Source organism: Gorilla gorilla, chromosome 13, assembly GCF_029281585.2.
Source record: "Gorilla gorilla gorilla isolate KB3781 chromosome 13, NHGRI_mGorGor1-v2.1_pri, whole genome shotgun sequence".
Classification (NCBI taxonomy): domain Eukaryota; kingdom Metazoa; phylum Chordata; class Mammalia; order Primates; family Hominidae; genus Gorilla; species Gorilla gorilla.
Genome location: NC_073237.2, coordinates 13302672 through 13446850, shown reverse-complemented (window position 1 = coordinate 13446850; position 144179 = coordinate 13302672). Strand labels below are relative to the sequence as shown.

Genomic DNA, 144179 nt, shown 5'->3' with positions numbered 1-144179 from the left:
ATATTTGTAGTATTTTCATAATTTATGTAAGTACATAATATACATTTATTGTACTTTGATATTTTATCTACAGTATATAATATATATTTGGCGTACTTTGATATTTTATGTGCAGTATATAATATATATTTGGTGTAATTTGATATATTATGTGGAGTATATATTTGGTGTACTTTGATATTTTATGTACAGTATATAATATATATTTGGTGTACTTTGATACTTTATGTGCAGTATATAATATATATTTTGTGTACTGTGATATTTTATGTACACTATATAATATTTCCTTGGTGTAATTTGATATATTATTTGCAACATATAATACACATTTGGTCTAATGTGATATTTTATGTACAGTATATAATATATATTTGGTGTACGCTGATATTTTATATAGAGTATATAACATATATTTGGTATTCTTTGATATTTTATGTACAGCATAAAATATATTTGGTACACTTTGATAATTCATGAACATTATATAATATGTATTTTGTGTACTTTGGTATTTTATGTACAGTATATAATATATATTTAGTGTGCTGTGATATTTTAAGTACAGCATACACTATATATTTGGTGTACTTTGGTATTTTATGTACCGTATATAATATATATTTATTCTACTTTGATGATTTATGTACAGTATATAATATATACTTGGTGAACTTTTACATTTTATGTACAGTATATTATATATATTTGGTGTACTGTGATATATTACGTACAGTATATAATATATATTTGTTGTACTTCGATATTTTATGTTCAGTCTATAATATATATTAGGTGTGCTTTCATATTTTATGAACAGTATATAGTATTCATTTGGTGTATTTTGATATTTTATCTACAGTCTTTAATATATATTTGGAGTATTTTGATATTTTATGTAAGTATATAATATATATTTGGTGTACTTTGATATTTTATCTACAGTATATATTTGTTGGACTTTGATATTTTATGTGGAGTATATAATATATATTTTGTGTACTGTGATATTTCACGCAGAGCATATGTCTTTGGTGTACTTTGATATTTTATGTACAGTATACTATATATATTTGGTGTAGTTTGATATTTTATGTACAGTGTATAATAAATTTGGTGTACTTTGATATTTCATGTGCAGTATATCATATATATTTGATTAACTTTTATATTTTATGTACAGTATATAATATATATTTTGTCTACTTTTATATTTTATCTACAGTATGCAATATATATTTGTTGTACTTTGACATTTTATGTGCAGTATATAATATATATTTTGTGTACTGTGGTATTTTATGTACAGTATATAATACACATTTGGTGTACTTTTATATTTTATGTACATAATATATATTTAGTGTACTTTGATATTTTATGTACAGTATATAATACATATTTATTGTGCTTGGATATTTCATGTACAGTATATAATATATATTTGGTGTACTTTGATATTTTATGTACAGTATATTATATATGTTTGGTATACTGTGATATTTTATGTACTGTATATAATATATATTTGGCGTACTTTGATATTTTCTGTACTGTATATTGTATATATTTGATGTATTTTGATTTTTTAACAGTACATGATATATATTTTGTGTACTTTGGTATTTTAAGCACAGTATATAATATATATTTGTTGTACTTTGATGTTTTATGTACAGTGTATAATATATATTTGGTGTAATTTGATATTTTATGTACAGTAGGAAATATATATTTATAATACTTTGATATTTTATGTATGGGATATGATATACATTTGGAGTACTTTGAAATTTTAAGTAGAGTATATTATATATTGGGTGTACTGTTACATTTTATGTACAGTACATAATTCATATTGTGTGTAATTTGATATTTCATGTACTGTACATATTATACATTTGGAGTACTTTTATATTTTAGGTAAATTATATAATATATATTTGGTGTACCTTGATATTTTATGTACAGTATATAATATATATTTGGTGTACTGTGATATTTTATGTACAGTATATAATATATATATGGTTTGTTTTGATATTTTATATAGAGTATATAATATATTTTTGGTGTACTTTGATATTTTATGTACAGTATAATATATATATTAGATGTACTTTGATATTTTATAAACAGTATATAGTATTCATTTGGTGTACTATGATATTTTATGTACAGTCTTTAATATGTATTTGTAGCACTTTGATATTTTTTGTAAGTATATTATATACATTTGGGTAATTTGATATTTTATCTACACTATATAATATATATTTGGTGTACTTTGATATTTTCTATGCAGTATATATTTGTTGTACTGTGATATTTTATGTACAGTGTATAATACATATTTGTTGTACTTTGATATTTTATATACAGTATATAATATAAATTAGGTGTACTTTGATATTTTGTGAACTGTATATAATATTCATTTGGTGAACTTTGATATTTTATGTACAGTTTTTAATACATATTTGGGGTATTTTGATGTTTTATGTAAGTATATAATATAAAATTTGTGTACTTTTACATTTTAATTACAGTATGTAATATATAATAGCTGTACTTTGATATTTTCTGGGCAGTATATAATATATATTTGGTGTACTGTGATATTTTATGTACAGTATATAATATATGTTTGGTTAACTTTTATATTTTATGTACAGTATATAATGTTCATTTGGTGTAATTTGATATTTCATGTACAGTATATAATATATATTTGGTGTACTTTGATATTTTATGTACAGTATATAATATATATTTGGTATACTTTGATATTTTATGTACAGTATAAAACTTTTATTTGGTGTACTTTGATATTTTTTGTACACTATATAAGATATATTTGGTGTACTTTGATATTCTATGTGTAGTAGATAATATATATTTTGGGTACCTTGGTATTTTATGTGCAGTACGTTAAATATATTTGGTGTACTGTGATATTTTATGTGCAGTATATAATATTTATTTGGAGTACTGTGATATTTTATGTACAGTATGTAATATACATTTGGTGTGCTTTTATATTTTATGTACAGTATGCAATATATATTTGGTGTACTTTGATATTTTAGGTACAGTACGTAATATACATCTGGTGTACCTTTATATTTCATATACAGTATATGGTATATATTTTGTGTACTTTCATATTTTATCTACAGTATAAAGCATATTTGGTGTACTTTGATATTTTATGTACCGTATATAATATATATTTGATGTACTTTTTATTTTATGTACAGTATATTACATATATTTGCTGTAGTATATTTTATGTACAGTATATAATATATATTTATTGCACTTTGCTATTTTATGTACAGTATATAATATGTATTTGGTGTACATTGATATTTTTTGTACTGTATATTATATATATTTGGTGTACTGTGATATTTTACGTACAGTGTATGATAAATATTTGTTGTACTTTGATATTTTATTTACAGTATATAATATACATTTGGTGTACCTTTAAATTTTATGTACTGTATATAATATATATTTGGTATAGTTTCATATTTTATGTACAGTATATATTATATATTTGGTGTAATTTGATATTTTATATATTATATAATATATATTTGGTGTACTTTGTTATTTCATGTACAGTATAAAATATATTGGGTGTATTTTGATATTTTATGTACATTATTTAATTTATACTTTGTGTAATTTGATATTTTATGTACAGTATATAATATATATTTCACAGACTTCTATATTTTATAAACAGTATATAATATATATTTGGTGTACTTTGATAGTTTGTGTACAGTTTATAATATATATTTGACATATATTGATATTTTATATACAGTATATATGTTTGCTGTACTTTGATATTTTTTGCACAGTATACAATATATATTCTGTGTACTTTGATGTTTTATGAACAGTATATAATTTTCATTTGGTGTTCTTTGATATTTTATGTACAGTCTTTAATATATATTTGGAGTACTTTTATATTTTATGTAAGTACATAATATACATTTGGTGTACTTTGATATTTTATCTACAGTATATATTTGGTGTACTTTGGTATTTTATGTGCTGTATAAAAAATATATTTGGTGTACTGTGATATTTTATGTACAGTATATAATATATATTTGGTGAAATTTGATACTTTATGCATGGTATATATTAAATTGGTGTACTTTGATATTTTATGTACAGTAGATAATATATATTAGTTGTATTTTGATATTTTATGTACAGTATATGATATATATTCTGTGAAAATTGATAATATATGTTCACTATATAATATATATTTAGTGTACTTTGATATTTTAGGTGCAACATATATTTGTGGTACTTTGATATTTTATGTACAGTATATAATACATGTTTGTTGTACTTTGATATTTTATGCACTGTATATAATATATATTTATTGTAGTTTGATATTTTAAGTATAGAATACAATATATATTTGGTGTATTTTGATATTTTATGTACAGTATATTATATATATTTGGTGTACTGTGATATTTTCTGTACAGTATATAATATGTATTTGATGTACTTTTATATTTTATGTACAGTATGTAATATATATTTGGTGTAGTTTGATATTTTATGTTCAGTATGAAATATTAATTGTAATTTGATATTTTATGTACTGTATACTATATATGTTTGGTGTACTTTGATATTTTACGTACAGTATATTATATATATTTGGTGTACTTTGATATTTTATGTCCGGTACATAATATACATTTGTGCTACTTTTATATTTTAGGTACTGTGTATAATATATATTTGGTATACGTTGATATTTTATGTACAGTATATAATATACATTTGGTTTACTTTGATATTTTATCTACAGTGTATAATATATATTTGGTGTACTTTGATATTTTATGTACATTATAGAAAATATATTTGGTGAAATTTGATATTTTATGTACAGTATATAATATTTATTTGGTGTAGTTTGATATTGTATGTACAGTCTTTAATATATATTTGGAGTACTTTGATATTTTATGTACTGTATAAAATATTCATTTGGTGTAATTTGATATTTTATGTGCAGTATATAATATATATTTCATGTTCTTTGATATTTTATGTACAATATATAATATGTATTTGCTGTATTTTGATATTTTATGTAAAGTATATAACATATATTTGGTGAATTTTGATATTTTACGTGCAGTATATAATATATATTTAGTGTATTTTGATATTTTATGTACAGTATATAATATATTTGGTGTCCTTTGTTTTTTGTACAGTGTAAAATACATGTTTGGTGTACTTAGACATTTTATGTACATTAAGTAATATATATTTGGTGTACTTTGATATTTTATTTTCAGTACATACTGTATATTTGCTGTTCTGTGATATGTGTACAGTATATAATACATATTTGGTGTTCTTTGATATTTTATATAGAGTATGTAATATATATTTGGTGTACTTTGAGATTTTATGTACAGTCTTTAACATATATTTGGAGTACTTTGATATTTTATGTAAGTATATACATTTGGTGTAATTTGATATTTTATCTACAGTATATAATATATATTTGGTGTACTTTGATATATGATGTGCAGTGTATATTATATATTTGGTGTACTGTGATATTATATGTACAGTATATATCTTTGGTGTAGTCTGATATTTTATGTGCAGTATATTGTATGCATTTGGTGTAGTTTGATAATTTATGTAAAGTATATAATATATATTTGGTGTACTTTGATATTTTATGTACAGTATATAAATTTGGTGTACTTTGATATTTTATGTACCGTATATTATATATATTTGTTGTACTGTTATATTTTAAGTACATTACATAATATATATTTGGTGTACTTTGATATTTTATGTACCGTATATTATATATATTTGGTGTACTGTTATATTTTAAGTACATTACAAAATATATATTTGGTGTACTTTGATATTTCATGTACAGTATATAATATACATTTGGGGTACTTTTTTTTTAGGTAGTGTATATAATATATATTTGGTATACTTAGATATTTTATGTACAGTATAAAATATACATTTGGTGTAATTTGATATTTTATATACAGAGTATAATATATATTTGGTGTTGATATTTTATGTATAGTATATAATATATATTAATTGTACTTTGATATTTTACAAACAGTATATAGTATTCATTTGGTGTGCTTTGATATTTCATGTACAGTCTTAAATATATATTTGGAGTGCTTTGATATTTTATGTCAGTATATAATATTCATTTGGTGTACTTTGATATTTTATCTACAGTATTTAATATATATTTGGTGTACTGTGATATTTTATGTGCAGTATATAATATATATTTGGTGTACTTTGTTATTTTAAGTACAGTGTATAATACATGTTTTTTGTACTTTCATATTTTATGAACAGTATATAATATATATTTTGTATACTTTGATATTTTATGTACAGTATATAATGCATATTTGGTGTATTTTGTTATTATAAGTTCAGTATATAATATATATTTGTTGTACTTTCATATTTTATGTACAGTATTTAATATATATTTCGTGTATTTTGATATTTTATGTAGCGTATTTAATATTCATTTGGTGTACTATGACATTTTGTGTACAGCATACAATATATATTTGGTGAAGTTTGATATTTTATGTGGAATATTTAATATATATCGTGTATTTTTATATTTTATGCAAAGTATATAATATATATTTGTGTACTTTGATATTTTATGAACAATACATAAAATATAATTTGTGTATTTTTAAATTTTAAATACTATATGTAATATATATTTTGTGAAATTTCATATTTTATGTAAAATATATAATATATATTGTGTGTATTTTGATATTTTATGTACAATATATAATACATATTTTGTGAACTTTTTGATATTTTATGTAAAATACATAATATATATTTTGTGTATTTTGATAGTTTATGTACAATATATAATATATATTTCGGGTAATTTTTGATTCTTTATGTAAACTATATAATACTTTGTGTATTTTCATATTTTAAGTTCAATATATAATATATATTTTGTGTACTTTCATATTTTTTCTACAATATATAACTTAATTTGTGTTCTTTAATATTTTATGTACAATATATAATATATATTTTGTGTACTTTGATATTTTATGTACAATATATAATATACATTTTGTGTACTTTCATATTTTATGTACAATATATAATATATATTTTGTGTATTTGATATTTTATGTACAATATATAACATATATTTTTTGTTCTTTGATATTTTATGTAGAATACATAATATATATTTTGTGTACTTTGATATTTTATGTACAATATTTAACAAGTATTTCGTGTGCTTTGATATTTTATATACAATATACAATATCTCTTTTGTGTACTTTGATATTTTATGTAAAATATAAAATATATATTTTGTCTACTTTGATATTTTATGTACCATATATAATCTATATTTAGTGTACTTTGATATTTTGTGTACAGTATATAAAACATATTTTGTGTACTTTGATATTTTGTGTACAATATATAATATATATTTTGTGTACTTTGATATTTTATGAACAATATATATTTTTTGTGTACATTCATATTTTATGTACAATATAAAATATACATATTGAGTAGTCTGATATTTTGTGTACAATATATAATATATATTTTGTGTACTTTGATATTTTATGTACAATATATATGTTTTCTGTACTTTTATATATCTACAATATATAAAAATATTGTGTATCTTGATATTTTATGTATGATATGCTATCATATATTACATAATAATATGTATCATATATTACATATATCATACATTTTATGTTATACATATTATATATTATGGCTTATATATCATAAGTATATATTATATGTTATATATCATATATATCATATATAGTGTACTTTGATATTTTATGTACAATATATAAGATACATTTTGTGTAGTTTGATATTTTATGTACAATATGTAAGATATAATTTGCGTACTTTGGTATTTAAGTAGAATATATAAGATATATATTGTGTACTTTGATATTTTATGTACAATATATAAGATGTATTTTGTGTACTTTTTTATTTTATGGACAATATATAAGATATATTTTGTGTACTTTTATATTTTATGTACAGCATATAAAATATAGTTTGTGTACTTTGATGTTTTATGTACAATATAGTAGATATAGTTTGTGTACTTTGATATGTTATGTACAATATATAAGTTATAGCTTGTGTACTTTGATATTTTATGTACAACTAATTAGATATAGTTTGTGTACTGTCATATTTTATGTACACTATATAACATATAGTTTCTTTACTTTGATATTTTATGTACAATATAGACGATATAATTTGTGTACTTTGATATTTTATTTACAATATATGAGATATGGTTTGTGTACTTTCATATTTTACGTACAATATATAAGAAATATTGTGTGTACTTCCGTAATTTATGTACTATATATAAGATATAGTTTGTGTACTTTGATATTTTATGTAAAATATATAAGATATAGTTTGTGTACTTTGATATTTTATGTAAAATATGTAACCTATAGTTTGTGTACTTTCATATTTTATGCACAACATATATATTTTTTATTTGATATTTTATGTACAATATAATACCTATTTTGTGTACTTTGATATTTTATGTACACTATATAACATATATTTTGTGTAATTTGATAAGTTATGTACAATATATATGTTTTGTGTACATTGATATTTTATTTATGATATATAAATATCATGTTATATGTAATATGTATCATATATTACATATATCTTACATTTTTTGTAATATCTATGATATACTATATATTATATATCATATAGTATCAATAATATATATGATATGTTCAAGGTAATATATATCATACATTATATAATATATAGCTTATGTTATAAAATATATATTATATAGCATATATTACATAATATATATTATATATCATATTATATACCACATGTCATATAATAGACATCATATATTAAATTATATATATCTTATGTAATATAATATAGGTCATATATTATATTATAGCCAGTATATATTACCTATAATATATTATTTACTTATCATATAATGTATAATTTAAATATTATATATTATATATTTTGTTTAACATATAATATATAAAGAGTATATTTTATTTTTTTATATGATATATTGAATATATCATATATACAATATATGATATATATGTAAAATATATATAATATATATCTTATATACATAATATATATTATATCATATATAATATAATATATATAAAAATATACATGTCATAAAATATATTTTATAGATTATATTATACACATTATATATTAGTTAAAATATATAACATATATTCTATATATTATATATAATATAAATAATATATATTATATGTGATATATGTCATACAATATATATTATACATTATATGTTATATATAAGATATATAATATATAATATAGATAATATGACATGATATTTTTTATGTATATTGTGACATATTATATATTATATATTACAGATGTAATATATTATATAATATATAATGCATATATATTATATATATTATATATATAACTGTTTTTATACAGAGTCTTGTTCTGTTGCACAGACTGGGGTGCATTGGCACCATCTTGGCTGACTGCAACCTCTGCCTCATGGGTTCAAGCGATTGTCCTGCCTCAGCCTCCCAGGTAGCTGGGACTACACCATACTGGGACTACTCCAGCTGCCACCATGCCTGGCTGATTTTTTGTAGTTTTAGTAGAGACAGGATTTCACTGTATTGGCCAGGATGGTCTTGATCTCCTCACTTTGTGATCCTCTTGCCTTGGCCCCCCAAAGTGCTGGGATTAGAGGCCTGAGCCAAGATACATATTTTTTAAATGAAGAAAAATTTCAACGGTACTCTGCTTGGTACAACAATCAAACATATAAATAGAGGAATAAAAAGTTAACCTTGAAACATATTGATAACTGCATATGGAAAATACAGAAGATAATGTTTTAAATAACATATTTGGAAACCTCTAATAATTTGTAGAGTTTGCATTTGACAGGCCAGCTTGAACATACCTTGAATTCAGCAACACAGGTTCCACATGAGAAAAATCAAAATCAGGGAAAATGAAACCAAAAAAGGTTCTATCTGCTCTGAGCTTTGAAAAACTCAGCACAGACAGAGGCACTTAGGACTAAGGGCAGGAGATCCCTAATCCCATTACCATGGTGATAGGGCGCAAACATTCCAGGGTGAAGGCACAGTCCACATTATGAGGTCCAACTGCTGCCAGGCAGTCAGGAGTGCTTTTACATGTACAGGAAGGTCATTGAAGGCTCAGTGTTTTGTTTAAAAACTGAATCCCAAGCCCACACATTACTAGGCTGTACTTCTTCAAATAAGTTATGAGGTGGGAAATAGGGCACCCCCAAATGTATATATATATGTGTGTGTATATATATACATTATTTACATAATGTAATATATATAACTTATATAATATGTGTAACATATATATAATTATATTTTACATCCTGCATCCTTATATATAATATGTGTAATATAATATATAATGACATGTTATTATTATATACTATATAATGCATGTAATAATACATAATTATTACATATAATATAATACATAATTATATATAATTTTACAATTATATATATAATTATATATACCATAATAATATATAATATATAATATATTATATAATGAAAAATATCATATGTATAACATATTATATAATATAAAATCTTTATAATATATATAATGTATTATATATTACATATAATATGTAATATATTATACATAATATATAATATATTATATATTATATAATATATAATATACTATATATTAGATTTTATACATTATATAACGTATTATATATTATATATCACAGTATTATATATTATAATAATATACATGACATATATTAGATAAAATATTATATAATATAATACATTATGTTTAATAATATAATATAATGTATAATACATTCTATGTTATATGTAATATATTATAATATATATCATTTATTAAGTTATTTTATATATAACATATAATATAATCTTATATAATAGAATATTATATATAATATATAACATATATATTTCATAAATCATATATAATATGTATCATGTATTATGTATCATATATTATATATAAAAAGTATCATATATTACATATATCTTACATTTCATGTAATATATATCATATATTATGTTATATATCATATATTATATTTTACATATCATTTATTATCAATAATATATATCATATGTTCAATGTAATATATATCATACATTATATAGTATATAGCATATGTTATAAAATGTATATAGTATATCATATAATATATTGCATATACTTTATAATGTATATCATATATATTATATACCTTGTATCATACAATATACATCATGCATTATATTATATATATAATATGTTATATAATATATGTCATATATTATATTTATTAAAGATGGTATATATTACCTCTAATACATTATTTACATATCATATAATTTATAATTTAAATATTATATGACATATCACATATTTTAACATATAATATATACTATGTATATACTATATATTTTATATATGATAAATTTAATATAATATATAATCTATTATATATTATATATAATATACTATATATAATATATACATGTCATAAAATATAATATATATTATAGATCATTATATAATTCACCTATTATATATTAGATTATATATAATACATATAATATATATCTTATATATAAAACATATATTATATATTATAATGTGAATAATATATGTTATGTGTTATATACAAGTCATATATATTATATATTATATGTAATATATAATGTATATAATATGTATTATAAATAATATGACATATTTTTTATGTATATTATGTGATATTATATATTATATACTATATATTACACTTATAACATATTATATAATATATAATGCATATATATAATACATATTATATATGTAATTGTTTTTAGACAGAGTCTTCTTCTGTTGCACAGACTGGGGTGCAATGGCACCATGTTGGCTCACTGCAACCTCTGCCCCACGGGTTCAAGCGATTGTCCTGCCTCAGCCTCCAGGTAGCGGGGACTACACCATACTGGGACTTCTCCAGCTGTCACCATGCCTGGCTGAATTTTTTGAGTTTTAGTAGAGACAGGATTTCACTGTACTGGCCAGGAAGGTCTTGATCTCCTCACCTTGTGATCCTCTTGCCTTGGCCTCCCAAAGTGCTGGGATTAGAGGCCTGAGCCAAGATACATATTTTTTCAATGAAGAAAAATTTCAAAGCTACTCTGCTTGGTACGATAATCAAACATATAAATTGAGGGATAAAACATAACCATGAAAGATATCGATAACTGCATATGGAAAATACAGAGGATAATGTTTTAAATAACATATTTGGAAAGCACTAACTAATAATTTGAAGAGTTTGCATTTGACAGGCCAGTATGAACATACCTTGAATGCAGCAACACAGGTTCCACATGAGAAAAATCGAAATCAGGGAAAATGAAACCACAAAGGTTCAATCTGCTCTGAGCTTTGAAAAACTCAGCACAGACAGTGGCACTTAAGACCAAGGGCAGGAGATCCCTAATCCCATCACAACGGCGATAGGGCATAAACATTCCAGGGTGAAGGCACAATCCACATTGTGAGGTCCAACTGCTGCCAGGCAGTCAGGAATGCTTTCACATGTACAGGACGGTCATTGAAGGCTCAGTGTTTTGTTTCAAAAACTGAATCCCAAGCCCACACATTACCATGCTGCACTTCTTAAAGTAAGTTATGAGATGGGAAATGGGGCACAACCAAATATATGTATATGTGTGTATATATATATAATTATATATTATGTAATATATATAAAATATACAATATGTATAACATATATATAATTTCCTTTTACATCCTGCACACTTATATTATTTATAATATATTATGTATAATATAATATATAATGATACATATTTATTATTCTCATTATAAAACATAAAAATATGTAATTTTTATATATAATATAATATATAATTATATATATTATATAATTAGATGTATAAATATATTTAACATAATTATGTATATTATAAATATTATAATTATATGTAATATATATAATATATAATATCTATTATATAACATATTTTATAATGTAGAATATCATATGTATAACATATGATAAATTATATGATATTTAATATATAATATAATATAAGATGTATTATATATTACATATAATATGTAATATATTATACATAATATTTAATATATTAGATATTATAAATTATTCAATGTATTACATATTATATATTATGAATGGTATAACATATCATATTATATAATAATATAATATATATTATAATATATACGTGACATATTGGATTAAATATTATATAATATATTACATTATGTACAGTAATAATATAATAAAATATATAATATATTATGATATATATATAATATATTATGATATATTACATATTATATATTAAGTTATATTACATATAATATACAATAAAATCATTTATGATAGAATATTATATAATTATATATAATATATAACATATGTAATATATATCATATATAATACATATTTTATTTAAGTATAGAATATATATTTTCTGTACATTGACATTTTAAGTACAGTATAGAATATGTATTTCCTGTACTTTGATATTTTATGTATAGTATAGAACATATATTTTGGGTACTTTGATATTTTCTGTGCAGTATAGAATATATATTTGGTGTACTTTGATATTTTATGTACAGTGTAGAATATATATTTGACATACATTGATATTTTAAGTACAGTGTAGAATATATATTTGGGGTACTTTGATATTTAATGTACAGAATAAAATATATATTTGGGGTACTGTGACATTTTAGGTACAGGACAGAATACATATTTTGTGAACTTTTATATTTTATGTCCAGTACAAAATATATATTTGGTGTACTTTCATATTTTATGTACAGTATACAATATATATTTGGTGTATTTTGATATATTATGTAGAGTATGGAATATATATTTGGAATACTTTGATATTTTATGTACAGTATAGAATATATATGTGGTGTACTTTGATATTTTATGTACAGTATACAATATATATTTGGTGTAGTTTGATATTTTATGTACAGTATTGAATATATATTTGGTGTACTTTGATATTTTATGTACAGTATATTATATATATGGTGTTCTTTGATATTTTATGTACAGTATAGAATATATGTTTTGTGTAGTTTGATATTTTATGTACACTGTGGAATGTATATTTGTTATACTATGATATTTTATGTATAGTATATAATATATATTTGGTGTGCTTTGATATTGTATGCACAGTAAAGAATATATATTTTGGGTACTTTGATATTTTATGCACAGTATAGATAACATAATTTGGGTACTTTGAAATTTTATGTCCAGTATAGAATACATATTTTGGGTATTTTGATATTTTCTGTAGAGTATAGAATATAGATTGTGTACTTTGATATTTTATGTACAGTACATAATATATAGTTTGGGTACTTTGATATTTTATGTACAGTATGGAATATATATTTTGGGTAGTTTGTTATTTTATGTACAGTATTGAATATATATTTTGGGTACTTTGATATTTTATTATTATATATATAATTGTTTTTAGACAGGGTCTTGTTCTGTTGCACAGACTGTTGTGCAATGGCACCGTCTTGACTCACTGCAATCTCTGCCTCACGGGTTCAAGCGATTGTCCTGCCTCAGCATCCCAGGCTGGGACTATTAGGACTACTGGGACATACTGGGACTACTCCAGCTGCCACCATGCCTGGCTAATTTTTTTAGTGTTAGTAGAGACAGGATTTCACTGTATTGGCCAGGATGGTCTTGATCTCCTCACGTTGTGATCCTCTTGCCTTGGCCTTCCAAAGTGCTTGGATTAGAGGCCTGAGCCAAGATACATATTTTTTAAATGAAGAAAAATTTCAAAGGTACTCTGCTTGGTACAATAATCAAATATATAAATTGAGGAATAAAACATAACCATGAAACATATTGATAACTGCATATGGAAAATACAGAGGATAATGTTTTAAAAAACATATTTGGAAAGCACTAACTAATAATTTGAAGAGTTTGCATTTGACAGGCCAGTATGAACGTACCTTGAATGCAGCAACACAGATTCCGCATGAGAAAAATCAAAATCAGGGAAAATGAAACCACAAAGGTTCTATCTGCTCTGAGCTTTGAAAAACTCAGCACAGACAGTGGCACTTAGGACCAAGGGCGGGAGATCCCTAATCCCATCACCACGGCGATAGGGCATAAACATTCCAGGGTGAAGGCACAATCCACATTGTGAGGTCCCACTGCTGCCAGGCAGTCAGGAGTGCTTTCACATGTACAGGAAGGTCATTGAAGGCTCAGTGTTTTGTTTCAAAAACTGAATCCCAAGCCCACATTTTACTATGCCGTACTTCTTAAAATAAGTTATGAGATGGGAAATAGGGCACCCCAAAAACATATATATATATGTCTGTATATATATATATAATTAATATAATGTAATATATATAACTTATGTAATATGTATAACATATATATAATTTTCTTTTACATCCTGCATCCTTATATTATATACGATGTCTTATGTATAATATAAAATATAATGATGTGTTATTATTATATACAATATAATACATGTAATAATATCTAATTTTTACATATAACAAAATATATAATTAGATACATATACAGTTATATATAATTATATAGAATATAATAATATACAGTATATATAATATATATCTAATATATCATGTTATATAATATAGCATATCATATGTATAACACAGTATATATTTATGATATGATATAATATATAATGTATTATATATTACATATAATATGTAACTTATTATACATTATATGTAATATATAAGATATTATATAACATATAATGTATTATGTATTAGATGTTATATATTATATAACATTATATATTATATCGTGGAAATAGGAAACAAATATATATACGTGTGTGAATATATATAAATATATATAATGTAATATATATAACTTATATAATATGTATAACATATATATAATTTCCTTTTACATCCTGCATCCTTATATTATATACAATATATTACGTATAATATAATCTATAATGATACATTTTTATTATACAGAATATAATTCATGTAAAATATACAATTATTATATAGAACAGAATATGTAATTATATATTGCATATAATTATATATATAATTACATATCATATATTTATACATATTATATAATATACATTATATAATATATATTATATAACATATATAATATAGAATATCATATGTGTAACATATGATATATTATGTAATATTTAATATATAATATAATATACAATGTATTATATATTACATATAATATATAATGTATTATGTATTACATATAATATATAATGTATTATGTATTACATATAATATATAATATTCATAATAGATACTATATTAGACATAAATTATACAGTATATTGTACATTATATATTATGTGTTATATAACATATCATATATTCTATAGGAATATATCATACATTATATTATATACATGACATATATTACATAAAATATTATATAATATATTACATTATGTACAGTAATATAATAAAATATATAATATATTATGATATGTTATATATAATATATCGTGATATATTATATATTATATTATATATTATACTATATATTATATATAATATATTATGATATAATATATATTAGATATTAAGACATATTATACATAATGTACAGTGTAATCATATATAATAGATTATATAATTATATATAATATATAACATATGTAATATGTCATATAACATATATATTTTATGTACAGTATAGAATATATATTTTCTCTATATTGATATTTTATGTACAGTGTAGAATATATATTTCGTGTACTTGGATATTTTATGTACATTATAGAACATATATTTGGTGTACACTTGTATTTTATGAACAGTATAGAATATATATTTGGTGGACTTTGATATTTTCTGTACAGTATAGGATATATATTTGGTGTAATTTGATATTTTATGTACAGCATACAGAATATATTTGTTGTACTTTGATATTTTATGTACAGTATAGAATATATATTTGGGGTATTTTAATATTTATTGTACAGTATAGAATACATATTTGTGGTACCGTGATATTTTATGTACAGGATAGAATATATATTTTGTGTGCTTTTATATTTTATGTATAGTATAGTATATTTGGTGTAATTTGATATTTTATGTACAGTATAGAATATATATTTGGAGTACATTGATATTTTATGCACAGTATAGAATATATATGTGGTGTATATTGATATTTTATGTACAGTATAGAATATATATTTGTTGTACTTTGACATTTTATGTACAGTATAGAATACATATTTGGTGTACTTTGATATTTTATGTACAGTATAAAATATATATTTGATGTACTTTGATACTTTATGTACAGTATAGAATATATATTAGGTATAGTTTGATATTTTATGTACAGTATTGAATATATAGTTTGGGTAATTTGATGTTTTATGTACAGTTCATAACATATAGTTTGGGTACTTTGATATTTTATATACAGTACAAAATATATACATTGTGTACTTTGAAATTTTATGTACAGTACATAATATATATTTTGGGTACTTTGATATTTATGTACAGTACATAATATATAGTTTGGGAACTTTGATTTTTTATGTACAGTAGATAATATATAGGATGGGTACTTTGATATTTTATGTGCAGTATAGTATATATATTTTGTGTACTTTGATATTTTATGTACAGTATAGTATGTATATTTTGGGTACTTTGACATTTTATGAACAGTATAGAATATATACTTTGCATAATTTGATATATGTACAGTATATAGTATACATGTGGTGTACTTTGATATTTTATGTACAGCATAGACTATATATTTGATGTAGTTTGATATATTATGTACAGTATAGAATATATATTTGGTGTACTTTGATATTTTATGTGCAGTATTTGATACACATTTGGTGTAGTTTGATATTTTGTGTACAGTATATGATACATGTTTGCTGTACTTTGATATTTTATGTACAGTATATGATACATATGTGGTGTATTTTGATATTTCATCTACAGTATGTGATACATATTTGGTGTATTTTGATATTTTATGTACAGTATATGATACATATTTGTTGTACTTTGATATTTTATGTACAGTATATGATACATATTTGCTGTACTTTGATATTTTATGTAAAGTATATGATACATATTTGGTGTATTTTGATATTTTATCTACAGTATGTGATACATATTTGGTGTATTTTGATATTTTACGTACCGTATATAATATATATTTGGTGTAATTTGACATTTTAATTACAGTATATAATATATATTTGGTTTACTTTGATATTTTATATACAGTATATAATATATGTATTGTGTACTTTGATACTTTATGTTCTGTGTATAATATATATACAGTGTAGTTTGATATTTTATGTACGGTATATGGTGCGTGTTTGGTGAAATTTGGTATTTTATGTATAGTATATATCTTTGGTGTACTTTGATATTTTATATACAGTATACGATACATATTTGGTGTAATTTGACATTTTAGGTACAATATATTGTACGTATTTTGTGTATTTTGTTATTTTCTGTACGGTATATGATACATATTTGGTGTACTTTGATATTTTATGTACAGTATATGATACATATTTGGCATACTTTGTTATTTTATGTACAGTATACGATACATATTTTGGGTACTTTGATAGTTTATGTACAGTATATGATACATATTTGGTGTACTTTGACATTTTATGCGCACTCTATGATATTTGATGTACTTTGATATTTTATGTACAGAGTATAATATAAATATTGTGTAGTTTGATATTTTATGTACTGTATATATTAGGAGTACTTTGATATTTTCTGTACAGTATATGACATATATTTGGTGTACATTGATATTTTATGTACAGAGAATAATATATATGTGGTGTACTTTGATATTTTATGTACAGTATATAATACATATTTTGTGTACTTTGATATTTTATGTACAGTATATGATACATATTTGGTGTACTTTGATATTTTATGTCCAGTATATGATTCATATTTGGTGTATCTTTGTATTTTATGTACACTACATGATTCCTTTTTGGTGTAGTTTGATATTTTTTCTACAGTATATGATACATATTTGCTGTACTTTGATATTTTATGTACAGTACATGATACATATTTGGTGAAATTTGATATTTTATGTACGGTATATGATACATATTTGGTGCACTTTGATATTTTATGTACAGTATAGGATATATATTTGGTGTAATTTGATATTTTATGTACAGCATACAGAATATATTTGTTGTACTTTGATATTTTATGTACAGTATAGAATATATATTTGGGGTATTTTAATATTTATTGTACAGTATAGAATACATATTTGTGGTACCGTGATATTTTATGTACAGGATAGAATATATATTTTGTGTGCTTTTATATTTTATGTATAGTATAGTATATTTGGTGTAATTTGATATTTTATGTACAGTATAGAATATATATTTGGAGTACATTGATATTTTATGCACAGTATAGAATATATATGTGGTGTATATTGATATTTTATGTACAGTATAGAATATATATTTGTTGTACTTTGACATTTTATGTACAGTATAGAATACATATTTGGTGTACTTTGATATTTTATGTACAGTATAAAATATATATTTGATGTACTTTGATACTTTATGTACAGTATAGAATATATATTAGGTATAGTTTGATATTTTATGTACAGTATTGAATATATAGTTTGGGTAATTTGATGTTTTATGTACAGTTCATAACATATAGTTTGGGTACTTTGATATTTTATATACAGTACAAAATATATACATTGTGTACTTTGAAATTTTATGTACAGTACATAATATATATTTTGGGTACTTTGATATTTATGTACAGTACATAATATATAGTTTGGGAACTTTGATTTTTTATGTACAGTAGATAATATATAGGATGGGTACTTTGATATTTTATGTGCAGTATAGTATATATATTTTGTGTACTTTGATATTTTATGTACAGTATAGTATGTATATTTTGGGTACTTTGACATTTTATGAACAGTATAGAATATATACTTTGCATAATTTGATATATGTACAGTATATAGTATACATGTGGTGTACTTTGATATTTTATGTACAGCATAGACTATATATTTGATGTAGTTTGATATATTATGTACAGTATAGAATATATATTTGGTGTACTTTGATATTTTATGTGCAGTATTTGATACACATTTGGTGTAGTTTGATATTTTGTGTACAGTATATGATACATGTTTGCTGTACTTTGATATTTTATGTACAGTATATGATACATATGTGGTGTATTTTGATATTTCATCTACAGTATGTGATACATATTTGGTGTATTTTGATATTTTATGTACAGTATATGATACATATTTGTTGTACTTTGATATTTTATGTACAGTATATGATACATATTTGCTGTACTTTGATATTTTATGTAAAGTATATGATACATATTTGGTGTATTTTGATATTTTATCTACAGTATGTGATACATATTTGGTGTATTTTGATATTTTACGTACCGTATATAATATATATTTGGTGTAATTTGACATTTTAATTACAGTATATAATATATATTTGGTTTACTTTGATATTTTATATACAGTATATAATATATGTATTGTGTACTTTGATACTTTATGTTCTGTGTATAATATATATACAGTGTAGTTTGATATTTTATGTACGGTATATGGTGCGTGTTTGGTGAAATTTGGTATTTTATGTATAGTATATATCTTTGGTGTACTTTGATATTTTATATACAGTATACGATACATATTTGGTGTAATTTGACATTTTAGGTACAATATATTGTACGTATTTTGTGTATTTTGTTATTTTCTGTACGGTATATGATACATATTTGGTGTACTTTGATATTTTATGTACAGTATATGATACATATTTGGCATACTTTGTTATTTTATGTACAGTATATGATACATATTTTGGGTACTTTGATAGTTTATGTACAGTATATGATACATATTTGGTGTACTTTGACATTTTATGCGCACTCTATGATATTTGATGTACTTTGATATTTTATGTACAGAGTATAATATAAATATTGTGTAGTTTGATATTTTATGTACTGTATATATTAGGAGTACTTTGATATTTTCTGTACAGTATATGACATATATTTGGTGTACATTGATATTTTATGTACAGAGAATAATATATATGTGGTGTACTTTGATATTTTATGAACAGTATATAATACATATTTTGTGTACTTTGATATTTTATGTACAGTATATGATACATATTTGGTGTACTTTGATATTTTATATCCAGTATATGATTCATATTTGGTGTATCTTTGTATTTTGTGTACACTACATGATTCCTTTTTGGTGTAGTCTGATATTTTTTCTACAGTATATGATACATATTTGCTGTACTTTGATATTTTATGTACAGTACATGATACATATTTGGTGAAATTTGATATTTTATGTACGGTATATGATACATATTTGGTGCACTTTGATATTTTATGTACAGTATAGGATATATATTTGGTGTAATTTGATATTTTATGTACAGCATACAGAATATATTTGTTGTACTTTGATATTTTATGTACAGTATAGAATATATATTTGGGGTATTTTAATATTTATTGTACAGTATAGAATACATATTTGTGGTACCGTGATATTTTATGTACAGGATAGAATATATATTTTGTGTGCTTTTATATTTTATGTATAGTATAGAATATATATTTGGTGTAATTTGATATTTTATGTACAGTATAAAATATATATTTGGAGTACATTGATATTTTATGCACAGTATAGAATATATATGTGGTGTATATTGATATTTTATGTACAGTATAGAATATATATTTGTTGTACTTTGACATTTTATGTACAGTATAGAATACATATTTGGTGTACTTTGATATTTTATGTACAGTATAAAATATATATTTGATGTACTTTGATACTTTATGTACAGTATAGAATATATATTAGGTATAGTTTGATATTTTATGTACAGTATTGAATATATAGTTTGGGTAATTTGATGTTTTATGTACAGTTCATAACATATAGTTTGGGTACTTTGATATTTTATATACAGTACAAAATATATACATTGTGTACTTTGAAATTTTATGTACAGTACATAATATATATTTTGGGTACTTTGATATTTATGTACAGTACATAATATATAGTTTGGGAACTTTGATTTTTTATGTACAGTAGATAATATATAGGATGGGTACTTTGATATTTTATGTGCAGTATAGTATATATATTTTGTGTACTTTGATATTTTATGTACAGTATAGTATGTATATTTTGGGTACTTTGACATTTTATGAACAGTATAGAATATATACTTTGCATAATTTGATATATGTACAGTATATAGTATACATGTGGTGTACTTTGATATTTTATGTACAGCATAGACTATATATTTGATGTAGTTTGATATATTATGTACAGTATAGAATATATATTTGGTGTACTTTGATATTTTATGTGCAGTATTTGATACACATTTGGTGTAGTTTGATATTTTGTGTACAGTATATGATACATGTTTGCTGTACTTTGATATTTTATGTACAGTATATGATACATATGTGGTGTATTTTGATATTTCATCTACAGTATGTGATACATATTTGGTGTATTTTGATATTTTATGTACAGTATATGATACATATTTGTTGTACTTTGATATTTTATGTACAGTATATGATACATATTTGCTGTACTTTGATATTTTATGTAAAGTATATGATACATATTTGGTGTATTTTGATATTTTATCTACAGTATGTGATACATATTTGGTGTATTTTGATATTTTACGTACCGTATATAATATATATTTGGTGTAATTTGACATTTTAATTACAGTATATAATATATATTTGGTTTACTTTGATATTTTATATACAGTATATAATATATGTATTGTGTACTTTGATACTTTATGTTCTGTGTATAATATATATACAGTGTAGTTTGATATTTTATGTACGGTATATGGTGCGTGTTTGGTGAAATTTGGTATTTTATGTATAGTATATATCTTTGGTGTACTTTGATATTTTATATACAGTATACGATACATATTTGGTGTAATTTGACATTTTAGGTACAATATATTGTACGTATTTTGTGTATTTTGTTATTTTCTGTACGGTATATGATACATATTTGGTGTACTTTGATATTTTATGTACAGTATATGATACATATTTGGCATACTTTGTTATTTTATGTACAGTATATGATACATATTTTGGGTACTTTGATAGTTTATGTACAGTATATGATACATATTTGGTGTACTTTGACATTTTATGCGCACTCTATGATATTTGATGTACTTTGATATTTTATGTACAGAGTATAATATAAATATTGTGTAGTTTGATATTTTATGTACTGTATATATTAGGAGTACTTTGATATTTTCTGTACAGTATATGACATATATTTGGTGTACATTGATATTTTATGTACAGAGAATAATATATATGTGGTGTACTTTGATATTTTATGAACAGTATATAATACATATTTTGTGTACTTTGATATTTTATGTACAGTATATGATACATATTTGGTGTACTTTGATATTTTATATCCAGTATATGATTCATATTTGGTGTATCTGTATTTTATCTACACTACATGATTCCTTTTTGGTGTAGTTTGATATTTTTTCTACAGTATATGATACATATTTGCTGTACTTTGATATTTTATGTACAGTACATGATACATATTTGGTGAAATTTGATATTTTATGTACGGTATATGATACATATTTGGTGCACTTTGATATTTTATGTACAGTATAGGATATATATTTGGTGTAATTTGATATTTTATGTACAGCATACAGAATATATTTGTTGTACTTTGATATTTTATGTACAGTATAGAATATATATTTGGGGTATTTTAATATTTATTGTACAGTATAGAATACATATTTCTGGTACCGTGATATTTTATGTACAGGATAGAATATATATTTTGTGTGCTTTTATATTTTATGTATAGTATAGAATATATATTTGGTGTAATTTGTTATTTTATGTACAGTATAGAATATATATTTGGAGTACATTGATATTTTATGCACAGTATAGAATATATATGTGGTGTATATTGATATTTTATGTACAGTATAGAATATATATTTGTTGTACTTTGACATTTTATGTACAGTATAGAATACATATTTGGTGTACTTTGATATTTTATGTACAGTATAAAATATATATTTGATGTACTTTGATACTTTATGTACAGTATAGAATATATATTAGGTATAGTTTGATATTTTATGTACAGTATTGAATATATAGTTTGGGTAATTTGATGTTTTATGTACAGTTCATAACATATAGTTTGGGTACTTTGATATTTTATATACAGTACAAAATATATACATTATGTACTTTGAAATTTTATGTACAGTACATAATATATATTTTGGGTACTTTGATATTTATGTACAGTACATAATATATAGTTTGGGAACTTTGATTTTTTATGTACAGTAGATAATATATAGGATGGGTACTTTGATATTTTATGTGCAGTATAGTATATATATTTTGTGTACTTTGATATTTTATGTACAGTATAGTATGTATATTTTGGGTACTTTGACATTTTATGAACAGTATAGAATATATACTTTGCATAATTTGATATATGTACAGTATATAGTATACATGTGGTGTACTTTGATATTTTATGTACAGCATAGACTATATATTTGATGTAGTTTGATATATTATGTACAGTATAGAATATATATTTGGTGTACTTTGATATTTTATGTGCAGTATTTGATACACATTTGGTGTAGTTTGATATTTTGTGTACAGTATATGATACATGTTTGCTGTACTTTGATATTTTATGTACAGTATATGATACATATGTGGTGTATTTTGATATTTCATCTACAGTATGTGATACATATTTGGTGTATTTTGATATTTTATGTACAGTATATGATACATATTTGTTGTACTTTGATATTTTATGTACAGTATATGATACATATTTGCTGTACTTTGATATTTTATGTAAAGTATATGATACATATTTGGTGTATTTTGATATTTTATCTACAGTATGTGATACATATTTGGTGTATTTTGATATTTTACGTACCGTATATAATATATATTTGGTGTAATTTGACATTTTAATTACAGTATATAATATATATTTGGTTTACTTTGATATTTTATATACAGTATATAATATATGTATTGTGTACTTTGATACTTTATGTTCTGTGTATAATATATATACAGTGTAGTTTGATATTTTATGTACGGTATATGGTGCGTGTTTGGTGAAATTTGGTATTTTATGTATAGTATATATCTTTGGTGTACTTTGATATTTTATATACAGTATACGATACATATTTGGTGTAATTTGACATTTTAGGTACAATATATTGTACGTATTTTGTGTATTTTGTTATTTTCTGTACGGTATATGATACATATTTGGTGTACTTTGATATTTTATGTACAGTATATGATACATATTTGGCATACTTTGTTATTTTATGTACAGTATATGATACATATTTTGGGTACTTTGATAGTTTATGTACAGTATATGATACATATTTGGTGTACTTTGACATTTTATGCGCACTCTATGATATTTGATGTACTTTGATATTTTATGTACAGAGTATAATATAAATATTGTGTAGTTTGATATTTTATGTACTGTATATATTAGGAGTACTTTGATATTTTCTGTACAGTATATGACATATATTTGGTGTACATTGATATTTTATGTACAGAGAATAATATATATGTGGTGTACTTTGATATTTTATGAACAGTATATAATACATATTTTGTGTACTTTGATATTTTATGTACAGTATATGATACATATTTGGTGTACTTTGATATTTTATATCCAGTATATGATTCATATTTGGTGTATCTTTGTATTTTGTGTACACTACATGATTCCTTTTTGGTGTAGTCTGATATTTTTTCTACAGTATATGATACATATTTGCTGTACTTTGATATTTTATGTACAGTACATGATACATATTTGGTGAAATTTGATATTTTATGTACGGTATATGATACATATTTGGTGCACTTTGATATTTTATGTACAGTATAGGATATATATTTGGTGTAATTTGATATTTTATGTACAGCATACAGAATATATTTGTTGTACTTTGATATTTTATGTACAGTATAGAATATATATTTGGGGTATTTTAATATTTATTGTACAGTATAGAATACATATTTGTGGTACCGTGATATTTTATGTACAGGATAGAATATATATTTTGTGTGCTTTTATATTTTATGTATAGTATAGAATATATATTTGGTGTAATTTGATATTTTATGTACAGTATAAAATATATATTTGGAGTACATTGATATTTTATGCACAGTATAGAATATATATGTGGTGTATATTGATATTTTATGTACAGTATAGAATATATATTTGTTGTACTTTGACATTTTATGTACAGTATAGAATACATATTTGGTGTACTTTGATATTTTATGTACAGTATAAAATATATATTTGATGTACTTTGATACTTTATGTACAGTATAGAATATATATTAGGTATAGTTTGATATTTTATGTACAGTATTGAATATATAGTTTGGGTAATTTGATGTTTTATGTACAGTTCATAACATATAGTTTGGGTACTTTGATATTTTATATACAGTACAAAATATATACATTGTGTACTTTGAAATTTTATGTACAGTACATAATATATATTTTGGGTACTTTGATATTTATGTACAGTACATAATATATAGTTTGGGAACTTTGATTTTTTATGTACAGTAGATAATATATAGGATGGGTACTTTGATATTTTATGTGCAGTATAGTATATATATTTTGTGTACTTTGATATTTTATGTACAGTATAGTATGTATATTTTGGGTACTTTGACATTTTATGAACAGTATAGAATATATACTTTGCATAATTTGATATATGTACAGTATATAGTATACATGTGGTGTACTTTGATATTTTATGTACAGCATAGACTATATATTTGATGTAGTTTGATATATTATGTACAGTATAGAATATATATTTGGTGTACTTTGATATTTTATGTGCAGTATTTGATACACATTTGGTGTAGTTTGATATTTTGTGTACAGTATATGATACATGTTTGCTGTACTTTGATATTTTATGTACAGTATATGATACATATGTGGTGTATTTTGATATTTCATCTACAGTATGTGATACATATTTGGTGTATTTTGATATTTTATGTACAGTATATGATACATATTTGTTGTACTTTGATATTTTATGTACAGTATATGATACATATTTGCTGTACTTTGATATTTTATGTAAAGTATATGATACATATTTGGTGTATTTTGATATTTTATCTACAGTATGTGATACATATTTGGTGTATTTTGATATTTTACGTACCGTATATAATATATATTTGGTGTAATTTGACATTTTAATTACAGTATATAATATATATTTGGTTTACTTTGATATTTTATATACAGTATATAATATATGTATTGTGTACTTTGATACTTTATGTTCTGTGTATAATATATATACAGTGTAGTTTGATATTTTATGTACGGTATATGGTGCGTGTTTGGTGAAATTTGGTATTTTATGTATAGTATATATCTTTGGTGTACTTTGATATTTTATATACAGTATACGATACATATTTGGTGTAATTTGACATTTTAGGTACAATATATTGTACGTATTTTGTGTATTTTGTTATTTTCTGTACGGTATATGATACATATTTGGTGTACTTTGATATTTTATGTACAGTATATGATACATATTTGGCATACTTTGTTATTTTATGTACAGTATATGATACATATTTTGGGTACTTTGATAGTTTATGTACAGTATATGATACATATTTGGTGTACTTTGACATTTTATGCGCACTCTATGATATTTGATGTACTTTGATATTTTATGTACAGAGTATAATATAAATATTGTGTAGTTTGATATTTTATGTACTGTATATATTAGGAGTACTTTGATATTTTCTGTACAGTATATGACATATATTTGGTGTACATTGATATTTTATGTACAGAGAATAATATATATGTGGTGTACTTTGATATTTTATGAACAGTATATAATACATATTTTGTGTACTTTGATATTTTATGTACAGTATATGATACATATTTGGTGTACTTTGATATTTTATATCCAGTATATGATTCATATTTGGTGTATCTGTATTTTATCTACACTACATGATTCCTTTTTGGTGTAGTTTGATATTTTTTCTACAGTATATGATACATATTTGCTGTACTTTGATATTTTATGTACAGTACATGATACATATTTGGTGAAATTTGATATTTTATGTACGGTATATGATACATATTTGGTGCACTTTGATATTTTATGTACAGTATAGGATATATATTTGGTGTAATTTGATATTTTATGTACAGCATACAGAATATATTTGTTGTACTTTGATATTTTATGTACAGTATAGAATATATATTTGGGGTATTTTAATATTTATTGTACAGTATAGAATACATATTTCTGGTACCGTGATATTTTATGTACAGGATAGAATATATATTTTGTGTGCTTTTATATTTTATGTATAGTATAGAATATATATTTGGTGTAATTTGTTATTTTATGTACAGTATAGAATATATATTTGGAGTACATTGATATTTTATGCACAGTATAGAATATATATGTGGTGTATATTGATATTTTATGTACAGTATAGAATATATATTTGTTGTACTTTGACATTTTATGTACAGTATAGAATACATATTTGGTGTACTTTGATATTTTATGTACAGTATAAAATATATATTTGATGTACTTTGATACTTTATGTACAGTATAGAATATATATTAGGTATAGTTTGATATTTTATGTACAGTATTGAATATATAGTTTGGGTAATTTGATGTTTTATGTACAGTTCATAACATATAGTTTGGGTACTTTGATATTTTATATACAGTACAAAATATATACATTATGTACTTTGAAATTTTATGTACAGTACATAATATATATTTTGGGTACTTTGATATTTATGTACAGTACATAATATATAGTTTGGGAACTTTGATTTTTTATGTACAGTAGATAATATATAGGATGGGTACTTTGATATTTTATGTGCAGTATAGTATATATATTTTGTGTACTTTGATATTTTATGTACAGTATAGTATGTATATTTTGGGTACTTTGACATTTTATGAACAGTATAGAATATATACTTTGCATAATTTGATATATGTACAGTATATAGTATACATGTGGTGTACTTTGATATTTTATGTACAGCATAGACTATATATTTGATGTAGTTTGATATATTATGTACAGTATAGAATATATATTTGGTGTACTTTGATATTTTATGTGCAGTATTTGATACACATTTGGTGTAGTTTGATATTTTGTGTACAGTATATGATACATGTTTGCTGTACTTTGATATTTTATGTACAGTATATGATACATATGTGGTGTATTTTGATATTTCATCTACAGTATGTGATACATATTTGGTGTATTTTGATATTTTATGTACAGTATATGATACATATTTGTTGTACTTTGATATTTTATGTACAGTATATGATACATATTTGCTGTACTTTGATATTTTATGTAAAGTATATGATACATATTTGGTGTATTTTGATATTTTATCTACAGTATGTGATACATATTTGGTGTATTTTGATATTTTACGTACCGTATATAATATATATTTGGTGTAATTTGACATTTTAATTACAGTATATAATATATATTTGGTTTACTTTGATATTTTATATACAGTATATAATATATGTATTGTGTACTTTGATACTTTATGTTCTGTGTATAATATATATACAGTGTAGTTTGATATTTTATGTACGGTATATGGTGCGTGTTTGGTGAAATTTGGTATTTTATGTATAGTATATATCTTTGGTGTACTTTGATATTTTATATACAGTATACGATACATATTTGGTGTAATTTGACATTTTAGGTACAATATATTGTACGTATTTTGTGTATTTTGTTATTTTCTGTACGGTATATGATACATATTTGGTGTACTTTGATATTTTATGTACAGTATATGATACATATTTGGCATACTTTGTTATTTTATGTACAGTATATGATACATATTTTGGGTACTTTGATAGTTTATGTACAGTATATGATACATATTTGGTGTACTTTGACATTTTATGTGCACTCTATGATATTTGATGTACTTTGATATTTTATGTACAGAGTATAATATAAATATTGTGTAGTTTGATATTTTATGTACTGTATATATTAGGAGTACTTTGATATTTTCTGTACAGTATATGACATATATTTGGTGTACATTGATATTTTATGTACAGAGAATAATATATATGTGGTGTACTTTGATATTTTATGTACAGTATATAATACATATTTTGTGTACTTTGATATTTTATGTACAGTATATGATACATATTTGGTGTACTTTGATATTTTATATCCAGTATATGATTCATATTTGGTGTATCTTTGTATTTTGTGTACACTACATGATTCCTTTTTGGTGTAGTTTGATATTTTTTCTACAGTATATGATACATATTTGCTGTACTTTGATATTTTATGTACAGTACATGATACATATTTGGTGAAATTTGATATTTTATGTACGGTATATGATACATATTTGGTGCACTTTGATATTTTATGTACAGTATAGGATATATATTTGGTGTAATTTGATATTTTATGTACAGCATACAGAATATATTTGTTGTACTTTGATATTTTATGTACAGTATAGAATATATATTTGGGGTATTTTAATATTTATTGTACAGTATAGAATACATATTTGTGGTACCGTGATATTTTATGTACAGGATAGAATATATATTTTGTGTGCTTTTATATTTTATGTATAGTATAGAATATATATTTGGTGTAATTTGATATTTTATGTACAGTATAGTATATTTGGAGTACATTGATATTTTATGCACAGTATAGAATATATATGTGGTGTATATTGATATTTTATGTACAGTATAGAATATATATTTGTTGTACTTTGACATTTTATGTACAGTATAGAATACATATTTGGTGTACTTTGATATTTTATGTACAGTATAAAATATATATTTGATGTACTTTGATACTTTATGTACAGTATAGAATATATATTAGGTATAGTTTGATATTTTATGTACAGTATTGAATATATAGTTTGGGTAATTTGATGTTTTATGTACAGTTCATAACATATAGTTTGGGTACTTTGATATTTTATATACAGTACAAAATATATACATTGTGTACTTTGAAATTTTATGTACAGTACATAATATATATTTTGGGTACTTTGATATTTATGTACAGTACATAATATATAGTTTGGGAACTTTGATTTTTTATGTACAGTAGATAATGTATAGGATGGGTACTTTGATATTTTATGTGCAGTATAGTATATATATTTTGTGTACTTTGATATTTTATGTACAGTATAGTATGTATATTTTGGGTACTTTGACATTTTATGAACAGTATAGAATATATACTTTGCATAATTTGATATATGTACAGTATATAGTATACATGTGGTGTACTTTGATATTTTATGTGCAGTATTTGATACACATTTGGTGTAGTTTGATATTTTGTGTACAGTATATGATACATGTTTGCTGTACTTTGATATTTTATGTACAGTATATGATACATATGTGGTGTATTTTGATATTTCATCTACAGTATGTGATACATATTTGGTGTATTTTGATATTTTATGTACAGTATATGATACATATTTGTTGTACTTTGATATTTTATGTACAGTATATGATACATATTTGCTGTACTTTGATATTTTATGTAAAGTATATGATACATATTTGGTGTATTTTGATATTTTATCTACAGTATGTGATACATATTTGGTGTATTTTGATATTTTACGTACCGTATATAATATATATTTGGTGTAATTTGACATTTTAATTACAGTATATAATATATATTTGGTTTACTTTGATATTTTATATACAGTATATAATATATGTATTGTGTACTTTGATACTTTATGTTCTGTGTATAATATATATACAGTGTAGTTTGATATTTTATGTACGGTATATGGTGCGTGTTTGGTGAAATTTGGTATTTTATGTATAGTATATATCTTTGGTGTACTTTGATATTTTATATACAGTATACGATACATATTTGGTGTAATTTGACATTTTAGGTACAATATATTGTACGTATTTTGTGTATTTTGTTATTTTCTGTACGGTATATGATACATATTTGGTGTACTTTGATATTTTATGTACAGTATATGATACATATTTGGCATACTTTGTTATTTTATGTACAGTATATGATACATATTTTGGGTACTTTGATAGTTTATGTATAGTATATGATACATATTTGGTGTACTTTGACATTTTATGTGCACTCTATGATATTTGATGTACTTTGATATTTTATGTACAGAGTATAATATAAATATTGTGTAGTTTGATATTTTATGTACTGTATATATTAGGAGTACTTTGATATTTTCTGTACAGTATATGACATATATTTGGTGTACATTGATATTTTATGTACAGAGAATAATATATATGTGGTGTACTTTGATATTTTATGTACAGTATATAATACATATTTTGTGTACTTTGATATTTTATGTACAGTATATGATACATATTTGGTGTACTTTGATATTTTATATCCAGTATATGATTCATATTTGGTGTATCTTTGTATTTTGTGTACACTACATGATTCCTTTTTGGTGTAGTTTGATATTTTTTCTACAGTATATGATACATATTTGCTGTACTTTGATATTTTATGTACAGTACATGATACATATTTGGTGAAATTTGATATTTTATGTACGGTATATGATACATATTTGGTGCACTTTGATATTTTATGTACAGTATAGGATATATATTTGGTGTAATTTGATATTTTATGTACAGCATACAGAATATATTTGTTGTACTTTGATATTTTATGTACAGTATAGAATATATATTTGGGGTATTTTAATATTTATTGTACAGTATAGAATACATATTTGTGGTACCGTGATATTTTATGTACAGGATAGAATATATATTTTGTGTGCTTTTATATTTTATGTATAGTATAGAATATATATTTGGTGTAATTTGATATTTTATGTACAGTATAGAATATATATTTGGAGTACATTGATATTTTATGCACAGTATAGAATATATATGTGGTGTATATTGATATTTTATGTACAGTATAGAATATATATTTGTTGTACTTTGACATTTTATGTACAGTATAGAATACATATTTGGTGTACTTTGATATTTTATGTACAGTATAAAATATATATTTGATGTACTTTGATACTTTATGTACAGTATAGAATATATATTAGGTATAGTTTGATATTTTATGTACAGTATTGAATATATAGTTTGGGTAATTTGATGTTTTATGTACAGTTCATAACATATAGTTTGGGTACTTTGATATTTTATATACAGTACAAAATATATACATTGTGTACTTTGAAATTTTATGTACAGTACATAATATATATTTTGGGTACTTTGATATTTATGTACAGTACATAATATATAGTTTGGGAACTTTGATTTTTTATGTACAGTAGATAATATATAGGATGGGTACTTTGATATTTTATGTGCAGTATAGTATATATATTTTGTGTACTTTGATATTTTATGTACAGTATAGTATGTATATTTTGGGTACTTTGACATTTTATGAACAGTATAGAATATATACTTTGCATAATTTGATATATGTACAGTATATAGTATACATGTGGTGTACTTTGATATTTTATGTACAGCATAGACTATATATTTGATGTAGTTTGATATATTATGTACAGTATAGAATATATATTTGGTGTACTTTGATATTTTATGTGCAGTATTTGATACACATTTGGTGTAGTTTGATATTTTGTGTACAGTATATGATACATGTTTGCTGTACTTTGATATTTTATGTACAGTATATGATACATATGTGGTGTATTTTGATATTTCATCTACAGTATGTGATACATATTTGGTGTATTTTGATATTTTATGTACAGTATATGATACATATTTGTTGTACTTTGATATTTTATGTACAGTATATGATACATATTTGCTGTACTTTGATATTTTATGTAAAGTATATGATACATATTTGGTGTATTTTGATATTTTATCTACAGTATGTGATACATATTTGGTGTATTTTGATATTTTACGTACCGTATATAATATATATTTGGTGTAATTTGACATTTTAATTACAGTATATAATACATATTTGGTTTACTTTGATATTTTATATACGGTATATAATATATGTATTGTGTACTTTGATACTTTATGTTCTGTGTATAATATATATACAGTGTAGTTTGATACTTTATGTACGGTATATGGTGCGTGTTTGGTGAAATTTGGTATTTTATGTATAGTATATATCTTTGGTGTACTTTGATATTTTATATACAGTATACGATACATATTTGGTGTAATTTGACATTTTAGGTACAATATATTGTACGTATTTTGTGTATTTTGTTATTTTCTGTACGGTATATGATACATATTTGGTGTACTTTGATATTTTATGTACAGTATATGATACATATTTGGCATACTTTGTTATTTTATGTACAGTATATGATACATATTTTGGGTACTTTGATAGTTTATGTACAGTATATGATACATATTTGGTGTACTTTGACATTTTATGCGCACTCTATGATATTTGATGTACTTTGATATTTTATGTACAGAGTATAATATAAATATTGTGTAGTTTGATATTTTATGTACTGTATATATTAGGAGTACTTTGATATTTTCTGTACAGTATATGACATATATTTGGTGTACATTGATATTTTATGTACAGAGAATAATATATATGTGGTGTACTTTGATATTTTATGTACAGTATATAATACATATTTTGTGTACTTTGATATTTTATGTACAGTATATGATACATATTTGGTGTACTTTGATATTTTATATCCAGTATATGATTCATATTTGGTGTATCTTTGTATTTTATGTACACTACATGATTCCTTTTTGGTGTAGTTTGATATTTTTTCTACAGTATATGATACATATTTGCTGTACTTTGATATTTTATGTACAGTACATGATACATATTTGGTGAAATTTGATATTTTATGTACGGTATATGATACATATTTGGTGCACTTTGATATTTTATGTACAGTATGACACATATGTGGTGTACTTTCAGAGTTTAGGTACAGTGTATAATACATATTTGGTGTGCTTTGATATTTTATGTAGAGAATATGATACATATTTGGTGTACTTTGATATTTTATGTACAATATATGATTCATGTTTGGTGTAGTTTGATATTTTATGTATAATATATGATACAAATTTCGTGTACTTTGATATTTTATGTACAGTATATAAAATATATTTGTTGCACTTTGATATTTTATGTTCAGTATAAAATATATGGTGTTATTTGATATTTTATGTATAGCATATAATATGTGTTTGGTGTACTTTGATATTTTATGTATAGTATACATGTTTGGTGTACTTTGATATTTTATGTACAGTCTATGATACATATTTGGTGTACTGTGATATTTTATGTACAGTATATAAAATATATTTGGTGTATTTTGATATTTTATGTACAGTATATAATATATATTTTGTTTACTTTGATATTTTATGTACAGTATATAATATATATTTGGTGTTCTTTGATATTTCATGTAAAGTATATAATACATGTTTGTTGTGCTTTGATATTTTATGTATGGTATATTATATATATTTGGTGTGATTTGATATTTTATATACAGTATATAATCTATTTTTGGTGTGCTTTGATATTTTATATTCAGTATATAATATATATTTGGTGTGCTTTGATTTTTTTTACAGTTTATATGTTTGGTGTGCTTTGATATTTTATGTACAGTATATTATATATATTTGGTGTTCCTTGATATTTTAGGAACAGTATATGATAAACATTTGGTGTGCTTTGGTATTTTACATACAGTAAATGATTCATATATGCTGTGCATTGATATTTTATGTACAGAGTATGATACACATTTGGTGTACTTTTATATTTTACATACAGTATATGATACATATTTGGTGTAATTTGATATTTCTTATGCAGTTTATAATACATATTTTGTATACTTTGATATTTTATGTACAGTACATGATACATATTTGGTGTAGGTTGATATTACCTGTAAAATATATGATGCATATTTGGTGTACTTTGATATTTTATGTACAGTGTATAATATATATTTTGTGTACTTTTTTATTTTATGTACAGTATATGATACATATTTTGTGTACTTTGATATTTTATGTACATTATATAATATATATTTTATGTACTGTGATATGTGTACAGTATACAATTTATATTTGGTGTACTTTGATATTTTATGTACAGTATATATGTTTGGTGTACTTTGACCTTTTATGTACAGTGTATAATATACATTTGGTGTACTTTGATATTTTATGTACAGTATTTAATATATGTTTGGTGTACTTTGACCTTTTATGTACAGTGTATAATATACATTTGGTGTACTTTGATATTTTATGTACAGTATATCATATATATTTGGTGTACTTTGATATTTTATATACAGTATATGATACATATTTGGTGTAATTTGATATTTTATGTACAGTATAGGATACATGTTTGTTACACTTTGATATTTTATGTATAGTATATGATACATATTCGGTGTACTCTGATGTGTTTTGTACAGTTTATGATGCATATTTGGTGTACTTTGATATTTTATGTACAGTATGTGATACATATTTTGTGTAATTTCATATTTTATATAGAGTGTATGATACATATTTAATGTACTTTGATAGTCTGTGTACAGTATATATCTTTGGTTACTTTGATATTTTATGTACAGTATATAATACATATTTGGAGTACTTTGAGATTTTATGTACACTGTAGAATATATGTTGGGTTTACTTTGTTATTTTATGTACAGTATATAATACAGATTTGGTATACTTCGATATTTTATGTACCATATATTATATATATGGGGTGAATTTTGATATTTTATATACATTATAGAATACATATCTGGTGTACTTTGATATTTTATGTAGAGTATATGATTAATATCTGGTGTAATTTGATATTTTATGTACAGTGTGTGATACATATTTTGTGTACTTTGATATTTTATGTACAGTACATATTTTGTGTACTTAGACATTTTATGTACATCATATAATATATATTTGGTGTACTTTGATATTTTATGTACAGTATATCATATATATTTGATGTGCTTTGATATTTTATGTATAGTATATAATATGTATTTGGTGTAATTTGATATTTTATGTAAAGTATATGATACATATTTGGTGTACTTTGATAATTTATGTACAGTATATGGTACATGTTTGGTGTACTTTGATATGTTATATACACTGTATGACACATATTTGGTGTACTTTGATATTTTATGTACAGTATATGATACATATTTGGTGTATTTTGATATTTTATGTTCAGTGTATGATACATATTTGGTGTAATTTTATAATTTATGTACAGTATATGATACATATTTGGTGTACTTTGTTATTTTATGTATAGTATATGATACATATTTGGTGTAATTTAATATTTTGTGTACAGTATATATTTTTGGTGTATTTTAATATTTTATGTACAGCATATGATACAAATTTGGCATACTTTGATATTTTATGTACAATATACAATACATATCTGGTGTATTTTGATATTTTATGTATAGTATAAGATACATATTTGCTGTAGTTTGATATTTTATATACAGCCTATAAATTTGGTGTACTTTGATATTTCATGTACAGTATATAGTATATATTTGGTGTACTTTGATATTTTATGTACAGTATATAATATACATTTGGTGTACTTTGATATTTTATGTACAGTATATAATATATATTTGGTGTACTTTGACATTTTACATACAGTGTATAATATATATTTGTTGTACTTTGAAATTTTATGTACAGTATATATTTGCTATACTTTGATATTTTATGTACAATATATATTATATATGGTGTACTTTGATATTTTATGTACAGTATATATGTTTGCTGTATTTTGATATTTTATGTACAGTGCATAATATATATTTGGTGTACTTTGATACTTTATGTACACTATATATTATAGATTTGTTGTACTTTGATATTTTATGTACAGTAATATAATATATATTATGTATACTTTGATATTTTATGTACAGTATATAATATATATTTGTTCTACTTTGATATCTTCTATGCAGTATAAAATATATATTATTTTGTATTTTGCTATTTTCTGTACACTATATAAGATATATTTGGTGTACACACACACACACACACTCACTCCTTCATTCTGCTGGTTAGGAACTTAGTAGGGGTCTCTGGGAGCTGCAGGTTTCCTAATCATGTCTGCACCTAAGAACATAAGGTCTTGTCTGGCTCTTCTTATGAACGGTCCCCCAGCCCGGACTCCGTAAGATCCATGCTAGCCTTACCCAGCTTCTCCCATCTTCCCTCTCAGAAACTCAGACTTAAGTGCAAGCTCCTCACCAGGGATCCGGAGCTACCATTCACCATCCCCTAGGGCTCCACCACACTCACCTCTGTCATCGCCCGTATCCCACAATCTCCCATTTCCCTGTCCTCTCCGTGATGGGCAATCAATGAAGCCATTGGTCTCTCCCGTGTCCTCCTCTGAGGATTCTTCAGAGTCACCACGTTCATCAGTAATATACCACATGTTCCTACTGCCATCACCCAGCAGCTCACCCCCAGCTCTCGGGGAGTCTCCTGGGTCTCCCAGCTACTCTCCAAACAACCCCAGATTTCAGCTGGAGTCAGCCCCCCACACCCAGGAGTCACCTACAAACTCACGAGCCTCACGGTGCTCCTCCCCTGTGTCTTTCATCTCTTCACCCCCAGGCCTCAGGGACTCTCCTGTGGCTCCCAGTTACTCTCAAGCCATCCCCAGGTTCCTGCGGGAATCAGCAACATGCACCTAGGAGTCCCCCAGAGACTCACAGGTTTCGGGAGCATATGAGCGGTCCCCCAGCCCTGACTCCTCAAGATCCATGCCTGCCTCACCCAGCATCTACCTCTCCCCTCCCAGGATCTCAGACCCAAGGGGAAGCTCCTCACAAGGGATGTGGAAGTACTCTACATCATCCCGCAGGGCTTCACCACTCTCACATCCGTCATTGACAGAATTCCGCAACTTTACATTTCCCTTTCCTAACCAAGAAGGACAATCACTCATGTCATTGTGTTCTCCCGTGTCCTCCTCAGGAGATTCCTCACAGTCACCTCATTCATCAATAATATACCATATGTTCTTACTGCCATCATCCAGCAGCTCACCCCAGCCACCAATGACTCTTCTGTCTGTCCCAGCTACTCTCCAACTACGCCAAGATTTCAGCGGGCATCGGTATCCCACACCCAAGAAACACCTACAAACTCACAGACCTCAGTGAGATCCTTGCCAGTCTCTCTCACGTCTTCACCCCCAGCCCTTACGGACCCTCCAGTCTCTACCAGCTACTCTCCAACCACCCCCACATTTCAGCTGGAGTCAGTTCCTGGCACCCCGGAGTCACCACCAAACTCACCAGTTTCACTGAGTTACTCCCCGGTCTGTCTCATGTCTTCACTTCCAACCCTCAGGGATTCTCCTGTCTGTCCCAGCTACTCTCCAACCACGCCCACATTTCAGCGGGAGTCCGTTGCAGGCACCCAGAAATCACCACCAAACTCACCAATTTCACTGCGTTACTCCCCAGTCTCTCTCATGTCTTCACCAGCCCTCAGGGACTCTCCTGTCTGTCCCAGCTACTCTCCAACAACGCCCAGATTTCAGCTGGAAGCAGTTCCTTGCACCCCGGAATCAACACCAAACTCACCAATTTCACTCAATTACTCTCCAGTCTCTCTCATGTCTTCAGCAGCCCTCAGGGACTCTCCTGTCTGTCCCAGCTACTCTCCAACCACCCCCACATTTCAGCTGGAGTCAGTTCCAGGCACCCCGGAGTCACCACCAAACTCACCAGTTTCACTGAGTTACTCCCCGGTCTGTCTCATGTCTTCACCTCCAGCCCTCAGGGACTCTAGTGTGTGTCCCAGCTACTCTCCAACCACGCCCACAGTTCAGCAGGAGTCCGTTCCAGGCACCCAGGAATTACATACAAACTCAGCAGTTTCACTGCGTTACTCCCCAGTCTCTCTCATGTCTTCATCCCCAGCCCCCTGGGACTCTCATGTCTGTCCCAGCTACTCTACCACCACGCCCAGATTTCAGAGGGAGTCAGCCTCCCACACTCTGGAATCACCTACAGACTCACAGACTTCACGGAGGTCCTCCCTGGTCTCTCTCAGGTCTTTGCCCTCAGCCCACAGGGACTCTTGTGTCTCTTTCAGCTACTCTCAAAACTTCTCTAGATTCCAGCTTTCCAGCTGGACTCAGTTCCAGGCACCCACGACACACCACCGAACTCACGAATTTCACTGACTTACTCCCCAGTCTCTCTCATGTTCTCACCCCCAGCCCTCAGGGACTCTTCTGTCTCTCTCAGCTACTCTTCAACCATCTCCACATTACACCTGGGGTCAGCTTCCCACACCCAGGTATCACCTACAAACTCACGGACCTTGCTGCAACCCTCCCCCATTTCTTTCACCTCTTCACCCCCTGCCTTCAGGGACTCTCCTGTGTCTCCCAGATTCTCTCCAGCCTTCCCCAGATTTCTGCCACAGTCAGCCCCAGGCACCCAGGGGAACCCTGGACACTCACAGGCCTCACCAGGCTACCTCCCAATGACCTGTATCTATACAGGGATGGCTCCCACGCTTCCCTCAGGGACCCCAAACCCATCTCCACTTACACTCAGACACTCCCAGGGCCTGACAGCTACTCCCCGTTATTGTCCTTCAGTTCGAAGCCCTGGCCAATCTACTAGCCAACATGATGCAGCTACCTGGCCATGTCTCCACATTTCTGGGGAGGGACCCACACCCAGCCGCAGAAGAGCCCCTCCTGCATTCCGTCCTCACACACAGGCCTTTCCATCCACTTGCTACTGTCACACTGTTGCCAGAAGAAGAGGCCCCTGTAATGGCCGATATCACCGCACAGTCTATCCTCACCCCACAGCTGTGCAGCGGGACCCTCCTGCTGCCCCACGTGGCTGCCAGAGCCCATGCTGGCACGACACTCCAGCATGTCAGCGTCCCTGCGGGCCACGCTACCGGTGACATGGCTCGCATGACCCTCCTTCCTGGCAGTGACACTGCTGATGTGAACCCCAGTTTCACAGCTGTCATTTGTAAATAGGACCATTTTCCCTTTTCTCTCTCCCTTCCATTCACAGGGCTTCTCATTCTCTCTGTTTCTGCCTCCGTTTCAGAGATTTACTCACCTTTTTCTCTCTCACTATGTCTGCCGTGGTCTCCAGAAGAGTGTGCCACATAAAATTGCCCCATTAAAAGTCATGAATTGAGTGGATTTTAGTATATTTGTGCTTGTACACATTCAATTTTAATTCGCAATCCATTTTAGAAGGTTTTATCACCCCCGACCAGAGAAAAACCCTGTGGACATTAGTCACTCCTCATTCTGTCTCAAACCCTCTCCCTGACCCTCAGCCCTAGGTAACAACTGCATAGAGCGATCAACCCCATATGCATAGATTTCCACATTGTGGACATTTCCTATAAACGGAATTGCACAATACGTGAGCTTTTATGACTGACATAACACTTTTAGCACAATATTTTCAAGATTCATCCACATTGCAGTCTTACCCACAGGGGGAAACCGCATTTTGTGGTTTCAGTAACACCGGGTGTTTTCTCCTTCCTTCCGTCTTTCCGTCTTTCCTTCCTTCCTTCCTTCCTTCCTTCCTTCCTTCCTTCCTTCCTTCCTTTCCTTCCTCCTATTTCTCTCTTATTCCCTCTGCCCTCTCTCTTTCATATGCCTTAGGTGCATCCTACGTCCTGCGTCCTTTTGGGGAATCCTCAACAGGTGCTGGAAAATTGTGTTATTGTGATTATTTACCGCTATCCCTCTTTCATGGTTCTCCATCAGTTGTAAGAATCTATTGGTTTATCCCAGGTCACTAAGTATATTTTAATTAGGTACACCTGTTTTTCTTTATACACCTGTTTCTGGAGTATAGGGTCGCATACTCATAAACCCAGTGTATCTCAGAAACGCATCTAATATTCCAATAAACCCATCATAACGTTGAAAAATCATAAATCAAACCAACATAAGTCACGGTTTGTCAGTGGATATGGGCTCCATCAATTCCATTGTCTTCAATAATGCTGTACACCATTAAGAATGGCAGACTGATTGGGCGTGGATGTGGATAACATTATAAAAATCAGTTATTAGAGGGATACTTTAACCTGACTAAAGAGCTGATCTAATGGTATTAGTACAGTGCATGCTTATGTGAGATGTTTTGAGACAGAGTAGTACATTTGTGTATGAAATTCTGTGGCTTTTTTCACTTAGTAGGAACCTTTGTGTGTGGAAAACTGAGAAAATTGCTTTCTGCTGTAGAGTCTGGCATTCACGGTAGATTAAAGCTTATTTTTCTGGAAGTAAATCTTATTCAATAAAATACTACTCTTTATAATAAAAAACAGAGACACTGGTGATGTGAAGTCATTATCCTCAGCAAACTAATCCAGGAACAGAAAACCAAACGCCACATTCTCACTTATAATGGGAGCCGAAAAATGGGATCACATGGACACAGGAAGGGGAACAACACACACTGGGGCCTTTTGGGAGGCAGAGCGTTAAGAAAAACAGCTACCGCATGCTGGGCTTAATACCTAGGTGATGGGTTGCCAGGTGCAGCAAACCACCATGGCACACGTTTGTTTACCTTAGTAACAAATCTGCACACCCTGCCCATATATCTCAGAACTTAGAAACAAAACGAAAGCAAAGAAAACGAGAAAGCAATAGCAAAACGCTAACGGCAAAACAAAGTTTCAAACTCAGAAAGTGACAGACCAATTTTTGATTCAAATCATGGTTCTCGACCCAGGTGCCTTAAGGTCAGGATAAAGAATTTGATTACGTATTGTAAAGAAGACATGCAGCGGATGACCAGAAAAATTGTTCTCAACATACGTGTGGCTTCGAGTTCAACGGTGACGCTATCTACCGGGACATAGCATTAGATTCCAAAGGGCCGAGTCCCGCAAGACTGGCCTCCCACACTAATAACAATGGGAAGCCCTACGTTGTTTTACCTGTGCTTCTCAGCAACTGGCTGTAAATCAGGTTTCCACCACTCCCAGTTTTAGTTGCATTCATTTGCTGGAAGAGCTCACAGCACGCAGGGAAACACTGACATTTCCCATTTTCTGTATTTTAGCGGATATTGCAAAAACTTCAGAAAAAACTTTTGGGCCCAGCATGTGGGGAGGGGCGCACTGCCTTCCAGGAAGTGTTATCCAGAAGCTCTCTAAACCCAGTCCTTTTAGGTTTTTATGGAGACCTCATTCTATAGGCATGATGGGTTAAACCATAGGCTATTGGTCATCAACCCCACCTGAGGCTCTCAACCCTCCCTGGAAATTGGGGTTGAGGCTTTGCCATTCTCAGTCTGAGTAAAAGAATTTACACAAACGGAATTTTAAAACAGATTAGCATAACTGGAAACTTAACTAGATGATGGAATTATCTGGAGCCACACCTTGATATTCCTAACCCGAGCACCCTCATCCAACGAATGCTCCACCCAACTGGCTCCCAAGCCTCTACGGGGTTCCAGAGCAAAAGGATGTTTCTACAACGCCTATCTCCACCTCTTCTTCAAAGTCTTTTCGCTTACACGGGTAATTCTTCAACTGCCATGCATCAGGGTCAGGGGGAGGGCTTGTTACCACACAGATCTGTGGATCTCCGGGGTTTGAGGGTGACAAGGATGCTGCTGGTGTCAAAACCACAACGTGGGAACCACAGAACCCCTAGTTGGTTTTCAGTGTTTCCGTGCATTTAATTCATCATACCTTTGGTCAAGAAAACTTGTAAGCTCTCAGATTGTCCCAAAGGTGGCGCATGAAATCAAATCAGGAGAACAGTTTCCTACGAGGTGTAGCCTGGGAAAGTTGGGGGTGACTGATGGAAAGGAGGAGTGAAGCTCCGCCCTTTCCGCTGCGAGGTTGTGCCCGAGGCTATTTAAACCCACCCTGGCTGGCCTGTACTCAGATCTTCGCAGAGCGGAGCAGCGGCCGGAGCGTTTGGCGGACTCTGCGTGGACTTGGAGCTCACAGCGTCTGGTGACTTGGAAGCGGATTCAGAGGACAGGACAGAACACTTGGGCAAGTGAATCTCTGTCTGTCTGTCTGTCTGTCTCATTGGTTGGTTTATTTCCATTTTCTTAAGGAGCACATACCTCACACCCCACACACACAAACACACACACACACGCACACACACACACACACACACACACACTCCTTCATTCTGCGGGTTTGGAAATTAGTAGGGGTCTCTGGGAGCTGCAGGTTTCCTAATCATGTCTGCACCTAAGAACACTAGGGTCTTGTCTGGCTCTTCTTATGAACGGTCCCGCAGCCCGGACTCCCCAAGATCCATGCTAGCCTCACCCAGCTTCTCCCTCTCCCCTCTCAGAAACTCAGACTTAAGAGGAAGCTCCTCACCAGGGATCCGGAGCTACCATTCACCATCCCCTAGGGCTTCACCACACTCACCTCTGTCATCACCAGTATCCCACAATCTCCCATGTCATGTCCCTGTGGCTCACATCTGTAATCCCAGCACTTTGGGAGGCCAAGGCAGGCAGATCACTTGAGGTCAGCAGTTCAAGACCAGCCTGGCCAACACAGTGAAACTCCGTCTTTACTAAAAATACAAAAATTAGCCGGGCATGGTGGTGCACACCTGTAATCCCAGTGACTCAGAAGGCTGAGGCAGGAGAATCGCTTGAACCCAGGAGGCGGAGGTTGCAGTGACCGAGATTACACCACTGCATTCCAGCCTGGGTGACAGAGCAAGACTCCATCTCAAAAACAAACAAACAAAAAATAGGCTGGGCGCGGTGGCTCATGCCTATAATCCCAGCATTTTGGGAGGCTGAGGTGGGTGGATCACCTGAGGTCAGGAGTTCGAGAGCAGCCTGGCCAACTTGGTGAAACCCTATCTCTACTAAAAATACAAAAATTAGCTGGGTGTGGTGGCAGGCGCTTGTAATCCCAGCTACTTGGGAGGCTGAGCCAGGAGAATCGCTTGAACCTGGGAGGTGGATGTTGCAGTGAGCCAAGACTGCACCATTGCACTCCAGCATGGGCAACAAGAGTGAAACTCCCTCTCAAAAAAAAAAAAAAAAAGAAAAGAAATCATTTCCTTTGCAGCATCATGGACGCAGCTGGAAGTCATTATCCTGAGCAAATTAATGCAGGAACAAAAAACCAAATACCATATGTTCTCACTCATAAGTGAAAGCTAAACAATGGGTGCTCATGGACATCAAGGTGGCAATAATGGACCCTGGGGAGTTCTAGAAGGGGCACAGCAGAAAAGGGCACAGGTTGAAAAACTAACTATTGGGTCCTGTGCTCAGTACCTGGGTGATGCAATCAATCATACCCCAAACCTCAGCATCACACAATATTACCAATAAACCTGTATATGCACTTCCAAATCTAAAAGTTAATTTATACCAAAAATCTAAGCTCAAAAAGAAAAACAAAGTCTTTTGCCCATTAAAAAACAAATAATAACAAATACAAGAATCATCCTACATCAGAAATCTATATTAATGCAATTTATCATATTCATTAATTAAAGAAGACACACCTTACAATTATCTCAATTAATGCAGGAAAAAAGCATTCACTAAAATTCAGCCTGCACCTGTGACTTTAAAAATTAACAACTAGGAAACTTCCTTAACTCAGCAAAGAGAATCTACCAAAATACCTACCAGGAACATCACATTAATGACATAATATTGACAGCATTTTCTTTAAAGCCTGGAATTAAACAAAAATGCCCTCTCTTCACTGCTTCCATTTAACAGTATACTACAGAGCCTAACCAGTGTAGAAAGTCAGTGTAGTAAGTAAATCTTTAGAATAACTCCGTAATCTAATGAGAGAATTCAGGAAGATTTCTAGATGCAGGCTCAACATAAAAATTAATAGCTAAATCAAGGATGCAGGTTGAAATCTTTACAGTAATTACTAAAAACATAGAAAAAGAGTATATGACTTCCAAGGTAATGACAGACGGTGAGAAGGAAAGAATTATATTATTAAAATTCAATCGAATGGAAACAGAATGTCAGTAGGAAAACAGAAGAGTTAAATAAAATAGATGTACATAGAACACTGTTCTCAACAATGCATAATACATGTTCTTTTCAAATGTACAGAAAACATTTGACAATATCGACCAAATTCTGGGCCATTAAGCAAGTCTAAACAAATTTCAAAGAACTAAAAAAAAAAAAAAAAATACATAGTATGTTCTGTGTCCACCACACAATATAATCAGAAATCAAAAATTTAAAGATAAATACAAAATTCTCATATGTTTGGAAATAAGGAAGTATACTTCTACATAACTCATGGGTCAAAAAAAAAAACAAGCACAAAGTTGGAACATAGTTTGAACTAAGTAAAATAAAAACACTGAAAATAAAAATTTATGGGACGAAACTAAAGCAATTCTTAGAGGAAAACTTGTAGCCTTAAATGGTAAATAGAAAAGATAGTGGTTGACACTCTAAGAATTATCCATGTCAAGAAGTCAGGAAAAGAACAAATTAATCCAAGGAGTACAGAAGAAAGTACTAAATATAATAGTAATTGATGAAATAAAAAATAAGTAAAAAATAGAGACCACAAATAGGCCAAAAACTTGGTTCGTTTAAAAGACTAGTAAAATTGATAAATCCCTGGTGCGACTACTCAGAAGAAAAAAGGGGAGAAGGCGCCAAGAAAGCAAAGTCAGGAATAAAAAAGGGAACATCTCTGCAGACACTAAAATGGTAAAATGATATTGTGAACAATTTGATGTCAAGACAATTTGCAAAGTTAGATTAAATGGACAAACGCTGGGAAAACTATAATCTACCAAAATGGGCAAAAGAAATAAAATTATAAAAACATTCTATATAGGGAATTGAGCCATAATTTAAAGACCTCTCCAGAGAAAACTCTAGGCCAATGTGCGTTCACTGGTGAATTTCACTTTACACTTAGGAAGGAAAAAAATCAGCATACATAAATTTACCCAGAGAATAAAAACAGAGAAAATGAAATTTAACTCACTTTACGAAGCCAAGATTTGAAAAAACTATGAGAAAGGAAAATTATAACCAATCGCTCAGACGACATGAATTTGAAAATCCTAAACAAAATATTAACGGACAGAATCCAGCAATTTAATAATAAAATAATTTAATAAGTATTTAACAAAATAATACAGCACAACTAAATTACATTTATTCCAGAAACATGTTGGTTTACCATTTAATCAATGTAATTAACCACATTTATTTATAGGATAAAGTAGAAAAATTATCATCTCAAAGATTCAGAAAAATCTTTAAGAATTCAACATCCATTCATGATTTAAAAAAACTCTTAGCAAGCTAAACGAATTTCTTTTTTCCTTCTTTCTTTTTTTTTTTTTTGTTTCATTTTTTGAGACAGAGTCTTACTCTGTCATCCAGGCTGGAGAGCAGTGGTGCGATCTTGGCTCACTGGAACCTCTGCCTCCTGGTTTCAAGTGATTCTCGTGCCTCAGCCGGAGTAGCTGTCATTACAGGCATGTGCCACCACACCTGGCAAATTTTTGTATTTTTTAGTAGAGACAGGGTTTCACCATGTTGCCTAGGCTGGTCTTAAACTCCTGGCCTCAAGTGATCTGCCCCCACTGGGCCTCCCAAAGTGCTGGGATTACAGGTGTAAGCCAAGGCGCCCAGCCAAGGAATTTCTTAATCGATAAATGGTCACTAATACACACACACACACACACACACACACACACACACACACACACTCGCAAAGCATTTGGAGAGATGTTGAAAGCTTTTCCTTTGATAATGGAACTGTATGTTGATGGCTGCTATTGCCACTTCTAATTCTACACTGTACTGAATGTTCTAGCCAGTGATAGGGGAGATGAATGACTGAAATGGAAAAAGTATAATTTATTATTTTCATATGATGTAATCATGTACCATAAAATCCAAAAGAATCTATAGATAAATTAGTAGAACTAATAAGTGAGTTTAGGCTGGGCACGGTGGCTCAGGCCTGCAGTCCTAGCACTTTGGGAGGCTGAGGCTGGCAGATCACTTGAGCACAGAAGTTTGAGACCAACCTGGGCAACATAGCGAAACCCCATCTCTACAAAAAAATGAAAAAATTAGCTGGGCATGGTGGCACCTGCCTGCAGTGCTAGCTACTCAAGAGGCTGATATAGGAGGATCACCTGAGCCCAGGGAGGTTGAGGCTGTAGTGAGCCATGATCATGCCACTGCATTCCAGCCTGGGTGACAGAATGAGACTGCTTCAAAAAAAAAAAAAAAGTGAGTTTAGGAAAGTTGCTAACTGCAAGATTAATAAATAAAATGAAGTGCATTTAAAACAACAAAAAACATTTAGAAAATAAACATTTTAAAGGGATATCATTTAAATAACCACAAAAAAAATCTAAGAATAAATCTCACCAAAAATATGCAAGCTTTCTATACAGAAAATGAGAAAGCATTGTAAAGAGAAATTGAAGAGGACCTAATTAAATGAGAGAATACCTCTGTTCATGGGTTGGATGAGTCAATATTGTAAAGATTCAATTCTCCCCAGTCTATAAATTCAATGCAATTCCAAACAAATTTCTACCCAGTGTGTGTAACTTACTAGTTGATTCCCAAATTTATATGGAAATATAGATGACCTAAAATACCCAAACAATTGTGAAGAATAAGAAGAAGATGATGAGGATATATTAGAAAGCTACAGTAAGATAGTTGTGCTATTGGCACACAGATGAAAAATCAATGAACAGAAGAGAAAGGTCAGAAACAGATTCATGTTCCTCAGGGTAGTAAACAAATGAAAATCTTCTGAACCAGTGTGCTGGAATAACTGGATAGCCATACATGAAAAAAGATGAAACCTGACGCCTTCCTCACACCACACACATAGATCAATTTTAAAAGGAATGAACCTTCCCGAAGAAAATACAGTAGTAAAATGTCCTTTAAACTCAAGGAAAATTTTCTTAATCAGGACACAAAAACACAAACTTTATAAAGGGAAAGCATGATACATATGATGGTAATACAACTAAGAACTTCTGTTAACCAAAAGCTACTCCTGAGAGACAGAAAAGGCAAATCACAGAGCAGAAAAGCTTTCTTGAAATACATTTATGACCAATAACAGAATTGAAATCAGAATACACAAAGAACTACAATCAGGAGAAAAAAGATGAATAATCCAGGAGAAAAGTGGTTAAGAAAATTAAAAAGTTACTTTACAAAAAAGGATATCCAGATACTTAATCTTAAAAAAACTTCCTCAATCTTATTAATTACAGAAATGCAAATGATCACCACCACAAGATGCCATCACACAAACACCCAAAGGCTAAAGATAAAAATACTCAGAATTGCAAGTATTGGGGAAGATATGGAATGCTTGAAGTCTACAACACCAGTGGAGTAAAAATTGGTACAACTGTTTTAGAAAACAGGTGACATTATCAAATAAAGTTCAAGATTCATTACCCTAAGACAGAACAATTTTAGTCTGAGGTATACATTCAACAAAAATGTGGCCACATGTGCAACAAGAAACGTGTATTTTTAAAAGCAGTATTATTGGGCTAGGCATGGTGGCTCATGCCTGTAATCCCAGCAATTTGGGAGGCAGAGGCAGGCACATCACTTGAGGTCAGGAATTTGAGACCAGCCTGGACAACATGGCAAAACCCCATCTCTACTAAAAATACAAAATTAGCTGGGTGTGGTGGTGGACGCCTGTAATCCCAGCTACTCTGGAGGCTCAGGCATGAGAATTGCTTGAACCCAGGAGGCGGAGGTTGCAATGAACTGAGATCATGTCACTGCACTCCAGCCTGGGTGACAGAGTGAGACTTAATCTCAAAACAAAAAAACAAAAAACATAATTTATCACAATAAAAATTGGAAACAACCCAAATGTAATAGAAAGAAAGAGATTCCATTTTCAGTCACAATTTGTGCAAGAATGAATATTTGAAAAGATGTGCAAAGACATGATTAAAAAAGTATAAAATATTATTAAAGAATGAACAAGATGACTCACATGTACAACTCAATATCGCAAAGTTGTCACTTCTCTCAAGTTAATCTATAAATTCAATGTAGTTCCAATAAAAATCCTAAAAATGTTTTATTATGGCGCTTCACAAAATGATTTTAAAATTGAATGTAACAATAAAGTTCCAAGAAGAGCAAGACAATTATGCCTTTATCAAACCACATTATAAAGCTACAATAATTACAAAAGTGTGGTAGAGAGAACTTAGGAGCAGTTTTGAATATTTATAGAAACTTGGTATATTACTGAGAGGGATTACAAATTAATGGAGAACAAAACAGCACGCAATTGATGGTGTTAGGACAATTGGCTATCTATATGAAAAAAACACTTCCCCCAACTTCCAATTAGATTAAAGACCCAAATATTGAAAATGGAACTTGAATATTTTTGAAGAAATGTGGAATATCTTTACTACATCAGTATAGGGGGGTGAATTTCATAAACATGACAGAAAAGCGTGAAATATATACACACACATAGAAAAACAAATTTTACTATATTCAAAATTACAAACTTCTCTCCAGGCATGATGGCTCATGCCTGTAATCCCGGCACTTTGGGAAGCTGAGGTGGGTGGATCACTTGAGTCTAGGAGTTCGAGACCAGTTTGGACAACACAGTGAGACCCTGTCTCTATAAAAAATACAAAAATTAGCCAGGCATGGTGACGCTCACCTGTAGTCCCACTTACTCAGAGCGGCTGAGATGGGAGGATCGCTTGAACCCCGGGAGGTTCAGGCTGCAATGAGCCGAGATCGTGCCACTGCACTCCAGCCTGAGTGACACAGTGAGATCATGTCTCAAAACAAAACAAAAATTTACAAACTTTTGTACAACAAAATAAATCACAATCAAATTTAAAAGGCAACATGTGGGGAGAATATAATTATAATACTAAGAAAAATTGGCATTCAGATTCTTTAAAGAACTCCTATAAATCAATATAAAATATTTTTACTATCATGATACTACTGGTAACCTGCAGGCAGCAACCAACTAGAAGATAGCAAGACTAATATGAATGAACACATAAAAAAGAGGCTGCTCTCGTACATACCAGCTGAATATTAGCCCTCTAAACAACCTCTAACAAAATCAACAAAATATTATGTGAACACAGAATAATGTAAACCCCCTCTCAGCAAAAAAGAAAAAAAGTCAAATTTGAAATGATTGTTTTCCTTCAAGCAAGGAATTAGCATTAGTTAATAGAAAACTGATGCTGACTTCTTTAATAATAACATTTTAGGTTGGACAATGTGAAATGGCCATTTTTAAAGCAAAAGATGGTTAAAAACTGGCAATTTCAAATGATTCAACCTCTATATTCTTAACTATGGTACTGTAAATTGCCAGTTTATATACAATATTCCAACCTGTAGAGCTAAACCCAGAACCTGTATATTAACTAATATACAGCTAAACACAGAACCTGTATTTTAACTGATGGGCTTGAAACTAGTCAATAAGACTAAAACTTGATTTTACTGAATTATATAAGTCAGTTGATGGTGCTATGTTTTCCTGGAATTTGATATAAAAATTGATTTACAGCCCACTAAAAATGTAATTATTTATGTTTGTCAAAATTTGTGAAATATGCTTAGATGATTATTTAAAGCCTAAACCTGAATGAGAGAAAATCTAACTAAACTTAAATTGGTTGGATTTACAAATGGCTTTTTTTCCCCATTTTCACCCCACCAATGTCAACTTCTTCGTATCATTACACTATAAAAATTCCAGTATAATTTTTGATATAGCATCTCTGTTGGCTCCCTTAATCTAAAATGTTCTCACAAAGTTTAAGAACAACCTTAAATATTACTGGAACAAAAACAGACATATAGACCAATGGAACAGAATACAAAGCCGAGAAAAAATCCATGCATTTATACTCAGCTGATATTCAACAAAGGTGCCAAGAATCCAAGATGGGGAAAGGACAGTCTCTTCAATGAACAATACTGGGGAAACTGAATATCCACTTGCAGAAAAATGAAATTGCAACCTATCTCACCCAATATACAAAAATCATCTCAAAGTAAATGCTTAACTGTGAAACATGAAATTGGAAAACTACTAGAAGAAAAGATAGGTGAAAATCTTCTTGACATTGGTCTGGGCCAAGATGTTTTTGGATATGACTGAAAAGCATAGGCAACGAAAGAAAAAGTAGACAAATGATACTGTATCAAACTAAAACGCTTTTGCACAGCAAAGGAAATATTTATAGAGTAAAGAGACAACCTACAGAATGGGAGAAATATCTACAAAGCATACATTCGATAATAGGTTAACAGATTTTTTAAAAAAGGAATTCAGACAACACAATAGCAAGAGAATAAGTTACTTCTCTAGAAAATGGGCAAAGAACCTGAAAAGATATTTCTCAACAGAAGACACACAAATGGCCAAGAGGTATAATGAGAAAATGCTAAACATCATTAATCATCAGGGAAAAGCAAATTAAAACCACAAAGAGATATCCTCACACCTGTTAGGATGGTCATTAACAAAAAGACAAAAGAAGAGTTGGTGAGGATGAAGAGAAAAGGGAACCCCCTTGTACACTGTTGGTGTCAATGTAAATTAGTAGTTATTGTGGAAAACAGCACTGAGATTCCTCAAAAAACCAAAAATAGAACTACCATATGATTTGGAGATTCCACTTCTGGGTATATATCCAAAGGAAATGAAATCTGCACTCCCATGTTCACTGCAGCATTATTCATAATACCCAAGCTATGGAGTCGATCTAAATGTCATCAGTGGATAAATGGATAAATAATATATGGTACATATAATTAAAGGCACACTATTCAGCCTTAGGGGAGATCCTGTCACTCGAGATAATATGGACGAACCTGGAGAACATTATGCTAAGTGAAATAAGCCAGGCGTAGAAAGACAAATACTGCATGTCTCACTTATTTGTGGAATCTAAAAAAGTCAAATTCATAGAAGCAGAGAGTAGAATGGTGGTTACCAGGGGCTGGGGAGACAAAACTTGGGGGATTGTGAAGATGTTGGTTTTTACTTTATGATTATTGTTATTTTTTTAGATGGAGTTTTGTTCTTGTTGCTCGGGCTGGAGTGCAATGGTGCGATCTCAGCTCACTGCAACCTCTGCCTCCCAGGTTCAAGCGATTCTTCTGCCTCAGCCTCCCGAGTAGCTGGGATTACAGGTGCATGCCACCACACCTGGCTAATGTTTTGTAATTTTTAGTAGAGATGGGGCTTCACCATGTGATCCACCTGCCTCAACCTCCCAAAGTGCTGGGATTACAGGTGTGAGCCACTGTGCCCAGCCTGAGATGTTGATTAAAGGATGCAAAATTTCAGTTAGACAGGAAGAATAAGTTCAGGAAATTTATTGTACAACATAGTGACCACAGTTAATAATCATGTATACTTGAAAATTGCTGAGACAGTAGATTTTAAATGTTCTCACACAAAAATATGTGGAGTAATGCATATGTTAATTAGCTTGATTTAGCCATTTTGCAATGTTTACGTATATCAAAACATCATGTTGTACACCATAAATATATTGGTTCTTTATTTGTTAATTTAAAAATAAAAAAGATCAGCCTTAAATAAAAGTACTCTGATATTCTAAAATTAAAGACTGTTTGTATTTTGAGAGATATAAACTGGCAAACCAAAAATAAAGAAATCCAAATACTAGTAAAACAAGGGAAAATATGCTCAACCTTCCTTAGTTCTTTTTTCCTACTTTCTTCCCTTCCTTATCCTCTCCCTATCTCCTACCCTTCCTCCTCTCCTCTTTCCTTTCTCCTTCCCTTCTTTCAGTCTTGGAGCTAATATTTAAAAATGCTAACAATTATTAATACATATTAATAGCAATACGTATCTTGTTCTTGTACTTTATGTATATTTACATATCTTTAGAAATGGAGAAATAAAAAGGAAAATGCTATTACCTGTGCCTCCTTTACAGTGAATCGCTACGATGTTTTCAAGATCTTGAGCCATCCACTCATTTACTTCCTTGGTGAAAACCACCATCTGACTGATTTCAAGTTTAAGATTTTTAGTTAAAATATTTTCAAAAAATCAAGCCCAATATATTTAGCCCTCTTCTGATAGTCAATTTAGCATAAAACTTACTGTAGAGTGGGGACATTATGATCATCAATCATGATTCTAACGACCCTATTATGGAAGTGCTTAGGATCATAAGCTCTTTCACCTAAAATAAATAACACGTATGTCATATATCTATAGGGAATAACATGATAAATGAGGAAGTTATGAATAAGTTAACATATCTTATTAGAATTCCTTATCTATCTTCAAAAAGAGCTTTCCAAGTTGCTCCTGCCACTCTAAAATAAACGCAAGCGTTTCAAAAATGTAAGGATGGTAGTGGTTTATCCATCTCATATAACCTAAACTCAACTTATTTTTGTTTAATAGGTATAATTTTTAACTTTCTAGCAGACTATTCATTATATTATTTCAGGGTAGTTAGAAACCACACGAGGCAAATGTAGCTGACCAGAATGTTTGCCCCCTGAAAATGTCTATTGAGTATACAGGTAGAGGAAAAAATCAAGAGAGACAGGGTATTAAACTGGGTTACAACCTATTTTCTACAGTGTTTTGCTTTTTTCCCATCTAGACCCTTGCTCTCATCACATGCCACTACTGATGGGTCAGAAGACTCATTTGTTAAATTGTCTATGTCCTCATAATGCAATCTGGCAAGAAAAACAGAAAGATTTTCCTAAACCTAATATCGCTAGAACAGATCTTCCCTAAAATGGTTTGCTTCCACTGCAGCCTCATTGGTCCTGCCAAAGCCACATCCTTCATATGGTACTTTGTGCTGCTGGGCTAACTCCTTCTACTAAATGGGGCCAGTCCAAGATGGGGATTTTTAAATTCATTCCTTGCCACTACCAAATACTTATGATTAAATGCAATCTAAAAAACAAAATCATCTTCTTACGTGCAGTAATCTGTTTTCTATCTACAGTAGCAAAATATAGAGTAATGTACATACTGCAGATTGTAGACTCGATAGTGGTTTCGGTGTTTCTTATCTAGAAACCGCACAACTTCCTAAAAAAGACAAACACATATCTTACATATTTACATGGCACCAACATAAGCTATTTCCTAGGGGGAACCTAAAATGGTTATTACATTTATTAGTTTGTCTCTCACTAGCATCTTCTAGGGGAGATTCAGGGAATAAGAGGGTATGCAAATTTCAAGTTCTAATCCACTGTGATTTTTCAAATAGTCCACAAGTATGTTTGCCTACTCACATGAGTCTCTATTGTAAATACACACTGTTTAAAGCTATCAGATAAGTAAATTAGCTGGTTAACTAACTTTAAGTAATTTGTTCTAAATCATTAATTCACAGTTAATATGGTTCTTGTTTAAATCTAATTCATATTCGTTCTTATTTAAATTTAATTCTGAATAGATACATCTTTAGAGAGTGATCTGCATATTACAGTCTATCTAAGCACCATGTAAACAAATAAATGCAAAAAGTATATAGTATGATTGTGTGTATGTGTGATAGAAAAAGATAAACATATCAAATTTTAAATAACTGGTAACAATATGGAGACTTTTTTGGCTCATTTGTTCTCTTTATTTTTTTAAATGAAGATATATGTGTACCTATAAGTGTGTGTGTATATATATATATGTATATATGTATAACCTTTAAAATGAAAAACAAATAGTAGTTATAATTTAAAATACAATCAATACCACTATATGAATCCAACTTTCAGTAAATACATCTTTCTGAAACATACACACACATACGTATATATCTCTGTGCAACAACAAAAATGACACAAAATTTTAAAACTGATTAGTATGGTACCCTCAGAGCAATGTTTACTGGCTTAATATTGAGAAAAATAAAATGAAGGTATCAAAGTCATCCATTTATTAAACTGGCTATCTCTGTTAAGAGGAAATAATAAGTCAAAAAGATGAACACTCTGAATCTGCATAGTGGGGGAGGCAAGGATAAATAGTTTTATATACTTCAGGTGTATCCTCCCCCCAGGTGATGGCTTTGTTCTTATCAATCTCTATGTTAAGATAATCCAATGGCCTGACCTGTCTTCCACCTGAAGAGACCATGGAGATTAGGCTCAGTCTTGTGCTTGCTTCCCTTTTCCACGGTGTGGCACTGGGCACACTTCTGAACAAAAATTTTCTTGCCTTTCTCAGCATCACCCATATTTAATTCTCTCTTTCATCACTGGCACTACAAAGGTTCCCGCTCAGAAGCCAGATGTCCCACTCTATGTACCATATTTTCTTTATCTAATCTATCATCGACTGGCATTTAGGTTGATTCCATGTCTTTGCTCTTGTGAATACTGCTGCAATGAACATATGTGTGCATGCATGTATTTTTATAAGACAATGATTTATATTCCTTTGGGTATATACCCCATAATGGGATTGCTGGGTCTGATGGTATTTCTGCCTCTAGGTCTTTGAGGAATTGCCACACTGTCTTCCACATGGCTTGAACTAATTTACACACCCACCAACAGCATTTCTTTTTCTCTGCAACCTTCCCAGCATCTGTTATTTTTTGGCTTTTTAATAGTAGCCATTCTGACTGGCATGAGATGGTATCTCATTGTGGTTTTGTTTGCATTTCTTTAATGATCAGTGATGTTGAGTTTTTTTTCATATTTTTGTTGACTGCATGCATGTCTCTTTTGGGAAGTGTCTGTTCAGATCCTCTGCCCACTTTTTAATGGGGTTGTGTTTTTCTTGTAAATGTAGGTTCCTCATAGACTCTGAAGGAGATATTACCAGTGAAGCCTGAGAAACAGCAAAGATGGCAGCCAGCTCCTTCCTTTGGAAGCTCCATCCCAGGGGGATACTGACCTGTAGCCAGCCCGCACATACCTGCAAGAGGTGGCTGGAGACCCCTGTTGGGCATTCTCACCGAGTCAGGAGGCATGGGATCAGGGACCCATCCAAAAAAACAGTCTGGCTGCTTTGGGGTAGAGCAGGTGTGCTGCACTGTGAGGGATCCTTCCTCCTCCGGACCACCTGTATTCTCCAAAGCCAGCAGGTTGGAGTGGCTGAGTTGACCAAACTGCAGAGGTGGCAGCTGCCCCTCCCACCAGGAGCTCCATTTCAGGGAGAGATCAAAGCTCTGTCCATAGAACCGTTGCTGGAGTGGTTAAAGCCCCTACAGGGATTCCTGCCCAGTGAAGAGGAATGGATTGTGGTCCTGCTTAAAGAGGTAGTCTGGTCATGATCTGGCAAGCCAGCTGTGCTGTGTCGTGGGGAACTCTTCCTTGTCCAGACTGTCTGTATTCTCCATAGCTGGCAGGCTGGAGTGGCTGAGTCTATGAACCACAGTCATGCTGGCTGCCTCTCCCCACCTCCCCGGGAACTCAGACCCATCTGAGGTGGATTCCAACCTGCTGCTGTTGGCAGGCTAGGATTCCAAGCCAGTGGGTCTTAACTTGTGAGGTGTCAAGGAAATGGGGCCTGCAGAATGATGCTGCCTGGCTCCCTGGATTCAGCCCCCTTCCCAGAGATACGTATGGACAGATTTCCCACTGTGCTGAAGATCCCCGGGGCTAGAGTGTGTAAAACTCCTGGGTTTCTGTGTGTGCCTGAGCAGCTGATGTGCCCAGACTCCATACAGGTCTGTGTATCAGACCCACAGCCCTGGTGGCATGGGCTCACAAGGGGATCTCTTGATCCACGGCTTGCAAAGATCCATGAGAGAAACACGGTTTCCCGGGCAGGACTGCACACTCACTCACAGCTTCCCTTGGCTGGGAGTGGGGGTTCCTTTGGCTCCATGCCGCCCCCGGCTGGGCCATCGCACTCCCTGCCTGCTTGTCTTCATTCTCCATTGGTCAACCTGTTCATCCAGTCAGTCCCAATGTGAGAACCTGGTTATCTCAGTTGAAGGTGCTGAATTCCCTCGCCCCTTTTCATTCTTCGTGAGCACTGCAGACTGCAGCTGCTTCTAATTGGCCATCTTGCATCACTCTAAACATTTCTTTTTTAGCCCTAGTTCTTAATTCCTATAGCCCTTGGTTTATCACTAGTTTCTTGATAAAACAATCCGTCCACGTTCTCTAGTCATGGGATGATGACTCAGGCCAGGTATCCAGGACATTTTCTGGGAAGCAGCTGAACTTGCAGCCCTGTCCTGTTCAGAACTGAGCTAACACACTGCAGAGAGGTACTCCTTCCACCTCTCGGCAACTGATACCAGCCCTAGATAGTTATACTTTTATTGAGGTATAATAAGTATTGTAAATTACATAAAATTAAACAATGATCCTTTCAAGCTGGCATTTCACAGTAAACAGCATTATATGTTTGAAATTAATTTAGTCATCCACAGAGCCTAAAGCAATATGCCCCGACTATAATTTAGGATCTCAACCTAAGAAAACACATTTTGGGTTATGGCATCCCCATCTTTCTTCCCTATGGTAGACTATCAAAAACGGCCACAATTCTTTATAATTCCTTCCATCAAGAGTTGGAGTTTATTTTCTACTCCTTGAATCCAGACTGGTAGTGTAACTTGCATTGTCCAATAAAATGGGATAGAATTAATATATAATTTTGAGCCTGGGCCTGAAGAGGATTTGCATTGTTTTGTTGCCGCTCCTCAGACTCTTGCCTCTGCCATCATGTGAACAGGCCTGAAGTAGCCTACTGGAGAACGAGAGACCACATGGGACCATTCAGCCAAGTCAGGTAATATTCTTTCCTTTCATTTAAAAAATCTGTTTCCTTCATTCTTTAAAAATATTTTTAATTGACACATAATACTTGTTCATATTTATAAGGTAGAGACGGATATCTCAATACCTGTATACAATGTGTAATGATCAAATCAGGATAATCAGCATATCTATCACCTCAAATATTTATCATTCTTTGTGTGGGAACACAACATCCTCTCTATTTAAAAATATACAATAAATTATTGTTAACTGTAGTCACCCTACAGCACTACAGAACACCAGAACTTATTCCTATCTGTAAGCTGAAATCTGATATTTCTTTGTTGATTTTCTGTCTAGATGATCTGTCCAGTGGTTAAGAGTGGGGTGCTAAAGGCCCCAACTGTTACTGCATTGGAGTCTATCTTTCCCTTTAGACCTAAAAATATTTGCCTTGTTTATCTGAGTGCTCTAGTGTAGGGTACATACATATTTACAATTATTCTATCTTATTGCTAAGTTGATCTCTTTATTATTATACAATGACCTTCTTTGTCTCTTCATACAGTTTGACTTAAAGTCTGTTTTTATCTGATAAGTATGGCTACCTCTGCTCGCTTTTGTTTTCTGTTTGCCTGGAATATCTTCTTCTATCCCTTCACTTCCAGTCTGTATGATCCTTTACAGGTGAAGTTAGTTTCTTGTAGGCAGCATACAGTTTGGTCTTTTTTTTTTTTTTTTTTTAAATCTTGGCAGGCAACTCTGTATCTTTTAATTGGGAATTTGATCTGTTTACATTACATTCAAGGTTACTATTAATAGATTAGATTTTATCCTGTCATTTTGTTCATTTTTTTCTGGTTGTTTTGTATATTCTTTGTTCTTTTCTTCACCTTTTTTTTTTTTAATCTTTGTGGTTTGGTCACTTTCTGTAGTGACAAAGTTTGATTCTTTTCTCTTTCTCATGTGTATATCTGCACTACAGGTGAGTTTTACACGTTTGTGTGTTTTGGCAATGGTAATCATCCTCTTGCTTCCAGATGTAGAACCACTTTAAGCAGTCCTTGTAAGTTCAGTCTAGTGGGAATGAATTCCTTCAGTTTTTGCTTGTATAGGAAATACTTTATTTCTCCCTCATTTCTAGGGGATAGCTCTACTAGGTATAGTATTCTTGGTTGACAGTTGTTTTTTTTTTTTCCTTCAGTACTTTGAATATATCATCCCATCTTGTATGGGATGACCTGTAAAGTTTCCACTGGGAAATCCACTGCTAATCAAATGGAGTTTCCCTTATATGTGACTTGATGCTTTTTTCTTGCTGTTTTTAACATTTCCTTTTTTTTTTTTTTTTTGGATACAGTCTTGCTCTGTCACCCAGGCAGTAGTGCAGTGGTGTGATCTTGGCCCACTGCAACCTCCACCTCTTGGGTTTAAGCAATTCTCGTGATTCAGCCTCCCAAGTAACTGGAACTACAGGTTCACACCACCACACTCAGGTAATTTTTTTGTATTATTAGTAGAAATGCGGTTTCTTCATGTTGGCCATGCTCACCTTGAACTCCTGGCCTCAAGTGATCCACCGGCCTCAGCCTCCCAAAGTGCCGGGATTACAGGTGTGAGACACTGCACCTGATGAATATTCCCTCTTTTTGACTTTTGACTACTATGCACCTCAGAGAAGACCTTTTTGGGTTGAATCTATTTGAGAACCTTTGAGCTTCCTAGATTTTGGCCATATCTCTCCCACATCTGTTTTTAAAGCTTTTTTTTTTTTTTTTTTTGAGACAGGGTATCACTCTGCCACCCAGGCTGGAGTGCAGTGGCACAATCTTGGCTCACTGCAACCTCCACCTCCTGGATTCAAGCAATTCTTGTGCCTCAGCCTCCCAAGTAGCTTGGATGGCAGGCATGCACCACCAAACCCAACTAATTTTTGTATTTTTTAGAGACAGGATTTCGCCATGTTAATCAGGCTTGTCTTGAACTCCTGGCCTCAAGTGATCCACTGCCTTGGCCTCCCAAAGTGCTGGGATAACAGGTGTGAACCACTTCACCTGGACTCTTGATTGTATTTTTATTTTATTCCTTAAATTCTTCAGCTCCACAATCTGTGTCTGGTTTTTAATGATATATATATATATCCTTGTTGAATTTCTCATAAGATCATAAATTGTTTTTCTAATTTCATTGATTTGTCTATTTGTATTCTCTGTATCTCATAGTTTCCTTAAGATCATTATTTTGAATTCCTTCTTAGCCATTTGATATACTCTTTAAATTTAGGGTCTGTTAATGGGGAATTATGGTGTTTCTTTGGAGGTGTAATGTTTCCTTGCTTTTCACGTTTCTTGTGGCCCTAAACTGATTTTTGCACATCTGGGGGAACAGTTGCCTCTTCCAATGTTAGGGAGTTTTCACAGAGAAATACTTTTTCCAATAGTTGTCTCCTATAGTGTTCATTGAGTAGGGTGCTTTGACTTTGGATCTGGGTGGGTGCAGTAATATAGTCTTCAGGTGACTTTTTTGGCTGTAATCAGCATTCAGTGGTGTCTGTGAGTGCCTCAGTGGCCTGATGGTGAGTGTTTGTGGAGACAGTGGTATGGCTTTTCTTGGTGTGAGAGCCATCATTCAGATTAGTTCTCAGGCCTTAGGCATATGCATGCTAGCTGCAGTGGCTTTGCTAGTTGTGGGGTACTGCCAACAGCAGGGCAGGCACCAGGCAGGCCAGTCCTCAGTGCCTTAGAAGTGCATGCGGCAAATGGGGGCTCTGCTGGTGAAGGGGGTGGGGCTGTTGGCAGCAGTGGGTGCCAGATGGGATGGGCCTTGGGCCTTGGGGGGTGCATTTAGCATGCAGTGGCTCTGTCAGTCGAGGGTAGCCAAGTCATTTTAGACTAGCCAGTCCTCAGATGAACCAGTAGCTGCCCACAGATACATGAATGAGCTTAGTTGAGACAGGAAATCCTTTCTGCAAGCACCTAAATTGGACAGTTAAGCCCATACCAAATTCACAAACCACAGTATCATGAGCCAAATAAATAGTTGCTGTTATAAGCCAGTAAGTTTTGGGGTGGTTTGTAACCACTGGCACAATTGTAACTGGTATCAATCCTTTATGATTTTTTTCCTTGAAAGAGTACATTTTTCAAAGAATACTGCCATATCTGGGTCAGTATTAAACTTATGACTACACAGTCTACATTCACCAAGAAATGAGTATTTGTCAGATAAAGACCCTTACCTCGATTGGATTTCTATAGAAAGACTGCCTTCCAGAAGATGGAAATGACATAGCAATAATACGTTCTAAAAGTCAAAATCATCACTATTACAAACATTATTATAGATTTCATATAACATACAAAAAAATTAACTTATACAAGATCAGACTCCATTTTCACAGAAAAAAACCTTTTAAGATTGAGGTTGACAGAAAAGAGCTAATACTCAGGATAATCAAATAACAAATTATACAACACAATGACCATTAAACTGCCATGGAGTTCTTAAGTCTCCACTAGTTCTAACTGTATGCCATGTATTTATGATGGCCTCAGTCTGAAGTTCCCCCTGTTCTTCGAATTTATTTCTTATCTTAAATACCACAGAAAATCCAAGATTTCTGGGCACCAGTGATGGTGGGAACTCCCAAGGTGCTTTGCAGCCCTCTGACTCAGAAAACCTGAGATCTACAAAGCACTGACCTCATTCTCTGGGATTCTAGGATAAGAAGAGGTCTCTGTGGGATCCTTGGGACTCAGAAATAACTACTAGAGGTTAATAAATTGAAACTCAAATGGAGTCAGCTGAAAATCCATTCAAGTTCCTATGCTGCAACTGAGTAGTCCTGAATTGAGAAGACATGCAGATCTTCCATTGCCAGGGCTAAACCACAAATATGTCACACTATCACAGCAGCATATATCCTCATGAATAAAGAATATTTTGAATGAATGTGTCTTAGATGAGGCAAAAAAAATACAATTACAAGAAAAAGTGAAGTAATACAAGTAAATCAATGGTTAAGTGTCACAAACCTGTAACGTAAGTGAGGTCTAGGTCAAACCCATCCCTTGTGTATCGCCTTTTGTTTTCTGAAACCTGACAGTTTAAAATCATCATTAGTTTGTGAAACACTCATCAACATAAAAATAAAAAACATTATATAGTATAGATATCAACCCTTGTCAATGGGTCCCAAAACACAAAATATTTTTGCGAATCATAAGCATGTTTTGCCCACTTACCTGCCTTCTTAACAGCTTTTCAAGTTGTCTTTTTTGATGAAACAGATGAAAAATTCTTAACAGAATAATAAGTCGTAGAAGTCGAAGTAAATGTGTCCATCTAAGAATAAATTTAAAAGATCCATTTTTGCTTCAGAAACAGAATTTTATCAATATAAACTATGTCTAGAGCAGCAGTTGTTAACCAGAGGCAATTTTCCCTCCTCTCCCCAATTACCTACCTGGGGGATATTTGGCAATGTCTGGAGGCATTTAGGTTTTCACCACTGGCGTGCGTGCGTGCGTGTGTGTGTCTGTGTGTTACTTACATCTAGTGAATAGAGGCCAGGAATTTTGCTAAACACCCTACAATTAATATAACTGCTCACCACCCTCTTATGACAATGATCTGGCCCAAAATGTCAGTAATGCTGAGGCTGAGAAATTCTGGTCTAGAGAAATAGTGATACAATAGACTCTTAGCATCTTTAAATTTAATTTTGGGATTTAAGACTAGCATTTTCAATTTTTCCACATCAAAACAAATCGATTATTCTTGTTCATCTTTGTTATTCCCATGAGTAACAGATGTTCACTACAGCTGCTACTACACATCAGGGAGGCAACAGATTGAGATACTTCTGAAGTGTGCTAGCTGGAATCTCCCCTACCATCAGAACCACCAAAGCAGAGAACTGATGGTCTGGACTGGTGCTTCTCTGATTTGGGCACACATCAATAAGAGCCACCTGGAAAAGCTTGTTAAGCTGCAGATTGCTGGGTCCCAGAGATACTGATTCAGTGGGTCCAGGGTGGGGCCTAAGGTATTTTTCTTCTTATATTTCTAGCAAACTGTCAAGTGATGCTGACGTTTCTAATCAGAAGACCACATTGGCTGAGGTTATTTTCAAATAACTCCAAAAGCCTATCACTTAACATGCTTTTAGTTAGGGCCTGAGCTGTAGTCCAGGGAAGCTAGGGTACAAAAAGAAACCAGCTATTTGACCCATGAACAAGCTTAGGAAGCCACAATCTACATCCCAGTATACATTTGCTCTTTCATTTTCCTCATTGTCACAGTAAAAAAAGAGTCACCAGGGCTTCATATACTCTTTAGTTTCCCAATCCCTAACACTTCTAACTTTGCCTAAGCTTTCTTTGTTTCTACCACAACTATACTGCAAAACTCTACTATTGTGTTGCCACGTGTCATCTCCTAGTTTCTGTTCTGTTTGCTATTTTTTAGAAACTCATGATTGAAGTCACTCTAATTTTGCGTATGCTCAAATAAATTCCCTCTTGGCTGTAGGAAAAATCCAGACAGAACATTATGTGTAAGGGATTTGTAGTTGAAGCACAGAGGGGAATTGTTTTCAATATAAATTTTTTTGATATAGCAGATATTAAACTGATAATAATATTATACTTGATCTTAGCCAAAAGGCCAAAAAATGATACAAATGGGAATTTGACGAGAACTTCAAAATGTAGAGAAGTTAAAGTTAGTACAAGAGTAAAAGTCCTTCTTTGGGGTACTGCATCTTCTTTATTCCATTAATGGTACTTAGCCTGTATACTCTTCACCGGTCCCTAAATATCACAATCTTTTATTTTCAAAGTATGTGGGAATTTACCTAAACATTTCATTTTAAAGCAATGTGTTTAGTATAGAATGAGAACATTTGAAGTTGAAAAGATTATATAGAATAAAAGGCACAGAAAATGCTAAAATTAATGAAAAACTTTAAGAGAGGTAAGTCTTATGTTTCATACCTGGGAATATTCCTAAGCAACTTAATGTCAAAAAAAAATGTAAACGACATCAACCAGCAGAAGAATCACAATGATGGCAGTATCTAAAATGTTAAATAAGTCAGAAAAATACTGCTGTCTCCTGTAATATAAAACAAAAAAATAAGTTCATTCCCCCCTGCAAGAAGAGATAGGAATATTTAAAGACCACAAACTATTGACTCATCCCCATTAAGAATTCTACTATCAAGAATTATTTAAAATGTATTTTCTAGAGTAGACTAAGGGAAAAATATAACATTCATGGGAAGTTTTCAAACAATAAAATTATATTCATCATTTGACACTTATATGTGACTAAAACACCAACATGGCAATTCAAACATAATAAGAGATATAACTAAATGCGTAATAATCACACTCATTGTGGACAATGGGGTATCTATCCCCTCAAGCATTTATCATTCATGTTACAAACAATCCAATTACACTCTTTCAGTCATTTAAAAATATACAATCAAGTTATTGTTGACTATGGCCAATCTGTTGTGCTATCAAATAGTAGGCGTTACTCATTCTATTTTTTTGTACCCATTAACCATCCCCACCTCCCCACCCCCAAGCCCCTACTACCATTCCCAGCCTCTGATGACCATCCGTCTACTCTCTAGGTCTATGAGTTCAATTTTTTTTTTTTTTTTTTTAGAGCCACATAATAAGTGAGAACATGTGATGTTTATCCTTCTGTGCCTGGCTTATTTCACTTAACGAACATAGTGCTCTCCAGTTCCATCCATGTTGTTCCAAATGACAGGATCTCTTTTTTTTTTTTTTTTGAGATGGAGTTTCACTCTTGTTGCCCAGGCTGGAGTGCAATGGCGTGATTTCGGCTCACTGCAACCTCCACCTCCTGGGTTCAAGCGATTCTCCTGCCTCAGCCTCACGAGTAGCTGGGATTACAGGCGCCCGGCACCACACCCAGCTAATTTTTGTATTTTTAGTAGAGATGGGGTTTCTCCATGTTGGTCAGGCTGGTCTCGATCTCCCGACTTCAGGTGATCTGCCCACCTCAGCCTCCCAAAGTGCTGGGATTAGAGGCATGAGCCAGTGCACTTGGCCAGGATCTTATTGTTTTTTATGGCTAAATAATACTCTCCTGTGTATATGTACTATATTTTCTTTACCCATTCATCTGTTGATGGGCACTTAGGTTGCTTCCAAATCTTAGCCATTATGAACAGTGCTGCAACAAACAGGGAATGCAGATATCTCTTCTATATACTGATTTCCTTTTTTGTGGGTATCTACCCAGCAGTGGGATTGCTGGATCATATGGTAGTTCTATTTTTAGTTTTTTGAGTAACCCCCAAACTGTTCTCCAATTGGTTCCACTAATTTACATTTCCATGAACAGTGTATGAGGGTTCTCTTATCTTCACATCTTTGTCAGGATTTGTTATTGCCTGACTTTTGGATATAAACCATTTTAGCTGGGGTGAGATGATATCTCATGGTAGTTTTCTACACTGAGAATTTCTCTAATGATCAATCATGTCAAGCATCTCTTGATATGCCTGTTTACCATCTGTATGTTTTGAGAAATGCCTATTCAAATCTTATCCTCATTTAAAAAATTAGATTATTACATTTTTTCCTAGAGAGTTGTTTGAGCTCCTTACATATTCTGGTTATTAATCCCTTTTCAGGTGGGTAGTTTGCAAGTATTTTCTCCCATTCTGTGGGCTGTCTCTTCACTTTGCTAATTGTTTCCTCTGCTATGAAGCAGTTTTTTAACTTGATGTGATCCCATTTGCCCATTTTTGCTTTGGTTGCCTGTGCTTGTCAGGTATAGCCCAAGTAATTTTTGCTCAGACCAATGTCCTGGAGATTCTTCCCAATGTTCTCTTGTAGTATAGTAGTTTCATTGAGGTCTTATATTTAAGTCTTTAATTCATGTTGATTTGATTTTTGTATATGGTGAGAGGTAGGGGTCTAGGTGCATTCTTCTGTATGTGTATATCCAGTTTTCCCAGAACCATTTGTTGAAGAGATGTCTTTTGTTCAATGTATGTTCTTGGCACATTTATGAAAAATGAGTTCACTGTAAGTGTGTGTGGATTTGTTTCTGGGTTCTCTATTCTATTCCAGTGGTCTGTGTGTCTGTTTTTATGCCAGTGCCATGGTGTTTTCGTTATATAGTTCTGTAGTATAATTTGAAGTCAGGTAATGTGATTCCTCCAGCTTTGTTCTTTTTGCTTAGAATAGCTTTGGCTATTCTGGGTCTTTTGTGGCTCCATATAAATTTTAAGATTGTTTCTTCTATTTCTGTGAAGAATGTCATTCATATTTTGACAGGGAGTGCATTGAATCTGTAAATTGCTTTGGATAGTATGGACATTTTAACAATATTGATTTTTCCAATCCATGAACATGGAATCTCTTTCCATTTTTTGGTGTCCTCTTCAATTTCTTTCATCAGTGTTTTATCATTTTCATTATAAAGATCTTACACTTCTTTGGTTAGGTTAATTTCTAGGTATTTAATTTTATTTGTGGCTATTGTATATAGGACCACTTTTTAAATGTCCTTTCCAAATGGTTCACTGTTGACATATAGAAATGCTACTGATTTTTGTATATTGATTTTGTATCCTGCAACTTTACTGAATTTATCAATTCTAATAGTTTTTTTGGTGGAGTCTTTAGTATTTTCCAAATAAAATGTATCATCTGCAAACACAAGGATAATTTTACTTCTTCCATCCCAATTTGGATTTCTTTTTTTATTCCCTTTCTTTCTCTTCTATAATGGCTCTAGCTAGGACTTCCGGTACTATGTTGAACAACGGTGGTAAAAGTGGGCATCCTCACTGTGTTCTAGATCGCAGAGAAAAGCTTTTCATTTTTTCCCCATTCAGTACGGTAATGACTGTGGGTCTGTCTTATACGGTTTTTATTAAGTTGAGGTATGTTACTTCTATACCCAGTTTTTTTAGGGTGTTTACCATGAAGGGATGTTGAATTTTATCAAATGCTTTTTCAGCATCAACTGAAATGATCTTATGGTTTTTATCCTTTACTGTGTGGATATAATGTATCGCATTGATTGATTTACAAATGTTGAACCATCCTTGCATCCCAGAGACACATCCCACTTGTCATGATGAATGATCTTTCCCATATATTGTTGAATTCAGTTTTCTAGTATCTTGTTGAGGATTTTCGCATCAATATTTATCAGATATATTAGCATGCTTTTGGTTTTGGTTTTGGTTTTTGGGTTTTTTGTTCTTATTTTTATTCTTTTTGAGACTGAATCTCACTCTGTCACCCAGGCTAGAGTGCAGTGGTGTGATCTCAGCTCATTGCAACCTCTGCCTCCCAGGTTCAAGTGATTCTCTGGCCTCGGCCTCATGAGTAGCTGAAATTACAGGTGCCCGGCACCACACCCAGCTAATTTTTGTATTTTTAGTAGAGACGGGGTTTCACCATATTAGCCAGGCTGGTCTCGAACTCCTGACCTCCAGTAAACCACACGCCTCTGCCTCCCAAAGTGCTGGGATTATGGGAGTGAGCCACCACTTCCAGCCTACATGTGTCTTTATGGGAGAAGAGTGTTTCCTGTAGGCAACAGAGCAATGGGTTTTTTTATTTTATTTATTTTTGAGCTGGAGTCTTGCTCTGTCACCAGACTGGAGTGCAGTGGCACCATCTCGGCTCACTGCAACCTCTGCCTCCCGGGTTCAAGTGATTCTCCTGCCTCAGCCTCCTGAGTAGCTGGGACTACAGGTGCGCACCACCACACCCTGCTAATTTTTGTATTTTTAGTAGAGACAGGGTTTCACCATGTTTGCCAGGATGGTCTGTAGCTCTTGACCTCATGATCTCCCTGCCTTGGCCTCCCAAACTGCTGGGATTACAGGCGTGAGCCACCACACCTGGATGGGTCTTGTTCTTTCATCCATTCATCCACTCTATCTTTTGATTGAAAAGTTTAGTCCACTGACATTCAATGTTATTATTGATAAGTAAGGACTTACTCCTGCCATTTTGTTATTTGTTTTCTGGTTGTTTTGGGGTCTTCTCTTCCTTCTTTCCTTCCTGTCTTTCATTAGTGAAGGTAATTTTCTCTGGTGATATGATTTAGTTTCTTGTTTTTTATTTTTCGTGTATCCATTGTTATATTTTTTGGTTTGAGGTTACCATGAGGCTTGTAAATACTATCTTATAATCCATTATTTTAATCTTATAAGTTTTCATAAACAAGTAAAAAGAAAACTAATAAAAACTCTACAACTTAGTCTCCCTATTTTTTAACTTTTTGTTATTTCTATTTATATCTTATTATACCATCTATGTCTTGAAAAGTTGTAGTTAATATTTTTGATTGGCTCATAGTTTAGTCTCTCTACTTAGAGTAAGAGTAGTTTATACATCATAGTTACAGTGTTATAACATTCTGCATTTTTCTGTATACCTACTATTACCAGTGAGTTTTATACCTTCAGGTTGTTACTTATTGCTCACTAATGTCCTTATCTTTCTGATTGAAATACTCCCTTTAGCATTTCTTCTAGGACAGGTCTGGTGTTGACAAAATCCCTCAGCTTTTGTGTGGAAAAGTCTTTATTTCCCCTTCACTTTGAAGGATATTTTCACTGGATACACTGTTCTAGGGTAAATGTTTTTTTCCTTCAGCACTTTCAATATGTCATGCCACTCTCTCCTGGCCTGAAACGTTTCTACTAAAGAGTCTGCTGCCAGATATATTGTAGCGCCATTGTATATTATTGGTTTCTTTTCTCTTGCTGCTTTTAAGATCCTCTTTTTATCCTTGATCTTTGGGACTGTGATTATTAAATGCCTTGAGGTAGTCTTCTTTGAGTTACATCTGCTTGGTGTTTTATAACTTTCTTGTACTTGGATATTGATATCTTTCTGTAGGTTTGGGACGTTCTGTTACCATCCCTTTGAATAAACTTTCTACACTCCCCACCTCCTCTTTAAGGCCAATACCACTTATATTTGTCCTTTTGAGGCTATTTTCTAGATCCTGTAGGCAGGCGTCATTGTTTTTTATTCTTTCCTTTGTCTCCTCTATGTATTTTGAAATAGCCTGTCTTCAAGCTCATTAATTCTTTCTTCTGGTTTATCAATTCTGCTATTAAAAGACTAATGCATTCTTCGGCATGCCAATTACATTTTTTGGCTTCAGAATTTCTGCTTGATTCTTTTAAATTATTTCAATCTCTTTGTTAAACTTATCTAATAGAATTATGAATTCCTTCCCTGTGTTATCTTGAATTTCTTTGAGTTTCCTTCCTCAACACAGCTATTTTGATTTCTTTGTCTGAAAGGTCACATATCTCTGTTTCTACAGGATTGGCCCCTGGTGTCTTATTTAGTTCATTTGGTGAGGTCATGTTTTCCTGGATAGTGTTGATGCTAGCAGATATTCTTTGGTGTCTGGGCATTGAAGAGTTAGGTATTGATTGTAGTTTTCACTGTATTTATTGTAGTTTTCACTGTCAGGGCTTGTTTGTACCCATCTTTCTTGGGAAGGCTTTCCAGATATTTGAAAGAACTTGGATACTGTGATCTAATCTCTATCTGCTTTAGGGGGCACCCCAAGCCTCCTAAACTCTGGTTCTTGCAGACTCATAGTGGTACTGCCTTAATGGTCTTGGACAAGATCCAGGATAATTCTCTGCATTACCAAAAAGAGACTCTTGTTTTCTTCCCTTACTTTCTCCCAAACAAACAGAGTCTCTCTCTCTGTTCTGAGGCACCTAAAGCTTGGGGTTGAGTGACATAAGCATATCTGTGGCCACCACTACTGTGACAGCATTGGGTCAGACCTGAGGCCAGCACAGCACGGGGTCTTGCCCAAGACCTGCTGTAACCACTCCTTAGGTATTGCAGGAGTTTACTGAAGGCCCTGGGGCTCTACAGTCATCACATGGTAAAAACAGCCAGGCCTGTGTCCTTGCCTTCAGGATGGCAAGTTCTCCTAGCCTCCAGGTGGATCCACAGGTGCTGTCTGGGAATCAGGGCCTAGATCAAAAACTGTAAAAGTCTACCTAGTGTTTTATTGTGCTATGGCTGAGCTGTCACTCAAACCACAAGATGCAGCCCCTCCCACTCTTTCCACCCCTGTCCAAAGGCAGAGGAACATCAATCCATGGCCACCTCAAACACAGGACATGGGGGGGTACTGCCAGACTACCACCAATGTTCTCATAAGGCCCAAAGGCTCTTAAGTCAGTTTGTAGTGAATGCTCCTGTTAATTATTTTAAAATGTTTTTTTTTTTTTTTGAGATGGAGTCACCCTGTCACCCAGGCTAGAGTGCAATGGCATGATCTCAGCTCAGTGCAACTTCTGCCTCCCAGGTTCAAACGATTCTCCTGCCTCAGCCTCCCAAGCAGCTGGGATTACAGGCAACCACCACCACATCCAGCTAATTTTTGTACTTTTAGTAGAGATGGGGTTTCACCATGTTGGCCAGGATTGTCTCGAACTCCTGACCTTGGGATCCTCCCACCTCAGCCTCCGAAAGTGCTTCTTATAAAACTACAAAGTAGCTTAATGCATTATAAAAATAATCAAACTTACCCTTCTACAAGTACTCGAAGAAGAACATCCATGAGAAAAAATAAGGCAATAGCTAGAGAAATAGAACGATACTCCAAAGGAATATAAAGTTTGCTGTCAGTGAAAATTAGGTCAGCAAGGACGAGAGTGACATCCAGTAAGACCAGGAAAACTCCAAATAGTCTAAAATAAACAAATAAATAAATAAATAAATGCAAAGATAAAGGGGCATTTGTCCCTGTAGCTATACTATATTTAAGCCACTGATCAGGTACCAAAATGTTATTATTTAGTATTAAGCTGCCCAGTGGCAGGAAAAACTGTAATGCCTTAGAATCTCAGAAAAATCACTGTTTTCACCCAATAGAAGCAGTTCTTAATAAACAAAATTCTCACCAAACCACTTCACAAGATATTATTGTGGCCTTTTACAGTAAACACACCAGGCCAACACCTCAAGAGAGAAAAGTAAAACTGAATTAAAATCACCTGTGTGTTTACAAACTCTTCTTAAAATTTGCGAATTTCATAAGAAGTTTATACCAATTTCTCATAAAAAATAAACCCTCATTAATCTGGATAATTCTAAAGAATTTATTAATAAAAACCAAATGAAAGCATGAGTAACATAAGCTCTTAAAAGACCAAGATTTTTCATCAGTGACATTTTCAACAAGCACATGATTTCATATTTATGGGTGCTTCTAGCAGAGTGATGGGCACATGAGTCTTGAACTCTAAAGTACCTCCTGCCACTTGCTGTTACATATTCTAAATACATTCTCCATAAATTGATTAGACTATTTGCCTAGTCTATGAAGGTGAATTCATCTTTGAAGTACTTTTTTAAAAACTTGCAGCTCAAATTCAAATATTATTAATTCAAAAGGAAACAATTATATTGCATAAATCTATATCATAGTATGAAATCTTACTCTTATGTAGAGAAGAGTCTAAGTAAATTGTTTCCAGAATTAAAGAGTAATTCCTGATGTATAAGGTACTAATAAAACACTTTACTAATAATTATAGAATTTTAACATTTGATTTTCATTAATGTTACTTTTGCAGATGGAAGAAATACAATATTAATATATTACTATTAATCTTATGCAAAAGCCATTTATTTGCAATTCTTAATGTCCAGCTTAAACCAAAATTCCATGATAAATTAGATTACGTTAAATGGGGCACATGGCTACTTAGCAACTGATGGACAGTGGAAATGCTTCTTTGTTATTTTATTTCAGTGTTTCTCATTGAAGTATTAAGTCTCATATATATATATGTATGTATAGATATATATGAGACTCATATATTTTCTTTTCTTTTCTTTTTTTTTTTTTTTTACATGGAGTCTTGCTGTGTCACCAAGGCTGTGGTGCAATGGTGCAATTTCAGCTCATTGCAACCTATGCCTCCTCGGTTCAAGCGATTCTTCTGCCTCAGCCTCCTGAGTAGCTGGGATTATAGGCACCCACCATTATGCTTGGCTAACTTTTGTATTTTTAGTAGAGATGGGGTTTCACCATGTTAGCCAGGCTGGTCTTGAACTCCTGACTTCATGTGATCCACCCGCCTCGGCCTCTCAGAGTGCTGGGATTACAGGAGTGAGCCACCGTGCCCAGCCAAGTCTCAGATATATTTAATACATGGTGTTTTCTATGTCTCACATACCCAAATGCAAAGGATGATACAATTGAATGCACAATTTTCTTAATCTTGCTGCTGCAAAAAGAAGTAAAAATAAAATTAATCAGGTTTCTTCTAACATATATTGTAAATTTAACCAAAAAACAAAGGGCCTTATAAATATAATTTCAAAAGAAAATTATTCAGAAGTTGTATAACAAAATGCTTTTTACTAATAGCTAAAATTTTATTCTTCCTGCTCCATGAGTATTTTACTTGTTTACTATGCTATCCAGAATATATGCAAATAAGACAGTAAACTTTGGATGTTTAGTAACATTTCCATTGCATGCAAAGCTCCAACCCCAACTTTATGGCAATACTAAACTTAAACTTGTGGTCATCATCTCAAGGAGTATAGCATGAAGACAGAAAAGGGTGGTAGAAGAGAACTGTATTTTAATGCCAGCCTGGGCAAATCATCAAACTTTGGCCAGATCTCAGTTTCCACTGCAATAAAATAAGGTGTTTCAGGAATGAGCATAGGGAGTAAATGGTGCTCTTGTCATCTCCTCAAACTAGACACCTAGTGAACAGATACACATTAGCAAGAGTCGCATATGAGGTTGCAAACGAACTTCAGAGGTAAGACGTTTTAGTAAGATATATTTCAAAGGAGAAACACCTGAAAGACTGGGCTCCTTCCATTAATCAAAGGAAGGAGAACCTGTTTGATGGAGCCTCCAATAATGCCTCATTTTACCTTATGGCTGGAGACAAGGTAGCTCATGAGGAACAATTTTTTTTTGTCCTACTGAAGCCTCCTGTGTTGGAGGCTCTTCAGGAGGAGGAGCCTCCAACACAGGAAGCTTCAGTAGGAGAAGACTTCAGGAAGTTTCTGTCATACTGAAGCCTCCAACACAGGACTCAAATTCCACCCCAAGAGCCATGAATCCTAAGGCAATGCTCACAGCCTGTGCCTAAGATGGGAGAACAAAGAGGGCAGATACTGAGCAGAACTGGGGCACTGACAATTGGCCTTTGACATGAACAGACATTTCTCAAAAGAAGACATGCATGTGGCCAACAAACATATGAAGAAAAGCTCAATATCACAGATTAGAGAAATGCAAATCAAAACCACAATGAAATACCATTTCACACCAGTCAGAATGGCTATTACTAAAAAGTCAAAAAATAACAGATGCGGGCAAGGTTGCAGAGAAAAAGGAACACATATACATTGTTGGTGGGAGTGTAAATTAGTTCAATCACTGTAAAAAGCACTATGGCAATACCTTGAAGATCTAAAAGCAGAACTATTTGACTGAGCAATCCCAATACTGAGTAGATACCCAGAGGAATATAAATCATTCTACTATAAAGATACATGCATATGAATGTTCACTGCAGCACTATTTACAATAGCAAAGACATGGAATCAACCTAGGTACCCATCAATGACAGATTGGATAAAGAAAATGTGGTACATATATACCATGGAATACTATGCAGCCATAAAAAAGAATGAGATCATGTATTTTGTGGGAACATCGATGGAGCTGGAGGCTCTTATCCTTAGAAAACTAGTGCAGAAACAGAAAACAAAATACTGAATGTTCTCACCTATCAGTGGTAGCTAAATCATAAGGACTTATGAACACAAAGAAGGAAATAGACACTGGGGTCTACTTAAGTGGGGAGGGCAGGAGGAGAGAGAGGAGCAGAAAAGATAACTATTTGGGTACTGAGCTTAATACCTGGATGATGAAATAATATGTAAAAAATAAAAAAAAATCCTCCCTGACACAAGTTTACCTATGTAGCAAATCTCACGTGTACCTCCAAACCTAAAATAAAAGTTAAAAAAAAAAAAAACATTGGTCTTTGATGAATGATGTTAGGTTAACCTGAGATAAAGGAAATCCCCAATCCTTCTAATCTTCCCCTCTCCACCTGGACCCACCACCTCCACCCAGGCTTGGAGAGTTAAGGCTGATGTAGATGGAGGATCAATTGGCCAAAAGAGGTGAATTCTCTCCTCAAGTTGCCATTCCCTTACTACAAGAACCTCTGATCCCACACAGTCTACTAGATCTCTGGGTATCAAGGAAATGTCATAAATCTGAACTCACTTGACAATGTCACCATACAGAACCAAGTCTGACAGATTACGAAGGCATGAAGAAGTGGCTTGGGTGGCTTTAGCCCCTTAATCTGTTTCAGTGTACCCTGAAACTATACCAAGTAAATACACAATTGAGACTTTTTTGCTTAAAAAAAGAGTACTATGTAAATGAAGCTTCAAGCAGTTATGTGCAGAGTTTGCAGGGAAATAACTATGACTCAGTAAATCCATATCCAGGAAAAGTACTGTTCACACACGGGAGCAACAGACAGACACTCCAACATGAAGCAACACGAAGCATAGCCTCCATGTACCTTTCCTAAAAACAATTACTCAAAGTGCTTGAGTCAGCTGAGCAATGAATCAAAATGAAGAACAAAAATGTAGCAGGTGACCAAAAGCAATGGCGACAAAAGCCAAAATTGACAAACAGGATCTAATTAAACTAAAGAGCTTCTGCACAGCAAAAGAAACTACCATCAGAGTGAACAGGCAACCTACGGAATGGGAGAAAATTTTTGGAATCTACTCATCTGACAAAGGGCTAATATCCAGAATCTACAAAGAACTCAAACAAATTTACAAAAAAAAAAATCAAACAACCCCATCAAAAAGTGGGCAAAGGATATGAACAGACACTTCTCAAAAGAAGACATTTATGCGGCCAACAGACACATGAAAAAATGCTCATCATCACTGGCCATCAGAGAAATGCAAATCAAAACCACAATGACATACCATCTCACACCAGTTAGAATGGTGATTATTAAAAAGTCAAGAAACAACAGGTGCTGGAGAGGATGTGGAGAAACTGAACACTTTTACACTGTTGGTGGGACTGTAAACTAGTTCAACCATTGTGGAAGACAGTGTGGCGATTCCTCAAGAATCTATAACTAGAAATACCATTTGACCCAGCCATCCCATTACTGGGTATATACCCAAAGGATTATAAATCATGCTGCTATAAAGACACATGCACACGTATGTTTATTGCGACACTATTCACAATAGCAAAGACTTGGAACCAACCCAAATGTCCAACAATGATAGACTGGATTAAGAAAATGTGGCACATATACACCATGGAATATTAAGCAGCCATAAAAAAGGATGAGTTCATGTCCCTTGTAGGGACATGGATGAAGCTGGAAACCATCATTCTCAGCAAACTATCGCAAGGTCAGAAAACCAAACACTGCATGTTATCACTCATAGGTGGGAATTGAAGAATGAGAACCCTTGGACACAGGAAGGGGAACATCACACACCAGGGCCTGTCATGGGGTGGGGGGATGGGGGAGGGATAGCATTAGGAGATACACCTAATGTAAATGATGAATTAATGGGTACAGCACACCAACATGGCACATGCGTGAATATGTAACAAACCTGCACATTGTGCACATGTACCCTAGAACTTACAGTATAATAATAAAAAAAAATGTAGCAGGTGAAAATGTAAATAAATGATTCTAAAAGTAAAGATAAATGATATAAAATCATGAATAATAGTATTGATTTGAATTTTTAGGCATTCTTACACTAGGATTCAAGGTGTGGAAGAAGATAGAAGTAAAGGCAGGTTGCATTTCTTATCTTTCACAGGTACAAGTCCAGTTTTATTCTCGATATTGATGGAAAAATGGTATAATTATGTTTTCTAAACATTTAAATATAAACATTGATAGACTAGAAATGGGCTTCTGACTTGCATATCAACAAAAAATGCAAGGGATAAAAACAAATCAATTAATAGCAAAACATAGACAAATTTACAAAGAAAATATCAAAGTATTTTTAATAAAGAAAAAGATGATAAATAAAACCAAACGTACCAGAAATCATAAATACAAACATATTACTCTCATATTGCATATTGAGAAATACTCTCAGATAACTTTGAAATTAAAGGCATTACATGCTATACACGAAAGACAAAAACTAAATTTAAATGGCAATTCAAAAATAAAGAGATAGAGGCCAGGCGCGGTGGCTCATGCCTGTAATCCCAGCACTTTGGGTGGCCAAGGTGGGTGGATCATGAGGTCAAGAGATCGAGACCAACCTGGCCAACATGGTGAAACTCCATCTCTACTAAAAATACAAAAAATTAGCTGGGCGTGGTGGTGCATGCCTGTAGTCCCAGCTACTCAGGAGGCTGAGGCAGGAGAATCGCTTGAACCTGGGAAGCGGAGGTTGCAGTGAGCTGAGTGGAGCCACTGCACTCCAGCCTGGTGACAGAGCAAGACTCCGGCTCAAAAAAAAAAAAAAAGAGAGAAAAAAAGATATGAGATACTAAACCTTAATACACTGAAAGTTCCAATAATATCAAAGTTGAATTAAAAGCACAAATATTAACTATGAACATGACTCATTTTTTATCAATAGAAGGTGGAAGCTACATGACACTAACAAGACCGTGTTTAATGAAATGGGATTTGTATTGAAGGCAGGTGCTATCTCCCCCACTGGACACATTTTTCTCTTGTGCAGACTCTGGGGGTAGGGAGGTGGCCATGATGCAAAGCACGAGAAACACTGTAGTGACTCTGGTCTTCCTGCTCACTCTAGATCACTAAAACAGGGTAAGGACAATACAGAGGGATGACATGTTCATGCTGAAAAAATTATGAGTCACTTAGGAGAAAAGTAAATTTCTACACTTTATACCTTAAGACAAAGTAAATTCAGGGCAGATATTTTATTTAAATGAAGAAAATAAATTCAAAACAGAAATTTTGGTGGATATATTTAAAATCTTGGGGTGAGAAGGACTTTCTGAGAATAACATTAAAGGCAAAATCACAAAGAAAAGTACAGATACATTTGATTACATGAGGATTAAATGCTTTTATGTAGTGAAAAGCAAGACAACCTGGGAGAAATTGCTTATATTACATAAAATAGAAAAAGGATCAATAGATTTAACTTTTCAGTCCAAAGACAGAAAAGGATAAATGAAGGTGTGTCAAAGAACGTGCATTAGAACAAATATATTTACTAATATCAGAGAAATCAATGATGGCTAGTGTTAAGTGTGGGAGGGGAGAAATGTACACTTTGCATCTTGATGTTAAAGCATATATCAATATCAATAGCGTCACAATCATTCCCTTTGACACAGAATTTCCACTTCTGAGAATTTATGACAAGCAAATAACCAACAATATACGGAGATTTAGCCTCAAATATATTCATTTTTGTAAGTTAAAAACTTGTAAAAAACTGAATTGTTCAGCAATATCTGACTATTAAATGAATTATAGCACATCTACACCATGAAATATCACACAACTGTTACAAATAATGTTGTAAGTGCACATGAATATATATTAACAAAAAATATAGCCATGATGTCATTAATAAGGTTATTTGCAAAAGAATAAGTATGGTCTCATATCTGTAAACAAAAAAAGTGTATGCTTAAAGAACTTAGAAGTGCATGCATCAAAGTTTAAGAATGACTAAATGTGGGTAGATTTGTTGATTGTATTTTCAGATTTTCCTTAATGAACTCTTACGTTATTTTTAGCTTTTAGAATAAAACCTATTTACAGAACTACAGAGTTTTCAAAGTATTTTTGCATGTTATTTTCATTTTATTACTAATTTTTTAAATACAATATCCAATACATGGATTGCATAATAGCCAGTTTACATTTGAATAATCTGAAAGTTAAAGAGGGTTAGTGACTTGCTGAGTATCAGGTGAATGAATATATGATGGCAAAGCCAAGCACTGATTCCAGCTTTTACTATAAATCCAATATCATTCCCCTGTTATGAAACACCAGCATTTCTCACAGGGACTACTGCAAATTCCTCCTATATCTATGTAATGAGACTTTGTAATTTAAAAATAAAATAAAATGAAAACCTGCTTTATTTTGTTTGGAGTGGGGAAAGAAGGAAATGCTTGCCTTGCTTAATTGGTCTAATTTTGTTTCAGCCCTGGGCAGCTCCATTACAGAAAACGTATAGCTAATCTGCAGACACACAGTTTAATTCAGTGGCAAATTCAGGGTAATTTGAAGAACTATTTTTATTTGCCCTCTTTGTTTCCAATCTTTGTTTAGTCACCAACAGCTTACAACCATGGTGAGTTAACTTCCTCTATGGCAGTACTTCCTCTCCAGCATTGACACAAGCTGGTGAATGGTTATACAACTGGGCAAGAAAGAAGCAGAAGAAAAATCTCCTGAATATGTCTGCAGTTCAGACACAGGCCAGTTTAAGAATGTATTGTTTCATTACAGTGAGTACATGATAAAATGCCTTCAGGTCAGTGCAACAGGAAGTACTCTAGTGAGATTAGAAACAAATAAGAATAAAATCCCAATGAGCATAAAGAGGTCTTAGTCAGCAAAATATGTTTGCTTTTGCTATCAATACTATTTGCTCATAGGCAAAATGTACAAAATTGGGAATCACACCATATCCAGTAAAAATGAGAAACGTTCACTATTGATGAGTTAAGTAGCATTCTGCATTCCTGTTTTTTTTTAAAAAAACTTTTAATGGAATTAATTTCCTCTAAGAATACTTTTTACATTTTCAAGCTAGAAGAACATTTATTTCTGAATGGATGGAATATTTTTTTCAAAATAATACTTGTCTAAGAATTCAACTGGAGTAAATACGGTGTACCCTCCCACCCATACATTTTGATATCTTTCCATAGTTTCCCTTTTTCCTTCTTGCCTCAGCGGAAGCCCTGTTTAACTAAAGGTAAGAGATCCATCAATGGCTCCCTCCTTTCAAATTTCAAACTGACTTACTCATATGAAGCAACATTTTCAGCATCTTCAACTTCAAACTTGGAAAGTCGTGCTAACACACTTTAGCCACCAAAAAAAAAAAAAGCAAAAATATATCATTAGATATTTGCTACACAAAATAGTGATAAAAATATATTTGAATAACAAGAATCCCATGAATCTAAAGGATATAGTAAACATGACTTAGCTCACTGGAAGACCTAATATTTAAGAAAGAAAATTACAATCATTAACCAGAAACTCTTTCCTCATGGATACTCCCAACACTGAATTTTGCATATTTTTATCTTCTTTTCTCTCTCTGTCTCTTTCTATATATATGTATATAAAGATATATAAAAGAATATGTATATGGATATATAATATATAAATAATATGTGTATAGACATATCTCAAAGACATTGTGGGTTTCATTCCAGACCACTGCAATGAAGCAAAAACTGCATTAAGCAACTCACACAAATGTTTTGGGTTCCCTGTGCATATAAAAGTTATGTTTACCCTACACTGTAGCCTGTTAAGTTTACAATGGCATTATGTTCAAAAAACTTATGTGTATACCTTAATTAAAAACTACTTTATTGGTTAAAAAATGCTAATGATCACCTTTTGCTGGTGGAGGGCGTTGCCTCCATGTTCATGGCTGCTGACTGATCAGAGTGGTGGTTGCCAATGGTCGGAGTGGCTGAGACAATTTCTTAAAATAGGACAACAATGAAGTTAGCTGTAGCAAATGGCTCTTCCTTTCACAAGTGAGGATTAAGTGGTGAAGCCATCAGGTCCTGGACTTTGTTGAAAGCCTTTTTATTACTGATTTAATCTCATTACTTGTTTTTGGTCTGTTCAGGTTTTCTATTTCTTCTTGGTTTAGTCTTGGTAGGTCGTATGGGTCAAGGATTTTGTCCACCTCCTCTAGGTTTTCAAATTTATTGTAGAGTTGCTCATAATAGTCTCTAATAATTATTTTTATTTCTGTCATTATCTGTTATGCGGTCTCTTTTTTTGTTTCTGATTTTACTTATTTGGGTCTTCCCTTTTTCTTAATTAGTCTAGATAATGGTTTGTTGATATTTTTTAAACCTTTTCGTTGTTAACCTTTTGTAATTTTTGCCTCAAATTTGTTTATTTCTGTTTGGTCTTCATTATTTATTTCCTTTTAATAATTTGGGGTTTGGTTTGTTCTTACTATTCTAGTTTCTTGAGGTAGAATTTTTCAGTGGTTTATTTGAAAGTTTTCTAGTTTTTTTGATCCAGGCATTTATTGCTAAAAATATACTTTTTTTTTATACTTTAAGTTCTAGGGTACATGTGCACAATGTGCAGGTTTGTTACACATGTATACATGTGCCATGTTGGTGTGCTGCGCCCATTAACTCGTCATTTACATTAGGTATATCTCCTAATGCTATCCCTCCCCCCTCCCCCTACCCAACAACAGGCCCCAGTGTGTGATGTCCCCCTTCCTGTGTCCGAGTGTTCTCATAGTTCAATTCCCACCTATGAGTGAGAACATGTGATGTTTGGTGTTTTGTCCTTGCGACAGTTTGCTGAAAAAATGATGAGTTCATGTCCTTTGTAGGGACACGGATGAAGCTAAAAACATATTTCTTAATAACTGCTTTTGCTGCGTCCCCTGTTTTGGTATACTGTGTTTCTAGTTACATTTGTTTCAAGGAATTCTTAAATTTCATTCTTAATTTCTTTCTTCACTCACTGTAACTCAAGGGCATGTTGTTTAATTTCCATATGTCTGTATAGTTTTGAATGTTCCTCTTGTTATGAATGTCTAGTTTTATTCCATTGTGGTAAGATAAGATACCTGATAGAATTTCAATTTTTAAAAATTTCTTGAGACTTGTTTTGTAGCCTAACATACGGTCTATCTTGGATAATGTTTCATGTGCTGATGAAAAGAATGTGTATTCTGGAGCTGTTAGGTGAGATGTTCTGTATATGTTTGTTATTTATGTCCATTTGGTCTATGGTGGAGTTTAAGTCTGATGTTTCTTTGTTGTTTTTCTGTCTAGATGATTTGTCCAATGCTGAGAGTGGGATACGGAAGTGCCCAACTCTTATTGTAATGGGGTCTATCTCCCTCTTTAGATCTAGTAATATTCGCTTTATATATCTAGGTGCTCTGGTGTTTGAGTGCATACATATTTACAATTATACACATATTACAATTATATTTCTTGCTGAATTGAACCCTTTATTATTACATAATACTCTTGTTTGTCAATTTTTATGGTTTTTAACTTGAACTCTGTTTTGTCTGATACAAGTATAGCTATCCCTGCTCACTTTGGGCTTCCATTTGCATAGGATATCTTTTTCCATCCCTTTATTATCAGTCTATGTGTTTCTATACCGGTAAAGTGAGTTTCTTTTAGATAAAATATAGTTGGGTCTTATTTTTTAATCCACTCAGTAAGTCTATATCCTTCATGGGGTATTTAATCTATTAACATTCAAAGTTATTATTGGTAGGTGAGGAGTTACTTCCAACGTTTTATTGTTTTCTGGTTGTTTTGTATATGTTTTATTCCTTTCTTCCTGTTTACTTTTGAAGTTGGGTAGTTTTCTGTAGTGATAAGGTTTCATTCCTTTCTCTTTCTCCTTTATGTATTGACTCTAACAGTGACTTTTAAAGTTTTGCATGTTTTCATGATGGTGGTTATCATCTTTTTACTTCCAGATGTAAGACTCCCTTGGGCATTTCTTGTAATGTTGGTCTAGTGGTGATGAATTATCTTGGTTTTTGTTTATCTATGACAGATTTTATGTCTTCTTCATTTGTAAAGGATAGCTGTGCTGGCTATAATATTCTTGGCTGAAAGATTTTTTTCTTTCAGAACTTTGAATGTATCATCCCATTCTCTTCTAGCCTAAGGTTTCCACTGGGAAATCAGCTGTTAGTCTAATGGGGATTCCATTATAAGTGTGTTACTTTTCTTTTGCTATTTTAAAAAATCTTTGTCTTTTGATTTTTCACAATTTGACTATAATGTCTGGGTTGAATGTATTTGGGGTTCTTTGATCTTCCTGGAACTAGATGTCTAGCTCTCTCTCAAGAGTTAGGAAGTTTTATGCTATTTTATTAAATATGTTTTCCTCATATTTTCTCTACACTTTTCCTTCTGGAATGCCCATAATATGAATATTTGATCAAATTAATGGTGTCCCATAAATCCTGTAGGCTTTTTTCATTCTTTTTTATCCTTTTTTGCCTGTCTGTGTTATTTCAAAAGACTTGTCTTCAAGTTCAGAAATTATTTCTTCTGCTTGTTCTTGTCTGTAAAGCCATTGATTGTATTTTTTCATTTCATCCATTGAACTGTTTAGCTTTTAGGGCTTCTGTTTGGTTATTTTTATGATATCTGTATCTTTACTGAATTTCTCTTTCACCTGATTTCATTGACTTGTCCATCTGTATTACCTTACATCTCACTGAGTTTCCTTAAGATTATTCTTTTTTCTGTCACATCATATGTTTATGATCGGGTTCTATTACTGGATAATTATTATTTCCCTTTGTAGGTGACATGTTTTCTTGCATTTTCATGGTTGCTGTGTTTCTAAATTGATTTCTATGCATCTGGTGAAAAAGTCACCTTTTCCAATTTTATGGAGTAGGTTTACTTGTATGAATTAATTTGTATGAATGGGTCTTGGATGTCAGTTCACTGGGGTATACCGGCCTTGGTTCTACATGGATGCAGTAAGTGTAGTCTCCATGTAGTTTATTCAGCTGTGATCCACACTAGTAACATTTGCAAGTTACTCAGTGGCCTAGGTTAAGGAAGTTTGTAGTGATGGTGGTGCAGCCTTGCCAGGGGTGGGCTCACTGGGCTGTTTCTCAGGGTAAGGGTGTGTGCAGGCATACAGTGGGTCAGAAAACTTGGAGTATGGCTTTATGCCGCTGGCCATGGTGCCATCACTCTAGCCAGGAGCATGGGGATGCAGTTGCTCAACCAGGGCATGACTTCCAGATGTGCTTTGCAGGACAGTGTCTCAGGCCCAGGATGCAGGCACACAGCTGTTTGCCTGGCCTGGAAGCATGCACTCCAGGAGTGGCCTGAAGGGCTGTTTCCCATAACTGGTATGTGGGTACACAGCTGCTCATCTGGCCTGGGGGCAGTCTGCTGGGGGAAACTCATGGGCCAAATATATAGGTGCATAGCTGCTAAGATGGACTGAAGGTATCTTTGCCAGGGCTGGCCAAGAGGGGTGTTTCTCAGGCCTGGGATACAGTCAAATGACTTCTCAGCTGTCCTAGATGTGTGTCTGCTGGGGGTAGTCCATAGAGCTATTCTAGCTCAGGATGTGGGCACACTGCTGCTCAGCTGGCCTGGGTGGCGCCTGCCAGGGGAAGCCCTGGGGACTGCTTCTATGAGCCAGGATGTGGACAGGAGGCTGCTCAGCTGGCGTAAGGGCATGTCTTCTGGGAGTAGCCCATGGAGCTCTTTCTTAGGTCCAGGACATGGGCATTCATGGCTGATTGGCTGGTCTGGAGGTGCATCTGCCGGGAATGGATACAGGAGTATTTCTCAGGCTCATCCAAGGTTGCACAGCTGCTTAGTTGGCCTGGGAGTGTTTCTGTGGGGGGTGGCCTAAAGGGCTGTTCCTCAAGCTGGGACATAGGTATGTGGCTGCTTAGTTGGCCTGAGTAAGCTCCCAGGGTTGCTTCTCAGCCCTGAGACTTGGGCATACACAGTTGCTTGTCTCTCAGGTCTGAGACACAGGTGCAAGGCCCACTTGGTGGTGTGCCTGCTGGGGGCAGCCTGTGGGACTGTTTCTCAGGCCCTTATTAAAAGCAGAGGGCTACTGGGCACGCCAGCAGCATGTCTGTGGTTGATGGGGCCCGCAAGGCTGTTTCTCAGGTCCTGAGCATGGGCTCATAGTCACTTTGTTGACCTGCGGGTGTATCAGCTGCTCAGAGGCTTAGGGGCCTCTCCCACTTGGGAGAGGGCATGTAGTGGTTTGGCTGTCTTAAGAGTGAATTTACCCTGGATGGGACTGCAGATTATTCCTCTGTCTGGAAGTGTGGTGGTGGCGGTTGATTTCCCTACTCTGCATTACTTGAGTTACAGCCAGTCCTGGGACCAACCTCCACACAGCTGGGATTGTGGCTTTAACCCACCCATGTGGGCTTGGTGTACTGAAGATAAAGCTCCAGTGCTGGAGAGGCACAGTGACTACTGGCCCCCAGAGGAGGGCACACTCAAGAGATGACTCTGTTCTCAAGATGGTGCTGTGTTGCTGCAGCTTAAGTCTCTGGGGGTGGGAAGTCTTCACCTTGTACTCCTAGTCCAGGACATGCAGCTGTGTGAATCCTTGGCAATACTCCAAACTGGCCTGAGGGCTTGCAAAGACTGTGAGATTCTCTTGTTGTAAAGACTTTGTGTTTGTGATGGCAGTGGGGCTGGTGGGGATCTTCTGCCTACCTTCACCCTGCAATGAGAAGTCCCTCCTGTCTCTGGGCCAATTCAATCCAGATGGGACAGAAGGGGCTGCACAGGCTGAGTGCTTCCGTACTATGGCAACTTTCAGTCACCACAGATGTGTCTCCACTCCTTTGCTGCACTCCAGGACTATCCCTTTGATACTCTAATCAAATCTTAGATGTTTATTTCTTGCCTCGGTTCTTTCTTGTAGGGGAGATGAGCACCAGACATCTCTAGTCACCCATCTTGCTTGATTTAGCATAATTCGTAAGGGCCCCAGGATTTTCAGAATAGTCAATGATTGTTGGCTTCAACTTAAAGTCACCAGCTTCATTAGCCCCTAACAAGAGAATTGGCCTGTGCTTTGAAGATTTGAAACCATGCATTGACTTCTCCTCTCTAAATATAAAAGTCCTAGATGGCATCTTCTTCCAATAAAAGGCTATCTTGTCTACATTGAAAATGTGTTGTTTAGTTTGGCCACATTCATCAGTTATCTCACCTAGATCTTCTGGATAACTTGCTGCTGCTTCTGCATCGGCACTGGCTGTTTACTTTGCACTTCTATGTGATAGAGATGGCTTCTTTCCTTAAACCTCATGAACAAACCTTTTAGCGTCAAGCTTTTCTTCTGCAGCTTCCTTACCTCTCCCAGGCTTCACTGAATCAAAGAGAGTGAGGACCTTGTCCTGGATTACGCTTTGGCTTAAGGGAATGCTGTGGCTGGTTTGATCCTTTATCCAGACCACTACAACATTCTCCATATTAGCAATCAGACTGTTTTTCTTTCTCAACATTTGTATGTTCACTGGAGTAGCAGTCTTAATTTTCTTCAAGAAGTTTTTTGGCTTTTCTGTTTTGTTTTGTTTTTGTTTTTGTTTTACATTCACAACTTGGCTGAAATGGTGCAAGAAGTCTAGCCTTCCTCACAATCATTTCTAGCTTTTGGTTTAAAGTGAGAGACATGCGACTCTTCCCTTCACTAGGACACTCAGAGACCATCATAGGCTTATTAAATGGCCTACTTTCAATATTGTTGTGTCTCAGGGAATAGGGAGGCCCAAGGAGAAGGAGAAAGATGGGGGAATGGCTAGTCAGTGGAGCAGTCACAACAAACATGTCATTGATTAGGCTTGTCATCTTAATATGGACATGGTTCGTGTTGCCCCAAAACAATTACAATAGTAACATCAAAGATCACTGATCACAGATCACCATAACAGATATGATAATAAAAAGTTTGGAATATTGCAAGAATTATTAAAATGTGACAAGAGACACAAAGTGAGAACACGCTGTTGGAAAAATGAAACCAGGAGACTTGCTCAATGTAGGGTTGCTACAAACCTTCAGTTTACAAAAAAGTAATATCTGAGGGGCAATAAAATAAAGCACAATAAAACAAGATATACCTGCATATACACACACATATATGTATATATAAACTATATATGTGTATATATACATATATATGCTAAAGGATATATACATATATGTTTACATATATATACACACACATGCTCATATATATATTAAACGATATATATGACTACTGATGTTATTAATTTGGGTCAGTGCTAAAGAATATATCTACATATAGATATGTATATATAGATATATATACACACATTTAAATATGCACATATGTAGACATGTATATAGATATGTGTATCTATATACATATGTAGACATATGTATATAGATATATGTATATCTATATACACACAAATACATATTTATATATCTATATATATTACATATATAGCTAAAAGATATATCTGTATATATACACACACACACATACATGTGTGTTGTGTGTGTGTGTGTGTAGATAGATCCTTTAGCACTGACCCAAATTAATAATGTCAGTAGTTTTCAATGACACCACCATTGAAAGGTGAGTTATATCAAATATATATCAAATTAGTGAAAGACTACTGATGTCATTTTATCCGGGCCAGTGCTAACGATTAAAAATGTACACTGCAGGTCAAGTGACTTCAGAGACATACTTTTCTGGCTGAAATTATGTACAATTGCTCTACATTTATAAACTGGCTGAACTCTGAAAATGTATATGTCAATGCGTATATCATTTTTTCCTAGAAGAAAACCTTATATTATGTAAAGGTGCTCTTGGGCCTTAAAAAACAAACTAATGAATCACAATTTAAGTGCAGTTCTTTATTACTTCATTTGTGAGTGAATTTTACCAATCTTAATATATGCCTCTCTTCTTTCTCTCCGTATTTTGAAATCTCACCCATCATTGATGACTCTACCACACATTACTCTTTTTAATTCAATGAGGTAATAGCTAAAGGATTAAAAATGAACATAGCAAGACTCCACATGTTATCCTAGACTTAATTTTCTGATACAAATTAGTAATAATTATTCTCCAATTTATAATCTAGTTCCCCTGAAAAATGGACATTAATCAGTTATTTATTTGAAACATGGTATTTAATTTTTCTCTGGAAATGAGGTTTTAGATGTTTGTAATGAAATTTTTCAGCCTGTGAAAAAAACTTAATGAATCAAGTTTATATACATTTCTTTACTCCTAAACCTAATCCCCAAGTTACTGTTTCTGGCAAAATTTACATAAAATCAACTTTAGTTTGTAAACACCCACCTTGCTCGCCCTTGTAATTTTCTGCCTTCTCACGTTCAAATACCACCAGTAACTCTTCACCAATCATGGATGTCTTTCCTGCCCCTCAGATAGGGTTAAGTAACTACAGACCCAAGGCAGGGCCTCCATACAATCTGATGGCTCATGACTGTAAACCCAGCAGTTTGGGAGGCTGAGGCGGGTAGATCACGAGGGCAGGAGTTCAAGACCAGCCTGGCCAATATAGTGAAAACCTGCCCCTACCAAAAATACAAAAAATTTGTCTGGCATGGTAGCACATGACTGCAGTTCCAGCTACTCAGGAGGCTGAGGCAGGAAAATCGCTTGAACCCAGGAGAAGGAGGTTACAGTGAGCCGAGATCACGCCGCTGCATGCCAGCTTGGGAAACAGCGAGACTTCATCTCAAAAAATAATAATAATAATAGAAATACGTTTTAATTTGCCCATGCCTCCAACGTCCTATAAAATAAATTCTTTTAAAAATTTATTTATTGGCTTAAAAATCAATACTACACACAAAACTCACATGCTATTGCTTAATGAGCAGCTAAGAATTCTCACCTAGATGTTTCCTTAATCAGCCACTGATTAAACACAATCCTTTTATTCCTTCTGTAAAATCTCATTCATTTTGCAAGGTTTCTTGAGCATTACACTATAATTAACTTGAATCAGGTTTTCCATATTACTTACACCTTTATGATTTATTTCCAGGAGAGGTTTTCACATGATTGGGAAAACCCTCCACCACCTCCTTCCTTTCACTGATCATGCTAGTCTCTCCTGCCCATAAGACACAGTGAAGTACCCGCACACTTGAGGAAAGCGGCATCCAATGAGGTGGTGGGTTTGGGTTGGGTCTAGGCACCAACCTCACATGTGGACAGAGCTCTCGAGTGTGTGGGACAAGTCCACGTTCCATTAGCTCCGTTCTTTTTTTCCCAGGGCTTCACTACTCCTTATTGGCTGCTATCTCCTCCATGTTGCAAATAGGATTCTCTCCTTTCTTGGAACACTGTGGTAGGGTCTCAAACTCAGGAAACCTGAATCCCTTAAAAAATTGCCTACCAGAAATTGAGGGTGACAAAGACACTAACAGGAAGAAGCAGCTCTCCTACGAACTGACCTCCTTATACAACTCCATCAAAAAAAGGTGCAAAGTTATCTACAAATGCTACAATGAGAAGAATTGGAAACCCTGTTAAAAAACACTCTGTATGGCCATGCAGGCTCCTGAGAGTAAATTCCACAAATGTCCATCTGTCTCCGTGTTTTGTGTTTCCATTTTTTGCATGGGTTTGTTTGTGTAAATGTGTTGACAAAAGTGTGTATGGATGAAGATGGATGGATATATTTGTGTATGTGCTTCGTGTGTGTATAGCTCTATGCACTCTTATGCATACGTGTGTCTTCATGTATTTATAACTCACCTTTCACTGATAGGTGACACCAGGGCTGCTCCTTTAAATTCACTTGTGTGTGGGCTAGAGGATGATAAAAGAATACAGTCAGATAGGAGATGCAATTCTAAATTTGCTTTTTTGGAAAATTAGCTTTTATTACTCTAGACAGAAACCAATGAATTCCTGTCAGAAATCTGAGTCCCATAAAAAAACTGCTTAGTAGGAACTAAGGGTGGCAAATACACCACAGGAAGAAGCAAATCTCCTATGACCTGCTCCTTTTTATAGAACTCCACCAAAGAAGGATGCAAAGTTACTAACAAATGCTACAATGAGACGAATTGGAAACTCTGTTAAAAAAAAAAAAATCTCTGTGGCCATGCAGGCTCCTGAGAGTAAATTCCACAAATGTCCACCAGTCTCCTTTCTCTTTGGTCTATGTTTCCATCATGTGCATGGATTAGTTTGTGTAAGTGTGTTGAAGAGACGTGTGGATGGATGGATGGATGGATGGATGGATGGATGGATGGGGTATACTTGCTCATGTGCCTGTGTGTGTATAGTTCTATGCACACTTATGCTGACAGGTGACTTTAACTATTTATTACTCACCTTTCTTTCGCAGGTGCCTCCTCGGTTGCTCCTTTAAATTCACTTGTCTGTGGACTAGTGGATGATAAGAGAAAACAGTCAGAGAGGAGACATAATTTTGAATTTATATTTTGGAAAAATTACCTTTCATTACTCTAGACAGAAACCAATTAATTTCTGACTATTCATGTGTATAGCACTACTGGAACCTGGAATGTCTTTTCCTCTTTATTAGAAATGAGGATTTATATGGCGACAACCAAAATCTTAGGCGGGGGAAAATAGTAATGCTTCCCGATTTAAGTAAACCTCTTTATTATGACCTCAGTCCCAATGTGTGACAGCTTTGTGGTGGCAGTTATTTCAAACTCAACTCCAATTTGTAGGTAGTCAGCCCTCTTATTCCATTCAATGTCCTGCTTAAAAGGCCCTCCATTAGCTCCTTATGTTCACCCAGTATGGTGGTTTCTCATGTCCCACAAAAAGGGTCAGGTAACTAGAGGTCTGACACAGGGGCACAATCCAATAGGATGGTGATTTGAGGTTTGGAGCACCAGCCTCTGTGGTGGCAGGGTTCTGGAGGGTGGAGAACACCTCTAAGGCTCATACCTCTGTTGCTTTCTGCTGAAGGCTTCACAGTTCCCCAAGTACTCCTACCTCCTCCTCACTCCAAACAGGATTCTCTCTTCCCTGGGCCTACTCTGGTATGTCTGGTACACAAAAAATCTGCTTTTCCAAAGCATTTGCCCGCTACTTACTAAGGGTGACAAGACAGTAACAGATGGAAGCCTCTATCTATAGTCAGTTTCTTTTTTTCTAAACAATGTAAAAATGTGGAAGTTATCTATACATGATACAGTGAGATGATAAAGAACCTGTGTGAAAGAAACACTGTATTATCATGAACACATCTGAGAGTTAATCCCACTAATCTCGGTCTCTTTCTCTGTCACTGTTTTGTGTGTGTGTGTACATCTTTTTTTTTTTCTTTTTTTCTTTTTTGCAACAGTTTCGCTCCTGCTGCCCAGGGTGGAATGCAGCGGCATGTTCTCAGCTCACTGCAAACTCCACTTCCCCAGGTTCAATCGATTCTCCTGCCTCAGCCTCCTGAGTAGCTGGGATTAGAGGCACCTGCCACCACACCTGGCTAGTTCTTGTAGTTTTAGTAGAGACAGGGTTTCACGATGTTTGCCAGCCTGGTCTCAAACACCCGACCTCAGGGTATCTGCCTGCTTCAGCCTCCCAAAGTGCTCAGATTACAGGTGTGAACCATTGCACCTGGTCATGTGTACATCTTTTATAACTCACCTGTCATTGGGGCTGAGCCAATGATGACTCCCACCAGGTCAGTCGGATCGGGACTAAAGGACAAATATGGTCAGAGTCAGACACAATGCGTAATTCTAATGTTTTGCAACAAATAGCTACAGTTAGTCTATGTGTCATTCCCCAGTTACACTTTTATTATTCGCATGTATGTATATCACTAAATTGACCTGGGATGGCATTTGTCTTTTTATTAGAAATGAGGTTTCATATGCCAACAGTGAGCATTTTAGGCTGTGACCATAGCGATGCATGCAGATTAAGTAAGGGTATCTACACCTCAAGGTGTAACAGCATTTTTGGAGAGCATTTAATTCTAGTTCAAATTTAGTTCCTGAGTCTCCCTTCTTATAATCCCATTTGAGTTCCTCATTCTCTATCACCTCCAATCACCTCCTCACTTTCCACCCATCCTAGTTTTCTTTGCTGCCCAAGAGTTGCGGCCAAGTAGCTGGAGGCCTCAAGCAAGGGCTCCATCCCATGTGAGAGTGGGTATGGGCAAAGGCAGTCAGCCTCACATAACGGTAGAGCTCTGGAGGGGGTGAAATAATTCCAGGGTTATTAGCTCTGTTCTTTGTTTTGGCTGGGATTTCTCTGATCTTTGTCCACTCCTATCTCCTTCTCCCTGCAAGCAGGATTCGCTTCTCCCTTGGTTCATGCTACTAGGAAAGTCTCATTCTCACAGAAAGGTAATGTGACAAACACTAACATAAAAAGTCTCCCTCTATGAGTTCCTCCCCATTTTCCTACCTCCATCCAAAAAGAAAACAATATTGCATACAAAGCTCATTCTGAGAGGACTCTAGAAATAGTTTCAAGGGAACTCCTTGTTCCCATGGATGCCTGTCACACTCAATAGCCCTACTCAGTCTCTCTTGTGTGTATGAATGCATGTATGTATGTGTTTGTATATGCATAGATACATGTATAACTGTATTCCTTGATATCACATGGTGCATTGGCCAGCCTACTAGAAGGTACTCTCAATTCACACACAGGGCCATGCCAAAGAAGTTAACATGTACATACTAAGACAACATGTAACTTCCTAGACTTAAGGTTTTCAGTTCAAAATAATTCCAACTGCTTTTGTTTTGGTTTTTTGTTTTTGTTTTTTGTTGTTGTTTTTGGTTTTTTTGAGACAGAGTCTCACTCAGTCACCCAAGCTGGAGTGCAGTGGCATGATCTCGGCTCACTGCAACATCTGCCTCCCGGGTTCAAGCAATTCTCCTGCCTCAGCCTCCCGAGTAGCAGGGACTACAGGTGCCCGCCACCACACCCGGCTAATTTTGTATTTTTAGTAGAGATGGGGTTTCACCATGTTGGCCAGGCTGGCCTTGAACTACTGATCTCGTTATCCACCCGCCCTGGCCTCCCAAAGTGCTAGGACTACAGGCCTGAGCCACCGCACCCGACCTTCCAACTACTTTTCAACCTGTAAATTGCCTTACCCTTACAGAAGTCATGTGTGTATTTGGTTCTTTGGAATCTACCATGCCATTTACCCTACACATCATACTTTATATGATTGCAGCACATCTATCTAAGACTCACTGACTCAAGAGTTCACCAAAACTCTGTACCACTGGAGCTGGCCAATGCACGACAGACAGCCTTTTGTGGGTGAATTTCTTTTAAATTCGACTCCACTGTGTAGGCATTCCTCCTCCTAATCCCATCTATGGCCCACTTCCTGGATCTCTCCATCACGTCTTTCCTTTCACCCATCATGCTAGTCTTTCCTGTCCATGGGACACAGGCAAGTAGCTGTGGGCCTAAGGAAGGGCTGCATCCAATGAGGTGGTGTGCTTGTGTTTGTGTTTTAGCACCAACCTCATATGTTGACAGAGCTCTGGAGTGTGAGGGACAAGTCCATGTTCCATTAGCTCTGTTCTTTTCTGCCCAGGGCTTCACTGCTCCTTGTCAGCTGCTATCTCCTCCATGTTGCAAACAGGATTTTCTCCTCCTTTCTGTCAATCTGGTGGGCTCTCAAACTCAGGAAATCTGAGTCCTTTAAGAAGCTGCTTACTAGGAACTAACAGTGACAAATACACTAACATACGAAGCAGCAGCTCTCCTATGACCTGCTCCTTTTTATAACACTCCGTTAGAAAAGGAAGCAATGTTACCTACAAAGGCTACGAGGAGAAGAATTGGAAATCCTGTTAAAAACCACTCTCTATGGCCACGCAGGCTTCCCAGAATAAACTCCACAAATGTCCGGCCGTCTGTCTCCTTGTTGTATGTTTCCACTGTATGCATGGATTTGTTAGTGGATGTGTTTGAGAGAAGTGTGTATGGATGGATGCATGGATGGATGGATGGATATATTTGTTTATGTGCCTGTGTGTGTGAATACTTCTATGCTCAGTTATAATTCGATAAATAAAGACACACATATGCATAACTCACCTTTCATTTATACGTGCCTCTGGGTTCACTCCTGATAATTCATTTGTGGGTGGACTAGAGGATGACAAAAGAATACAGTCAGACAGGAGACACAATTCAAAATTTACTTTTCTGGTAAAACTAACTTTCATTACTCTGCACATAAACCAGTTAAGTTCTGACTATTCATGTGTATAGCACTATTTGGTTCTAAAATGTCATTTTTTTTATTAAAAAGGAGGATTTATATGATGGCAACCAACATCTTAGGCTGGGGAAAATAGTAATGCTTTCAGATTTAAATAAACCTCTTTATTATGACCTCAGTCCCAATGCGTGACAGCCTTTGTGGTGGCAGTTATTTCAAACTAAACTTTTGCGTGGAGGTAGTCAGCCCTCTTATTCCACTAAATGTGCTGCCTCGAAAGCCCTCCATTACTTCTTCACTTGATTGTCTCTCTTGGTCCACAAGTACGGTAAAGTAACTGCAGGTCTGAGTCAAGGACACAATCCAATATGATGGTATTTGGGGTTTTGAGTACCACCCTGTATTGTGGAAGAGTTCTGCAGGGTCGAAAACATTTCTAGGGTTGTTAGCTTTTTTCTCTTCTCCTGAGGCCTTCACTACTCTCCGTCCCTGCTGTGCTTTCCTGTTTCCAAAGAGGATTCTCTGCTGTCCTCAGCCATTATAGTAAGGTCTCACATACAGGCAGTCTGAAAATTATTTTTTATTTTTACTCAAGAGTATCAAACAGACTAGTAAGAAAAATCATTCTTCTTTTTATGTGGCCATCTTTTATCTAAATTCATTCAAGACATAAAGTCACCTTCATATCCTATAGTGAGATCACGCAGACACATGTGTCAAAAGTTTTTTGTTTTTCCATTAATGCCCTTGAATGGGAACTTCCCTAATCTCAACCTTTATATTTCTCTGCAGTACCTGTGGGTGCATGCCTTGATTTAATATGAATGCATATAGGTATATATAAATGGTATATAATCGTTTCCTCCCTTGTTCATACATCCTTATATCTATATTGATTTATTTCTTTTTCTTTTTCTTTTTTTTCTTTTTTTGAGGGGGAGTCTCCCTCTGTTGCCCAGGCTGGAGTGCAGTGGCAGGATCTCGGCTCACTGCAAGCTCCGCCTCCTGGGTTCATGCCATTCTCCTGCCTCAGCCTCCTGAGTAGCTGGGACTACAGGCACCCGCCACCACACCCAGCTAATTTTTTGTATTTTTAGTAGAGATGGGGTTTCACTGTGTTAGCCAGGATGGTCTCGATCTCCTGACCTCGTGATCCACCCACCTCGGCCTCCCAAAGTGCTGGGATTACAGGCGTGAGCCACCGCGCCCAGCCTCTATATTATTTCTGTCTCACAGTTCACTGACAGCTCCACTCCAGGGTACTGATTTGAATTTAGACTTGGCAGTGCTACAGAATTTAAATATATATATGTATCGTCCAACACCAATATGACATCCTGGACTTCACTTTCTGGTTTGAATTACTCACAAGCGATGTTTAGTTCTTTACAATTGAATACAGCACAAACTAAGAATTTGGTGGTTTACTTTATTTCAAATTCAGCTGCAGTTTCTATATACAAATCCCCTTGACCCCATCTCATTTCCTGACACTAAAATCCCTTCATGAGTGCCTTGTTTTTGCCATTATAGGTGTCTTCTCTGCTCTCACACAGGGTCAAGAAACTGCCCCATACAATGTGATGATGGGTGTGGGCTTGCAGTGTTAGCCTCACATGGTGGTAGAGCTCTGGGTGTGAGGAACCCTGCCAGGGCCATTAGCTCTGTTTTTTTTTCCCTAAGGGCTCCACTGCTCCCTGTCCACTGTTACTCGCTTGTTGCTCTGCATAGGATTTTCTTCCCTTGGTCCACTCTAGTATGTCTCATACACAGAAAATCTGACTTTCCTAAGTATGTGCCTGCTACTAAGGGTGACAAGACAATAACAAGAAGTTTCCCTTTTTTGCCCTGTTCCTTTTTTATCCAATTTAATCAAAAAGTTGGATAAGGGGCCTGCAGGGCTTATAGTGAGGAGGTTTATAAACAGTGTAAAAGACATTCTGTATGGCCATAGATGATCCTGAGTGTAAGCATATAATCTTCATCTTTCTCTCTGTCGATTCTCTCTCTCTTTTCTCTTTCTCTCCCTTTCTCTCTCTCCCTGTGTGTCTAGATAGACAGAAGTATGTATATCTGCATATATATTTCTTTAAATATTTGTGTATATATATTTTATAATTCACATTTCATTGGTGGTTCTATCATAGGTCATTGATGTCAATTCTGCATGCAGGCTAAAGGAATATAAAAGTAGATAGTTGGACACACATGTAATTCTAAACTTACTTTTTGAATCAAACAGCTACAGTTACTCTACGATGTACTATCTGGTTGACATTTAAATATTCATGTGTATATCACTAATTCGAACTAGGTGTATCCTTTTTTTTAGGTGGAGTCTCACTCTCACTGAGGCTGGAGTGCAGTTGTACCATCTTGGCTCACTGCAACCTCCGCCTCCCAGGTTCAAGCAATTCTCCTTCCTCAGCCTCCTGAGTAGATGGGATTACAGGCATGCACCACCACACCTGGCTAATTTTTGTATTTTTAGTAGAGACAGGGTTTTGCCATGTTGGTCAGGCTTGTCTCAAATTCCTGGCCTCCAGTGATCTAGCTGTCTTGGCCTCCCAAAGTGCTGGGATTACAGATATGAGCCACCATGCCTGGCCAGTGGCATTTATTTCTAATGTAACTGCAGTCTGTAAGGAAACATGCCTCTTACCCCATCTAAATTCTTGATTCCTAAGTCCTTCTGTCACTTCTTTACTTTCACCCATCATGGCTGTCTTTCCTGCCCAGAAGATATGACCATGTAGCTGTAGGCCTGAGTCAGGAACTCCCTACAAAATGATTGTGGGTTTGGGTTTGGAGCACCAGCCTCACATGGTGGTAGAACTCTAGAAGGTGAGGAACCTATTACGGTTTCATGAACTCTGTTCTTTTTGCTGAGTGCTTCACTCCTCCCTGTCACCTGTTACCTCCCCATTGCTCCATATAGGATTCTCTCTCCCTTTGGCCCACTCTAGTAGTAGGAGAGTCTCATAAATGGAAAACCTCAGAGGTTCCTAAGGGATTGGATACTACTAACTTAGAGTGACAAATATACTAAGAGGAAGAAGCATCCCTTTCATGACTTCATCCTCTTTTATCCAATTTGGTCTGAAAAAAAAAAATAGAAGGTTATCTATAGATCCTACAGTGAGAAGATTTAGACATAGTGTCAAAGATACTCTGTATTTCCAAGGATATGCCTGACAGTGAATTTTACAAATATCAACTTCTCTTTCTCTTTCATTGTTTTATGTTTCTGTGTGTGTATGTGTATGCATGCGTGTATGTTATGTGTATATATGTATATATACACTTACTTGTATATAAATCTTTGTTTCTCATTCACATTTCATGGGTGGCTCTATCATAGGTTACTACCATCAACTCAATTGGCTGTGGGCTGGGGAATTATAAAAGCATATTACTCAGATACAAACACAATTTGGACTTACACTTTTGGTCAAATAGCTGCAGTTACTCTAGACAAGAGTCTACCTGCCAAGGAATGCCAAAGATTGCCAGCAACCAGAAAAAGCTAGCAAAGAGGTATCAAACAGATTCTTCCTTATAGCCTTCATAAAAAGCCAACCCTACTGACAACCTCAATTTCAGATTTCTAGTCCCTAGGACTATGAGATCATTAATTTTTGTTTAAGCCACTTGGTTTGTGATACTTTGTTAAAGCAGCCCTAGAAACTAATATACCCTAACCTGGTAGAATCTCATACACAGGCAATCCAACAGTTTTCTAAAAGTTTTAGCTACTAGTCAATTCAGCTAGGAAGAAGAAGTAGACTTCTTGTGATCTACTTATCTTGTATCCAACTAGACCCAAAAAAGAAAAGGATGTTACATACAGAAGCTGAAACTACCAGTACTTTAGAAACAGTGTCCAAGAAACTCTATAGTTAACATTTGTGTGTATCTTTATGAACGTACACACGCATAACACCTTTCACTGATGGCTCCATTATAGGCTAGTGATATCGTTTCACTTTCACTGAGGACTCCATCATGGGTTAGTGATATCACTTCATTTGGGTCAGGGCTAAAGAATTAAACTAAATTGTACATAATCAAATACCATGTGAATTTGTAGGCTTAATTTTTATTCAAATTAGCTACAATAACCCTACAACTAATAAACTAGCTGTTCTAAAAACACAAAACAAAACAAAACACATGCAATTTAGCCATTTGGAAACAATAGTGACCATCCCTGCCTGTCTCCATAGACAACAACAGCAACTACCCAGGAGTAGTTACAGTAAAATTAGGAGAGCATTAGGCTGGCTGATGAAAACAGGGAAGGGCTGAAGAGCCATCCTTGGGCCTTCACTCCTCCACCTGCCTCCATCTCCAAAGCCCAGGTTACACACCAGAGAGATTGTCTCCTCCAATGCTGCTTTGTTCAGGAGCTTCAAGGTGATATAGTTGTTTAATTAAACAAAATTTTCCCTGTGGTTGCCTCTGTACTTGAGTCCTTATGCAACAAACTGCAAGCTAACCTAGTGTGTAAACTAACAGCATAATTATGAATAGAATATACACTTGTAACAGATAGCTGTGTCTCAGTCAATTGCAGCAGCTGAGCTTCAGTCAATTGCGGGTGGCTGACTGATTCAAATAAGACAAAACATCCAGCTGTAACCAGTTGTAAACAACAAAGCTGTTTCTGGACCTCACTTCCATTTTCTGTCCATAATGCTGTCTGGCCACGTTGCCAGCTTGCAGTTCTCAGAACTTGTTCTCGTTCTAAAAGCTTCCCAACTCAAGAATCATTCTTGCACTATTAAACTCTTAAATTTACCTTGTCTAAAGTTTTTCCTTTTCACAACCCAGAGGAGTTGCCTGGTCAGTGTTTCATGCTTCCTGAGACTCTCTACCCTGGGGCACATCACTTCTCTTCATTTTAAACTTACTGACAATGACACAGCTTACGTCCTAGATTTCAGTGAGACTGACTATATAATTCCTGCCCAAACCAGGACACTTTTGAAAGGAAAAAGTGGGTGCTATTAATAATTATGTTGCAAGAACAGCAGCAGACTGAGATTGTCCTTCAGTCCTTCCCCAATACAAATGACCAGAGTAGCCAACAGCCACAAAAAATCTGAGTTCACAAACCAACATGATTAGATATCTGAGGAATACAACTACTGAAAAAGAAATACAACAAGCTGAACAACAGCATACCGACTGTAGCAAAACTACTGGAACACACTGACCAAGATTTTAAAGTAAGCATGACAAATATTCTTAAGGATAAGAGGACACAAAGGAAGATGTTGAAACATGAAATGAGAATCGGAGTCGTAAGAAAAAATAAAAGAGAAAGCCTTAACTGTAAAAGTATGACTGTCAAAAAAAATATAACTTGTTGAGGGATAAATAGTAGTTTGGATACATGTGAAAAGCTAATTAATTTAGAGTTAGAAGATTAGATTGAGAAACTTACCCAGAAAATAGTAGAAAAGAATAAAGAGAACATACTAAAGAAGAACGTTATGGAGGATAAAAACAGCTATCTAACATCTAGAATATGAAAATCTAAGAAGAAATGAAAACTAAAAATGCAAAATAAAATGTGAAAATTTATGATGATAAATTTCCCAAAATTCAAGAAAGAAGAAACATATCAGCTTTAAGTATCTAATGGAGACAAAGAGAAAATTCTAACACCTTCTAGAAACAGCAAAAGACCTATGAGGGCACAAGGACAGACCAACATCATAGCTCTCTGTACCATAAAGAAAGCTTCCACAGGATAAAGTCCACAGGATCAATATCATATTGCTGTTCTCTGAATATATTGTAATATGATTCGCTTTTTTAAAAAAACCCACATTTGAAACTAAATTACACATTACTGAATGCCTCTTATGTTAAAAGGGAAATCATGAAATATTTTAAATACTAAGAACTGATTGATAATAACATGACAAAGTTTGTAGGATACAATGAAGCAATATTTAGAAGAAAATTTACCAATATATAAGCATTAATAAGAAGTCAAGATGGTTAAAAGCAAAGAGTACACATTTAAGTAGAGAGGTTGGAAAAGGAGCACAAGGCAAAGTCTATGGAGTAATAAGGAAGCAAAACATAAGGAGGTAAGCATAAGTCACTGAACTGGAGAAGAAAAAACCGTGGAGAAGATTAACAAAACAAAAGTGTGTCTCTTTGAAAAGATTACTACAATAGACCTGTGGCAATAATAATCAAGAACAAACAGAGTGAATATCCAAATAAAATGTACAAGAAGGGAGCATAACTAGAACACAACTAAATTTTTTTAAAATAAGATTATTCAATTATATGCTAATAAATGTGAAAACTTAGATGGAATGGAAAAATTCCTAGACGAATATAAAACACTAACATTAGTGCAAGAAAATATATTTATATAGAAATAGAATACTCAAGTAACAAAGAAATCAACCTAGTATTTAAAGCCCTTCCCTCTCCCAAACACCACAGGGCCCACATAGGTATTTTTCAAAATTTTTTAGAATATTGACATACTTACTACAAAATCTATGTCAACATATAAAGGCTCCATTAATAACTTAACTAATCATGCTAATAAAAAAAGGTGTAGGGATGCCATAAGTATCAATGGAGCAAAATATTGAGCTCAGAGATAAACCTATGTAGATATATGTCACTGACGATGATTACATAAACAAGGAAAAAGGATGAATTGTTTCATAGATGGTATTTGGAAAATCAGCCTACCATTGGGAGAAAAATGAAACCAAATCCCTACCTAACACCATATTGAAGGGCAGACTCTAAGTAGATTAAAGCATTAAATGTGTAAATTAAAACTATGAGGATTAGAAATTACCTTTGTAGACTGAAAGTGGGAAAATTTCAAACTTCAAAAGTAAAATAATAAGGCAAAAAGTTCTGTCATGAAGAGAATGAAGAACAACAATGCCAAAGCTAACAGGCAGATGACGGATTAGAGAACATAACTTCAATGTCTCAAACTGACATGAAGGATGATTTGAATACATAAAGCGATAGTCCAAACTTTTGAATGGGATTCCATACATCTGAGTCTGTTTAATAAGGGATACCTGAGGCTGGGTAATTTATAAAGAAAAGAGGTTTATTTGGCTCACAGTTGTGTGCTGCACAAGAAGCCTGATGCCAACATCTGCTTCTGAGGCTGCTCCCATTTATGGTGGAAGATGAAGGGGAACTGACACGTGCAGAGATCAAATGGCAAGATGGGAATCAAGGTGCGGGAAGCCGCTGGTCTCTTTTTAAACCACCAGCTCTTGCAGGAACTAATAGAGTGAGTACTCACTCACCCTCACTCCAAGGGAGGGAATTAATCTATTCATCTTCCAAACACCTTCCATTAGGCCCCACCTCCGACATTGGGGATCAAATTTCAACATGCAGTTTGGGGGTACAAACCTCCAAACAATAGCACCATGTTTTTAATGTTACTAAAAAGAGTGAATCATTGCTATATTGTTTACAAATGTAACATAATCACTTTGAAAATTAAACATAATTTTAAAAGAAATTTGATTAACTTATTCTAAAATATAAAATATTCAAAAACAGCACACGTAAATTAACAAGACAAAGATACGAACACTAGTGGAAAAACGGGCTAAGTTCATGAATGGACCATTACAGAAGAAATCCCAAATGCTATAAGAACATAAAATGATGCTCAAATTCATAAGTTATCACATAAATTCAAAGTAAAACATAATGCAATATGTTATGACCTATTAGATTGATTATATAAATTAGAAAGTTTGATAATGTCAAGTGTTGTTGTGAATGTGTATATGTAGGAACCATCATGCACTGTTCATGAGATGCAGACTGGTATAACCATTGTGAGAGCAATAGGCAGTATTCAGTAAAATTCAAAATATGCAATCCCATGGCCCATCAAGTCCTGTTTCATATTCCTACAGAAATACTCAAACAGGTCTATAGGGGTCTGGCATAAGGATAATCATTTAGCGGCACTCTTTGTGAAGGCAAATGGTAGGAAGCAATATATGTGTTCCTCACTAGGGGATGCATGCATGCTGTGCAATTTTTCATACCAGTTAAAAGCAACAACAAAAGGTATGCACAAGAAGAATAATCTTATGTTACTAAGCAGAAAACTAACAAAATGAGATACAACTTAATACCATTTAAGTAAATTTAAAAACATATAGGCAAAACAATAATACGTAGTTTACAGAACACATATAAATGTATATACTGTGTATTAAACATTAAAATTGTTGCATATGTGCATATATCTGTATATGTCAATATGTATAACTGTACTCTCATCTATATATTAAAAAGGCCTACAAGTAGCAATGAGCCAATGGCAATCAGCATACCAAATGCAAAATATTGATTGGTTTCTAAAGGGCATGAGGTTCTTTGGGTAAATGGCTGATTCCAGGGCTGGGGAAATGCTCAAAAAGTGATGGGAACATGTCAAGTCAAAAGGACACAGGGGCTAGCTTTTAGGGAGTCCCACTGGCCAAATATGGGACCATTTAAAGATCAAAATAAATAATGACAGAAAGGATTGTAATTCATTGAAATAATGTAAGAATTTATAAGTTCATAGTAATAGTGAACAAATAGGGGTAGGAATAGCTCTCCTTATAATAGAATGATACTTATTAAACACAGAAAAACTACTTTTTTAAAAAAGAAATCACCATTTTGTAATGATCACAGTTACAACTGATTCACATAAAAATCAATGAATGCTAAAACTAGGGCATGAAAGTTTTATGTGGAACAGGATACTGAACATTGAAGATAGTTTTAACATAGACTAAAGTATCTCCCCCCAACGTGGATATTAATTATAAACTGAATAATATTTACTTGTCAGAGAATAAATCTGGCAATACCTCTCAACCACAATAGAGATATGAACCATAAAACAGTGTAATATTCAATAGAGGAGTTACTTAATCTGAAAGTGGTATTCAAATCCCTCATCTATCCTTTAAAAGGCCATGAAATTATTTCCTGTCATCTCATATAAAAGATGTTGTAATATTCTAAGAGCTTGCATTTAGGTTGTCTCTGAAAAGAGTCTGATGAATAACTTGACAATAAGAAAGTGAATGCTGAGATTTTAGAGTGAACAGACATTTTAATCTCACAGTCTACTTTGTGTTAACTCACCCCTCTCACATTTCAAAAATATCTAAAAGTAGCTGTTAGACATTCTATTAAGTCCTCCTGGTGAAAATGGAAATGTTTGGATATTCGATCTTTGCATCATCTTCCTATATCCCACTTTTAAACATTTTTGGCATTGAAACTTATTCTTCAAATGAACTTTTAGATATCACACATGCTTAGTAAACTTCAAATCTGCAAGTGGTGAATAGATAATCTGCACAGGAAACACTTTGTTTTTTTTGAGACAGAGTTTTGCTCTGTCATCGAGGCTGCAGTTCAGCGGTGCTGTCTCAGCTCACTGCAACCTCTGCTTCCCGGATTCAAGTGATCCTTCTGCCTCAGCCTCCTGAGTAGCTGGGACTACAGGCATGCACCACCATGCCCAGCTAATTTTTGTATTTTTAGTAGAGACGCGGTTCTACCATATTGGCCAGGCTGGTCTTGAACTCCTGACCTCGTGGTCCACCTGCCTCAGCCTCCCAAAGTGCTGGGATTACAGGCTTGAGCCACCATGCCCGGCCAGAAAACACTTTTGACAAACACACCAGCATTTCCTTTTGTAGAATCCTTGGGCCATATTAAGGGTAATGTTAAGCTGCCATCTCATAAAGTGTACAGAATAAAACACTAATTTGGGGAGACGTTAAAAGGGAATAGTAACAACAGCAGCAGTGCTTGTTTTATTTAAATGTGGAAAATTAATTCAAAATATAAAAAAATATTTTGGTGACAATATTGGTAATCTTACGATAAGAAATAACTTTCTGAGTATAACAAACAGCATCGGTTATAAAAGTACCAATTATATTTGAACACATGAAGCTTATTATAAAGCTCTATGTAAGGTTGCTGCATTTTACTTCAAACATCAAATGCAAAAATATATTAGAGATTTGCCACATGGAGCGGTGATATGACCAATTTATTTGAACAACAAAATTCCTTGAATCTAAAAGATATGATAAATATGACTTAGCTTACTTAAGACCCAACTTTTTAGAAAGAATTTTAGAATCAGTGTCCAGAAAACTATTTTCCCATGAATAATTCTGAGACTGAATTTCACAAACCTGAATTCCTCCCATCTCCAATATATATTATGACATCACCTTTCATTGTTGACTCCAGCACAGATTTCTGATGTCAATTCATTGGAGTCAGTTCAAAGGATTGAAAGGTAAATAGTAAGAAACAACATAAATGCATACACGACTTTTTTTTTTTTTGGTTCAAATTGGCTATGATTGCGCTACAAATTACAATGTGTTGTCCCTAAAAATTCTCATGTAAATCTGTTATTTGGCACCTGGTACTTGATTTTTCTCTAGAAACAAGTCTCTATGTGTTGGTAATAAAAATTGTTTAGGACTCTCAAAAAAGTTTAATGAATCAAGATTTAAATACAATTCTTTATTACTGAACCTGATCATCATGTGTGGCAGCAAATTTAACTTAAATTTCCTTCAAATTTATGTCCCATTTGTAGTCACACATTATTCTTGCCCATTTTGATTTCCTAATTATCAAGTTCCTCCACCACCTTCATGCTCTTCATGAGTCACAGATATCTTTGCTTCTCCTCAAATAGGATCAACTGACTAAACCTGAGGCAGGGGCTCCATCCAATGTGATGATGGCTTTGAGTTTGGGGCACCAGCTCTGAAGGGTGAGGGACAGATACAGGGTCTCTTAGCTCCTTTCCTTATGCTGAGGGCTCCTCTGCTGCCTGTCCAACGCTACCACCTTCTTTCTCCAAGTAGGATTCTCTACTCTCTTGCATCACTCTTGAGAGAGTCTCATACACAGGCATTCTGATAGTTTCCTAAGGTTTTGTTTGCTAATTACTTAGAGTCACAAACAATCTTTGAGTACCAAGCATCCCTCTTCTGACCTGATCTTATTTTTTCCACTCTGGTTCAAAAACAATGTTACCAAAGATGCTTAAAGTCTCTGATAGAAAGCTGTTATTGCCATTGATGCTCCCAGTGTTTTTCACCACTTAGATCAGTCAACTCACCCATTGTGGTCATAGTTGTCAGAGCATACAGTAGAATCTGGTAGTGAATCCATAACTCTACCAAAGAGTAAAAAGCACATACAAAAAATAAAGTCAGATATTTTGGAAGGCAATGAGGATGTTAATGTCAACAGTATTTCAGGACACAAAAAATGAAATCGGAGGAATTTTGACAAGAACTAAAGAAACAATTTCAGGATACAGCACTAGTACTTCTGAGACTGTGTGTGTGTGTGAGAGAGAGAGAGAGAGGACACAGAAAAAAGAAAGAAAACGTAAGAATAATGAATGTTTCTATATCAATGGCTAGTTCCCGGTCATCCTTGGTAGGAAATAAACAAGTAGATAAGTCAAGCATAGCCTTAATTATGTTTAAAACATTTTGTGAACTTAAAGTGGACTATGTGTTTACAATGATTTTGTTTTCTTTTTGTCTGGATTCATTTTCTTAAAGTTATATGGCTATGTTTTACAATATCAAGACTTCCTAGCACCGAAACCCCTGGCTTGGCTAATTTAATCTCTCTGCTACTTCATTTCCTCATCTGTAAGTTAAGACACATGCAAAATACACTCCACATCTGTCAACTTCATAAAACCATGCTGAATATTCAGCATTTTGCCAATATTGGTTTTTAGACAACCTGCTCTCTACACCATATATTATGCCATAAAAATCAGTATGTGGCAATATAAACTGATACACATTTTTAGTTTCAAATACACAAACATTCTCATCAAGGTAATACACTCCCAAGACTCAAGAATTAATGCTCTTTGCCACAATTTTCTAACTTTTCAAACATTTAAATAAGTTTAAGAAACTGATCACATACATTTTTTTGCTGCTGATAACAACTGGGATTCTCTAAGAGTGTGCTGAGGTTTCTTAACCTATTTGACCACAGAACCTCTTTCTCACAGTGGAAATGTGTGAGAAACACATTTTGGAAACAATATATTAAATGGTATCTTTTTATGTCTTTAAGAAAAGTTCCCCTACACAAACTAATTTTGGACTCTGATCAATAGCTCCAGCCTTTAAGCACAGATAGACACTAATATTGTGCTAGTCTTTCAGCCTGTGAGGAAAGGAGTGCCAGAGTTCAAATTATCGCATCTCATTAGCCTGGTCTGAGGGCCATGAGGTGAACCTTTCAAGTTCTAAGTGGGTGTTCTCATGTCCTTGAATGGCTCCTGGAAATTCATCCAGGTCTCAGGAAAAACAATACCTTTTACAAAAAGAAAGGCATCTATAGGCATCCGCTACTTTTCAGCAGGATGAATAATTGGATTGTCTATGCAGAATACACTAATAAATCATAACAGGGGAAAATGTTCAAAACACCAAAAAGGTAAGAATTTGAGTTTCTGACATAAGCAGCCTTATTAAATGATTACTGGATTTTTCAGACATCCTCTACTGAGCAAGAGAACTGGAAGACACTCAAATTACTCCAGATTCAGGTGACAAGCCAGGATTGCTAAGCAAGTTCCTTGGGAAACTAATCTCCAAAAAGGGCATGAGACATCCATAGATGTTACCTGAATTCCTTTCAGGGAGAGTACTGCATGAAGTCTGAAATAATACTTTGATAAGCTGCTTTGGGGCACAGAATGACTTCCCTCATGGGACATGAATAAGTAACTAGCTAAATTGCCCTCTAAGGAAGGTGAGAATTGCAAACTGTCCTAAACTGAAGTGGTCATGCAGAATTCTTAAATGCTTTTTGGTAGATAGGAGCAACCACAGAAGTTTGAGTTAGCTGAAGGTTAGCTACACCTTTATAATCATGCTACCAGGTTATAATGAAAAGTAGGTCTCCGACCAAATCTGCCACACATACAGATATTCATTTAACAAAACATTCAGTAGCAAGCAGACACAGTACACAAGCTTCTGTAAGCTTTCCGCACTTTAGGTGCTCCAAGCATGAAAGCTTCATTCTCAACAGATTCCTAATGTTTCAGAGGCCAAAATCTTCCTAAACCTTCCTGGAGATAGGACCATATGAGGATCAAGCCTTGGGTATCGTCTCTAAATATACACTACAGGCCACCCTCATACACCTTTATCCTGTTTATGCAAGGATGGGCTGTCTCCAAAACACGTTAGTTGATTAACAGATCTTAAAATGTCATATAATTGTAACATCCATCATGCTGCTTTGTAAGCCATGAATTTCACTAATAAAAACCCATTTGTGACCTTTACTGTAATTATTAACAGTGTTTCAGGTGTTAATTGAGATGGGACCACTGAAGCCCTTTTGGTGGCCATCTCTGTGGAGTGGCTTCCTGAGCTGAACACTAGCTCACCATCCTTGAACAGAGCATCCAACATTAGGGCAACCAGCGGCCCCTGTAGGAAAGATTAAAGTGACCAGTATATGCATATTATCACACTGCCTAAAATGTCATAGAATGAGGCTTGGTTTGTTTTTTAAATTTTTTCTATTTCTATTATTTTTCTATCGAATTATTTTTCTATTTTTATTTGCTGGGTCACAGACAACAGCAAATTCCATACCTTTGGAGTTATACCAGCTCATCTGCCGTAGGAGTAGAAATATCAAAGCTCTCAGTCTACCACCTTGTGCTCCAGAGATGTGGCCCAAGCACATCTTTGGACGTGAACCGGGGCAACCCAAGGCAGAGCTGGATTTCTGGGAGCTTCTCCCTGTAAGCCCTGGACATGCTTACCTATAGACCAGACTGCTTCCAGAGCCACTGCCGGTCAGAAGAGCCTGGGGTGTGTTCAGCTGCTAGAATAACACAAGTCTGAGGTCTTGTGTCGTCGGTCCAACATTCTCTAAGAGGGAGAAATTTAATCAAGATCCTGTTAGCAGTTTTCTCTCTTGTTGCCTTTCAAGATTATGGCTTTTCCTTTTTTCATTTTTTAGTTCCCAAAACCAAGCTTGTTAAATCAAATCTTGACCCAATTCCTGGCAAGTAACAAGGTTATTGCTATTTGGCCTTACACCCACGGGTTGTCCCCCAGTACCGTGAGGGTAAGGGGACTCTGTAAGGTCCCTGGGAGGGGAAAGGAATGTCAATTAGTGGTCCCCCCCGCTGGGTATAAGCAAACTTTCCTGTCTATGGGCCGCAGAGACCACCATCTAGTCCCCCCGCCAAAACTTTACATGATTTTAATTCTCCTGATGAAGATGAGAGGACAACAGCCAACAGAGAGGGCAGAGGATGGGATGGGACTCCCTTGCTCAGAGACCTCACCTCTAGGTCTTTACCTCCTATTGAGAATAAGTCAGTTCTGTAATAAGAACTCTGTGTCCACAGCAACCCCAAACAGAATCCTAGCGCTCTTGTGATTCTTGTAGAGTGGGGAATAGAACGAGCTTGGCCCAAGACTGCAGACACTTAAAAACATACTGTTCTTTGAGAATGGCAATCATTAAAAAGTCAGGAAACAACAGGTGCTGGAGAGGATGTGGAGAAATAGGAACACTTTTACACTGTTGGTGGGACTGTAAACTAGTTCAACCACGGTGGAAGTCAGTGTGGCGATTCCTCAGAGATCTAGAACTAGAAATACCATTTGACCCAGCCATCCCATTACTGGGTATATACCCAAAGGACTATAAATCATGCTGCTATACAGACACATGCACACGTATGTTTACTGCGGCACTATTCACAATAGCAAAGACTTGGAACCAACCCAAATGTCCAACAATGATAGACTGGATTAAGAAAATGTGGCACATATACACCATGGAATACTATGCAGCCATAAAAAATGATGAGTTCATGTCCTTTGTAGGGACATGGATGAAATTGGAAATCATTCTCAGTAAACTATCGCAAGAACGAAAAACCAAACACTGCATATTCTCACTCATAGGTGGGAACTGAACAATGAGAACACATGGACCCAGGAAGGGGAACATCACACTCTGGGGACTGTTGTGGGGTGGGGGGAGGGGGGAGGGATAGCATTGGGAGATATACCTAATGCTAGATGAGGAGTTAGTGGGTGCAGCACACCAGCATGTCACATGTATACATATGTAACTAATCTGCACATTGTGCACATGTACCCTAAAACTTAAAGTATAATAAAAAAAATACTGTTCTGCCATACATACAGATACTCATTAAAGATGAGGGAGAAGGGCATGGGGTGGGGGAGAATGTACCGAAACCAAAGACCACAGGATAATAACCTCAGAGCAGAGACTATCTCTCCAGTTATTTTTTCTTTTGTATGTAATGGAGAGGATTCTTATTATTTACTCTGATAAAGAAGTTTACATCAAGTGTTCAGCTTCCTTTGTGGGTTACAGAGAATAACCAGAGGGCTCAGTTATGCTCTCTGAATAACTATGTTTGCTTAGTGTTTTCTAGACAATATTAAATTTCACTAAAATAGACAAGGTTGATAGGACTTGGGGGGATAACTCATTGACTCAAGCTATCATTTTATAGGATTGTGAGAAAACAAATAGATGTACATTTAAAATACACTCATATTCTCGCTAGAAGAGAGGATTTTGAATATTCTTACATCAAAGACATGGTAAATGTTTAAGGCAATGGATATGCTAATTACCATGATTTGATCATTATGCAATGTAAAATGTACTGAAACATCACATTGTACCTCATAAATATGTACAATTTATTATGTGTGAATTAAAATTTTGAGTATAAGAAAAAATAAACTTCAATTATAAGAAAACAACCCAACTTTTAAAAAATGGGCAAAATATGTGAACAGATACTTCACTAATAGAGATTTGCAACTGGCAAATAAGCAAATGAAAAACTGGTCATCATCACTAGCTATTAGAGAAATGCAGATTAAAACTACAATAAGAAGCAATGCTGCCAGTCCAGACGCATTGTTTTGACCATTTCGAACTTGCCCCGGCCCTTCCCGGGGTATCGCTGGGGACCCTACGCCGACGGCCCCCCTCCGCCCGCGCCCCAAGGGCCGACTGGGCAAATTGGGAGACCCGCCCCGCGGGGCGACCCAACTTTTCGGAACAGACCCCCACCGCCCACCACCGCAGACCCCCGGACCCCCGCTCCCAGCGGAGATTCAGGGAACCCCGCACACCAAGCCTTTCTAAATCGTGCAGTGTGAGTGTGACGGCCAAGAGCGGATGCAGCCCGGGATCGCCCGCACCTTCCCGTGGGCGGAAGCGCAGGAGCCGGCTGGGGAGGCCGCGCCCTAGAGGAGCGGCTAGAAAGCTGACACGGGGAACTGAGGTCAGCCTGGGGAGGGGACAAGACAACGAGAGCCGGGCGCCTCAGGGGCGGCGCGGGAGCCTCCGCAGGACCGGGCGGGCGCCCCGGCTGGCGCGGGCGGGGGGCGCGCCCCCTTTACCTGCGGCTCCGGCTCCTCGGCCATTTCCTCATGCGGCGGCGGCCAGGACTGAGCTGACACCACACAGGCGGGCCGGGTTTGAATGAGGAGGAGCGGGCGCGGAGAGGAGGTGGCGGGGAGGGCGGAGGGAGGGAGGTAGGCGTCGCGGAGTTTTTCTCGGCCTTTTGTGCGGACACCTCCCGGATTCCGCGCCCGCACCCGGCCCCCAAAAAGACACGGGGAGCAGCGGGCGAGGGGTGCAGCCATCCGCCGAGGCGCCTAGTGCCTTCGCGCCTCCAAGACCCCCGCCCTAACAATAAAGGAGCGTCCCTCACCCCTACCCCCGCCCGGAGGATTTAGGGCCTGGGCTCACCTCGGGCGCGGAGCTAAGTGTAGGCGCCAGGGGTCCCTAGAGCCGCCGGGGCGCAGCGAGTCCGGCGCTGGGTGACCGTTGGGTCAGAAAGTGTTGAGGTAGCAGCTGTTGCGCCCTCCCTTGGCCCCGCCGCTCGGAGACGCCCCGCCCCCTGCCTTGAACGGCCGCGCCGGCCCCGCCCCCTCCCTTGAACGGCCGCCCGGCCCCGCCCCGGCCCCGCCCCAGCGCCCACGTGACTAGCATAGGCGCGCCCCCGCTCCGCCCGCCGCTGCAGACTCCGCCTCCGGGACGCGAGCGAGCGGCGAGCGCGCGCACTACCAGTTCTTGCTCGGCGACTCCTGCGCACGCGCGCGCCGTGCCACCCTCCCCGCACCCCGTGTCCCGCACCCCTCCTCCCGCCATCCGGCTTAACCTGGTGGGCGCGCGCCGCGGCAGTAGCCGTGACAGGTACCCGGCGGGGGGGTTGGGGTTGGCCCGCAAGGGTGTGCGCAGGCACAGACCCGGGTCCTGTCCCCACCGCCCCCTCCTCTGCAAGGTGTGCCTGGGCGAGGGGAGGGGCCCGCGGCCCGAACCCCTGGGTCACCCCCGAATTACAAACAAAAACCTTAAAGCCATTGCTCGCGGGTTAGAAGGCAGCTGTGCGTGCTCAGGAAAAGAAGCCACGCACAAGAGACCGCACGCGGCGTGGATACAGTGACACGAAACACCCAAAATCTCTTTTGAAAGGGAAACCAGGCACAGTGGCTCATGCTTATAATCCCAGCACTTTCGGGGGCCAAGGCGCTCACCTAAACCCGAGAGTTCAAGACCAGCCTGGGCAATACGGCGAAACCCTGTCTCTAAGAAAAATATAAAAATTAGCTAGGCATAGGGCTGGGCACGGTGGCTCACGCCTGTAATCCCAGCACTTTGGAGGCCGAGGCGGGCGGATCACGAGGTCAGGAGTTCCAGACCATCCTGGCTAACACAGTGAAACCTTGTCTCTACTAAAAATACAAAAAAAAATTAGCCGGGCGTGGTGGTAGATGCCTGTAGTCCTAGCTACTTGGGAGGTTGAGGCAGGAGAATGGCATGAATCAGGGAGCGGAGGCTGCAGTGAGCCGAGATTACGCCATTGCACTCCAGCCTGGGGGACAGAGTGAGACTCCGTCTCAAAAAAAAAAAAAAAAAAAATTAGCTGGGCATGGTGGCTGGCACCCATGGTCCCAGCTACTCAGGAGGCTGAGGTGGAAGGATCTCTTGATCCCGAGGAGGTCAAGGCTGCAGTGAGCCAAGATGGCATCACCGCACTCCAGCCTGGGCCACAGACCCTGTCTCAAAAAAACAAGAGAAAGTGGGAAAGAAAATGTAATACAAATTAATATACCAACAGCAATTAGTGAGTACTTTTTCCATGGAGCTGGGAGAGAGAATAAATGTTTGTAAAATTAAAATGTTCTACGCTAGAAATCAACTTTCCTTCTATGCTTTCTTTACTTCACCCCTTATAGCTACTTAGTAAATCTCACAAATCCTATCCTTCTAATCTCTCTGAAATGTATGTACCCTTTCCTTTCTATTCTCACCACCCATGTTTCTTTGTTTCCTTCTGGCCTGTGTAATAATCTCATAATCGCACCTCCTGTACCTGCCTTCTTTCTAGTCCAGAATACGTTTTCCTAAATTCCACCAATAACCATCCTGCTACTGCTTTGTGTGAAATTCTCCAAAAAAATATTTTACTTTTCCAAAATAAGTCAGGCTCCCTCTCTTAGGATACAAAACCACACCATGGCCCCAGCCAATCTTTCAGCCTGATTCACTCAGTATATATTTATTGACCTCTCCTTTCTCCCAAGCACTTGGCTAGATAGTAATTAAAGAGTGCGGCACAAAACAAATTGGATTCCTCCCCTCATGGAGCTTGTATTTTAACAGGAAGCACAGACATTAAATAAATTAAAACACAAAAAAAAGACAAGCATATAATTACAGTATGTATCCTAGAGAAATATCACTCATGCAGAAAGCATACACAAGGATGCAGCACTGTTTCCAATAGCGAAAAGCTAGAAACAACCTACATGTTCTCCAAAAGAAAATTGCCACATAAACTATACCATATCCAAATTATCCAAATTTTAGAGTATAGACAGCAGGTTGGGCGCGGTGGATCACGAGATCAGGAGTTCAAGACCAGCCTGGCCAACATGGTGAAACCCCGTCCCCTCTAAAAATACAACAAAATCAGCTGGGCGCTGTGGCAGGCGCCTGTAATCCCAGCTACTGAGGAGACTGAGGCAGGAGAATCGCTTGAACCCTGGAGGCAGAGGTTGCAGTGAGCCAAGATCGTGCCACTGCACTCTAGCCTGGGTGACAGAGCAAGATTCCATCTCAGAAAAAAAAAAAAAAAAAATAGAATATAGACAACAGGCCAGGTGCAGTGGCTCATGCCTGTAATCTCAGTACTTTGGGAGGCAGAGGTGGTCTGATCACCTGAGGTCAGGCGTTTGAGACCAGCCTGGCCAACATGGCGAAACCCCGTCTCTACTAAAAATACAAAAATTAGCCGCGCGTAGTGGCGTGCACCTGTAATCCCAGCCACTTGGGAGGCTGAGGCAGGAGAATCACTTGAACCCAGCAGGCAGAGGTTGCAGTGAGCCGAGATCATGCCACTGGGCAACAGAGCGAGACTCCCTCTCAAAAAAAAATACACACTGTGAATAAAATGTTTACTAGTTCCATATCCTGCTTTTGGATAAACATTTGATACACCATTCTATACTTACTCCTCTCTTTGCTCTATTCTGAATGCCTGCACCCCTCCCCGCCACCCAATCCCCCAACGTATATGCCATATATATAAGCATCAACCTGTAACCACCCTAATCGGCCCCAAGGTCACTCAAAATGCCACCTCCTTCAGTTACTCTCTCCTTTGTTCAATGCCTCCTTTATAACACTGTCTGCATTATGCCCAGCCCTAGGTACGTTATTTCTCTTACCACCTGAATAGTGGGGAGGTTCTTCCAAGGGAAGACCAGTTTCCTCCATGCTGTGGAACGGTCAACACACAGTAGGTGCTCCAATATTTAGCTGTTCCAATATGTAGCTGTTCTGTGCTCCTTGGGTTTTTGTTTGTTTGTTTGTTTGTTTGTTTGTTTGAGACAATGTCTCACTCTGTCGCCCAGGCTGGAGTGCAGTGGCGTGATCTCAGCTCACTGCAACCTCTGGGGTTCAAGTGATTCTCCTGCCTGAGCCTCCTGAGTAGCTGGGATTACAGGCGTGCACCAGCACACCTGGCTGATATTTGAATTTTTAGTAGAGATGGGGTTTCACCATTTTGGTCTCCAACTCCTGACCTCAAGTGATCTGCCCGCCTCCCAAAGTGCTGAGATTGATTACAGGTGTGAGCCACTGCTCCTGGCCTCCCTGGATTCTTTTTTTTTTTTTTTTTTTTGAGACAGTTTTTCACTCTTGTTGCCCAGGCTGGAGTGCAATGGCGCAATCTTGGCTCACTGCGACGTCTGCCTCCCCGGTTCAAGCGATTCTCCTGCCTCAGCCTCCCTAGTAGCTAGGATTACAGGCACCTGCCACCACACCCAGCTGAATTTTTGTATTTTTAGTAGAGATGGGGTTTCACTATGTTGGCCAGGCTGGGCTCGAACTCAGGTGATGCACCCGCCTCAGCCTCCCAAAGTGCTAGGACTACTGGCATGACACACCTCATCCGGCTCCTGGATTCTTTAATACACTCTTTTTTTTCCTCTTTCATGTGACATGTACCTAATAAGCACCCACTATGTACACCAGGCATTGTTCTATGTGCTGGAGATGCCGCAGGGAACCAAATAGATCAAAATGCCTATCCTCATGGAGTTAACATTTGATATTATAGTGTGTTAGATATTATAATAAGTACTATGGAGAGAAATACAAGGGGCAAAGGGGCTACAGAGTGGAGGGGTGGTGAGGGAAATGTTAAATAGATTGGCCCTGAAAGGCTTCATCATAGACACATCTAAATAAAGATCTGAAGGGGGTGACAGTGGCAGCCACAAGGAGTTCTAGGGGAAGAGCATTCCAGGTTCAGGGACAGGCAAGCGAAGTCCTTGAAGCAAAGTGCACCCAGTGTTTCAAAGAACAGCAAGGAGGCCAGCATGGCATTGTGGCTGGCGTGGAGACAAGCCAGGAAATTAGGATAGGGATGGTGCATCTCGATTGCACGGATCTTTCTGGCCATGGTAAAGATTTTGAATTTCATTCTGAATGGTCCTGAGAGCTCTGAATAATCTGAGCAAAATGGCCGGGCTCTGTTAGTAAGTGGTGTATTCAATGGGTTCACACAATCAAGAGCACTCCTAAAATAGTAACACAGGGTCTCTCTCCTTTGCTGAAATCACTCAGATATTTAAATGTATCTCTATTTCAGGTTACTGCTACAACCATAACAGTAATAATAATAATAGTAAGAAGAGGGCTGAGCGCAGTGGCTGGCTCATGCTTGTAATCCAAGCACCTTGGGAGGCCAAGGCCAGCAGATTGCTTGAGTCCAAGAGTTCGAGACCAGCCTGGACAACATGGCGAAACCCTGTCTCTACAAAATACAAAAATTATTACAAAATTAGCCAGGAGTGGTGGCAGGCACCTGTAATCCCAGCTACTCAAGAGTCTGAGGCAGGAGATCACTTGAACCCAGGAGGCGGAGGTTACAGTGAGCCAAGATCATGCCATTGCACTCCAGCCTGGGCAAAAAGAGTGAAACTGTCTTAAATAAAATAAAATGAAATGAAATGAAATGAAATGAAATGAAATGAAATGAAATAAAATAAAATAAAAATTTGGCGGGCTTGGTGGCACGCGCCTTTAATCCCAGCTACTCAGGAGGCTGAGATGGGAAGATAATTTGAGCCCAAGGGGTCGAGGCTGCAGTGAGCAGTGTTCGTGCCACTGCACTCCAGCCTGGCTGACAGTCTCAAAAAATAAAATAAATAAAATAAGAAGAACAGGGAGGAGAAGAGGAGGGATAAGAAGGGGAAAAACAGGCCAGGCTCGGTGGGAAGCCAGCACTTTGGGAGGCAGAGGCAGGAGGATCACATGAGGTCAGGAATTCCAGACTAGCCTGGCCAACATGGTGAAACCCTGTCTCTACTAAAAGTACAAAAATTAGCCGGGCATGGTGGTACGTGTCTGTAATCCCAGCTACTTGGGAGACTGAGGCAGGAGAATCGCTTGAACCCCGGAGGCAGAAGTTGCAGTAAGCAGAGATGGAGCCACTGCACTCCAGCCTGGGCAACAGAGACTCTGCCTCAAAATAATAATAATAATAAAAGGGGAAAAACAAAATGATTTACTGCACCCCCACTATGTACCACTCTCAGATCCAAAGCTGATTTATATTATGGTGTTACTTAGTTCTCCTGATAACCTTCATGCTTAAATCCATTTGCAGATGAGGAAACTGGGGCCTGATGTTAACTTTCTGACTTAATTCTCTTACTTGAAGATCTACAACTAGAAGAAAGTGGGATTCTAGCCCAGATCCAATGCCAAAAGCCATGCTGACTCATACCATTCTTTTCTGTCTTAAGTGGTTGACCTTGGCCTTAGGAAAACAGAATAATAACAATCACTGATTGGGAATTGACTCTGGGGCAAGCACGCCATCCTCCATTTTGAGATCCCCCGGCAGAGTTGGAATCCAAGTCTCCCAGAATACAAAGTGGCACCTAGGAGCGGTGACCCCCACAGCAGGTCAGGGCTGAGCTCTTGAAAATGGCTCTCTGGGTTCAAATCAAAACTCGATTCCCCAGCTGTGCCACCTTGGGGCTTCCTTTGAACTCTCTTTGACTCCATTTTCCCCATTTTACAGATGGGGATAACAGAACTCCCTAACGGCCGGGCGCAGTGGCTCCCGTTTGTAATCCCAGCACTTTGGGAGGCTGAGGCAGGAGGATCGCTTGAGCACAGGAGTTCTAGGCCAGCCTGGGCAACAAAGTGAGACCCTGTCTTTGCAAAAAGCCTAAAAATTAGCTAGGCATGGTGGTTGTGTGCCTGTGGTCTCCAGCTACGTCAGAGGCTGAGGACAGGAGAATTGCCTGAGCTCAGGAGTGCAAGGCTGCAGTGCAGGCCAACCTGGGTGACATAGTGAGACCCTAAGATAGACAGATAGATAGATAGATGCATACATACATACATACATAGATAAAAATTGAGATGCTCTGTCACTTGAGAATTTCAAATTATGTGATAAGTATCTAAGGCAGTCAAAGAAAGGCTTTGGAGATGACCAGAAAGTACCTTATGTAACTAAGTTATTAAGTCCCTAAACCATTTATATTTAAATATAGAAAATATATTTAATAACTTGATACAGGAAAAAAGAGCTTGTCAAAAAATCTCAAAAGAATAAAGTCTATTGGATTTAAACCATTTCCTTATAGAACCTGATTGCTGTATTACAGATATGAACTCTATATGCACTCAAATCCTTTCATCAATAAAAGGCAATAAGACTTTTATTGAGTAACAATAAGAGGCAATAAGGTTCTTATGGACTGTAACATTATTTAGGATAGTTCTTTCCAATAGAAATATCAGGATCAAGGGGTTACATAAAAAAAAAAAAATTTTTTTTAAGTCAGTACTATACCATCATCTCTGCAAGGTAACTGCTCAGAAACAGAGCCTGAGGAATCTTTTCTGATCACAGATCTTTTGGTTTTCCCTTGCCCAGTTCGACTTCTTTGCTGCACCATAAATCCACCAATACCTATCCAAAAAAGAAATTGGGTAAATTGATAAATAATTTCTCCCTACGTTTCCACAGTACACAGGATAAAAATGCTTTATCTTGAATAGTAAGTCATTTTCCAAAATTAAATCTGTGCTAGTCTAAATAAATAACCTGAGTTTTAGGTAAAATAGAAGTTAAAAGCAACCAAAAAAAAAAAAAGGCAAAGCCACTGTTATCACTTATCAAACAGAATACAAAAAGACCTGTGTGCACTTCCTCTTCTAAACAGTATCAGTGTAAATATCAAACACTAAATTACGCTGGCTTATCTATTTGACAAATATTAGTGTCTCATACATCACATAACAGTCATGCACTGCATAATGATGTTGGTAAACAAAGGGCTGCATGTTAAGACAGTGGTCCCATAAGATTATAATGGAGCTGAAAAATTCCCACCACATACAGACATCACCATAGTTATAACACCATAGCACAATGACTTTATTTTTTAAAATGAATTTAGCGTACCATACAGCCTAAGTGTGTAGTAAGCTATACCATCTAGGTTTGTGGAAGTGCACTCTATGATGTTCACACAAGGATGAAAATGCCTAATGATGTATTTCTCTGAACTTAAGTGATGGATGACTGTGTCTGTATATTAACCGGCTAACTGGTACATTAGCTGGAGGACAGAAGACACGAACTACCTAGATGACACAAATATTCTTTGACTGATATGATTTCAGGGGGACGGTGTCTGGTACTCCAACGTATGAGGGCATTTATACATGGGACACATAGAGCCCTGTGGTTAAGAGCATGGAATCTGGAGTCAGACTATGTAATTCTGCTTACTCACTAAATACTTCTCAATGCCTCAATTCTTTCACTGGTTAAAAATGGGGGTAAGGCAAAGAAGCTTCTCATACATATGTTAAAAGGACAAATAACATAAGTGAAGTGCTTAGAATAGAGGTCTGGTACACAGTCAACACTATAAGCTTTTGTGAAATGATATCGCTGTCTAGCAATATACTCTGTGACCTAATGGGTCCCTCAATTACAGGGTTGACTTCCATGTGAGGCAGAGGAAAAGAAAACAGTAAATACAAGTTCCTGGAAGAAATCTGCAATGTCTAAAAAAGTACACTTATAAGCTTCATGATTAGGAAGAAATGAAATCATTTTCATAAAACGATTTAGAAGCAACTCATCTTAGGTCCTTATTATAGATATGACCTATTTAAAAGACAGGTTATCTTTTAAGGTCTCATGGAATACGAACGAAGTAAGAAAGTTCTTCCTTACATATCCAAAGGGATTTAGATCACTCTTACCAATAAAATATAAGCAATAAGAAGCATAAAGATTGTACGAATCCAATTTAAAACCTCATTGGTAAACAAGATATTAATAAACTGGCTAAGGAAAGCCTACTCAACTCGTGTGAAAAGCGGAAAATAATTTTTCTTAAATAAATACATAAAAGCCTACAACTTCTGTATTGTGACAATTTTAATAATTTTTTCCAATAAGGCAAATAAAACTGACAAGCAAGACCGCTTTTCTCTCCACTCCTGAGGCAGATAAGAATTGAGTGTTTAATCAGTCATGGTTTTTAACTAGACTATAAATTCTAGGAGCCATAATAACTCTGTCTTATTCCCCTTCACACTGTATACTTACTGGCACTCCTGCATAAACACTGCAGTAAGTTTTTTCAAAAAAAGATATTAGAAAGTGAATACTGAAAATTAAAAGCGTTACAGAAGTACACATCCAGAGGAACTATATAAATGGCCTTCAAAGTCCAAGTATGAACAAAAGCCAATCTAGTAAAGCATTTAATAAAATGGTTAACATTTGGGATAAGGCATTCAATAATGGTTCATTGTGAAGTATTCACATATTCAAAATAAAGAACTCTGGAGCTAAAAAGTCGTATTCAAGTAGTTTAGTTCTTTAATTTATGTGCACATATTTTTGTTTAGACAGTTCTTAATCCTGAATATTTAATTTTAATTGAAGTCTTCAGTATTGCATTTTTCTTTAATTAACCAAGTGTTGATGATATTGAAATGTCTACCTCAGGCACTATACCTGGTCTGTATGGTTTCCTTTTTCTCTTTTTGACACCATCTGTTCCTTCCACTCCCTTAGTTTCATCATCCACAGCTTCCCGCTCAGGACTAGATTCTGATTTTCCATCACAATCCATAAGTTCTCCTTCTGGAAAAAGTAAATATATACACAAAACTGGAAAAACCTATCAAATATATAATCCCTACATAATGGGGAATAAAAAGTAGGGTTGTTGCTGAGCCATTTTAATTGTACATCCCTGTTGGTAGGGAAAGTATGAAAGGAGATAGAAGCAGCCCCAAATGGTTGTAGAAATTGTGCTGCTTAGTGCAGTGTTCCCATGAAATAAAACATAATCAGAGAAGGCGAACACAGAACTCAGAGTTCTGTTAAGTGCAATCCATTTGCACTTAAGAAATTCACTTGCTTTTAATTATGTCTTCAGGTCCAGGTCTCTAGACTAGAACTCTCTTCTGAGCTTCAACCACAGCTATAATTGAATATTACCTAGTTACTGAAAACTGTATATCCAAAGTGAACTATTAATTTAAAATAAACTTTCTCCTTTTTCCCATGTTACCTATCATCATTAAAAGGCATGGAAATGTAACCTGGAGAAGACAGAGGCCTGGAAGACCACCTTAATCATTCCTAATCTCTTTCCTCCTACAACCAAGACTCCTCAATACCTCTGAAATGCATTTTATCACTCTCTACTACCATCTTAGTCCAACCTCAGATGACTCACTATTAATACAATATGCTCCTATCTAGTTCCCCACCTCAAAGCTTACCTCTCTCCAATCAATTCTTTAAATTACTGCATAAATGATCTTTCTATAAATATGTATCAATTTTCTGCTTAAAATCCTTTCATGTCTTCCCAAATGCCCTCAAAATAAACTTCAAATTGCAAGGCCCATTACAACAGTCTCTTGTAAACTTTCCAGCTTCATCTCACTCCCTCCAGTGAACTATACTCAGTTCTTTGAATGTATCAAGCTCTTTCTTCCACTATCTTCCCCAGTTTCTGCCTTCTACCTAACTTATCTTTCAGGATTTATTCTAAACTTCACTGTATTAAAGAATTCCTGATATTTAGATAAGATTATGTCAAACAGTTTTATGCTTGCATGTATGAACGTCATGCTTCATTTTTATTGGTTCTTTAAAATCTGTGTCCCTGCTAGATTATATTCTCCATGAGAACAGGTACACAGATTTTCTTAGTAACAGATGTATTGTTAGTAGGATACCTAATACATGTTCAATAAATACTTCACTGAATGAGGTAAATGGAATGCTTAGAGAATGCTATTTTAGAGAATGCTATTTTAACACTGTGGTAATCAAACTTTTCCAAGTTATATATGCTTTACATTGTATTACAGGAAAAAGACATGTTTATCAAATACATTTTAAAATCAAGTTGTTAACTCCTTCAATATTCTCAGTATTAGAGATAACGTATTTCTGTAATGGCATGAACAGGGTATTTGTCTTTTCTTTTTTATTATATTTGGTCTATATTTGAGGCCAATTCCATAACAATCTGACAATGGCTATGGACTTATGACTAAACCATGAAAAGAAAAGTTTATAGACCAGGCACGGTGGCTCATGCCCATAATCCCAGCACTTTGGGAGGTCAAAGCAGGTGGATCACTTGAGGTCAGAAGTTCCGTACCAGCTTGACCAACATAGTGAGTCTCTACTAAAAATACAAAATTATCTGGGCGTGGTGGTGCACGCCTAAAATCCCAGCTATTCAGGAGGCTGAGGCAGGAGAATTGCTTGAACCCGGGAGGCGGAGGTTTCAGTGAACCGAGATCGTGCCATTGCACTCCAGCCTGAGCAACAAGAGTGAAATTTCATCTCTCAAAAAAAAAAAAAAAAAAAAAGCCTGGCACGGTGGCTCATGCCTGTAATCCCAGCACTTTGGGAGGCCAAGGTGGGCGGATCACGAGGTCAGATCGAGACCATCCTGGCTAACGCGGTGAAACCCCGTCTCTACTAAAAATACAAAAAATTAGCCAGGTGAGGTGGCTGGTGCCTGTAGTCCCAGCCACGTGGGAGGCTGAGGCAGGAGCATGGCGTGAACCCGGGAGGCAGAGCTTACAGTGAGCCGAGTTGGCACCATTGCACTCCAGCCTGGGTGACAGCGAGACTCTGTCTCAAAAAAAAAAAAAAAAAAAAAAAAGAAAGAAAGAAAAGAAAAGAAAAGAAAAAAGAAAATTACTGAAAAAAAACAAACACCAAAGATGACAATACCAATTGTTTACCTTCAAATAAACCCACCTAAAAGTTAATGACAGGGAATTTTGGGTTAAGGTGGCAGACTAAATTCATACATTAAAATTACATTCTCCTGAAACCCTACTAAAAACACACTGAAATAATCTATTTTTAAAAGATAAAATCAAGCTGTGGCATGGTGGCATGCCTGTAATCCCAGCTATTTGGGAGGCTGAGGTGGGAGAAGAGAATTGCTTGAGCCCAGAAGGTTGAGGCTACAGTGAGTTATGATCACACTACTGCATTCCAGCCTGGACAACAGAGAAAGACCCAATCTCCTTAAAAAAAAAAAAAAAAAAAAAGACAATAGGAAAGGAGAAAAACAACTTAACAAAGGCAAATTCTCAGTTGAGAGCAGAAAGAACTGAAAAAAAGAATCCAGTTTATAACAATCCTCAGAAGGCTGAGAAACTAGGAAAACTGGCCACCATTGGAAATAAGTGGGAGAAAACTGAAGCAACAAGAGATTTAATTATCTGCAGAAGTTATACTCCCTACACCTGCTTCCTAGGTTTACACACTGAGAAGCTGCTACTCTCATTTGTGGGATGCAGGATTCCTGGGTGACCTTAAACGGAACAATGGGATGAAGATCGAAAATAGGACCAAGAAAATATGGGCATACTAAGTGTGGACAACCCCATTCTGCTCCCGCTGCCGGACCCCACATTTCCCCACTGAATTCTCAGAAAGCTAGCAGCAAGATCTCTAGCCTCCAAGTATGAGGTTTGAAAAGACTGTTGTGGGGAACCTGATCAGTTCAAGAAGAACATCTAAAGATACTGAAACCAGAGGGTTCACCAAATGGTCAGCACAAATCACCCCACTAAACTTACAAATCGACAAGCACCACCACATACTCAAAGCTTTCTAATCAACTACTTAATTCCTTTTTTAAAAATAAAAATACTATCTATCCAGTCTCCATCTTTAGTTCTTCACTTTTAATCATGCATGTACCATAAAGATTATCTGACAATGGTCTATAACAAGCTTGTCCAACCTGCAGCCAAGATGCTTTAAATGCAGCCCAACACAAATTCATAAACTTTCATAAAACATTATGAGACTTTTTATGAGGTTTTTTTTTTTTTAAAGCTCATCAGCTATCATTAGTGTATTTTACGTGTGGCCCAAGACAACGCTTCTTCCAATGTGGGCCATGGAAGCCAGAAGATCTGCAACACCCTTGATCTGTAACATAAAAGACAGAGACCTGAGAACATAAAAGACAATTTGGAATTAACAGACTAAGTAGGAAGTAAAGAAAATCTTCAAAAAGATTAAAATCCTCTGAGGGATAATATAAGATACCCTTGAGGCAAGAATAGGATGCTACAAAAGAAACATTCAAAGGGAGGAAAGAAAGCTCTTGAAATAACTGAAATAAAAACAAAACTCAGTAGAGGAAGATAAAATAAGGACATGATTGGAAAGAAGCAGAGAAAAACTGAGTATGTTTCACATCTGAAAAGCAGAATTCTGGAAAAAGAGAGGGAATTGTTATCAATAATATAGTTCAAGAACATTTCCTACCACTGAAGGATATAAGACAGCAGACTGAAAGAGACCACTCAGTGCCTAACAAAACAGATTTTAAATGTCAAAAATAGACAAAAACAGACGTTATCCTCATGAAATTTTAGAACACTGAGGACAAAGAATTTCCTAAAATCTTAAGAGCTTCCAAGAAAACGCAGGTCACATAGAAAAAACCGATTTCTTCATATACTAGAAACTAAAAGACGGTGGATCAATTGACTAAAAATGATAAATGAAAATGTATTTCCAACCTGGAAAAGATGAGTCAGGTAGGAAGGTAAAATAAAGACATTTTCAGAAGTATATAATGCTCAAAACTTACCTTCCACACATTCTCTGTCAGGGAGCTACGGAAGATACGTTCCACCCAAATTGAGGGAAGAAATAAAGGGAAATTCATGAAATTGCAGAAAACACATGTAACACAGGAGAAAACAGAAGATGATCTCCAGGATGATAAAGAGGAAATCCCCAAATTAATCATATGCAATGGTTTGTGGCCAAGGATAGCACTGGATCTAGTACAAAGACCACCTTTCACCTGAAACAATGCACACAAGGACAGTAAAAACCAAGAGAGCACTTTTATTGATGAGGTTCATAGTGACACCAGTAAGCATACATGCTGAGACAAATGGCATAAAGTAGCACATACAGTGCCCTAACACAAGTGGTATCACTGTAGCTAAAGTCTCTTCTAACCAACATCTTCACAAGGGCCTTCTGATTCCCACAGGCTGAAATAAAGAAAAAGACCGTTATCGGCCAGGCACGGAGGCTCATGCCTGTAATCCCAGCACTTTGGGAGGCTGAGGTGGGTGGATCACGAGGTCAGGAGATAGAGACCATCCTGGCTAACACGGTGAAAACCCGTCTCTACTAAAAATACAAAAAATTAGCCAGGCGTGGTGGCGGGTGCCTGTAGTCCCAGCTACTCCAGAGGCTGAGGCAAGAGAATGGCATGAACTTGGGAGGCAGAGCTTGCAGTGAGCCGAGATTGCGCCACTACACTCCAGCCTGGGCGACAAAGCAAGACTCCATCAAAAGAAACGAAGAAAAAAGAAGAGAAGAGACGAGAAGAGGACAGAAAGAAAGACAGAAAGAAAAGAAAAGAAAAGAGAAAAAGACCGTTATCACCCAAATATGAGAAATTCTCCCATATATACACACTTGTATCTAGATGACTAATCTCTGGAAAGTTATAAGAAAACACTGGTTCTTTCCAAGGAAGGGATGGCCAAAAGGTAGGCTAACTTAACATTGTTCACTCTTTTTAAGACTTTTGTATTTCTTGTATCATGCACAGGTATTGCCTATTCAAAAACAAACCTACCACAGGGAAAGACTGAAAGCTTTTCTTCAATATCTGCTACAAGGCAAGGATGCCTACTCTTAACACTTATATTCAACATAGTCCTAGCCAGAGCAATCACATAAGAAAAGGAAATAAAAGGCATCAGCAGAAAAAAGGGGGTAAAATTATCCCTGTGTGCAGATGACATGATCTTGTATGTAGAAACCCCTAAAAATTCCACAGTTACTAGAATAAATGAATTCAGTCAAGTAGCAGGATACAAAATCAATATACAAAAATCAGACGTATTTCTTTATACAAATAATGATCTGAAAAAAAATCAAGAAAACATTTCCACTTAAAATAACATCAAAAAAATAAAACACTGAGGAACAAATTTAATGAAGGAAGTGAAAGCTTTATATACTAAACACTATAAAATACAGACAAAGTAAACTGAAGACACACAGCCGGGCATGGTGGCTCACGCCTGTAATCCCAGCACTTTGGGAGGCCAAGGCGGGTAGATCACCTGAAGTCAGGAGTCCAAGACCAGCCTGGCCAACATGGCAAAACCCTGTCTCTACTAAAAATACAAAAATTGGCCAGGCGGGCGTGGTGGCAGGCACCTGTAATCCCAGCTACTTGGGGGGCTGAGGCAGCAGAATTGCTTGAACCCAGGAGGAGGCGGAGGTTGCAGTGAGCTGAGATCACACCACTGCACTTCTGCCTGGGCAACAGAGTGTGACTCTGTCTCAAAAAACAGAAAAAAACTAAAGACACAAATAAATATAACGATATCCCCAAGTTTGTGGATTGGAAGAATATTGTTAAAATGTCCATACTATCCAAAGTGATCTACAGATTCAATGCAATCCCTATCAAATTTCCAAAGGCATTTTTCATAAAAATAGAAAACACAATTCTAAAATTTGTATTAAATCATAAAAGACGCTGAATAGCCAGAAGAATCTTGAGAAAGAAAAACAAAGTAGGAGGTATCACACTACCTGATTTCAACTTATATTACAAAGTGATAGTTATCAAAACAGTATGGTACTGGCATAAAAACAGACACATGGATCAATGGAACTGAATACAGAGCCCAAAAATAAACCCAAGCATATATTATGAGCTAATTTTTGACAAGTCCAACAAGATACAATAGGGAAAAGATGGTGTCTTCAATAAGTAGTGGTAAGAAAACTAGACATCTATATGCAAAAGAATGAAACTGGACCTGATGCCTATCTTACACATCATACATAAAAAGCAACTCAAAATAGATTAAATACCTAACACCTGAAACCATAAACCTCCTTGAAGGAAATTTAGGAGAAAAATTTCTTAATATCCTCCTTGACAATGATTTTTTGGATATCCCATCAAAAGCTCAGGTAGCAAAAGCAAAAATAAGCAAGTGGGACTACATCAAGCAAATAAGCTTCTGCATAGCAGTAAAAAACAAAACAAAACAAAACAGGGGTAAAAAGGTAGCACAGGGATTAGGGGAAAATATTGGCAAACCACACATCTGATAAGGGGTTAAAATCCAAAACATATAAAGAACTCACACAACTCAGTAGCAAAAAAAAAAAAAAAAAAACCCAAATAACTGGATTTTAAAATAGGCAAGGACCTGAATAGCCATTTTTCCAAAGTCACACTAATGGTCAAATGGTATATGAAAAGATGCTCAACATCATAATCATGAGGAAAATGAAAATTAAAACCACAATAGATATCATCTCGTGTCTCTTAGAATGACTATTATCAAAAAGGCAAAGACATAAGTGTTGGTGAGGATGTGTAGAAAATGAAACCTTTGTACATGGTTGATAGGAATGTAAATTAGTATAGCCATTATTGAAAACAGTATAGAGTTTCCTTTAAAAAAATACAACTACCATAAGATCCAACAATGCCTCTGTTGGGCATATATTCAAAGGTAATAAAATCAGCATCTGAGAGAGACATCTGCACTCCCACGTTCATGGCGGCATTACTTCCAATAGCCAAGATATGGAAACAAACTAAGTGTCCTGATGGACAATTTACTTACCCATTCAAGGACAGATGAATGGATAAAGAAATTGTGACGTTTGTATATACATATATTAAGTCCTCCCTTAATGTCATCAATAGGTTCTTGGGAACTGAGACGTTAAGCTAAATGAACATACAGCAGGTCCTCAAGTAACACTGTTTCCTTCAATCTAATTTTGGCATAATGCAAAATGAAAAAAAAAATCAGTTTTGTCATACTTTTTTTCCCCTCTTAACCACAGTTTCTAAGAACTTACTGATGACAATGAGGACTTTATACAATGGAATAGTTAGCTTTAAGAAAGGAGATACTGCCATTTGTGACAACATGGATGAACCGGGAGGAAAGTATACTAAATAAAGTAAGCCAGACACAGAAAAATACTGTATGATCTCACTTAATAAGCAGAATGGGAGGCAGCGGGGTGAGAAGCTGAACGTATAGAGAGTAGAATGGTGGTTTTTAAGGGTCTGGAGGTAGGGGATGGGTGGGATGGGCAGAAGTAGGTCGGAGGGTACAAATCTGCAGTTAGGTAAGATGAATAATTCTAGAGATCAAATTAATACACAGCATGAGAACCATAGTTAATAATATTGTGTACAGAAAATTTGCTGAAAGAGATTTTAGGTGTACACACACAGAAACTATGGAAGGTGAAGGATACAGACATTTGTTTGACCATAGTAATCATTTCACTATGTATACAAAGCATGTTGTATGCCTCAGATATGTATAATAAAAAAATGAAAAAAAAAAACAAAAAACTGTATCCTACCTTCCAAAAACAGTTTCAAATGCATTATGTCTTTGGATTTAGCAAGGAATTCACCTTTGCAGGCCCACTTACATACAACATTATAAATATACCAGGTGATACATTGTACTATTCACAGCAAAAGATTGAAAGAAAGCCGGGCACGGTGGCTCACGCCTGTAATCCCAGCACTTTGGGAGGCCGAAGCAGGCAGATCACGAGGTCAGGAGATCGAGACCATCCTGACTAACATGGTGAAACCCCGTCTCTACTAAAAGTACAAAAAAATTAGGCGGGCATGGTGGCGGGCGCCTGTAGTCCCAGCTACTCAGGAGGCTGAGGCAGGAGAATGGCGTGAACCCAGGAGGCAGAGCTTGCAGTGAGCGAAGATCGTGCCACTGCACTCCAGCCTGGGTGACAGAGCAAGACTCTGTCTCAAAAAAAAAAAAAAAAAAAAAAAAGATTGAAAGACACCCAAAGGTCTATCAACAGGGGAAAGAACAGGTAAATTAAATTGCTTATATTTCCATACAAAGGAATATTTGCAGCCATAAAAAAATGAAGGACAGTAAAAAGTAGTAAGACAAAAGGAATAAAATATATATATACACACACACACAAATATATATATATATATATACACACACATTTCCTTGTACATGCATAAAACACATCTGGAAGGTTACACAAGAAACCTCTGAGGTTTCTGGAGATGTAAACTGGGGGCATGAAGGCATGGGAAAGGGAGAGAGTTCACTGTTTACCTTTTTATTATTTTCCAATTTTAAATCATTTGAATGTATAACTTGTCTAAAAATCAAATTTTAAAAGTTGAAGGAATTAACATTACAGAAAGTAACAAACCTCAAGGAAGCAGCCACCTTCACCAGATGGACAGTATACCTCACTCTTCCCACGCTCCAGTAGTTACTGAATGCCACTCCCCTCCCTCCATTCAGTCTGCCCCACCTGCTGGCCTTCTAGAGCCTCAGTGCAGTCCTATTCCCACACCTCCAAACACATCCATACACTGTGATGGTCGATCTGGGACCACCAGTTGAGAGGAAATGTGTTGTGTTTCCACTCTTGAGACAAACAGAGTGTTATTTTATTGAGGTTTGGGATTTTTTTCTTGCATTAACAGGGTTTCTAGATCCCAGTAGGTGAATGAGAAAGAAGTATGCTTTTATTGTATAAGGAATTTGTTTCTGATACACCAAAGTGATGATGTATGACTTTTCTTAAAGAAGTGGTTATTAGAAGAGTTAAAAATCAATAGAAACAAAAAGTCATAGGTATTGTTCCAATACTCCAGGAACATCACAATTTGGATTCTGTAGATGTGTGTAATATAATGTGTAATATTACATTCTGACAACCTCAAGTTGAAAACTGCACAGCCGAAGATCACTTATAGTCAGTAACACTTTTCAAACTTTAATTTTAAATTCATCAAGTCTCTCCCTAATATATCATACTTTTTAATAAAGGAAACTGTCAGATACGCTATAATACAGAGGAAAACGTTTATATACTCTTTCATTATAATTTTTCCACAACTTCCAAAATGAAGAAAAAGACATGGAAACATTAAGTTCAGAGAATAATTGTGGCAGACAATTCCCTCCTCCTGAAAGTTCAATTACCCCAACACAGGCATAATTTCTTACTAACTCAAAAGGAACTGAATTCACATATATAGACAAACGTGGGATTCTGTTGAGTTCTGTTGGACAGAGAACACAATTGCTCAAGCACTGGTTGGGCACTTGTATTCTAATAGCTCACGGTTACTGAGCACTCCATGTCTGGGAAGAGCCAGTGCTGGGTGCCTGGCATGCATCCTTGCACCTCATCAGCACAACTATCCTATGGGCTCATCCTGGTTAACCTATTTTATAAATGAGAACACTAGCATCAGAGAAGTTAAAAAATTTGCCTAAAAACATCCAGAGTAGGTTTCATCGTTGCCCACTACTTTATAATGCTTTCCCAAGGGTACTGAGATGTTATCAAAACATGTTAGTGAAACAGTCTAAAACATCACAAATTTTAGGTTAATAAAAAATACCCAGAAAAGGGCAGCGTTATTAGAAATCTCAGCATAAAGTAATAATAAGAACTTATGATGATTGTATTCTTTTCCTATTTTTTCTCCCATACAGGCATATGAAATACCATAAAACTTATTTTAGGGGTGTGTGTGTACATGTAGTTTCAGGATAATATAGTAATCTAAAACATTTTTAATATGGCAAAGTGTGGCAATACTAAATTTTTAAAAAGGATTTTTATTTAGCAAACAGAAAGCAAAAATGTTGTCCAAGTAACAAGCATTTATTTTATCCCTAGGAATGTACCTTTCCTTCTGCAAAGGATGTGAGATCCTGGCATGTAAATGAACATGAGGGACTAGTCATGAAAATACTGTATATTCAATTCCTTACATTCTAAAATTGTCGTAGCATTTAACATCCAACACACTAACAATCTTTTTTCATATTCAATAAAAATAAGGACAAATTCAGTAAACTCAGATGGGCTATTTTATCACGTAAATTTTAAAAAAGCAAGGGCAATTTTTCAACTGATTTTCTTTTACCCTGATACGAGTCAATGAGAAAATTTGAAATTGAAACATATCACCATTTCTCAGTGTTTACAAGTGGTAAGTCACAAGGAAAACCTTCCAAGGTCTTCTGTGTTGTTTTAAAAAGGTATTATAATCACATAATTTGGGAAACAATGTGTACTATTATCAAGAAACCTTTCATATTTTGTGAAATGGAGCACTTCCCAAATTTAAGAGACTATGGAAACCTTTTTCAGACATTTTTTAACATCCTCAGAAATGGAAATTCTTGTTAATGCTGATCTGATCAATTCCTCCAAGTATATGGACTACTTCTTTGCAAACTCCAAGCCCCCAAATCAAATTACCTGTTCAACTGTATCTGAAAATCAGTTACATACAAGCATCAGAGAGTGTTTCTCCCAGCAACATAGACCCAAAACACACTAAAAAACAAAAATTATCAAGAACATACAAAAGACATATCTTTTCATGTATTTATTTATTTTTTGAGATGGAGTCTCACTCTGTCACCAGGCTGGAGTGCAGTGGCTCGATCTTGGCTCACTGCAACCTCTGCCTCCTGGGTTCAAGCAATCCTCTGCCTCTGCCTCCCAAATAGCTGGGATTACAGGTGCCTGCCACCACGCCCAGCTAATTTTTGTATTTTTAGTAAAGACAAGGTTTCACCATGTTGGCCAGGATGGTCTTGATCTCCTGACCTCAGGTGATCCACCCACCTTGGCCTCCCAAAGTGCTGGGATTACAGGCATGAGCCACCGAGCCCGGCCACAAAAGACATACCTTTTCAAAGCCACAATTACCTCTCACCTGGACCATTGTTTCTCACTGATCTACCTGTCATAACTCTTGCACCTAATCATCTACTTATATCATAGGAGAGTGTTCCTCTTAAAATATAAATAAGATCATGGTGTTCTTCTTTTCAGGAACATTCAATGGCCTCCTATTCCATTGCTATTAAGCACAAACTACTGACACATCACCTTATGGTTGTGTGAGATATACTGAGCTGTCCTTCTTGTCCTCACATCTCTAATCTTCTCACCTTCTGACTGTCCCCTCTGTTCACTCTGTTGGTCTCCACAACACTCTTCAAACATGCTCAGCACACTCTCACCCAGAGCCTTTACACTGGCTTCCTCACTGTCTGGGATGCTCTTCTCTCAGGTAATCAAGTGGCTCACTCACTCACCTCTTTAAAATCTGTGCTCAAATACTGCTTTCTGTTCATATGGACCCTAAACACCTGTCTGTACTTCCAATTCCTTTTTTTTTTTTTTTTTTTTTGGAGACGGAGTCTTGCTCTGTTATCCACGCTGGAGTGCAGTGGTGCAATCTCGGCTCACTGTAACCTCCGCCTCCCAGGTTCAAGCAATTCTCCTGCCTTGGCCTCCCAAGTAGCTGTGATTACAGGTGCATGCCACTGAGCCTGGCTAATTTTTGTATTTTTAGCAGAGAACGGGTTTCACCATGTTGGCCAGTCTGGTCTCGAACTCCTGACCTCAAGTGATCTACCTACCTTGGCCTCCCAAAGTGCTGAGATTACAGGCATAAGCCACTGTGCCTGGCCAGGCAATTCCTCTTTATCAAACTTAATTTTTACCATGGGACTTGTCAAACACATTATAATTAACTGATTTTTTTTTAAGAGTTGAGTTACCTAACATTAAAATATAAACTCTATGCAGAGAATTCTACCTGTTTTGTACACTGATATGATTTCCGACATCTGACATACAGTAGGTATTCAATAAATTCTATTGTCTCAAAGCCGGCTGCAGTGGCACATGCCTATAGTACCTGCTACTTGAGAGGCTGAGGCAGGAGGATCACTTGAGCCCAGGAGTTGGAAACCAGCCTGGGCAATGTAACAAGACACTGCCCCTTAAGAAAAAACAAAACAAAACAAAAAAACTATGAAATAAAATGTAATGGAACAGAAATAATTATCGCTTCAATTCTGAATCAGTTGAAAATAAATAACCACTCCAAAAATGAGGAAACCTACAGTAATCCTCTTTAATTCATATTGGATTTTAGGTTACTATTAAAACATTTTGCTATCTCAAGAATTCAGCAGGCTGAGCAGAGCAGATGGCTTGAGCCCAGGAGTTCAAGACCAGTCTTGGCAAAATGGCAAAACCCCATCTCTACAAAAAAATACAAAAATTAGCCAGGCGTGGTGGCCCGCATCCATGGTCCCAGCTACTCAGGAGGCTGAGGTAGGAGGGTCGCATGAACCCAGTAGGCAGAGGTTGTAGTAAGCCAAGATCATGCCACTGCACTCTAACCTGGGCAACAGAGCAAGACCCTGCCTCCCAACCAAAAAAAAAAAAAAAAAAATTCAGCTAGAAAAACCTTATATTTACTTTGATTAAGAAAATGTTTATAAACCAATACTTTATGATGCACACTGGTGAATATGAAGTTATACCTGAAGTAATATTAAATGACAGCTTTTCCATTTCTAGAATGTATGCATCAACTACCTTCACTTAAACATGGTATTATCCAAGCTCACAGTATCTGAGAAGGTTTGTGTCGTTATCTAGCAAACTAAAGTCAAGCCCTCTGTATTTCCCCACCTGTGATCTTCAAAGATATGGTGCCCCTTGAGATTTCTGTAAGGTAGGTCTGTTCTAAAACGTGTGAAAGGAAGAGAACCTGAAAAGGCAAGGTCTAAGAAGATCACTCATTTGGAGATGGCAAGGGTCACATCGGGGTTATCTAAGTCAGTGTGATTTACCCTTTGGTAAATCATACACATATTTCAAAAGTTACTTTATATGCTGTAGTTCTTGCACACATATTTCATGGAAAATAAATTAGTATTACCTCGACTATCATCCATATCACCATCCCTTGAATGTTCTGATTGGATGTCTGGAGGGGTCTGAAGGATGGCCACGCTATTCTGATTTATAATCTTCAATTTCAGTTTTGGTTTTGACAGTTTTCTTCTTGGAACTGCAACTGTGAGGCTCTGTAACTGAGTCATCCCTGATTCAGTCAAACACACACCATCCTGGGTATAAGTCTTGGGTGGGTCTAAAATTACAAAATCCCAAGAATACAAATCTAAACTTTCATTTTAAATTTGACTGATTACTGATTACTGATTACTGATACCCATGTCAAGGGAATGTGACTGTAGTTCTAGAAAGCAATTACGTATCTATGAAATGCATGAATAATTAACTTCATGAAACCCAATAAAAACAAGGAAAAATAGGTCAAACTTCCTTGGATTATAGGCAGAAATGTTACATGTTTTAAAAAAAATGGTCTTCCTGGACCGGGTGCGGGGGCTCATGCCTGTAATCCCAGCACTCTGGGAGACCGAGGCGGCAGGCAGATCACGAGGTCAGGAGATCGAGACCATCCTGGCTAACACAGTGAAACCCTGTCTCTTCTAAAAATACAAAAAATTAGCCGGGCGTGTTGGCGGGCACCTGTAATCCCAGCTATGCGGGAGGCTGAGGCAGGAGAATCGCTTGAACCCGGGAGGTGGAGGTTGCAGTGAGCCGAGATCATGCCACTGCACTCCAGCCTGGGTGACAGGGCGAGACTCCGTCTCAAAAAAGTCTTCCTGGCATTTCTATTTTCATGTCCCAATAAAAAGAGTTAGAAGCACTGCAAAGAAATGCAATGCTCAGCTAATCCACTATGAGCTTTTTCCTGGAAAAGATCAAAAGGCAGGGATCTATTTACACAAGAAAAGAGAGAATACTCCAGAAGCTCATCTGGAAAAATCAGAGTATCAACATAATTACTAATAGGGAGAAGTAATAAATAAGTACAAATCCTGCAGATTTAATTTTAAATGTACAAAACTGTTGTTCCTTAGAACAATTCCTGTACTATCCAAATGTTTTTGTATCAGGTGCTATTAAATACAAGTATTCAAAAGAATGACTGTTTAATAAGAATATCATATTAATCACCATACTAGGCTTATTAATTATTTTAAAAAATTAAGAGATTGAATTAATTCTAAAAGAAATCTGCTTGCTAACTAGGCCGTATTTTCTGCTAACTGATAATTAAGCACAGTAATATATCAATGAAACCAAAGTAAGTATGGCATTAATGGTTATTCTAAGAGCTGTTATTTTTGTTGCCAACTTGCTGAAATTTATAGGAATACTGCCCCAGTAAAGCTGGATGACATTTTATATATCATTGTGGAAATGATTACCAACATTATGGAATTTGGATAGAACACCCATATGATTGAAGCAGATTTTACAAGTGGTAAGCCAATTATGTAAACATTAAGCAAAGTAAATTAATTAAATTAAGTAAAGCATTTCAAATTTTACCTAGCTCTTTTACTTTTGTGACAATTTGTGCTACAGGTGAAGATCCACAGCAGTCTGAGGAAGGCACTGAAATGAAAAAAAAAAAAAATCCAGGTAATTCTTTTCAGAAAAGGTAAAGTGTATTTACATACTTATATATGATTAAATTTTCTGTTTCTATACTCATTTTATTAAAATAAATGTTTGAGCACTAAAGTTAAAAGCACTTTTTAAAGCAACAACAAAACAAGAAGTGATGAAGGAAATACTCAAGTCATGGAGGAAAACCTGGCTAAGAAAGAATCAACACACTGGATTTTGACATATTGTCAACAACTACAAGATCATGTTCCTTGGAAGCAAAATTATAGTTTACATCTAAAGTATGTGCTTTTTATTGTTTCATGTAAATTGTTTTATAACAAGTTGTGATAAGTCATGTATAACCAACAATAATATTTTTCATAAAATACTTGTCAAAGTAAGTTTCACAAAGATAAAATAGAGTAGAGCTAAGCTAATTCATTGGTTATGGACAGTAAGGTGCAAATGAGTGGTACAGGAGTGCAGACTCACAGTTTAAATTATTCTCTTACCATTAGACGCAGGCATATAGGGTCTGCACATGTTACAATCAAAACCAATGTCTGCTACATTTTCCACTTCTTCCTCAGTATTTAAGTTCTGACGAACTGCATGCATCCATCTAAAAAGACCATATTTGTACATTTTTAAAAAAAAATGGAATATACTGAGAACTGCTACCTTTTAAACCTGTAACACTGAGTCTTCAAACTTAAAAGTCCTAAGCCTCACATGCTCCTCCTACCTTGCCCTTTTCTTCTAACTATCCCTATTAACAGAAAAACTTTCATAGAGCTAAGGAGGAAATAAAAAGGAATGAGAACAACTATTAGAGAGGAAGCAAAGCACATTACATAAGGAAGCTAATTATTTTATAATCATATATTAAATATTTCAAAGACAGCAAGGAAGCTAGTTAGGGCAAACACAAAGGTATTCAGAAAACTGCAAATGGCAGTGCTAGCATATATGGGCTCCAGGCAATGCATCTAACTTGAAGTAGACATATCTCATGGAAAGCGATGTTGAATGGTAATTGGGAAATAAAGTAAAAAGTTGTCTTGCAATGGAACAGATAATTAGTAGCCAGAGTCCCAAGAATACTGTACTACTGATAAAATAATACTATCAATATATGTTCACTGCTTAACTTCTGAAGAGTACAACAATATACCAATGAAAGCAAAGAAACATTCTTGATTTTGAAATTCCACATAATTATGTAGGGAGGGCAGAAGGTGCTATCTAATACCTAGATATCTAGTATCTAGAGCTTTAAGAGAAAGTGGTTTAAGGAGAACAGAAAGTGTTAGATATTTTTTATAATCTATTAAAAGATTCAGAAACCCTTCATAAGAAACGGCATAGATGAAGGCAATAATTCTCCATCTAATTTCAAGGGATTCCTAAACCCTCAAAAAGGCCTAAATTAAAAATCTTTAGTCTTGGGTGGACACAGTGGCTCATGCCTATAATCATAAAACTTTGGGAGGCTGAGGTGGGCGGATCACAAGGTCAAAAGATGGAGACCATCCTGGCCAACATGGTGAAACCGTCTCTACTAAAAATACAAAAATTAGCTGGGCGTGGTGGCATGCACCTGTAGTCCCAGCTACTCCGGAAGCTGAGGCAGGAGAATCGCTTGAACCCAGGAGGCGGAGGTGGAGTTTGCAGTGAGCCAAGATAGCGCCCCTGCACTCCAGCCTGGCGACAGAGCAAGACTCTGTCTCTAAATTTAAAAACAAAACAAAACAAAACTTTAGTCTGGAGTTGAGAATTCAAAACAGGAAATCAATTCTGTAAGTTCCTAGGTGACTAAAAATCTACAAGGCAAAAAGTTCCATACCTAAAACTTGTGATTAAGGAAAAGCTATTTTCCAGTTTTTTTTGCTACATTTCAAAGAGAAAAGCTTTAAAAAGATGAAAAAATAGCACAATACCTATCACATTGTCTACATTGCAGAATAAGATCTTTCTCTATAGTTTCAATAGCAGACTGGACAGGAAGATAAGCTTGCACAAGGAGCGCACTGTGTGTAATTGTTCTGCCATTCACATCTTAGAGCTGCAGATGTTGCTCCACAGTGTCTGCACCAAACACACCTGAAATCCAAATCCCCCCGAAAAGTCTCAATTTTATTTTCTTAGTTATTCAGTTACTGTAATTCAGGAAGCTACATACGAACATAATGGGGCAAATGATTTAATGTGTATGTGAAAATTTTTCTGATTAGTGGTATCTATCATAGAATATGTGTATTATTCAATTAAATAGGTATGGCTAATTTTTAAAAACTAAAGTGGTATGAGAAAGCTCTGAACTTGAAAGACTGACAAGGCAAACAAACCCTAGAGAACCATTTGCACTTCCAGCCTCGTTTGGGAACTGCCTGCAATGGAGGGTCTAGGCACTAGGTATGATAACTTATGTCACAATCATCACACAGCAGGAGTCTTCCTGGGTCAGTTGCCTTCCCACAGGCCTCACACACAGTGCACTCAAGACACCTCCAACCTTTGCTAAGAACCACTTTAGTGATCTGTGAAAGAAACAACCAATCCATGTGATTTATGCATTAACCTAACATAATCAAATATACTATATAAATTAATATGGTGCTTATGTACCTAGAAGCAGAAAGGGGCAATCAACTAACATTTATTGAGCACCTACGGAGGCCCATTACTGGGTTGGGCATGTTCATACACGCTTTTAGGAGCCTACTGAACAGAATAATAGAAAATGGCACATATTTTAATGCCTTTTTAAAGTCCACATAATTACCTTATGCTGTACATTTAATGTCCACTATATTTATAGATATAGTGACCAGATTTTAAAGAAATCAAGTAAGCTTCACTATTATTGATACATAATTTGAAAATACATCAACAAAGTCTCCATCTACATTTCCATGCTTAGAATCAATAGAAAAAATACCAAAAAAATTAATGTAAAGCATGAGTTCTTAGGGACATTTTATGATCTTAGAGGATTTCTATTTAGACTATGAAGCTAGGAATTCTGAAGTTCACATTCACTCCTCTGTTTATTCTCCCCTCTCTCAAGGGTATAAGTTAGCAGAATATTTGGGAATCTCCAAATCCCTAACAAACTCCTGAAGGAAACCACACCATGTAATATTAAGATTGCGGAACTTCTTTAACATCTCAAAAGACTAGGATCGTCAGACAGAACCAATCAAGTGCCCACATTATAATGAAACAGCAAGTAATGAGGGTACGGAATAAAAATTCAGATCATGAGGTACATGAAAGCCTAAAAGCTACCAGAGAAGAAAATAAAAGAGTTAAATTCAAAGGAACACCCATCAGAATGGCACAAAACTTCCCAACTCCAGATGCTAGAAGAGTATAAGTTTCCAATTCTACAGGAAAATACTTTTCAAAGTACAATTCTCAACCTAGCTACACAAGCAACTATGTGTGAAGAGAGAATACGTTGTAGACACAGGAAGACTCAAAATTCAGCTCCTTCATTCTCCTTCTAATAAAGTTACTTAGAGATATGCGGAACAGAATGAGGATGTATTACAAAGAAAAGGAAGACTTGGGATCTATAAATCAACAGATCCAACAAAGAACATCAGGCCAGGGAAGTTTAAGGATGAGAACAACACACCCAGAAGCCACTGGCACATATCAGAGCAGGAGAAGGGAATGTCTAGAAGGAGGGTAGGACTTCTCCCAGAAAAAAACAGTACTTTAAAAAATAATCTTATATGATAGTTCTATAGTAGGCAAAAACAAAGAACGAATGGAGAGTCACTATTACTTTCTTGTTATTAAAAACTCCATGAAAGACAACAGAAACTCATAGTATACTGTTTAGATCTGCAGTGAACATTTACTGAGTCATAACCAACACCTTATTAATTGAACTAAACATAGTAATACAACTATATTGGGAGAAGGAAGGGGGTGTATTTTAAGACCTAAATCAGAATTTATTTATTCATAGCAGAAAGTCAACAAAATCTAGCATTGATAAAGCGGTAAACCAGTTGATTATTTAGAGCTGTAACATTAACCACAAGAAAAAACACCTGAAAAGATTAAAAGTGATTGCCTCAGATGTGGAGGTAGAGTAAGACAAGAGTTGGTTGTTCATTACAAGGCCTTTTTTTTTTTTTTTTTTTGAGATGGAGTCTTGCTCTGTTGCCTGGGCTGGAGTGCAGTGGTGTGATCTCAGCTCACTGCAACCTCCGGCTCCCATGTTCAAATAATTCTCCTGGCTCAGCCTCCTGAGTAGCTAGGACTAGAGGAATGAGCCACCACACTCGGCTAATTTTTGTATTTTTAGTAGAGATGGGGTTTTACTGTGTTGGCCAGGCTGGCTTGAACTCCTGCCCTCAAGTGATCCACCCACCTCGGCCTCCCAAAGTGCTGGGATGACAGGTGTGAGGCACCACACCCGGCCCGTTACAAGGCTTTTAATGTCATTTGATCTTTAAACATGTATATTTATTATTTTGATTAGCTTATTGATTTTTAAGAATTTGTCTTAGATTACCAAGTTAGTATGTTATTTGCCCAAATGAAGGAAATGGCCTGGGGTAAGATCAGGGTGGCTTAGAGCAGTAGCCAGCAAACATTTCCAATAAAGGGCCAGAGAGTAAACACAAAGTTTTGAGGGCCATATGATCTGTTGCAACTTTATAAAAACTCTGCCAGTGTAATGCAAAAACCGCTACAAATATATGTAAACAAAAGAACATGGCCATATTTCAATAAAAGTTTATTTGCAAACACAGGAAATGGGCCAGATTTAGTCTATGGGCCAGTCTGCCTGACCCTGGCTTAAACAATGACCTGAAGACAAAGTGGCAGACAGATCTGAGGTGTTTAGTGGCAGAATTTTTAAAATATTTATCTTCATTCCTATTAAGTTTTCTTCACAGATACCTGCGGTCCCTTTTACAACCAAACTCTCAAGTTTCTCCGCTTATATTCACTCTTCAAAACACTACAGTCTAGTCTCTACACCCACATCCACTCATAACTGCTTAAGCCAGGCTTGTCAAGACCTTCTTATTCTCAAATCTAATGGAAACATTAGTGTTTGTGTTTCTTGACTTCTAGTACTTCAACACTTCAACAATTTCTCCCTCTTTGAAATTTCCTTTTAACTTAGGTACTGGGGTTGTACTATCATTTTTTTCTTCTGTTGAACCAGTTTAGCCTTAGTTTTAAAAGTTTTTTCAAATAAGATGTCATCCAGGATTCCATCCATGGTACCATGTCCAAAGTTGTTACAGATATGTTTTATAATCTAATACAGATACATGCTTCAACAATAATGGAGTAGATGGGACCAGCCTGTTCTCCCATAAGATAGTAGAAAATTGGACAAAGTGTATGAAACAACTGTTTTCAGATATTGGACAACACATAGTAAAGGAGACAGTGGTCTCTGAGAGGAAGGAAACACTCAGGGAGTCCTATGATATTCTGCCTAGAAACATTTTCCAGAACGCTGCCCAGGGAGGGAGAACCTCAGCAGAGTACAATCAATGGCCTCGCTGAGGTTAGGGAAGGTGAGGCAGTGGAATTTGCAGGACACAGTACTCAAAATGAAGAAGCAATAAGGACTAAGAGCTCCAGAAATCTACAAAGGATCCCCTGAAGTCTTTGGTGGAACACCAAGCCGTACTTCTAGAAGCCCAAAGACCCACAACCAGGGGAAAGTACATCTACTGGGAATTTGTAAGCTGCACAATTACCAGAGCTTGCAAAAGGCTCAAAGACAAGTGAAGCACAACCAGTCAGAGTACAAAGACACTGGTGAACAGGGGGTAGAATTCAGTAGTGATCCCAGAAACTTAAGTATAGGGTTAAACTAATGCTAGGACTGCAGCTACCAAAACGTGGACTAGGGAACCCCAGTGGGTCTGTAAAGTTAAAACAAGTTTAAATAATACTAAGATTTAATTTGCCTTTTTTCACTTTATTCACAATTATACAGTGGTGTTTATAGAAGCTACATGTTGTATCATAATATTACACTGACATTGTACAGGTTGTGCTTCTGTAGTCTTGTGTTACAAAATGTTCCTAGTTTTAATTTCTAAAATGCTGAATAGTCCATAGTTAAAATCCTCATGAACAAAAACTACGGCATCCCCAGTAATTTTAAAGAGTGTTAAGGTTCTAAAACCATAAAGTTTGAAAATATCCACCTTAGAGTGAAGGCTTTCTAGACTTGCCCCAGCAAGCTTAAAAAGAAGCTTCAAAGGTATCAAGCTTATCCACAAACAATTGCTTCCTGCAATAAAAATGCAAGCTGAGCCAATTCACATATCCCTAGTATATTTCTAGATACTGCTGTATTTCTCAATGAGACTGCAGTATTCTATACTGTCCAAAACAGTGTTGTGTAAAAGGAACCACACATAATTTTTAAAAACAGGAATAACTAGGTGTCTGATAGTGCACTAATTGTCCAAACTTAACTTATGTAAGTCGTACTCATCTGTAAAATGGGAATTCGGTAATTGTTGGATGGGTTAAAAGAAATATATTACTATCTTGAAAGGGATCTTATTCAATTTCCTTAGGTCCAAAACATTAAGTATTCTAAAAAACAAAATCTAATGATAGCAGCTACTTTTATACAGAATATAAAGCACAAAGAAGAAAAGAAACATGTTTTATGCATATATAACTTCATTTTTAATTGGCTTTATATACTCTGTGTTTTTCAGTCACATACCATGAGCAACTAATTTTTAAAAACTACATAAATTAACCGTACTAGTCTTCTATTTTGGATAGTATTAATTACAATCTTTCATTTTGATTCCTAAATTCACAAAAACCTGTATTACCCTATAAAATAAATACTACTGTAGTTATCAACAAAGAATTCTGAAGGAGATAATGTTGATTGGCTTACTATACTGACATTTTACTGACAATGATATAACACAGTGATGTCTGAAGGGCAGGGAGAATGGTATAAAAATCACTCATGATTCACAACCTATTATTGAAACTGAGGTTAGTATTTATATTACAAGGTATGGCAATACTAGAAAAGATTTCCTTGTGGAGTATACAGTTTAAGACCTCTGCTGTACAGCTATACCTCCATGCTTGCTTCCAGTGGCCATGACACTTTACTCAAATATGTAAGTTTTATTAAGACTGAGTTCTTAAAAAGAAAAAACCAAGAACCTTAGATACAACTAGTGAAGTATTGAGACCTGTCCATATTTGAAACCAAGCACACGATACCACTTAAAAGGTTCCCCAGAAAGCCTCTATCCTGAAATGCTTGAAAGTGAGCAGTGCTGACTCTCGATTATTACCAATTGCATTAAATATGACACTTGTTTTGTTTCTTTTGGCTATAAGGAGAAAATGTCATTTTGTGTATGAGTGAGCACAGAGGAGAGAGAATGTGGGAAAGAACAGAATGGGCTAATAATTTTTTACTAAATACTCCAGTTCTCAGCTTTATAAATCAACAGACAAAATGAATCAGCTAAACCTAAAATCTTTGTGAATAGTATAAATTGTCTTTTAAATTAAATGCATATATTTTTATGTTTTACTTTTTCAAGACAAAAGCAGGATATTAGTACAATATAAGATTTATAGAGAAGCAAATTTCTTCAGATAGCAAACCCTTAAAAGCAGTATTTAAAGTACTTAAATACTGTCACATATGTTTAATAATCATAATACTTAATTGTGAGAACTGGGAGCTCATGTTACTACTAAAACCAAATAAAAATTCAATACATATTTGTTAACTCAATTTAAGGATGTTTACCTTAATAGTGACACAGTATGGATGATAACACTGACCACACTGAGAACAGGCAAGTAATCTTCCTTCTGCTCCTTGGCCAAAACTGCCACAAACTACAGACATATCCTGAAGTTAAGAAAACAGAACATATTTTAAATGGAGACTAAGCTAAAAACCTACAAATTTTACTTTAAAAATACCTTCTTAACTAATACAGCTCTATAGCTAAATATTGGATCACTTCTGTGTATATGAGATAAAGCAGAAATATACAAGGAGGAATTCAATGAGGAAGACAGTAAATTGTCAAGTTCAAACCTGATTCAAAGTGAATTTGTCACTGCTGGAAAACAACACAACCGTAGTGTGCATAGAGTTTTCTTCATCATCCTTATTTGATGAAATATCTGCAGTAGACACCTATAAAAATCAAAATACACAAAATACAAAGTTATATTTTTCACTTGTTTTACACTTAACTGGAAAGCTTCAGAAAATTCATAATCAAAACATATATTTTTGCTAAGGTCTAGAATAACAATTCCAAATATTAATGCTAAGATACTACAGTAAAATGGAGTCATGACATTTTATTATTCAACTCATTCTCTCTTTAGAGGTAGAATTCCTTTAGACCAAGAAGTAATGAGAAAATATAATAAACCTGTCTTAGAAAGACTTGATTATGCAGAATTCTAATCAAGAAACTATAAATGATAATATAAGTATGTACACACACAAATCTATCACTATTTTAATGACACACACTTGGGATCTGCAATGTAGTTAGTCTGAACTGAGATGTCCTGCAAACATAAAATACAGCACATAATTACATATTACATGTTGAAATGGTAATATTTTAGATATATCGGTCAAAATGGAAGGCATTAAAATTAATTTCGCCTGTTCACTATAACCTTTATTTTGTTTCGAGATGAGTTTCACTCTTGTTGCCCAGGCTGGAGTGTAATGGCGCGATCTCGGCTCGTTGCAACCTCTGCCTCCTGGTTCAAGCTGTTCTCCCTGCCTCAGCCTCCCAAGTAGCTGGCATTACAGTTGTCCACCACC

General features: G+C 34.8%; 1 protein-coding gene and 2 pseudogenes across 1 annotated transcript; all 3 read right to left on the bottom strand.

Annotated features, from left to right (window-relative positions):
- Positions 1–55554: 55554 nt before the first annotated feature.
- Positions 55555–94738, bottom strand: LOC129524660 (phosphatidylinositol 3,4,5-trisphosphate 3-phosphatase TPTE2-like; annotated as a pseudogene).
- On the bottom strand, positions 65239–65350 carry LOC129524803 (uncharacterized; annotated as a pseudogene).
- A 25643-nt stretch (positions 94739–120381) lies between the features above and the next one.
- Positions 120382–135572, bottom strand: LOC129524659 (histone-lysine N-methyltransferase 2C-like). The gene is made up of 4 exons (XM_063696944.1): positions 135560–135572; positions 135269–135334; positions 133782–133994; positions 120382–120565 (listed from the first exon to the last, which is right to left on the bottom strand). The coding sequence occupies exons 1-4, from the start codon at positions 135570–135572 to the stop codon at positions 120390–120392; spliced, it is 468 nt and encodes a 155-aa protein (XP_063553014.1). The 3' UTR covers positions 120382–120389.
- Positions 135573–144179: the final 8607 nt, after the last annotated feature.

Coding starts and splice junctions, on each gene's coding strand:
- LOC129524659 (XM_063696944.1), bottom strand. Junction 133,995..135,268: donor CACAAAAGTAAAAGAGCTAG/GTAAAATTTGAA, acceptor TTGTAATTTTAG/ACCCACCCAAGACTTATACC. Junction 120,566..133,781: donor TGATATGGATGATAGTCGAG/GTAATACTAATT, acceptor TACTTTTTCCAG/AAGGAGAACTTATGGATTGT.